At 42.5% G+C, this 144,179-nt stretch overlaps 1 protein-coding gene across 1 annotated transcript; it reads right to left on the minus strand.

The window, feature by feature from the left end:
* Positions 1-28,257: 28,257 nt before the first annotated feature.
* LOC126271864 (F-box/LRR-repeat protein 14) lies at positions 28,258-101,430 on the minus strand. Its single transcript, XM_049974202.1, has 2 exons — positions 100,318-101,430; positions 28,258-46,848 (listed from the first exon to the last, which is right to left on the minus strand). The coding sequence occupies exons 1-2, from the start codon at positions 101,278-101,280 to the stop codon at positions 46,294-46,296; spliced, it is 1,518 nt and encodes a 505-aa protein (XP_049830159.1). The 5' UTR covers positions 101,281-101,430; the 3' UTR covers positions 28,258-46,293.
* Positions 101,431-144,179: the final 42,749 nt, after the last annotated feature.

Raw genomic sequence — 144,179 nt, forward strand, 5'->3', positions numbered from 1 at the left:
CTCAGACAAGCGGGGTTTCACATTTTCACCAATCCGGGTTTTTCGCACCCAACGGCTAAGCTAGCTATCAACGTCTAGGGAAAGTAAAAAAAAAAAAAAAAAAAAAAAAAAAACTGTGCCTCTTACAGAACGATACAGGTGTTAACTTTTGCGACATGCTTTCGAGGATAAAGTCATCGAGCGGCGGTTTGAATGTACTTCCGTAAACTCTCTTCCAAACGTCATTAAAGAAAATATTTTAAAGTGCAGAACCTTTCCAAAAACACAGCAGTTTTTAAACAGACAGGTCAATATATCCATTCTGAGACACGAAGAGAAGCAAAAATAAGCACAACTTGTTGCACCTTTTCCGAAGATTACTACATTTTGTACCTTCTCCCTTCTGTTCCATGTTTAAGCACCTTTCCCTTCATTTTCGTCTGCGTTTTTAATAGATAAAACAATTTTTTTTCATCATGAACAGAATTTTAAGATTTTGTTCAATCAGAAGTCAACAATGGTAAATACATATTGAAATATAGTTTATGAAAACACCAGGAAGAATGGCAAACCTCAGCAACAATAGTTAACCACAATAACAATGAACAACTGGCAGTTGTGACATCAAGTAAAATTTAAATAATGGTGCTGTAACAGCTGAAACCTAAATTAGTTAGTGCTGGTATGAATTTAACTGTTCCTGTCTACCGACTGTGTACAGTGTTGTTGACTGGGTTGGTCATTTTCGCAACAGAATCATGACGAAGGTTAAGAAGAAGAAGTTGTGTGTACTTTCAGAAGAATTCGAGACTCGTCTATCGACCGACATCGATACCTCTCCTCAGTGTAGCACTCCGTGAAGAATGGGCTGCCATTCGCAAAGAAACCTTCCATCACCTGATTGAACGTATGCCTGCGAGATTGGAAGCTGTCATCAAGGCTAAGGGTGGGCCAATACCATACTGAACTCTTGCATTATCGATGGAGGGCGCCGCGAACTTGTAAGTCATTTTTAGCCAAGTATCCGTATACTTTTGAACACACTGTGTATTTTGAATGTGTTGGCGTTCTGGTTGATGGGTGAAACCTATGCTTTTGTAAATGTACCAACTCGAGAAGACCAATGTCTGCACCGTAATGCAATCATTCAACGACTCTCGTATGAACCTATGGCTAGAGGGGGGGAGGGGGGGGGGGTGACATACAATACGAAAAAGTCAGGCTTGTAGAGACTGATTAAGTACGCTGAACGCTTTAGACTTTCCAACAATTAAGGGGAATGTATCCTTATCTCAAATATGTGTGCTGTGTTGCCCATGGTCTACAATTTGTTTGTGGAAGTATTAAGGAGAATTACTGCAATGTAAAAGGCTTCATTTTTGCTCTGAGGAAGATACTGGTAAAGGTTCCCAGCCAAGTTCTGTATCAAATAATGACGGGGCTACACCTTCCACAGTCTCCTGCCATCACAAGAAGGTTTGTAGTTTTCTTGTGCGAAAACGTCGCTAAAATCAAATGTGCCCGTACCGAATGGACTCAGCAGCCATGAAGCAGGCCCAAAAATTAGTCAAGAACAAAGACATAGAATTGGAACTTTTTGCAGTGTATGTCCACAGGTATTTGCCTGATGTGATTAAGAGTTTGGAAGAAGAAGGTGTGGATAAGAGGAACAGTGGAAGAAGCTGATGAATGTTAGGAACATCCTTAATGGATTTGCTGAAGACAAATTCGAATTAAATTTGAAGAACAATCCAAATGTGGAAACCTTCGCAACTTCGACTGAACTTTCTTTGCGGGTACTGGCAAGATATGTGCCATTGGTTGATCTGTAGATGTCGAGCGGAGTTTCCCGGCATACAAAGAGCTATTGAGCTCAAGGAGCCAACGACTTACTGTCAAAACCACTGAAATTATTTTTGTAATCCAATATAACAGAACCCTCCAAATGGGAGAAAGAAAGTAAACGTAGCTAGCTTAAATCAAAATAGTTTTATTAGCTTCGTTTTTGCACCGATTTGTATGTATTTCTAGAACCTTTTTGCCCCCTTTACTGACTACAATTTGCACGTTAACCCTTAAATCACGAGGTGACTTTTTAGTAACGTGTTCAATAAGGTTGGTACTCTGGGAACCCTACGTTTCATCCGAGATTTACGGCTTAAATCATTTGAAATTTTGAATTTAAGATATATAACAATTATTTTTATAATTATTTAGATGTTTTTTATTAATATTCCTTATCGGTTTTACTGCACAAAACAATGCGTGTACTATTTTTCTTTCGATTATACAAAGCACATAGTTCAAGTATAGCTTTCTAAATAGTAAACGTAAACGAACTGCTATAGAACTCTATTTTACAATCTGAAAAATTGTTATACTCCTGTAGCAAGTAAATGTTCACATAAAACGAGATTCTAATGTTTAAGTTTGTACATCAAAAACAGCACTCGATAGTTACGAAAGAATGTCTGCGACATTAGCGCTCAATACTGGAAACTATGTTTTTCTTTGTCACCATTCAGAACACATTTGATTTTAAGTGACACTTTTTTAAGTGCTTTATTGGAGAAACAGGAAAGTCTCCATCACAGTTATCCTGGAGTTCTTCTTCTGAATGATTATCTTATTCGCAGGCAAGAATGTGATCCCTGGTTATTGTAAATTCGTCGTCATTTTCGTCCCTTTCTTGATCTGTATCACTGACGGCTTTCTCCATCTACTGACTAACTGTTTAATCGAACTCAGGGTCGTTAAAACTGACACGTTCCTGCGTACACATTTTGTACTAGAGCCTAATGAAGGCTCGGTTTAGGAAACCCCCAACACATGTCAATAAGGTGCATGTGTAGACAACAAATAAATAAGCTGATAAAGCAACCGACAACGAAATTATATAGGGTTGGTGCTTTAAGGAGAGTAGGCAGAGTATAGAGACAGTCCGCTAGGACCAACCTTGGAGAGCGCGTCTGACAATTTCCACGCGGACCGAGAGAACACACCTCGTGAGTTAAGTATTAAGGGGAGTTAGGAAGGAATTTTCTTGACATTTTCAGATTTTTATCTCATTATAAAATTTGCAATTTGCAGAATAAAATGATATATACAGGGTGTTACAAAAAGGTACGGCCAAACTTTCAGGAAACATTTCTCACACACAAAGAAAGAAAATATGTTATGTGGACATGTGTCCGGAAATGCTTACTTTCCATGTTGAAGATCATTTTATTACTTCTCTTCAAATCACATTAATCATGGAATGGAAACACACAGCAACAGAACGTACGAGCGTGACTTCAAACACTTTGTTACAGGAAATGTTCAAAATGTCCTCCGTTAGCGAGGATATATGCATCCACCCTCCGTCGCATGGAATCCTGCAGCCCTGGAGAATGGCGTATTGTATCACAGCCGCCCACAATACGAGCACGAAGAATGGTTCAAATGACTCTGAGCACTATGGGACTTAACATCTATGGTCATCAGTCCCTAGAACTTAGAACTACTTAAACCTAACTAACCTAAGGACATCACACAACACCCAGTCATCACGAGGCAGAGAAAATCCCTGACCCAGCGGGAATCGAACCCGGGAAACCGAGCGTGGGAAGCAAGAATGCTACCGCACGACCACGAGCTGCGGACATAACATCTTTTCTTTATTTGTGTGTGAGGAATGCTTCCTGAATGTTTGGCCGTACCTTTTTGTAACACCCTGTATGTTGTTGTTGTTGTCTTCAGTCCTGAGACTGGTTTGATGCAACTAACCATGCTACTCTATCCTGTGCAAGCTTCTTCATCTCCCAGTACCTACTGCAACCTACATCCTTCTGAATCTGCTTAGTGTATTCATCTCTTGGTCTCCCTCTACAATTTTTGCCCTCCACGCTGCCCTCCAATACTAAATTGGTGATCCCTTGATGCCTCAGAACATGTCCTACCAACCGATCCCTTCCTCTGGTCAAGTTGTGCCACAAACATCTCTTCTCCCCAATCCTATTCAATACTTCCTCATTAGTTATGTAATCTACCCATGTAATCTTCAGCATTCTTCTGTAGCACCACATTTCGAAAGCTTCCATTCTCTTCTTGTCCAAACTATTTATCGTCCATGTTACACTTCCGTACATGGCTACACTCCAAACAAATACTTTCAGAAACGACTTCCTGATACATAAATCTACACTCCTGGAAACTGAAATAAGAACGCTGTGAATTCATTGTCCCAGGAAGGGGAAACTTTATTGACACATTCCTGGGGTCAGATACATCACATGATCACACTGACAGAACCACAGGCACATAGACACAGGCAACAGAGCATGCACAATGTCGGCACTAGTACAGTGTATATCCACCTTTCGCAGCAATGCAGGCTGCTATTCTCCCATGGAGACGATCGTAGAGATGCTGGATGTAGTCCTGTGGAACGGCTTGCCATGCCATTTCCACCTGGCGCCTCAGTTGGACCAGCGTTCGTGCTGGACGTGCAGTCCGCGTGAGACGACGCTTCATCCAGTCCCAAACATGCTCAATGGGGGACAGATCCGGAGATCGTGCTGGCCAGGGTAGTTGACTTACACCTTCTAGAGCACATTGGGTGCCACGGGATACATACGGACGTGCATTGTCCTGTTGGAACAGTAAGTTCCCTTGCCGGTCTAGGAATGGTAGAACGATGGGTTCGATGACGGTTTGGATGTACCGTGCACTATTCAGTGTCCCCTCGACGATCACCAGAGGTGTACGGCCAGTGTAGGAGATCGCTCCCCACACCATGATGCCGGGTGTTGGCCCTGTGTGCCTCGGTCGTATGCAGTCCTGATTGTGGCGCTCACCTGCACGGCGCCAAACACGCATACGACCATCATTGGCACCAAGGCAGAAGAGACTCTCATCGCTGAAGACGACACATCTCCATTCGTCCCTCCATTCACGCCTGTCGCGACACCACTGGAGGCGGGCTGCACGATGTTGGGGCGTGAGCGGAAGACGGCCTAACGGTGTGCGGGACCGTAGCCCAGCTTCATGGAGACGGTTGCGAATGGTCCACGCCGATACCCCAGGAGCAACAGTGTCCCTAATTTGCTGGGAATTGGCGGTGCGGTCCCCTACGGCACTGCGTATGATTCTACGGTCTTAGCGTGCATCCGTGCGTCGCTGCGGTCCGGTCCCAAGTCGACGGGCACGTGCACCTTCCGCCGACCACTGGCGACAACATCGATGTACTGTGGAGACCTCACGCTCCACGTGTTGAGCAATTCGGCGGTACGTCCACCCGGCCTCCCGCATGCCCACTATACGCCCTCGTTCAAAGGTCGTCAACTGCACATACGTTTCACGTCCACGCTGTCGCGGCATCCTACCAGTGTTAAAGACTGCGATGGAGCTCCGTATGCCACGGAAACTGGCCGACACTGACGGCGGCGGTGCACAAATGCTACGCATCTAGCGCCATTTGACGGCCAACACCGCGGTTCCTGGTTTGTCCGCTGTGTCGTGCGTGTGATCATTGCTTATACAGCCCTCTCGCAGTGTCCGGAGCAAGTATGGTAGGTCTGACACATCGGTGTCAATGTGTTCTTTTTTCCATTTACAGCAGTGTATATTCGATGTTAACAAATTTCTCTTCTTCAGAAACGCTTTCCTTGCCATTGCCAGTCTACATTTTATATCCTCTCTACTTCGACCATCATCAGTTATTTTGCTCCCCAAATAGCAAAACTCATTTACTACTTTAAGAGTCTCATTTCCTAATCTAATTCCCTCAGCATCACCCGACTTAATTCGACTATATTCCATTATTCTCGTTTTGCTTTTGTTGATGTTCATCTTATATCCTCCTTTCAAGACACTATCCATTCCATTCAATTGCTCTTCCAAAACCTTTGCTGTCTCTGACAGAATTACAATGTCATCGGCGAACCTCAAAGTTGTTGTTTCTTCTCCATCGATTTTAATACCTACTCCGAATTTTTCTTTTGTTTCCTTTACTGCTTGCTCAATATACAGATTGAATAACATCGGGGAGAGGCTGCAACACTGTCTTACTCCCTTCCCAACCATGCTTCCCTCGCATGTCCCTCGACTCTTATAACTGCCATCTTGTTTCTGTACAAATTGTAAAAAGCCTTTTGCTCCCTGTATTTTACCCCTGCCACCTTTAGAATTTGAAAGAGAGTATTCTAGTCAACATTGTCAAAAGCTTTCTCTAAGTCTACAAATTCTAGAAACTTAGGTTTGCCTTTCCATAATCTTTCTTCTAAGATAAGTCGTAAGGTCAGTATTGCCTCACGTGTTCCAGTATTTCTACGGAATCCAAACTGATTTTCCCCGAGGTCGGCTTCTACAAGTTTTTCCATTCGTCTGTAAAGAATTCAAGTCAGTATTTTGCAGCTGTGGCTTATTAAACTGATTGTTCGGTAATTTTCACATCTGTCAACACCTGCTTTCTTTGGGACTGGAATTATTATATTCTTCTTCAAGTCTGATGGTATTGCGCCTGTCTCATACATCTTGCTCACCAGATGGTAGAGTTTTGTTAGGCCTGGCTCTCCCAAGGCTGTCAGTAGTTCCAATGGAATGTTGTCAACTCTGGGGTACTTGTTTCGACTCAGGTCTTTCAGTGCTCTGTTAAACTCTTCACGCAGTATCGTATCTCCAATTTCATCTTCATCTACATCCTCTTCCATTTCCATAATATTGTTCTGAAGTACGTCGCCCTTGTATAGACCCTCTATATACTCCTTCCGCCTTCCTGCTTTCTCTTCTTTCCTTAGAACTGGGTTTCCATCTGAGCTCTTGATATTCATACAAGTGGTTCTCTTTTCTCCAAAGGTTTCTTTAATTTTCCTGTAGGCAGTATCTATCTTACCCCTCGTGAGATAAACCTCTACATCCTTACATTTGTCCTCTAGCCATCCCTGCTTAGCCATTTTGCACGTCTTGTCGATCTCATTTTTGAGACGTTTTTATTCCTTTTTGCCTGCTTCATTTACGACATTTTTATATTTTCTCCTTTCATCAATTAAATTCTATTTTTCTTCTGTTACCCGAGGATTTCTACTAGCCCTCGTCTTTTCACCTACTTGATCCTCTGCTGCCTTCACTGCTTCATCCCTCAAAGCTACCCATTCTTCTTCTACTGTATTTCTTTCCCCCATTCCTGTCAATTGTGCTCTTATGCTCTCCCTGAAACTCTGTACAACCTCTGGTTCTTTCAGTTTATCGAGGTCCCATCTCCTTAAATTCCTACCTTTTTGCAGTTTCTTCAGTTTTAATCTACAGTTCATAACCAATAGATTGGGCTCGGAGTCCACATCTGCTCCTGGAAATGTCTTAGAATTTAAAACCTGGTTCCTAAATCTCTGTCTTACCATTATATAATCTATCTGATACCTTTTAGTATCTCCATGGTTCTTCCATGTATACGACCTCCTTTCATGATTCTGAAACCAAGTGTTAGCTATGATTAAGTTGTGCTCTGTGCAAAATTCTACCAGGCGGCTTCCTCTTTCATTTCTTAGCCCCAATCCATATTCACCTACTACGTTTCCTTCTCTCCTTTTTCCTACACTCGAAATCCAGTCACCCATGACTATTAAATTTTCGTCTCCCTTCACTATCTGAATAATTTCTTTTACTTCATCATACATTTCTTCAATTTCTTCGTCATCTGCAGAGCTAGTTGGAATATAAACTTGTACTACTGTAGTAGGCGTGGGCTTCGTATCTATCTTGGCCACAATAATGCGTTCACTATGCTGTTTGTAGTAGCTTACCCGCATTCCTATTTTCCTATTCATTATTAACTCCTACTCCTGCATTACCCCTATTTGATTTTGTGTTTATAACCCTGTAGTCACCTGACCAGAAGTCTTGTTCCTCCTGCCACTGAACTTCACTAATTCCCACTATATCTAACTTTAACCTATCCATTTCCCTTTTTAAATTTTCTAACCTACCTGCCCGATTAAGGGATCTGACATTCCACGCTCCGATCCGTAGAACGCCAGTTTTCTTTCTCCTGATAACGACATCCTCCTGAGTAGTCCCCGCCCGGAGATCCGAATGGGGGACTATTTTACCTCCGGAATATTTTACCCAAGAGGACGCCATCATCATTTAATCATACAGTAAAGCTGCATGCCCTCGGGAAAAAGTACGGCCGTAGTTTCCCCTTGCTTTCAGCCGTTCGCAGTACCAGCACAGCAAGGCCGTTTTGGTTATTGTTACAAGGCCAGATCAGTCAGTCATCCAGACTGTTGCCCTTGCAACTACTGAAAAGGCTGCTGCCCCTCTTCAGGAACCACATGTTTGTCTGTCCTCTTAACAGATACCCCTCCGTTGTGGTTGCACCTACGGTAAGGCCATCTGTATCGCTGAGGCACGCAAGCCTCCCCACCAACGGCAAGGTGTATGGTTCATGGGCTGGGTATGTCACTTATAAACTCACGTGGGAAGTATTTTATTTTATTTTTCAAATATAATATACACTGGTTGAAAATGTTAAAATTTTTACGTGCATTATTTCAAGACCTAATAAAATCAGTAATTTTTTATAGAGAAGGCTGTGGATTGCTATGTTACAAAGGTTTAATATACGTGTTTGTATAGGCCATGTCCAGAAGAGAATGGGCACCAGGTTGAGGAAGATGAAACAAAGTTTGAGAGAAAAGAAACTTTATGATGGTAAAACCATAAGAGGCAGGCTGACAGACAAAATGATTGATGAACTACAGCACTATTACGGGATAGCCGCTAGAAATAATACTGAGGATTTGTTGAAAATGAAGCACTCAGTATGGGCTACCTTCTTCCACAAACTGTCAACTGATGAAAAATCAGTACACCACCTTTGCTCTCCTGGAGATGATTCATAGTGCAATCACCGCAGTGCCCAGTAGTCAAACAGTTCATATAGCCGTAAACATTCCGTCCCAACAGCAGTCATGGGTATCATAAGACCTATTTACAGGGACGTGGCAAATCCTGAATTACTGAAGAAGTGTCTTAATGGTCAGACTCAAAATCTCAATGAATCGTTCGACAATCTTATGTGGACTCGCTTACCAAAAAATGTTTTTGTTGGAATGAAGACATGTGATGCTGTTGTTGCTTTTAATGATGGCAATATTGGGAGAGTGAAAGTGCTGCAGCATGTGGGAATTAATCCTGGAGCAAACTGCATCAGAGAACTTGAACTGACGGACAAGGTTCGCATTGATAAAGCAGAGTATGCAGCACAGTTGGCCACTAACGAGTCCAGAAAGAAGAGGATGATGTACAGTATGGTTCAGCGTGCTGCTGAGTGACCAAAAATAAAAAAAATTAAGTATATATTAAGTGAGTTACAGTCTTTTGAAACTTTCGAAGCCGTTCCTGAATGCCGGCTGGAGTGGCCGTACGGTTCTGGGCGCTACAGTCTGGAGCCGAGCGACCGCTACGGTCGCAGGTTCGAATCCTGTCCCGGGCATGGATGTGTGTGATTTACTTAGGGTAGTTAGCTTTAATTAGTTCTAAGTTCTAGGCGACTGATGACCTCAGCAGTTAAGTCGCATTGTACTCAAGAGCGATTTGAACCATTTGAACGGTCCCTGAAAATTTACATTTTCCCTTGCAATTTTCCTTAAATCTCAAAAACCACTTCGAGGAGAGTATTCGAATTTTCAAGGAGTAATAACATACACGTCCTGAGTCTTCTGAACTAAAAGAAGAACGTAATGTTATGTATATTTAAAATTATTTAGGATAATGTACAAAAAAGTACAAAAAATTTTCACAGTGTAATTAAAAATTGTAATTCCCGAAGCAGTGGCTGAAATGCAATTATTATAGTTCAGTAGACTCAAAACACAGAGTAAAAGTTTCATGTCAATGGCTAGAGTGGTTCCTGAAATACAGCGAAGCTAAGTCACTAAATTTAACTTTGTCGGGATGAAATGATCGTATGGCATTGTTGGCCGGGTGGCCCCATTCGGGGAAGTTCGGCCGCCTTATTTGCAAGTCTTTTTTTGGTGACGCAACGTTGGCGACTTGTGAGTCAATGATGTTGAAAATGATGACACACAACACCCAGTCCCCAGCCGGGAAATGGAGCCCGGGCCCCCTGTGTGGTAGGCGGTAACGTTATCGCTACGCTACGAAGGCGGACATTATCGGGATAGGGCGTTCCAGCGCCCCTTAAAATCCTTTCACTAGTTGCCACGTAGACGCAGATATTACGTTCCATCTAGTGTAATCTAACTTTAATGTGTAAAAGTGGAGAGTTGTCATGTCATAGAATACTGTCAGTTTCCCCCCTTCATTTTTAGCTCTTTTAAGTTTTTCAAATCATGTCAATGGGCTTACAGCACTCGCTAGTTAAAGAACAACAGAGATCAGAGGTGGCTTCGCGCTGATTACCAAATACGAGAGTCCACATCTGGCGGTCTCGCTGGCCAGTCGATTTTTACAAAGAAAGGGAATTGGGGAGTGAAGAGACAGGACGCTGGGAAAGGCAGAGGTGGTGGGACAGAGAGGGGGCGGGGGAGAGGGAGACAGACGCGGCGGCTCCGCTCCACGGAAGCCGCTCACGTAGGCTGTTCGCCATTAGCAAGGCGAGCGCGCACCCAGCGGCAACTCGCCGACAAAGCCGGCCGGCGGGGGCCTCTTGTGTTGCTCGGACGACGAGCCGGCTGTGAGCGGAAGCGGCTGCGGACTTGCAGAATAGACGCGTTAAAAGGCACGCAACGGCCGCTCCTCTCTGCTCACCTGCTGTCGGGGTCCGGGCCGCATTAGTAACGCCTTACATCTCCGTGGGACACTGAAGATTTTGCACACACCACCTCGGTTGTCGGTTCGGTCGTAGAGTGGACATTGGAACCTCTGTTACAAAAAATTTACACATAATTCTTACTTTGGACAGAGAGTAATCGAGAAAGGCTGAAGTACTCTCAGGATTGGCACAGGGAAATATTTAGTGTTCACGTTCTATATCAATGATTTGACCAGTAATATAAACACTAACCTGAGACTTTTTACAGGCGATGCAGTTATCTATAATGATGCACTGCATCTACATCTTTACACTGCAAACCAGTGTAAAGTGCATGGTGAAGAGTACTTCCCACTGTACCAGCTATTATTAGGTCTTCTTCTCATTCCACTCTCGTACGGAGCGAATGATTCCTTAAACACCTCTGTGAGCGCTGCAATTATTGTAATCTTGTCTTCGTGATACCTTCCTGGTGATAGTAGGTACTTATAGAGTATCCCTAGATTCTTCAAAAAATAATGGTTCGCCAAACCTTCTACACTACTGGCCATTAAAATTGCTGCATCAAGAAGAATTGCAGATGATAAACGGGTATTCATTGGACAAATATATTGTACTTGAACTGACATGTGAATACATTTTCACGCATTTAGGTGTATAGATCCTGAGAAATCAGTACCTAGAACAACCACCTCTGGCCGTAATAACGGCCTTGATACGCCTGGGAATTGAGTCAAACAGAGCTTGGATGCCGTGTACAGGTGCAGCTGCCCATGCAGCTTCAACACGATTCCACAGTTCATCAAGAGTAGTGACTGTCGTATTGAGACGAGCCAGTTGCTCGGCCACCACTGACCAGACGTTTTCAATTGGTGAGAGATCTGGAGAATGTGCTGGCCAGGGCAGCAGTCGAACATTTTTTGTATCCAGAAAGACCCGTACAGGACCTGCAACATGCGGTCATGCATTATCCTGCTGAAATGGAGGGTTTCGCAGGGATCTAATAAAGGGTAGAGCCACGGGTCGTAACACGTCTGAAATGTAACGTCCACTCTTCAAAGTGCTGTCAATGCGAACAAGATTGACCGAGACGTGTAACCAATGGCACCCCAAACCATACCGCTGGGAGATACGCCAGTATGGCGATGACGAATACACGCTTCCAATGTGCGTTCACCGCGATGTCGCCAAACACGGATGCGACCATCATGATGCTGTAAACAGAACCTGGATTTATCCGAAAAAATGGCGTTTTGCCATTCGTGCACCCAGGTTCGTCGTTGAGTACACCATCACACGCGCTCCTGTATGTGATGCAGCGGCCGGCCGCGGTGGCCGTGCGGTTCTGGGCCCTGCAGTCCGGAGCCGCGGGACTGCTACGGTCGCAGGTTCGAATCCTGCCTCGGGCATAGATGTGTGTGATGTCATTAGGTTAGTTAGGTTTAAGTAGTTCTAAGTTCTAGGAGACTGATGACCTAAGGTGTTAAGTCCCATAGTGCTCAGAGCCATTTGAACCATTTTTGTGGTGCAGCATCAAGGGTAAACGCAGCCATGGTCTCCGAGTTGATAGTTCATGCTGCTGCTAACGTCGTCGAACTGTTCGTGCAGATGGTTGTTGTCTTGGAAACGTCCCCATCTGTTGACTCAGCGATCGAGACGTGGCTGCACAATCCGTTACAGCCATGCGGATAACATCTCGGCTGCTAGTGATACGAGGCCGTTGCGACCCAGCACGGCGTTCCGTATTACCCTCGTGAACCCACCGATTCCATATCCTGCTAACAGACATTGGATCTCGACCAACGGGAGCAGCAATGTCGCGATACGATTAACCGCAATGGAGATAGCTACAATCCGACCTTTATCAAAGTCGGCAACTTGATGGTACCCATTTCTCCTTCTTACACGAGGGTTCACAACAACGTTTCACCAGGCAAAGCCGGTCAACTGCTGTTTGTGTATGAGAAATCGGTTGGAAACTTTCCTCATGTCAGCACGTTATTGGTGTCGCCACGGGCGCCAACCTTGTGTGAATGCTCTGAAAAGCTAATCGTTTGCATATCACAGCATCTTCTTCCTGTCGGTTAAATTTCGCGTCTGTAACACGCCATCTTAGAGGTGTAGCAATTGTAATGGCCATTAGTGTAGTTATACCTACACAGTATAGTTGGTGTCTTATTTCTGCCATTTGCCACTTCACTTATTTCAGCATCGCCGTGAAGTTCTCCCGCGGATCTAACAAATCTACAACCATTCGTTCTGCCCTCCTTTACATACGCTCATTAATCCCTGTTAATACTAATTTACACAGATCCTAAAAACAGTTGAGCAATATTCTAAGATGTGTCGTCCCAGTGTTTTGTAAGCATTCTCCTTTGTAAACTGAAGCTTGGTCTCTGGAATCATTCAGTTTAATTTCCCGGCAAATCGTTACATCCAGATTGATTCCTGCTGTGACTCAGTCGCATTGCAGTCATACGATACTATGTATTTTCGTTTCTTGAAGTGAAAAATTTTTCATATTTGAACATTTAAAGCAAGTTACAGCATTTAGAAATCTTGCAAAGATCTAACTCAATATTTGTGCAGCTCTTTTCATTATAGATAACTCCACCACGTGTGAAGAGTCGGAGGTTACTGTCAGTATTGACTAAAAGATCATTAATACACAACATGAAAAGCAAGGATCCTAAGACAGCTCTTGGAGCACACCAAGAGTTATTTCTACCTCTGTCGATGATTGTCTATTCGTTCCCAGCTGAGAAATCCTCTACCAGTTTTAGCTGACACTATCGCTTTTTACGTGAGATGATCCTAGGTTCACGATGCTAGATGATAAGCTGATTATACCTACATGGTACATTGTGTTTATTTACAACGTCATTTCTTTGCTATAGCAAACAACTCTAGTCCCTATTTCTAATATATCGTCATGTTTGTCGTTTGTTACATAACCTTCTATGTTTGTCTTCTACAAGCCACAATCACGTATCACAATAACTATTCACATTCTGAATGCAAGCTATCATCACTAGTGAAGTGTCGCTTTCTAGCTAATATAAGCCTTAGTCGTGCATACGTAGTTATGTGGTCACTGGTTTATGTTTCTAACGTTGTTCCGTCTCGCAGACCTATATTATTTAGTATTTTCCTTCTAAAACCCTTATAAAGACTTACTTTCATTTCCTCCTGGATTTCACCCCACTCTGCAGACACATTTGATGCTTTAGTACATTGTTTTTTCTGGTTTTTACAATTTCGACCTTATAATATATGCTTATACAATATTAATGTATAGTAGACTACGTTACGTTCCTGAAAGATCTGTGGACCTGTACACACATTTATTTACACTGCTGTACCTTTGACGTATCGGTTTCCCATGCATACAGAAATGATCGTTAGACAGTAATATCAGAAATTGAGTCCGCCTTGATGCAAAACACCTTATTATTCGTTTATATCTTTATTATCCTAAAGTTGTTTCGGTGACAAATATCACCACCATGAGTGGTTTTTTTAATCTAAAACATGCAGAAAACGGCATGGTTGAACAAACACAGAAAAACATTATTACATTTTTACAATATACACCCCTGGAAATGGAAAAAAGAACACATTGACACCGGTGTGTCAGACCCACCATACTTGCTCCGGACACTGCGAGAGGGCTGTACAAGCAATGATCACACACACGGCACAGCGGACACACCAGGAACCGCGGTGTTGGCTGTCGAATGGCGCTAGCTGCGCAGCATTTGTGCACCGTCGCCGTCAGTGTCAGCCAGTTTGCCGTGGCATACGGAGCTCCATCGCAGTCTTTAACACTGGTAGCATGCCGCGACAGCGTGGACGTGAACCGTATGTGCAGTTGACGGACTTTGAGCGAGGGCGTATAGTGGGCATGCGGAAGGCCAGGTGGACGTACCGCCGAATTGCTCAACACGTGGGGCGTGAGGTCTCCACAGTACATCGATGTTGTCGCCAGTGGTCGGCGGAAGGTGCACGTGCCCGTCGACCTGGGACCGGACCGCAGCGACACACGGATGCACGCCAAGAGCGTAGGATCCTACGCAGTGCCGTAGGGGACCGCACAGCCACTTCCCAGCAAATAAGTGACACTGTTGCTCCTGGGGTATCGGCGAGGACCATTCGCAACCGTCTCCATGAAGTTGGACTACGGTCCCGCACACAGTTAGGCCGTCTTCCGCTCACGCCCCAACATCGTGCAGCCCGCCTCCAGTGGTGTCGCGACAGGCGTGAATGGAGGGACGAATGGAGACGTGTCGTCTTCAGCGGTGAGAGTCGCTTCTGCCTTGGTGCCAATGATGGTCGTATGCGTGTTTGGCGACGTGCAGGTGAGCGCCACAATCAGGAGTGCATACGACCGAGGCGCACAGGGCCAACACCCGGCATCATGGTGTGGGGAGCGATCTCCTACACTGGCCGTACACCTCTGGTGATCGTCGAGGGGACACTGAATAGTGCACGGTACATCCAAACCGTCATCGAACCCATCGTTCTACCATTCCTAGACCGGCAAGGGAACTTGCTGTTCCAACAGGACAATGCACGTCCGCATGTATCCCGTGCCACCCAACGTGCTCTCGAAGGTGTAAGTCAACTACCCTGGCCAGCAAGATCTCCGGATCTGTCCCCCATTGAGCATGTTTGGGACTGGATGAAGCGTCGTCTCACGCGGTCTGCACGTCCAGCACGAACGCTGGTCCAACTGAGGCGCCAGGTGGAAATGGCATGGCAAGCCGTTCCACAGGACTACATCCAGCATCTCTACGATCGTCTCCATGGGAGAATAGCAGCCTGCATTGCTGCGAAAGGTGGATGTACACTGTACTAGCGCCGACATTGTGCATGCTCTGTTGTCTGTGTCTATGTGCCTGTGGTTCTGTCAGTGTGATCATGTGATGTATCTGACCCCAGGAATGGGACAATGAATTCACGGTGTTCTTATTTCAATTTCCAGGAGTGTATTTCAAAAGACGAATTGTAAAAATATAATTATGTCTTACTGTGTTTGTTCAACATTGCCATTTTCTGCATGTTTTAGATTTAAAAAAAAACACTGCTGATAGCGATGTTTGTCGTCGAAACTAGTTTGGGATAATAAAGAAATAAACGAATAACAAGGTGTTTTGCATCAAGGCGGACTCAATTTCTGATATTACTGTTTTTCTATGCAAACACGGACCAAATGGAAGAAAAAATGGTTCTGAGCACTATGGGACTTAACGTCTGAGGTCATCAGTCCCCTAGAACCTAGAACTACTTATCCTAACAAACCTAAGGACATCACACACATCCATGCCCGAGGTAGGATTCGAACCTGCGACCGTAACAGTCGCGCGGTTCCGGACTGAAGCGGCCACCGCGGCTAGCTTCGTGTATGTCTGTGTTGTAATGTGAACCGAACAATGCAAGTGATGTGCTTATGTAAATGCTATGTGATGAAAATAGTCACAAAACCCATCTACAACTGTGTAAAGGTACCGCAATTAATTCTATCCAAAAAAATTTAGAAAACGGAAACTTATTCTAAAAAAAAGCTGTCCTGTGAAATTCTGCATTGTGCAGTGCAGTGGACAGTGCTACGAACCGTGACGTTACATTACGTGTCTTACAATTCCAATACGCTGAAACTAACAGCGTAAAAATTATACATAAAATTACAAACCGAAATTTTCTAGAATAAATGTCCAAAATGCTTCTGTAAAATTGTCCTGCAAACTGACGCACCAAAACTGAGTAAAACAATTCCCAACTCGAAATGATGCACAGATAAGGTTTCCATACCTAGCTGGGACGTCGTCGCAAAACTCAGAGATGGTAGTGTAGAAATGAAGTAAAAAAATTACATAATACAATTACTTTTTTTTAGAACACTACTACCTGGTACTTGTTACGGCAGAAGTTGTTGGTACACCATATTTTTTGGAAGATTCCACCTTTTTCAGCAAATCTTTTTTCTCGTTCACGTATTCATAAAACTCCATGCCAGTCAGCTTGTGCGTAGTTAAACTGGCACTGTATGACTGATACCACAGTCCCTGGCAGCAGTCGATTTCTTTCATCAGTCCACTTGTCCAACATGACCGAAATACTCTTTCCACAGTGGCGTTATGAGCGGGAATAGAAAACAAAGACTTGCATAATTTTATCATATAGCATTGGCGTTCAGAATTTTCGGTTTCCTGAAGAAAGGAAATCCGCCTTTCTTCTACAGAGTGCTTTGAATTTCATTCTTCTGAGTCGTGCTTAGTTTCTGAAAAGCTCTTCAGATACATATATTCCGTAAATCAATAGTCGCCTGAAATCTTCGCACTATTTTAGTCAGGTATATAACAGTGCTTTCTATCATCAGCCAATCTGGGGTTTCAGACAGCGTCATCCAATCAAATACTTGTTATTTAGTAAAAGAACTAGCCCATTTCTATAAGCAAACAAATTCCATGGTATAGAAAGGCATTGTCTCTTTCTCAGATTTCGAAATCAAATTATTTCTTGTTTACGTTTCTCATTCTTTAATTTGTTCAAATTCATTTTGGTTTGCATGCCAAAAAAATTGGCACTCTTCCTTTCATTCGGATTTCTTCGAGTGTCAAGTAATATATTTCTTATTTCAAGTATCGAGACTTTATTCTTCTCCATGCTTTTTTTTTTCAAACAGAGAGAAGCGTGACTACAGAAACATGAAATAAATTTCATTCATAGGATTACTTAGAAAATCTGAAATTATTTTAGGTGGCCTGCCTTCGGCGCCAAAAAATTGTTTTAATGGAATCCGAAGCTTAAGAATTCTCTAAACAGTGGGCATTAACAACACTCATCTTGTTTTTAACTAAGATCGAAGAGTCTGATGACACACATCAACGTAAAAGCAGAACTCTTTCAGTTTCTCTGTCTTTACCGTGTATATTAAAAGATAATTAAATATTTTCATGAAGATTATTTCGATTTCGACAGTTAAGACTCCAGCAGCCCTTCATACAGTATTGTGTAGAATATGGGCAAGACAATCAAATCCTTCTAGATTTTTTTTCATAGTCCTTCTTCAATTTGGTGAAATTGATTCTGCTGGCTGCGTCGTCAAGCACTCCGAAACTGGTATTGGTGTTGTCTCCACAAAAACCGATTAATTTATCTAATGGAATCTGCAGTTGTCTTAAAGCATCTGCACGAAACTTTGTAGTTCTCTCCGATGTTTCGTTATTCAGCGAATCACATTTCAGGAGCTTCCGTTGAATTCCGTCAGTTTCAGTGAAGTATTGAACAACTAAAGGAAACATCTCACCCTCTTGGTTCGGTGCGGCAGTGTTTATGCCGTAAAATGAAACTTCTTGCAATTGTTTTATGCATTCGGACACGGAGTGACAATATTTTTAACAATCGCTTTAGCTGTTGTCCTGGCTGTAGACTGCTTTGCAGCTACTTTGGAATCAGATTACGTCGTGGCACTCAGTTTTACGGTATACTCTAGAGAGCTGAAGAACTGATGATGCTTGTCAACTTTATAAGCTCTTGTTAGTACTGCAGCAGCAACGAGCAGTTCTTTCTTAGCATCTTCTTTAATCATGAATGTATAAATAGGCTTTGTTGTCGATGCTACCGCGAATCCATTTGTACGATTCTTCGTAGAAATGTGACGCCTCACATCTGCCTTACCTCCGTACGTTCCTGAGATGAAACAGCTACAAATCTCACACATCGCTTCCTGATCAGTACTTCCTTTCTTTGCGAAAGACCACTCATTTGTGTAATCGTGTGCAAAGTGGTACTTTCTGTTTCCATCCATAGGTATTTTCGTATGCTATGATAAGATAAGTTTATTAGACGGCAAACACTTTAGTCATCGAAGTACACGTCACTGCACACTTCACAGCCTCTATACCCGCAGTAAACACTTCAAATGTTACTAACTTGCAAACGTTGTTCGCATTACGTTCTGAAAGAATTGTTTTATCATATCACTATTGAAATGGGAACTGTCTGATTCATCCATGTGGCGCTGCTTAAATAGTTCCAGCCCCGTTCTACTGGAGAAGTCTGTTATTTTCTCAAATGATGGCGCTAGACAAAGAAGGTGCTTGCGAAGTCAGTCGATGCAGGTTACGCAACTCCATCTGTGAGATGAGTTTGAGAACATAAACTTGTTAGCATAAATAAAATTGAGGGTGCATTTACATGTTGCGCTAACAGATGGCGTTACTTCAGTACTTGAGCCAAGCACGTGACAGTACAGTACAAAATCGGGACCAAATTGGGACTTTTCAGGATGTCGGGGCAAGAAGGTGCACAACAGTGACGGTTCCGATACACCGGGACGGTGGGCAACGCTACACACAGGTGAACACGTACGATAACAGCCGCGCGGGATTAGCCGAGCGGTCTCAGGCGTTGCAGTCATGGAGCGTGCGGCTGGTCCCGGCGGAGGTTCGAGTCTTCCCTCGGGCATGGGTGTGTGTATTTGTCCTTAGGACAATTTTGGTGAAGCAATGTGTAAGCTTAGGTACTGATGACCTTAGCAATTAAGTCCCATAAGAATTCACACACATTTGTAACAATAACAACGCGAGAAAAAGTAATGAAAACTGAACTGGACTTTACCGAAAATGAACCTGATAATAATATTGTTATGCAATGCATAGCTGTGAATGATTTTACTGTGTGCTGACTATGACGTTATACTGGCTCTAACAAGCTTTTGTGACCTACCTGGCAGCAACAAAGACTCGTTACTACCCAAAACTGATAAATGATGACATGCAGCATGACAGAAAACCATCTAAAGAAATTAAATCAAGCCCAAGTGCAATTCAAAGGAATGCAGTTATACTAGTTACAACATATTTTACTTTGAATGACTATGTTCCACTAAGTCTAAAGCGACGACACAGCACTACAAAACAAATTTTCGAGAGAAGACAGTAGAAGTAACTGCACATATTGAATGATGTAGAACAGACTAGCATTTACAAACAGTTTTGTGGAACTCTTGATTCCTTAACAGCTGGCCGCGCGGGGTAGCCGTGCGGTCTCAGGCGTCTTGTGACAGTTCGCTTGGCTGCTCCCGTCTGAAGTTCGAGTTCTGGGTTTGTGTTGTCTTTAGCGTACGTTAGTTTAAGTTAGATTAAGTACTGTGTAAGCTCAAGGACCGATGACCTCAGCAGTATGGTCCCGTAAGACTTACCACTAATATTTCCTTTACAGTTACAACTATCTTCATAACAATGATTTCGTATCAAAAAATACAGTTCTCTCATGAAATTCGTTACTGAAAAGCTAAAGTGGTGGTGAATCTATAAGAGCAAAACATGTGAGCTGACAATTTTGCTAAATGTTGTCTCGACAGTCAAATAACTGACCCGAACGAATAATGAAAAATCATGCTAAAAATTTGCTCTTCAAAACTCATTATAAATTACAAGTGTGCAAACAATACAGCAGCAAGATTACCTGAATATCTTCACACTCCTCAATTCAATCCCAACAAAATCATATTTCCAAAAAGCAACGTCCTCTGCTTATAAATCTCTAGTTATTCTCCGATGGCTCAGCAACGCGCTCAACACACGACTCTCTCTCGTAACTCCACACGCAATGCTCAGTTATTGAAGATTCTGTTTAAAAAAATATCCAGTGTACAGTTACCAAGTGCGACACTTTGTATAACAAAGAGCTCACATCACTTTCACTGAATACCACAAATAAGTTACAAACCTTGCGCTATTACTGTACTCAATAAACATTCTAGCTTTAATTCTTAAGCTTGCACGTTATGCGCTCTCTCTCCCGGATTTATGTGCGCTGTTTAATGGTCGCGTAGTGTTGCAATACATTAACACCCACGAGCTCAGTTTTGCACCGTATCTTGTAAAACTTTCGTGTGTCAGTAACACCGAACATGTACTTGCTGTACCATTGTTGTGTGTGTGTGTTTTTCTTTAGACTGTATTTTAAAGTAGCCTGTAAGGTGAAACATGGGAATTTAAAATTTCTTTTAATACGCTCAAACGTTCAGAAAGCTAAATCTGTGCACGGTACGGAACTCAGAAAAATAGTATTCTATTACTACGATAGCAGTCACAAATGGAATTAGTAATTTCAGACAAATACCCAGGTGAAAATTTTTTTGAGTTATGATCGTGTGGCTCAGTAGAAGGAGATTTATACAAAACACTCCCGCGTCCCATCTTAGAATATGTTTCCATATTCTTGTCCAGTTCTTGTGCTCAAATGACGTTTCCCTTGATGCAGTTAGTTTTCCTTCCTCTTTCCGGTAGCGCCTTATCTTACATTTAACATACCCACCCGATTTTCAAAACCTGCCTTCAATACCACATTTCAAATACTTCCAGCGTGCTCTCCGATTTTCTTACAGTCCATATTTCACTTCCTAATAATTTTGTCCCCCACAAAAATTTGATGTCAGACTACCTTTCCACTGCAGAAATTCTTCTTAATCAGAAACAGTCTTCTCCTAACGTCTTGCTCACTTCTAATATTTCGTGCAATCTTGTTTTCCAGACAGGATTCCTTCACTCTTACTGTGTCTTTCCCAGTTTCGATGTTGAGCATATCTCTATTCTATTTTTCTACTGTTCATGGTCCTCATCTTTCCTTCATTTGTTTTATGCCCCATTGATCAGACAGTTCAAATATTCTTGCAACTCTTCCTCTCCATCGACCGGAAAGGCTGGATTTACAGCGTTCCTTAGTGTTTGGATCTCTTCTTCTTTTCCTCTTTTTCTGAAATTTTCTTTCATTGCTTCTTCAACGTACAGGTTAAACAACAATGCTGTAAAGGTATGATTGTGTGACACATTGTTCTCAGGACGAATATGTCCTCGACGAAACTGAAATTCCTCGTCAGTCGCATTCAAGCACTAAAGTATGTTCAGGGCGACAAGTGAAAGTTCGTGCCAGATTTCCGCTTTGTGCGCGTGTTCGCATTAAACATGCGGCTACCTGAGCATGCTTCGCGTCCAATCTAAATTCCCAACCTTTTACGCAATACACAGATAGCGTTACTTGCCCATCACCATCATCGTTCGCAGTCTCAAGCTGGTTAATTTGGCAGGTGTGATGTACATGTGCGGCCGAACAAACGATTAATATATATATTCAACAGAATGAGCTTCTAAAATTGAGCAAGTCTACTACGCATTGCTCCACCTCCACTACTTATGCAAGTAGTTATTTGATTGACTAACAGCGTTTTTTCGATGTCGTCCTGAGGGATATCGTGCCAAATTTGGTCCAATTTGCCCGTTAGATCGTCCAGAACTCCAACTGGGGACTCTGTCCATAACGATCTTAACGTTGTAAGTTGGGGACAGACCGGTGACCTTGCTGGCCAATGTAGGGTTTGGCAAGCGCCAAGACAAGCAGCAGAAACTCTCGCCGTGTGCTGGTAGGCGTTATCGTGTTGAAATTTAAGCCCAGTACGGCTTGCTACGAAGGGCAACAAAATGGAGCGTAGAATATCGTCGACCTACCGCTGTGCTGTAAGGGTGCGGCGGGTGACAACCAAAGGGTTTCTGCTATGAAAAGATAGGTCCTCCCAGACTACCACCTCTCGTAAGGAGTTACACTTTTATTAGTTCCACTTGTCGTTTATTTTTGGAGAATATTATGCTACCTCTGTACCGTACGTCCTTCTGGTGAGAGATTTGTAACATTGTAATGGATCTTCCATTCTCGAAAGTTTCTCTAGACACATCATTGAATGAATGCATCGGGATTAATTTACTTGTAGCTAATAAGAATTGTCAACGGCCTTGCCGCAGTGGATACATCGGTTCCCGTGAGATCACCGAAGTTAAACGCTGTCGGGCGTGGCCGGCACTTGGATGGGTGACCATCCATCCGCCATGTGCTGTTGCCATTTTTCGGGGTGCACTCAGCCTCGTGATGCCAATTGAGGAGCTACTCGACCGAATAGTAGCGGCTCCGGTTAAAAGAAAACCATCATAACGACCGGGAGAGCGGTGTGCTGACCACACGCCCCTCCTGTCCGCATCCTTATCTGAGGATGACAGGGCGGTCGGATGGTCCCGATGGGCCATTTGTGGCCTGGAGACGGAGTGCTTTATTAAGAATTAGTTCAGTGCCTTCCTTTCACTTCGCTCTACCGGTCTCAATGCAATATTTTGTCAATTTTTCAATATATCATCCAAGTTACGATGTTTAGAGACCTGAAACGTGAGATTGACAGTCTGATACTTTTCACGTTTGTAAGTTGGTGTCTTTTCTGGTAGTGTAATGACAGATGGTGTGTTTATTACCCTACCATAATTTCCTGCTTCAGTCCCTTCTTATTTATAAAAAAGAATTTGACATGATTCATTTCCACAGCATGCCATAACATTGCAATACACACTGTTACACAAGAAACTCTTCTCTTACACGCTTTGTTTTTGCCACTTTTCCGACTAGGCTGGAGAATATCATTTTTATCCCATCATAAGTACGTTACATGCAAATCAACTCGTGTTACTCAACTGGAAATTCAGTATCAATAAAATGTAAACTTAGAGAGGAAAACACAAATACTTCGCTTAGGTTTCGGGAAGATACCGTATGTTACGTTTTACAATACACTGCAAGTAGTTATAATTGAGCAGATCCAAATATTGGTTCATTATATCTGGTGACGTCTCGTGAATATGACTTCTGTGACTATTTTGTACCAGTTCAGCAATTATTCATTTATTATGTTACTAGTAACAGTAACATTAAAATGTGGCCCATTTCGAGTGAGTTCGATTCATCATCCGCTGTATGACGTACACAGCAAAGAGAGCCTCCTAAAGCAGAGTCCAGTCTACTTAATGGCCCATTGCTTAGCGACAGGCTGTAGCTGTTTCACTTTAGCTGATGTGGTGAAGACCTGATGGCAGTATCAGCAAAGTCAGTGAGGTGATAAAATTATGGGATAGCGATACTCATACATACAGATAACGGCAGTATGGCGCAGACAAATTATAAAAAGCAGTGCGTGGTGGAGCGGTCATTTGCACTCAGGTGAAAAGGTGTCCGACGTCGTTACAGCCACAATACGAGAAATAACAGACTTTGAACGCGGAATGGTAGCTGGAGCTCGAAGCTCCATTTCGGAGATCGTTAGGGATTTCAGTTTCCGAGATTCCCAGTGCCAAGGGTATTCCGAGAATGACAAACTGCTTATTTGCTTCTGTCTCGGGTTCTTCGGCCGACGTTCGTGCGATGATTTTGCTGACGAACGTCGGCCGAAGAACCCGAGACAGAAGCAAATAAGCAGTTTGTCAACAAGTGGCCACGAAAGTCTTAACAATTTTGTATTCCGAGAATATCAAAATTCAGGCATTACCTCTCACCACGGGCAACGCAGTGGCCGACGGCCTTCACTTAACGACCGAGAGCAGCGACGATTGCGTATAGTTGTTAGTGCTACCAGATATTAACACTGCCCGAAATAAAGACAGGAATCAATGTGAGACGTACGACGAACGATCCGTTAGGACAGTGTGGAGAAATCTGACCTTAATGGCCTATGGCAGAAGGCGACTGATGCGAGTGCCTCTGCTAACAGCACGACATTGCCGGCAGTGACTCTCCTGGGCTCGTGACCGTGTATGTTGGGCGCTAGACGACTCGAAGACCCGAGTCCAGATTTCAGTTGGTAAGAGCTGATGGTAGGGTTTGAGTGTTGCGCATACCCCACGACGCTAGGGACCTAAGTTGTCAACAAGGCACTGTGCAAGCTGGTGGTGGCTCCATAGTGGTCGTTCTTTGTTTACATGGAATGGACTGGGTCCCCTGCTCCAGCCGAACCTGTCACTGACTGGAAATGGTTACGTCTGGCTACTTGGAGACCAGCCATTCATGGACTTCATGTTCCCAAACAAGAAATGAAATTTCACAACTGTTCGCGACTGGCTGGAAGAACATTCTGGACAATTCGTACGAATGATTTGGCCATCCTGACAGCGCAACATGAATGTCATCGAACATTCACGTGGCATAATCGAGAGGTCAGGCTGCACACAAAATCCTGCACGGGCAAAACTTTCGCAACTATGGACGACTATAGAGGCAGCATGACTCAATATTTCTGCAGGGGGTTTCCAATGACTTGCTGAGCCCATGTCACGAAATTACTGCACTACTCCGGCCAAAAGGAGGTCCGACACTTCTGTGCGGTGTGTTACAGAGGGAGGTTTTGTAAGTCAAGCTGCAGAAGAGACTGTATTAATTCTTTTATACGCCTGATAATGTATGGAACCCATTGGAGACGCTGACAATTTTAATCTATAGTGAAAAAGAGAAATTTGTTAACATAAGAGTATAGAAAATCAGGAAGTCGTGTCTGAAAGTATTCGTAAGGAGTTTAGCCATGTATGGAACTGAAACATGGACGATAAATAGTTTGGACAAGAAGAGAATAGAAGCTTTCGAAATGTGGTTCTACAGAAGAATGCTGAAGAATGGATGGTTATATCACATAACTAATAAGGAGGCATTGAATAGATTTGGGGAGAAGAGGAGTTTCTGGCACAACTTGGCTAGAAGAAGGTATCGATTGGTAGGGCATGTTCTGAGGCATCAAGGGACTATCAATTTAGTATTGGAGGGCAGCGTGGAGGGTAAAAATCGTAGAGGGAGACCAAGAAATGAATACACTAAGCAGATTCAGAAGGATGTAGGCTGCAGTAGGTACTGGGTACTGCTGCGAGCCCACAATTGACTGGTCGAATGCACATCTATTGTTTACACCTGTTAGTTCAAGCGGCGACAGTAGTTGCTGTGCTGACGTCACTCGATCGCCACGAGTAAAATCCCTCTAAGAATTTTATGAGATGGGTGGCGTAATTGTTTAAATTATGACAGCTGTACTCTTTAGTTTCTTGATTTCTGTTAAATCCATTGTGGAGTGTCCTGCGAGGTCTGCGACTGTTAGAATGAAGTAATTTGAAATTACGCGTCAGTCACGAAGTTTTATTTCATTCACTGTGTGTTTCGATGGTTGAAGGTGGAAGGCTCCTTTTACGTTTGTTGTTAGTGGTAGGCATTGGCGATTTCGGCCGCCCAACATGTGAAACATGAACGAATAAAATAAAACTTTGTGGCTGACGCGGAATCATGTATCTTTTTAATCCTGATTTCCATCGGTGCTCAAAACGTACCCACAGATAAGCTCTGTGACTGTGTTATACTAGTTAAACAATTATATATTGTGCTACTGCACACTACTAATAATACTAACATTAAAAAGTCATGTGTTTGGACTGGATTCCAAACATCAGTAGGTGTATGACACATGAAAACTTTCATTTTAGGCAGAAGAGTTGAAATTAATGGCGCATCTCCTCTTTTTATAACACAATTAGTAAAATTTACGTAAATTATCTGCCATATTGACTCTTTTTCTGACTTGACTGTTTTAAGTGGTAAGTATATTTTACAGTAATCTCTACCAGTCACAATTTCTTCCTATTTTGGTTGGTTTTCTTGTTTTAGTGTTGGGTGATGTAATATACAATAACTGCCCCACAGCATTAAAATGGCGCTCTCTAGACTTCACCACGCAGCGGGAGCAGGCCATCTTGCTCCTGCCTGTTTTCTAAGATAGTCTACCCACCTTCCATTAGGTCGTCATCTCGGACTCATCTTACATCTTGGAATCCGACTAACAACTTTTGCTCCATCTAATATTCTTCCGCCTGGTTACGTGTGCTCCCCACCACCACTTCATTTTCAGTGGAGTCAATAACTCCGTCTCGTACACTGTTCTGTTGTGTCATTCATTTTTTTCTGTCTGTCCTTATAATCCCCAGCATGCAACTCACCAGTGTTAAAAATCATAATAAAAAGATTTACATTAATACTTTCATTAGCAAAATGTCAGAAACGATTATTGGTTTCGATGACATAATTATCATCTTCTGATATGATTAACCATGAGATGCAAAAGGGCAAAAATTTCTATAAAGGAACTCAGGCATAAGCTGTAAAACAATTTGAAATGTCTTATTTTAAATAACAGGAATAACTCAATACCGTGACTTGACAAGTCTGATTTTGCAGCTTATGACTGAGTTGCAAGAAAATGTTTTGTAGAGCATTCACTAGTCAAGCTACCATTCTGAGTTGAAATCATAGAACTTCATGCCATTTAGTTGTGTCCAATGTGTGTTCGTGTTCCCTTCTCCACATCTTTACTCTACGGCATCATACCGCATCAAAATTACGTCTCACTTACCTCACTTCGTGATATAGTCAACAAAATCACATTGGTTGACACGCTCAGGGAGTTGAGGTACATTTCCAAAGAAAGGCCCATTTGGTGTAAAGAGCGATCTGTAGTGTTGATTGAGAAGTTGTTCCCAGTTGGTTCGTCCACAGTTGTTTACTTTTCTATGACAGCCTCCGCTATGGTTGTTTACTGTTCTGTGATTGCCCGTTACGGCTTAATGCTGTTGAAATCACGCTTGGAGTTTGTCAATTATAGAGACCTACCATGGTTGGATGAAGGGAAGCACTGATGTCCAGTGATTGCCAAAGCCGATTTCAACATGACTGTTTAAAACTGCGACACGCAGGACTACAGAAAGATGTGTGCATGACGGGCAGTCAAAAATTTTGACAAGTGACACGGAAATATGAGTTCGACCTCCGTAGTGCTCTGCTGATTCTCTCTTAAAAAAGGTGGGTTTTTATGTCACCTTTGTATATCAGTTCTTAGATCAAATAACACTAATAGGAGAGTCATTCGAGTCCTTCCGAAGTAAACTAAATATGGAAGAAAATGAAGGCAGATATATTTCAGGACCAAAGAATGTGCTTCGAATGATTTTCTTGGTGCTTTTAAGTTACTACGGTTGTGCTAATTTTTAACAGTGATTCTTGGAGACTGCCACGCATAGTTCAGTAGAGACGGCTGGGAGCACGGGTGTCATGAACTGTTATCCACCACAATAAAACTGCAATACATACAGTCAGGCACATTTTAGTTGTGGACAGTGAGTCTTCGTGAACTCAAGAACCGCCTAGGTATCGAAATTTCGAGTGTATAGGTGACTTAATAAACTTCAGAGCTAAAGTGGCTAAACTACCTTCTTACGGGTATAGCTCAGCAAAATATAGTTTCATAATATCAGCTGTCTCATAGCATGTCACGGACCAGTTAATAGGATATAAGAACTTTTTTCTTCATTCTTCTTCCTTTGTGATTGACTGGAACTTGCTTCCGCTGCATTAGTAAAAATAGAGTTTTACATCATCCAAAACCAAGCAATCATCAAGTAGAATTATATTCACTGTGTAGTAGTGATAACTAGGTTTTCTGTGCTGAAAACTGTTTTCAGGAGTAAGGAGGATCACAATCCGTAAGCTAGTAAGGTGGTTTTATATACTGGATCAGTGAAGTTTTACGTGCGAATACAAAGAAAACTTCTCGCATTGTACTGTAGAGAGCTGAACTTTTCTCTATTGAATACTAGGGTGCTTTTAAAATAAAAAAAATATTTGATTTTATAAATCATGTATTGTAACGAACTTAAGTATAGGTACACGTCTTTTGGCTTTATCGGAATGCTATGCGACAAAAATATAATATGAACATGTAAATATCAAGGAAATTATAGATCAGTTTGATTTAATGGTTGCATTTCAATATACACTTTAGTTCTTACCAGTATTCTAATGAGTACATACAAACGATGGAGCTGTATACTTTTGCAGTGATGAATATTGTACGTAATATTTTCAATTTTTACAAGTAACTTTATTATGCTAAAACTGTACAAGGCTCCTTAAATAAGGTAACTGATATAAAATTAATCTATGTTTTGGTCGCGTTTCATTTTCGATGGAGAAATCACAGACGAGAAAAACAAACTAACCTGCAACCAAAAAGCACATCTTTTGGTAGCTTGTTGATCTCTTATTTCTTCTAGAAATTAGGAAAATAAAAAATTGACAACACACGAGCGATGCTTTATACAGTAGTGATCTACTTACTATCAGTACACAAACAGCACCCACTTGTCGCCTCGAGTCAGTCTCAGTTCTTCTTTCAGACTCGTCCGCATTAGGCTTCGCGAAACAAAATACGTTTCTATTCACGCACGGGGCGTCTCGGTCTTTGGTGAGTTACTGAGACGCACTTGTGAAGAAAAAGAAAACGTAACTTCCAACAAGTCAACAATATACTATTATTCTCTGTACACAAGAGACTTCACTATTCGATGTAAGACTTGCGCTTTCCTTTCTCAACAAACAGGAGAAAAACACTGACCTCACATTTCGGGTCTGTGGCAGCAAAGGAATGGACAATACAACCACTTTCCTTTCCAAACAACACGTAACACAACGAGCGAGTAAACTGTAAAAACATTGGCGTGTACATAAAAAAAACACGTTGAGGCACGCCCGAATATAGTAACGGAAACAAACACTTCAGAGTAAAGAACAAAACACAACAGAAAAAACGAGAAAACTCAACTGAACAAACAGGTGTGGCGCCGGCTCAGATAGGCACCGTGGAGCTGTCGGTCAAACGGAAAGAAAGACAACCGGTGGGGACTTTCCACACACATACACACAAAAAGCGCACACGCAGTACAGTACACAGCCAGTTCTTTCGGCAGCTATTTTTTTGTTTTATCTCTCTGCAGTTATCGTCTATCTACACAAGCGCGCGGACCTTTTTTTTTTTCTCTTTAAAGGGGGACGTATTGTTCGGCGTCGATTATGACCACTTGTTGCATATGAAGAATTACAAGCCCGGATTTCGCTCTTGACATATTGTCAGTTGCCTGCGCGGCGCGCGCGAAGCGATAAATTTCGTATACCGATATTATTTGGCAACTGGCGTGAATATTTACGCTCGTGGGCTCTTGATTCCCACCGCAGGCGGTCTGCTTCGGAACGTCGCTTTCTGCAAAGAGTTGGATAGCTAGAGAGAGAGAGAGAGAGAGAGAGAGAGAGAGAGAGAGAAATGTCCTCTACGAGGCTGAATGTCAATGCTCGCTGCATCTCATAAGAAAACTCGCTTCTGGGAATAATTCTGTATTAGAGACAAAGCCCGGAAGTCTTGCAATGAGTAGCTTCATAGATTACTAGATGTACTTATTTTCACCAAAGAATTTTATGTAGCTGTGACACAGTTTTTCGGATGACTGCATGGATTAAAGATGAAACGAGGAAAAACCAGTATTAGACGAATAAAAGCTCGATTAAAACTTTAGAGCGACGACAGACAGATACCACGTGACCAACTAAACTATATCTTAAAGAAATGCAGGCAGCTGTGAAGTGCAACATACCATTTAGTACCTGGGGCAAACGAATTATTAATTTCCTTTTTAGAAAGCGGGATGTTGTGGCAGATTTATCAGGAAAGGGATATACTGAGGTAGGAGCAAATGCCATTCACATGGAGTTAGTTAGACTGCATGAACCCACTATCAGTTGCTTGAAAACGGAAATCAGTTGACTGTCATGTCAAAATGTTACCAAAAACAATTTTATAGATGTGAACATAATCTGGTATTGACTTAGAGTGCTCTGGGCGGTTCTAAAATGTCATGCCTCTTCTCCACAGGTACTGTTTGCTATTAAATTGTCTCTCAGAAAATATTGTGTTGGTATGGTCCTTCGCAAGAACATTCGAAGCAAAACCACTACTTCGCTTATCTTTGCTTTTACGACACGATTGCAACATGAAAAGAAGTCGCGACAGATACAATCTCTATAATGCTCCTGTAGATGTTCTACAAAACGTTTGTTTTTTTGCACACACTATCCGTACGAGAAATAAAATTGGTCTTACCATCAATGTGCTTTACGAATGAATGAGTGACCAAACCGTTAACGGTTGGCATAGCCCTGTTTTCGTTACCAGTTTGTCATCTACAACTGAATATACTTTTGTTATGTGTTAGTGCAAGTATTTGAATATTAACATGTATAGATAACACGATCGAGTTTAAGCAACGTTGAGTGTGGTCATCACCATCTGAGAAATGCATAACAGTATATATTGAAACTGGGAAAGAAAACGTGTAAGAAATAATAGCGAGAATAAAGTGTGTACCGATACAAGATAGATGACAAACTGGCGAAGAAAACAGTGTAGACACAAATATTGGCAACAGTTCCATGCGCTCAAATGAGGGTCTATAAAGGCAAAAAGTAGCTGTGTAGAACATGAATTATTGATGAAATTTCTTTGCTTTCCGTGGTTCACAAAATGAACATTATGAAGTGTTGCAGATGGAATTGGTGTACGGAAACGTAGCACTGATGTGACAGTGAAAGAGAAACGCGTGGGTACGCACGAAGTTCAGATGTAGAGTCAACGCAGTAGAATCAGAGTAGTAAAGCTATGTCCAACGACAGTTTACTTTAAAAAAACACTGGATGTGATGATCATTAAGCTTGTCAAGCCGAAAAATCAAATGATTTGTCTCGAAAAATTGGCCAATTACAGAATGCACAAACAAGGGTCAAAAACTAGCAAGGGAAACTCAAAACACTTCCGATGAAGAGAATCCGTGTGAAGAAGGACTTATTCCACCAGATCAGTTTGATGAGATCTTATCGCGTATTAAAGAACCAATAATTATTACAACTTTTGATTTACATGAGCTGAACACATTTTTACACCTATCTGCTTGCAATAAGGGCTTCTATATCGTAAAGCTTCTTTAATTCCACTTGATATTATGCTCCAAGATTTACTGAATTTGTTACGTAGTTTAACTGATCAAATACTAAATGTAGACTTTGATTACTTCATGCGTTTAATGATATGCGGTAGTAAATCAGAAAGTTTCTTCTGGCCAAGATAACATGCGTATACTTTCTAAGCGTGATTGGGGTATTGTTATCATAACATGTTGACATAATTTAATTAGAACTAATCTTAAACATACATTTTGTCTCAAACACATTGATGACATACGCCAACCTTTACTTTTTGGGTTATTTGTGACAACTGTTATTGGTATACAGAATGTGAATAGACGACGCCAGTAGTATAATCTGATATGGAAAATAACCACTTTCATGATAAACCGAATAGAAGATGGAAATTTGTTTGCAGTCAACCAATTCAGGAACACTACGCATTTAAAGCAAGTGAAATTAAATCTTTCAATCTCCAGAATTATTTAAGTACTGTTATGAATATGGCTTCATTACTATTTTGTCGTTTGTGCCTGAAAGGTTGTTTTGGTGAGAGACTGCAAGGGCCTCACAAAAACAAATTCTTCAGAGATACAAATGATCTAACTGATGAATGAATCTCTGAAGATTGTTTTCAACTGCTGCTGAACACTCTATCCGACTGTTTAAATTCTGGTGAGTAGCAACAAGAAGAACAAGAAGCAGAACAAGAACAAGCAAGAATCTAAAGCAGATAAAAGAGACATGAGTACTGAACAACTATCAGAAGAAAATAAAAAACACTGATGAAACAGATGGAGTCTTTTCAGGTAATGCTTGTGGCACTGTTCCGGTTTTATGTAAAATATTTGCATTATACAGAGGTCAACAAGAGCGCATACATACACTGCTTGTCTTAGCAGCAAACTTAATAGAGAAATAACTACCTAATTTCAGAAGCATGATGAGCAGATACCTGCAGTGAGAGAGAGAATCGCAGAGAAACTAACACGTAACTCACCCCCCATATCTCACATAGCTACACCGAACTGACCTTCAGCCCTCTGCAGTGAACGTGGAGCTTCCTTAGCCTGGCTCACGTGCAGAGCTACTACAGGGCTTCCACGGCTTCTCTCAGTCACTGGTTGCCTGCTTCTTTACAGGGGTTCTCATGTCAGCCTCACAGGCTGCTACCAAGACGACGAAGGTGGGCTAGGGTTGACCGAGTGCGACTAGCACGTGCCATGGCGCAAATACCTCATTCCGTTTTGACCAGTTGTATTTGAAGAAGCTAGGGAGTGCTAACTAATGAGCAACAATACTCATTCTTAACAATATACAAGGGCAGTACGTGGGCACCGGAGGAAATGGGACTGTAATAGGAGATTCTTTGAGTTTGGTCATGCTTCCACGGATTTTACTGGGAGAAAAAAAATCTGAACAGAAGTTGTAAAACAGTCCGGCAAATTTAGTAGTATTGATACAATAATTCAGCAAAAAGTAATAAATGTGAATAGAATGTAAAATGACATCAAGCGTGTCAGCTGACTGTCACAAGAACAGAAACATAGTACTGGAAATTGACTGTAGGGGAGATATTTGGCTAATCTTACAAGGGATAGGAATTTTTAACTTTCTCGACTTGTTTATTAATGAACAGAATCCAACTTACATTTCCAGTCCAAATTAAATCGAAATCATGCGTTCTGACGCAATGCTTTCATCGGCTATTCCATATGGCCTATTCCGGCATTTACACAATGCTGACCTGTAAGAATTAAAGGTTACAACTGATGACAATGTGCTGTCAGTTCGGGAATAAATGTAGTACAACAGTGGTGTTATTTCTCCTGTGAATATCGTAAAATACGTACGAATCACCAGTAGGGAGTAGTGAACAAATGAAGACATACGCGGGAATGCGGGCTAACCCGCAAATGTAAAAGATTAGAGATATGTGTGCCCATCTGTTGGTGGGTACGGGAACTATCAAAAGTGACACTGGTCTCACCCGTACGTGGTATTTAGGGGTGAGAACAATGTCAGTTGTGGTAGTTCACATACCCAGCAGCAGATGGCAACGCTTATCTCTTGTATTTTGATAGTTACCGTACCCAGAAATCGAGGGTTAGCATTTTAGTAGTGGCAACTGTTTAGTTACAGCTCGTACAAAATAGATACGTGTTTCAAAGTTTTAGTGACCTTCAAAGTCCCACCAGCATGGCTGAAGAGCGGCGTATTGTGCCGCTGCCAGCCTGCACCATTTTGGGGAGTCAAATTACAATAAAGAAAAAAAAAATACCACAGGCATTGTGTATAAACCGTTGCCAGCGATGTGGAAGTGTTTTTTCCTTTTTATTGGCTTCTAGCATACAAACTTTTTATACATCACAAAATGTGGAAGTCATAGAGTACTCTTAGCAGTGCCAGTTGTGTTGACTGTTCGAACAGTGCGGTCTCCTGCCTGGCGAATTTGTAGCAATTCTGAAGCGAAAGCGGTGAAGTGTTTCCTTCAGTTTAGAAATCGAGTTGAACTCACGAGTGCTCAAGTGAGGAGAGTGTGGTACAGCACTTAGCAGCTCAATCGGTCAGCTTGCGCATTGTCCTGCAAAATGAGGGTGAGGTCCTGCAAAAAGTGTCATCACTTCTGTCTCTCAGCTGATTGCAGGTTGTGTCCAAAAAATGAACAGCATAGAAACAGAGCTGATGACACTTTCTGCAGCACCTGACCATCATTTTGTGGGACAATGCTCAAGCACGTACAGTGCAAGCTGTTACTGATGTATTTGACTCATGGGGCTGCTAAGTGCTTTATCACCTACTGCACTCCCCTGACTAAAGCCCTCTTAATTTCAACTCGATTTCTAAACTAAAGGAAACACTTCACGGCATTCGCTTCAGAACTGGTACAAATTCGTCGGGCAATAGACCACGCCACTCGAACTTTCGACACAATTGGCACTGCTAAGAGTATCCTACGACTTCCAACATCGCCGACAATGGGTTATACACAATGCTGGTGACTACCCTGAAGGTCAGTAAAATTTTGAAGAAAATGGTTCAAATAACTCTGAGCACTATGGCACTTAACATCTGAGGTCATCAGTCCCCTAGACTTAGAACTATCTAAGGTCATCACACACATCCATGCCCGAGACAGGATTCGAACCTGCGACCATAGCAGCAGCGCGGTTCTGGACTGAGGCGTCTAGAAGAGCTCGGCCACAAAACTTTTAAAAACGTAATTATTTTGTACGAGCTGTAAATAAATAGTTGCCACTTTTAAAGTTCCAACCCTCGTAGATTGCGACGCTTATTTCCAAGTTTAAGGGTTAGACCGTTTTTCCGCGCATGTCTTCAGATGTTTCTGCGAAAGTATGTGACTTGGAAGGGAACTGCAATGAAGAGCCTACAGAGAGGAACAGTGTGAGGGGAACACAGAAACGAGAAGGGTACGAAGTGTACTGGGGGCACCGCAGGTGGCAGCAACGGCTTTAGAGTAGCACGACCGACCCGTCGCCCACGCTTCGCTGCTCATAGCGACAACCCCCCCCCCCCCCCCCCCCCAGCAGTAGGCTGCCAGCCGGCTGTGACGTCACGCTTATTTTGAAGCGTCCGCTGCGTGCCAGCAGAGAAAGTCCACACCTTTGCATCGCCAGCCGCCTCGACTCGCGATAAGAGACGCCCGCGGCTATTCTATTCCTGGTTTCCCTCCCTGCGTTTCCTGTTACGAGGGCGGCCGGATGCCGGCAGCTGTCCAGGGCGAGCACTCTGCTCAAGGCCGACGTCGTCTTCCAGCCGCGACAACATTAGAATTCTTGCATCAGTGGGTACATCAACTAGCAACCAAAATGACAAATATCAAGACCTCGTGTACGAAATATAGCCAGCGAAGGACGTAAGTCGAGGATTCGACAAGTCACCACGAAATTAAAAGACAGCACGGTTGCAAAATCTCTATGGGACGAAATTTGCGAGAGCACTGGGCTCTATTTTTTAGCCCACACAGTCCGGAATGGTAAATCTCCAATAGAATATATAAAGCAGATTGTTGTAGAGGGTTGGGTTGTTTGGGGAAGGAGACCAGACAGCGAGGTTGTCGGTCTCATGGGATTAGGGAAGGACGGGGAAGGAAGTCGGCCGTGCCCTTTGAAAGGAACCATCCCGGCATTCGCCCGGAGCGATTTAGGGAAATCACGGAAAACCTAAATCAGGATGGCCGGACGCGGGATTGAACCGTCGTCCTCCCGAATGCGAGTCCAGTGTCTAACCACTGCGCCATCTCGCTCGGTGAGAATTAGACTACGGCTCTGCGTCTGTGCATAACCTGTGTTCGAATTTCTCGTTGGGTGAGCTCTGACTTCGAAATGTATGTATGCCAATCAGTGTTGCTAATCTTTTCAAATGTCTCACTTGTGACGGATATTCGCGAATTCAACAGTCTGAAAACATTCGTATCTTGTACGCAGCCAGCAGAAGGGAGCAGAAGTCAAATTTCACATAGAAAGTAAATGAATGTTTAGTAGAAATTACAAAGGTTTTATTTCTGCTGCATCCTCCTCTTTACGGTAGGTTTCCAGTTTCAGTAGGGAAGTGACTGCGTAACAGCGTTAAACAGTTCCGAAGGGCGAATAAAGTAGCACTGACTACGAAAACTGAAAAATCGTTCAGATTCTACTTTTACATAAAGTTGTGGCATTGTAGCTGCGAGACAAGTTGCTGGGCATGCAATGGACAGCGAGTGTCTTGCTGGCAAAACATTTCGATGAGGTAACGCTTTAGCGCTCGCCAGGTGCTACTGAGATGTCCTCGCACATGAGGATGGTGACGAGTCACGTCACCAAAACACCCAGGACATTCATGTCGGCTCTATCTCGGAGAAACGGTACCACGGGTCCGAGTTAATTACAAATCGTGCAATGCGCTCGGCGAATAAACGTCACTGACCGAGATCGCGGAAAGAGGTCTTCAGCTCAGCAGAGCAAAGGCTTCGGTCACGGGCTTGACCATTATTTGGTCTCAGCTTCTCTGAAAGTTCACTCCGGCGTTCAACTACTTTGCTATATCGTTCTGTGAGTCGGATAAGCAGCAGTCTCGCGTCTTTGCGTTATCACTGGATTCTACCGCTCCTGCATGCACGACGCGATCGAACAGAGGAGTAATTGGACGTCTTATCGGAAGCTCGCTGATAGCACCTATCGGGGCAGCTTCGGCTACGCAGCTGACAGGAAATAGACGGCGACTGGCGTGTGTCTCCGCTGGAAGCCATTCCTCACCAGGAACCGAGCGCGCGCCCTGCGCAGGAAGTTTGGCCGATGTCTGGAGGAGCATCCCGCGTGCACGCACTAGCCAACAAGTCTGCGACGGACAAGGCGGTTTCTCATGCGTGAGTTGCTTGTACAGCCGACTGCATCAGCATTTGAAATTACCCAGGCGCTGCCGCGCACTCGCATACATTACGCGAGGAGAACACGCGGCCATCAGTCGAGGCTGTCGTTCGCCGCAAACCAAGCAGCCCGGACGGGCCCCGACAACAATCCGTCGTTTCAGGAGGCCGCGATATTGCAGAACCACTTGCTACCGATTGAGAACCGCCTAGTACCGCATTAGCAATTCCACGTTTACGTAAGACACCGCATTGTCCAAGGTTGCGTCGGTATGTTCTCGAGAATCTGAGGCCAGCATTTGCGTCGCAGATGCTCTGGTCGCACGAAGTATCTACCTCACCGTGGGAGACTATCTACAATACACCAGAACGAAACAGGGTGCGGAATCACTCTCACCAGTGAACACCGGAAAAAATATTTGTCACTAAAACGAAATTAGCCATGAGGCGCAGTTAAATTACCGGGACCGATCGTCATGTCTCGCTACAAAAAAAGTCCTCCATTTATCTTGCACATCAGAATGAATTTTGAAATAAATTTTAAAAGAAATTTCCACTTCTTGTCACCAAACATTCACTATAGCGTATTGATTTCAGCATAGTTATATACGCCCTTAAATAGCGGCACTTACTCTACAAACTCACACATCCCTTCTTCGCAGTCTTTTCTACTACACACCGTTACTTTTCGTGTGATGGTGAACACCACGATAAATTCTACTCAAGTATAATGACAAAGATCGTCCGTCCTTCGATTTCATCAATCGTTTTTTTATTTCGCAGCCTCTTGTGAACTCCTATAAATCACTAACAGTACTTTCATTTCTTTCTCGACTGGCGCCATTCTTAGCTTTATACCGCATCACTTTCATTACAGCGCCCTTTTGTACAGTAAGACCTATTTTAAAAGCGTTAATCTTTCACGCCAAAAAGGGAATAATCAACTTGTCCTATTCATTCATCACTACCTCTATTACAACAATCTCTACCTACGTAATTTAAAAATCTGCTAACAGGAGGATTTCACAGTCTATCGCACACTCCTACATCAAAGCTTCATGTTTGCAGTCTACTCCTGGGCAATATTTCCACTAACAAATTACGCTGATCGTTATTCCCGCTGATCAGCAGTACAGTACTCATGTCGATGACGTAAATCATGACCAAATCGCCGATCTCAGCTGTTACCATCTGTCAGTTATACGCATATATGTCTGCTCCAAGTGCAAAAAGTGTCTTTCTTTAAATTTAATTATATACATATTGCTTGAAGTTTTGTTAAATATTATAACAATGGTGGTGCAGACTGATGTATGACTCCCCATACAAACTGATACTCGGGTGAATTTCCCGGTATAGTCTGTGCAGATGGCAATCTCCGTGACACAACGTAAGGAGTGAAATGGTGATCTACAAACAAACTACAGGGCACGCCTGATTGTTTCGGATTCAGTTTCAATCTGGCATTAAGGCCCTCCAACTCTTGAAAGTGCCAGACAAAAGCTGAGCGCTGGAGGCTTCAATGCACTTTCTCAGGCACTTCCTACCACACATATGGACTTTGTAAGTTTTGTTCTCGTCCTAGTGCATACTCTTATCTGCAGCACAAGTTCTCTAATAGGAGTACCTCCTCCCAACCTCTCAGGGAAAGGAAAAAAAAACTGAATTCAGGTGTTTTTCTTTCGACAAAATGACTTAATAGTCAGTATTACATAGGTTTTCAACAGGGTCGGAATTGGAACTTTTCATGGTTACTTAAAAGTCGCAATTTCTCTCCGAAAATACCCAAAATAAGACCCCCCTCCCCGGCAAATCCGTGGACGCCCTTGCTACACTTGATGTTTCTTTAATGGACAGGGAAACAAATGATGACTAAACGTACATAGTAAATAGTTTCAGTGATCGAACCTGCGTAGTCAGTTGTTGAGTGAGCATCGATCGCGGATCTTTTTGCCTCCCTTGTCCATTTGCCCGTCGTTCTATCTCCTAAGGCCTATTTCCGACAGTTCTAAACGGACACATTGTAGTTTTTCGTGCTGAAGTAAGTGAGGAAGTATTTAATATCGATGTTTAACAAACCTTGAGCTTATTACGGCTTCCTATTGGCTGGAAACATGGCTATGTGAATATGCTTTTGTACTTCATGATGAAGAACTATGGTCAGATTTTTCTGTTCCCTATAGAAGCAATTATAACACAATGCGAAAGGAACTGAGTGATTGAGCAAGTTAATAATTTTAGTAAAAAATCGCCAACTGTGGAAGGAGGCACTGTAATGCCACCTGCAAAGCACGGTGCAGCATTGTCTGTAGAAACAACATCGCAATTGCTCCGGTCAAAGATGTTGCGAACGGCGGAAAGATTATGGAATTTGAGAGGTTAAGGTAGAAATGCGGGCAAGACGCATGGACACGAATGCAACAGGTGGAAATGGGCAAAGGCTAGTGACGTGTTCCAGAATGGGCTGGAGGATTCGTGACAGGCCTGAATTTAGGAATTTTAAAAATCTCTTCGCCACCCCTACTCTTCACAGACAAAAAATTACCGTACGATTTTCTTCTCCATCCTTTATTAAAACTGACATACCGCACTTCATTCCGGAACTAAATCACAACGCATCATTTACGCTATATTTACAGAAAGGAATAAAAAACCCCATGACCCACTGAATTGTTTAAATTGACTGAAATGTTGCATACCACTTTGCTTAAAACAACAGGTCCCCCCATGTTTAGCCTGAGGTGCAAACAGTTCGGCTATTTCTCTGACGCCTACCATTCGCGTAGGACACGTATTTTTATCAGTTATTCTTCGTCACTGTCTAACATACGCTTGACTTTGTTAGTCAAAATCAGAAAACTGTTACACCTAGAGCCGCAAATTAGTACAGCCATTGTCTAAGGAATCTGATGTTCATTAACTTGAACCTCAAAATTTGTCGCAATCTTTAATACCCTTTAAATACCATACCCTTTAAATACCAATACTTGTGCATCGAAAACTTTTCCGCTGTGTTCTGTCCCAACAAACTGGCGTAGCTTTTCAAATCACTGACAAATACAGCCAACTGTCGTTTTTAGTGCAACGGGCAGCAAGTCGAAATGTTCGCTGTGAAACGTTTCACAAATTAGCCACGAAGTATGCCACAGTCTCTCTGCCCGTTTTATCTCCATAGCAGGGTAAAATTCCCGTGATCCGTGGTGTGGTTGAAGCTGTCCTGATGGGGCAGATTTCGTGTTCTACTGTAACAACAGGTTTCACAGTTGTCTTTGCGAAGCGCCTCATTGTCAAATTTAATACACATTTTCAGTAGCTCTCTTTTAGTACTCTATTCAATGTTGTGTGTTAAGAAATACAGATTCTGATGATATTGTCCATGACTGTGCGTTTAAATGTTAAAATAACGAGTCAGTGGCCAGTCACGAAAAATATATTGTTGTTAACGACGTAATTCGCAAGATTGGCTCTTTCTTTTCTTTTCTTTTTCAAGTGGCAATCTTGTAATTTAGTTCATCAGCGGAGCTCTCGGGAACGCAACGTAGCTTTCAATGATAAATGGAAAACTGACAAATGTAAAGTATTGACGAACTAAAATCCAACGTTGTTACTAGAAGGCTCAACTACGTCTGCGAAACATGTCATAACAATATGATTTTAATGACTGGCAACATAGCTTCATTTTAAAAACGGATAGTTACTCGAATATTTTTACATAAAGGAAGTTGGGAAGCATTAAATACCAGATGGATACTACGCGCTTGCTTTTTTTTTTTTTTTTTTTGGTACTTCAATGTTGCTGCTCAAGAATCTGCGAGAAACAAATGACTATAGCAAAGCGTAAATACTACAGTGCAATTAAGATACAAAACTTTTTTTGGGGTATTTTCGGACTCCCGACCAAATGGGACCCTGTGCGTTGTGTTTGTATGGGAAAGGATCGTGCGAGCGAGCCTGCACGAGGTTTCGTGGCGCTATAAAGCTGCGATCGAAATCGGCCGACGCGGCCACGAAAGAACTCGGGCGCGGCAACCCTGTGGAGCAGCTAGCGCATGCGCAGTAGCGGCGTGACGCGCCGACGCCATCCACGGCGGAGCCAACAGCCAGCCAGCCAGGCTCGCGGCTTTCGAAAGCCGGTGCGCGGCGGCGTGGCAGCAGCTCTCGTACCGGGGATAACGATGTTTAACCGAGTACTCGGACGCCACGCACGGTTCGTCCGTGACTAGTAGGGAGAAAACTTGGCCGCAGAATTCCACCTACGTAACTGCGTGGCTAAATGGCGCGAAGCATAACGGAATTCATTTTCCCCTGTATTTTCTCGCAGAGGCTTACGTCCCCTCATTGTCCAGTTAAAACACCTACGGACCTACCAATGCATAAAGTAATTCTGTTATACGCTTTTTAATTAATATAAAGTAGTTTTTTACTATTTTATTTCGCGATGCGTTTCAGGATTTAGATACACTGCAGGCTCTTTTACACAAGAAAATTACACAAAATTAAAGAATTAAATTACCATTTGATACTACTTCCGCTGCAGCACCAAGAGCTTCAATTTGTAGTTATAAGAGAGTAATCATTCCAATGCGAAACGTCTAAAACATCTTACATGACAAAACAGCGGAAAACTGAAGTTATGAATTTCGAAACATATCGACAATTAAATGAATAATTAACACAACCCAAAAGACTTCTAGTCGTTAGCCAAATAGCGTTGTGCCACATTCCAGGACGCAGTGGCATGACCATGTAGACCGACTGAATCCATTCCGCCTCTGCAGTGAAAAAAGTTACCGACTTTAATGCCCCAAGTCATTGAAGGTAGGAAATTCCAGGCCTGGCATGCTGTACATGTTTCGATCACTAGTCAGGGATATTATATGATTTGGAGTTTGTTGCAGCTTTGATGATGAAACCATCCGAACATTCACTCAACTTTCAAGGAAGCCACAGACAATTTAATTCCGAATGGTCAGATAGGAATAGGAATCCACTGCTGTCGAATACGAATCCGGATATCGAGGCTATGATTATTAAAGATAGCTGAGAATTAATTTTTTCTTTCATATGGGGTGCCATTGCTATTGGGCAGTTGCCTAATCAAGAATTTGTCCAATTATTTGCTGGTTCTTTTTCTGTTTTTCCTCATTTGGCTTCATGAAAACTCCAACAGTTTCACTGCAAACCAATCTGAACGTCACTGTTGGACTTAAATTAGGTCGAATTAAGTACAATTGTTGTCTTAGAACGAAAATGGTATTCGTTGCTGTCACTAAGGGTACAAATATTTTTCTAAGCTGAAAATAATTTCAATATCACTCCTTTCCAGACAACTTATCTGAAAAGTAGAAAAAACAGCAATTACTAAATCATGTCAAATGGATTTTGGGACTGTTCGCTAAAATGACCTGCAGACAACATTCAATACCTTCAGTACCGATCCAGTGATAAGCACTGCTGAATGTGTAACAAAGTATTAGATGACTAGTGAATGATGAATACCTTCAGAAAAATTAGGATGAGAAATGGTGTAAAAGTGTCTCAAGCACTTTGTAAGGGATAAGAAGCATTCATGGAAAGAGGTTCTTTTCTGACTACAAAAGAGATCAGTCAGAACTACGGCAGTTCATTTTCAGTTGCCAAAGAGAGCAAGGGAATTATAATATTTCTTTTTACTCCAACTCAACGTATTTACTCCACAAAGAACAAAAATTAACGCAATGTGAATTATGTGACTGCATTTCTGAAGTCACAAATGAGGAAGTTAGCTATCAGTTGTATAAGCTAAAAAATATTATTCTACAATAGGGATAAAGAACTGTTTAAATGAAACCATGAAAAGAACAGAAAAAAGAGCTTAATGATTTCCCAGCAGTATAATAAGTTTCAATCGTTTCATCTAAATTCGTAAGTCCAGTGATGCTATCTAAGGTAAGGTGCAGGTTCAGAAGTGATAACTCTTTAACAATCAGTTTTTTGCACGTCCCGGAATCATTTTCCTTACTGACACTTTCCACTTTAGATTCGCACAACTTCTGTAAGTAACTCCATGTGAAAGCAAGAACGAGGGAGGGCTGTTATGTGCTTAGAAACATTCCACAACTTATTTAATATGTTCTGAGTACGCCTCAGCACCAATACAAAATCCTTTACTATTTGTTAGAATAACAAATACTGACGCAATACTTTAATTCTGTTACAAGTTTTCTAAACATTTTGACAAAGAGCAAGTGATCAGAACATTTCTCAGAGAGCCCTTGACAGTGTTTGCGCTCACAGAGGACATATCGCTACGCGGGTGCGGCAATGAGTGCAGGGAGCTAGACCGGAGAGCCAGGGAGAATCAAGGAGGATGGAGCAGCCAAAGTGCGCCCCGTCAGGGAGGACGAGGCGAACGTAGAGGGCGCGGAAGCGTGCAAGGAGGTAGACATGAGGAAGCCCCCACGAGAAGAACCTCCAGCAGCCGAGGCCGGCGAGACAGAACCCACCGAGACCTACACCAAGGATTGGAGGGACGGCAGCTCAGGTGCCGCCCGGCGTACCAGAACCCCAACACCTCTCAAAGACAGCTTCACCATTAACTAACGACCCATTATGGCAAGAAGCTTTCGTCATCGAAAGAGATGAGGGATTTCTAGAAGAAGCTGGGGAGAAGGAGTTCACCGTGATGTGCGACAGTTGCCACGGGTAAGGAGTTCATCTCTGAAGGAGTGTACTTATACTACAACATGAAACACCTCTGGGGTGTCGGATTGCCGCGATCCGCGAGCACGATGGGCGTTCGCAAGAAGAAGAGAGGAACTTGGTGTGTTAAATCAGTAGCAGAGAATACCCGCTCCACTCAGTTGTCTATGAGTATCTGAGAGGCATCGGAAACTTGCAAGACCCAGACGGGACACGTCACAAGTTCCGTCCGATGCGTCTCCCGTCTGCTGATGAATTAGCAGCAACGACAGGTTTCTTGGTAATGGTATCACAAGCAACGCACAGATTCTATGAATGATTACCAGTTCCAGACTTACATTATACAATCAGACCAGACGTGGGCAACATGTGGGATCTCGCACAGCAACTGAGACCAGTTGAATGTGTCGCAATTGATGTGCAAGAACCACCAGATGACAATGTTGATGGACATCCTGACGAAGGAGAAGTGGACGACCAACCCGATCAACACGCAGTAGCATCCAACCCAAATGTTAAATCTGCTGGGTTGGACACCAACTGTGACTCTACGTACCAAACAATGACAGACCCTCTACAATGTAGGCACGCCGCATGAGTTCTGTTGACCTTCCAGGGCTTGTTTATAAATAAGGCAACTGGAGCACGTGTAAGGACAACTGAATCCAAGTACGAACTCAGTGTTTCACTGCATAAGCTTGCAAGTGGATCAATTGCACAAAGCCCGTTTGTTGGGACAGAACCAGTGGTTGTACTAACATCTAGATTAAGGTGCTACTCCGAGGAAGGTGTAAGAGGTTGCTCCAGCTGTCAGACAGAACACGAATTTCAGTAGCTGCGCAGGTAAACGCCTTTCGTATACCAAAGGAGCCACTCGCTGGCGACAAATAACACTGATTGCGGTACAATTTCAACGGCTATCGGAACGTTCCTGAAGTCTGGATTGAAAGTCGAAAACAATTCGTTGAATATGGAGAGATGGGCAAGTTAAAGAATGCTAACAAACACGCTGCCTTCACTGAAAAGGACAGACTACGAACACCGCGTGTGTCGTCTGGTGTCGTGGAAAAGTCGGTATAAAATGTAAGAAGAACCCATATTTTTCATAAATAAGTGGAAGGAGGGATTTTATATGTACGTAAAACCTGATTCATTTTTCGTTAAGCCTGGCTGTACTGTACGCAGAGAAAGGAACTGATCAAATTGGAAGGTAGAAGATGTGGTTGAGAACAGAAATGACACACTAGGAGTTAAATAAATGCAAACGTACTCACGAGGTAAAATTTACACAATAATTTTAATTTTGATTAAAAGGCAATATGGTTACATTTCCAAGTGGGAAGCTCCACACGTGTAATTTGTGAGCCGGCGCGACGGGCCCTGCTTGCGCCGTCAGCAGCCTAACTTATGAGTGTCGTGTCCCACCACGGAACAAAGTACAGCGAACAACTACCGCGAACTACTTTCGTTGCAGTGTTGCTGATGAACGGACCTCGAACAGTCGACATCTCTGGTGATCCACAGGTGGCACTGAAGAACATTATCGGCTTAGTATCCGAAGTGATTTACGTATTCCGCCCTCATTTGAATGGAACTAGCAGTCAGTCATACTATTTACCATACTGCAGCATGAACCTTGTGAGGTGAAAAGTACAAGTGCCCAAGAACAAAATACACGCGTAGCAGATAATTGCAGCAGTAGTAAAATTCTTGAGCAAGAGCTGTTGGGCAGAGATGTGTCCAGAAGGCGGTGTACAGCAGCAACCACTCAACTTTACAAAAGCTGAAAATCAATACACAAGAGTTCACAGTACGCTGTCAGCCTCTCCAGTTTTTATTATAGGCCCGCTGTGCACTGCAACTCTCCAGTTCTGCGACAGTACGGCATGCTGGCCGGCAGCAAATGCCTCTCACAACTTCACTAGCGCTTTCATTCTGCCTCTCAGCTCGAGGACCACTGCAGCTTCCGGGGACGGCAACTACCGAAGATGAAATAATTTATTGTCGGTGTTCATGGAAATGCTTCATCCAGTAAGGCGCCGATTAATCATCTGCGTGGCTGGCCACCAACAAGTGAAGCTCCGTGTAATGGCAAGTCAGTTATCCAGAACCAGCACAGGGCGCAGTAGCCCATTCATTGTGTAGGTGTAGATGTCAGACCCTTAAACTAGTCTGTCGACGTCCACTTGTTGAGGAATTTACGGTGGAGGAGACTCGGGTTGCAAGGTGGAGAACTGACACAGTACGAGTGAGTAGCGTAACTGCTGGTGCACAAAACACAATATATCTGTCTGACAGTTGTGGAATAGCTGCCCCAGCAGGGTGGCCTAATCTGTAGATGACAGTCACCTGAAAGCTTGCTAGCAGAGAGTAAACGGTGCATCACAGTGTATTAATATACTATTGTATATCGACAGTGTGTGACACTGATGACATTTAGAGTTGGTGATTCGACAGAGAACCGCACTGAGTCCTTGAACAGCACCATGTATTTTTATATGTACATATATCCTAATCTCAGTCTATTGCACCTGCAACAACGTGGGGAGCTGATAACTTGACGAGATACGAGCAAGCGTGGAGAAAGTGCTATTGTCAGCCGAGGCAATGTCCTTATGGTCCTCGGCCGTGCTGCTTCAACTCGTAACTGACCAGAGCAGCAGCAGCCTCGACAACCGACGCGGCAGGATGTGTCCGTGACAGTTGACGCTCGGCACGGGGCGGTCGTCGGTGTCCGGCGGGCGTCACGGCACGGGACTAGTGAGCGAACAGCACGGCGACGAGTAGGAGAGCGGGCGTCGACTCAGTGAACGGCACCGGCGGCTCACCTGACGTGCCACAGGCCCAGGTTGAGCGTGCTCAGCTGCGGCAGCCGCATGATGCGCTCCAGGCCCTGCGTCGTGATGCGCGTGCAGCCGTACAGGTCGATGCAGCGCAGGTGGCGCAGCGACTCGGCGATGGTGGTGAGCCCCTTGTCGGTGATGCGGTTGCACTGGCCGATGTTGAGCGTCTCGAGGTCGTGCAGCGTCTCGGCGACGCGGCACACGCCCTCGTCCGAGATCTGGCACGCGGACAGCGAGAGCGAGCGCAGGTGGAACAGCCCCTGCGACACGTGCGCCAGCGCCTGGTCGCCGATCTTGTCGCAGAAGCTGACGTCGAGGTGCGAGACGCGCGACCCGCCCTCCGCCAGGTACGCCATGCCCACGTCCGAGATGTTGTCACACGCGCGCAGGTTGAGCTCGCGCAGCGACGCCATCTTGGCCAGGTGCTTGAGCCCGCTGTCGGTGATGGAGATGCAGAAGCTCAGGTTGATGCTCTTGAGCGTCGTCAGGCCCGTCGACACGTGCTTGAGCGCCTCGTCCGACAGCCGCTGGCAGTCCTGGACAACGAACAACAAACACATCCGTCAGTAAGCTGAAGACAAAGCCCTCGTTGACAAGAAAGTCGCCGGCCGTGGTGGTCAACCGGTTCTAGGAGCTACACTACGGAATCACGCGACTGCTACGGTCGCAGGGCATGGATGTGTGTGATGTCCGTAGGTTAGTTAGGTTTAAGCAGTTCTACGTTCTAGCGGACTGATGACCTCAGATGTTAACTCCCATAGTGCTCAGAGCCATCAGAACCATTTGACAAGACGTCGGTTACAGCACGAAAGTGCTTTACTAGTGCGGCCCTATTGACCTCGGAACCAACTTAACTACTTGTTATTTGGGACCTGCAGTCTAACGGGAACACAGAACCACGGCCATTTTTCAGATAAGCAAACTGCCGGAGATTAAAGAAGTGATGCTCTCTCCGTCCGAAGAGGCTTCGGAAGGCCATATAGTACTGACCCAACAGTGTGTCAGCCACCGCTCATAGGTGCCACTTGATGCAGATAAGGAGCGAACATGTGGTCAGCACACCGCTCCCCTGGGGGAAAGAAATACAGTAGAAGAAGAATGGTTAGATTTGAGGGATGAAATAGTGAAGGCACCAGAGGATCAAGTAAGTAAAAAGATGAAGGCTAGTAGAAATCCTTGGATAACAGAAGAGATATTGAATTTAATTGATGAAAGGAGAAAATATAAAAATGCAATAAATGAAGCAGCCAAAAAGGAATACAAAAGTCTCAAAAGTAAAATTGACAGGAAGTGCAAAGTGGCTAGGCAGGGATAGCTAGAGGACAAATTTAAGGATGTAGAGGCTTATCTCACAAGGGGTAAGATAGATACTGCCTACACGAAATTAAAAAAAAGATACCTTTGGAGAAAAGAGAACCACCTGTATGAATATCCACAGCTCCGATGGTGACCCAGTTCTAAGCACTGAAGGGAAAGCAGAAAGGTGGAAGGAGTATATAGAGGGTCTATGCAAGGGCGATGTTCTTGAGGACAATATTATGGAAATGGAAGAGGATGTAGGTGAAGAAGAAATGGGAGATTTGCTACTGCGTCAAGAGATTGAAAGAACACTGAAAGACCTAAGTCGGAACAAGCCCCCGGTAGTAGACAACAAAATGGTTCAAATGGGTCTGAGCACTATGGGAATTACCATCTTAGGTTATCAGTCCCTACAACTTAGAACTACTAAAACCTAACTAATCTAAGGACATCACACACATCCGTGCCCGAGGCAGGACTCGAATCTGCGACCGTAGCGGTCGCGAGGTTCCAGACTGAAGCGCCTAGAACCGCTCGGCCACTCTGGCCGGCAAGAGTCGTGAGACATGAAAGGGAAGCAGTGGTTGGGAATGGAGTGAGACAAGGTTGTAGCCTCTCCCCGATGTTATTTAATCTGTATATTGAGCAAGCAGTAAAGGACGCAAAAGATAAATTCGGAGTAGGGATTAAAAGAATTAAAAACTTTGAGGTTTGCCGATGACATTGTAATTCTGTCTCAGAGACAGCAAAGAACTTGGAAGAGCAGTTGAACGGAATTGACAATGTCTTGAAAGGAGGATATAAGATGAACATCAACAAATGCAAAACGCGGATAATGGAATGTAGTCGAATTAAATCAGGTGATGCTGAGGGAATTAGATTAGGAAATGAGACACTTAAAGTAGTAAAGCAGTTTTGCTATTTGGGGAGCAAAATAACTGATGACAGTCAGAGAGGATATAAAATGGAGACTGGGAATGGCAAGGAAAGCGTTTCTTAAGAAGAGAAGTTTGTTGACATCGAGTATAGATTTAAGTGTCAGGAAGTCGTTTCTGAAAGTATTTGTACAGAAGTGAAACATGGACGATAAATAGTTTGGACAAGAAGAAGGCTCTGAGTACTATGGGACTTAACATCTGAGGTAATCAGTCCCCTAGAACTTAGAACTACTTAAACCTAACTAACCTAAGGACATCACACACACCCATGCCCGAGGCAGGATTCGAACCTGCGACCGTAGCGGTCGTGCAGTTCCAGACTGTAGCGCCTAGAACCGCTCGGTCACAATGGCCGGCTTGGATAAGAAGTGAATAGAAGCTTTCTAAATGTGGTGCTACAGAAGAATGCTGAAGATTAGATAGGTCGATCACGTAACCAATGAGGAGGTTTGAATAGGATTGGGGAGAAGAGAAGTTTGTGGCACAACTTGACTAGAAGAAGGGATCGGTTGGTAGGACATGTTCTGAGGCATCAAGGGATCACCAATTTCGTACTGGAGGCACAGCGTGGAGGGTAAAAATTGTAGAGGGAGACCACAAGGTGAATACAGTAAGCAGATTCAGAAGGATGTAGGCTGCTGTACGTATTGGGAGATGAAGCAGCTTGCACAAGATAGAGTAGCATGGAGAGCTGCATCAAACCTGTCTCAGGATTGACGACCACAACAACTCTCTCCATCCGAAGAGGCTTAGGAAGGCCCAATAGTACTGACCCAACGGTGCCTCATCCACTGCTGACAGGTGCCACTGGATGCATATAATGAGGGGGCATTGGTCAGCACACCGCTTACCTGACCGCTCTGTTTTAGTGACTGGCGTCGCTACTTTTCGGTCAAGTACCTCCTCAAGTGGCCTCACAAGGGCTGAGTGCACCCTGCTTGCAAGAGCGCTCGGCAGACCCGGACGGTCTCCCATCTGAGCCAGACAGTGTATGATGTCGGTGATCTGACGGGCACAGATGTTACCACTGCGACAAGGCCGCTGCCAGTGAAATGATGAAGGACATAAAAATCCTAGACTGTGCAGTGATCAAGGCCGAGTCCCTCGAATGCGCTGTTCGGCAATACTACCACTGACTCACTGAATAATACCATCATACAATACAGCCATTCACGGTCTGTATCTGCATCCTTCTTAGTTTCAGTTTTATGAGCTTCAAGCTGGGATGCAGTACAGGAAAGTGGGACTAGGGAGTTCCTGTGAGAGCCTAACAGGCCATGTTGCCATGTTTAAAAGGTATCAAAAAAATGGTTCAAATGGCTCTGAGCACTATGGGACTCAACTGCTGTGGTCATTAGTCCCCTAGAACTTAGAACTACTTAAACCTAACTAACCTATGGACATCACACACATCCATGCCCGAGGCAGGATTCGAACCTGCGACCGTAGCAGTCGCACGGTTCCGGACTGCGCGCCTAGAACCGCGAGACCACCGCGGCCGGCTAAAAGGTATCCAGTACCAATTTCGACCTACAGCTCGGAGTGCTGTGTAATTAAGAAGGCGTATTTGAGCAAGTTACAAGCATGAGCAATGCATTTACTGCTGTTAGCCTTTTAGAAGACTAGAGTTCACATAAGGACTGAAGACGTCAGAGGCGAGATGCAAGTGGATCTGACCGAGAGACTGTGTACTCCGCAGCTGAAATGTTTTGGGCACGTGAAGACGATGAAATAACCGCTTGTCAAAATAATTCTTGAATACAAATGTGCAGGGAGAAAGACCAATAGGACGACCCAAGAAAGGTGGTTGGATCAAGTTAGAGGCGAAACCTGGGAAACAATATGAAGAGAAGAAGTACATCAAGATAGAGGCAAATTGTTCATAAACACCCAACCCAGCTCGCTGGTAGGATTTGAAGCTGATGAAGCCGTGATCCAAGGCATGTTTCACTGCGTCACGTTTTCTCTGCTAACGCTAGAAACATGCACAGAGGCTTTACAAGGGTACTATCCCCAGGCCACCACACGTCGCGGCCGACGCTAGGACTGTCAGATGACACGACCTAAACTGCCAACACTGGCTCACTTCCGTCACGAACAATGACGCGGCCGATGTTTGCCGCTAGGACCTCGCTACTCGTGTTGCGCAACGCGCCCTCCTCTTTCCGTAGCCCCAGCCCCTCAGACAGCGGACTTCTCACGGCACGGGGATAGTAGTCGAGTTTTCCTGTTTACGCAAGCTCAGCAAAGCTGAAAGTGCATATTCAACCACGCAACGGTCGGTAGTGACATCATGCGATCGTTGCCTAGGAATGACATCATGCGATCGTTGCCTACGGCCACGGTCATGATCGCTGTCATAAATAACGACTGAAACTGCACATGTTGTGGGCCTTTGTGCAACCTAACGGAAACAGTACAACTCTTGTGGTTTCATAACACCATCTCTGAGGAGTTTCGTACAACAGTTCGACTTCCCATGCTTGTTCAGGCGTAAATAACAACGCCTTCACAGCCTCGCATTATGTTTCTCTATCAGTAGGAGACGAAACGATACATACTAAAAAATACCTCAGGACGTCGGCTGATGCTCATTAAAGGTAAATCGCCAAGGACATTGATGAGTGTCAATTTCGTCCCCACTCTGGCGCAGAAGATAAATTTTGAAAAGTTCGTAAAATATATTTAGTAAGCTTCTCAACACTTTGAGCAGTGTTCAATTGTCGACTTTTACGGGGCACATGGAAATTCAACGAAACTAATTATGACATTACTATCATTTTATATATAGCCTTCAACAGTCCAACTGTTTGGCAAGTAACACAGTCACACGCCGGCCGCGGTGGTCTCGCGGTTCTAGGCGCGCAGTCCGGAACCGCGTGACTGCTACTGTCGCAGGTTCGAATCCTGCCTGGGGCATGGATGTGTGTGATGTCCTTAGGTTATTTAGGTTTAAGTAGTTCTAAGTTCTAGGGGACTGATGACCACAACTGTTAAGTCCCATAGTGCTCAGAGCCGTTTGAACCATTTGATAACACAGTCACAAGACTACATATTCCATTCACAACATGCAATCAAAGGAAATTTTTAATATCTGCAATTATCGGATATGTTCCCTATTGCGACAGCAAAACTTCTGTCTCGTTATCACGAGATCAAGCGTGGTTACCATTTTGTGTGTGTGTGTGTGTGTGTGTGTGTGTGTGTGTGTGTGTGTGTGTGTGTGTGTGTGTGTGTGTGAGGAAAGTAGGGCATAGTATACAAATAGGCCGCGCTTTAATTACGATACAGAATACAATAATGTCATGTCTGTTTTCCCTGCGCGTAGCAGTTTCTTCTGCTGGTATCCAAATTAACAGTTACAGCTACTATGAAAGCACTTTCGGTGAATTCTACGACTCGACGAGAAATGCCTTGCTGTTGAGCTACACGGACTTCCGTCATTGGAAAGAAAAGTGGCTGAAAGTGACGCGCAATGAGCCACGTCTGCAGAGTCACCCAACTTTCTTGCTTCAATTAGAGGGCACTCAAACGTGCAGTGCCTGCCATATAGATTAAGCTATACTGCATTTAAAATTATATCTTATATTTACAGAAAAAGGCATAGTTAATTTTCCATCTTATTTGCGCACTATTTTAGCATATAAAGAGAGAAGCGTGTTAGTTCTACAATTATCGTTTCGTTCGCGCCTAAATTGCTAGAGAGCAGATCATTTTTAATTTTTATGAGGTTGGTCACCTTATCCACTATTTTTGTTAGGCACAAGCCACCCTCCCTTATTCGAGTTCTTGGTTTAACCTGAACTAAACTGCGACCGAACACGCCAGGCGACACTGAATGCGGCTGTGGAGAGGCAAGTGGTCAGCACGCCGCTCTCCGGGACGTGTGTCAGTTTACAAGACCGCCTTAGTTTAACCTACCGCGTATAAACCAGTGAAGAATGTTAACTTCAAATTTTAGCACAACTTTAACAGTTTTACTTTCTGCCCATGTTGTGGACTATGTGGTGGGTGAATGTTAGTGATATTGAGAGAGGCCGTAGAATATATTACCGCAATTTTTGCTGGTTTGCTTTTATTTTTAACTTTATGACCATATTTTCCCGAGATTAATACAGCAAGGGTGCAAGCAACCGTGCCACGCACTTGAGCACATTTAATTCATAAGCACGCACCAATAACAGTTCATGACGAAACCAGCTAATCACGGCTGGTAACAGGGTGCCAGTGACAATAGAATCAAAACTGAAATTTACAATGCTAAAATGCCACAAAACGTCCCTAAATTTATTCTACATGCATGTCATTCATATTTGTTAAGATCACATAAATCAACAGGTAATGCATCAGGATAAAAAAAACCAAAGCTTAAAAGTTTGATGTGTACAATTATTTTACCTGGTATTCAGTGGCATTATAATCTCTGCTAATACTGTCAATGCAGATCAACTACAAACTACTTTAAACTGTCTCTTCCTTGAAAACTGGTTCGTGAACTGATTTTCAAACTGAAATAACGCAAAGGAAATGCACTACACACACTGCCACATTTTGTAAAGCAGTGTGACCTTCCAGCAGGACTAAGAGAGAAAAGCTCAATTTCAGCGTGGTTTGCCTTCTAGACATTTGAATTGTTTCACTGTATCAACTGAATGGCGGCACGACAAATCTTGAAAACAAATACGCAAAAATAATCCTAAAAATACTTATCATACACCCGTCTTCTTGACTGGAAGTGCAAAATGTGTGAATCTCGTATCAAGTGAAATATTACTCAACGAAGGTGTAATTAACAGCAGAAGTAAATAAATGCTAATAAAGGAGATGAACTGTAGACCGACAAACCTTATTAATGATCGGTAATTTGTAATACGACATGCATCATTCTGTTCGTGACAAGATGCAAGACAGGAGCTTGCTGTGACCTGGACGAGAGTAGGTGGATGTTAAGGTTGGAAAAACCGACGAGTTACAATCGATACCCGTATTTTAATTCTGGATAACCGAAATTTTTCGATATTAGTTTTGCCTCGGTTATAATAGTTTTTTTACTAATAACCGGGGAAAAAACCTAAATCTCAGTTACCCTTAGCAGCAGTCTCAATTTTCTTTATTTTTAACTAAATCTGTTTTAGTAACCGAGAAAGTTTTATTTGTAAAATTTCAATTGCTTTCAAACATTGCATCATTATAAAAAATGGGGGAAGCGATCAGTACTGTTTTAATAACAATGCCGACAGAAACGAGCAACAAACACATGGCATAAGAATAGGCACCGCATGGTTGAGATAATAATGTACGTGTACCTGTGTGGCGTGACCCATTGGATGGTACGTGTATATAAGCAGTGTGCGTGACTTGCACTATCTGGCACTTTCTCGCTGTTGTTGTCGGACTTCAGTTCTACTACAGTGTGGCACAATCCCTACTTTGGAAGTACTCGAATTTTCCATAGCGCAGTATTAAGGAGGTATAATGCCTGATTTGCTTTAAAAGAATTAGAATGGGAGGACCCACGATAAACTGGTGACATCACGTAAGGAGAAAAATTAAAACTTAACAACTCATTCGTAGTTTACAATAAAAATAGCTGATCTGCTGCCTGTGTCTTCATAATATACCTTCATCTGCTTGTAGCTTTTGAAGATAAGACTAATTAACATGAACAATGGAGTTCTTCAGCCTCAGTTTTCACCCTTTACCACTATTCGTAATGCCCAAATAGTGGTATTACAACGTGATTTTCGAGCAGTTTCGAAAAACGATAATCAATGGATTACTAGTGATTTTTTGTAGTATTCAACCACTTATCCATTTCGAGAAAAGCAGCGAACGATTGATGGAGTAAGTGTTTTTAATCTGCCTATTTAATTTAATATTTTGATTCTGTGTGTCTTGAAATTGAGGAAGTCAAAATTATTCAATGTTTTTTTTCGATTTCTACGTTTATTACAGGAAATAATAGGAATAAAAAACGAAAATTGTTATTTCAGAAACCGGTTATAGTGAGCTGTTTAACACTCGGGTTAAACCGCCGTTGAAAAAAAATCCGTTGTTTCAGCTATAACAGCCATGCCTAGCCGATGCCGCCAGGAACATGTAAAAAGAACCACTGCGTGGCATTTTCCAGGTGAGTTCGACTGCAGATGAATTTCCTAATTTTTCTCTTTAACAGCATCACAAGAGCTTAAATTACTAATTAAATGCATACTGTAAGACTTAACCTTTAAGGGTCTGGCGCCTTTGCATTTGAAGTAATTTTCGACGTACAGATCTATTGTTCGTATGGAAAATAGTGTGGGGAAGCTAGTTCCATACAAATCAGTGAAGTTTCTGGCTTCGACTAAGGCGAACTTCTGCCAGAAGCTGCGGCAACTCAGGCGACAAAGAATATTCCATTCAAGACACACACACACACACACACACACACACACACACACACACACACACAGGACGTGCGCGCGCGCACTCCTCACTTTCGCTCGCAGAAAAGCACTATGATATTGGCCTGTACAAATTTGACGCTACTCATAAATTATCACTTCCCATTTCTTTATCCACACAAAAGAAAAGTATCATAACTCGGAATATTGGAAACAGTAGTAGGCTCTGTTATGTAATCGAAGAGTTCTGAGGATCACTGCACTAAGCGCCTTTATGTCATGACAGATGACGAATCTGTTACGTAATTATGACGATAAATCTTTTTTAATGTTTCAGAGACGTTACGTAAGTGGTGTTCCCGTCGATGCAACGTTAAGCCCTGAAAGTGATGACAACAGCCTCTAATTAGTTTACACACGACGCTGTGTGCATTGTAAAATGTCATCAAAAAACTTAATTTTGATGATTTTTAAGCAAATATTGTTCTGTGCATATGTAGAATTCCGAAGAAGGCATACGTAGAATTCTAATGAAACGATATCTCAGCTATATTTTAAAAATGACACATTTTCGATGCACTGAACCCCAGGGTGCATTTGAACATCCCAGTGCCTGTCCCACTGGGGTTAGTACGGAATCGTTCTCTTTCCATCTGTCACCCAGTTATCGGGAAATCCTGTCTAACACGAAACTCGAGTCACCCATCAACAGGAAAATGTTTCACCAAATAAATAACAGTCACCTTTATGAAACAGTGTGAGGTGCCGGAATATCTCAGACACTCGACTCACAGGTCTCATATCTTCGTCCAGCCATGGAATTCCCGAGTTAAAGTACACAGACAGCGTCCTACTGTAACATTCAGACAAAGTCTAGGATCAAAAGATGCTGTACCAATACTCTACATCTATTAGTTACATACGTCGATCAGGAACTTAGGACATCAGAACAGCTTAGACTCAAATTTCGGCCGGCCGGTGTGGCCGAGAGGTTATAGGCGTTTCAGTCCGGAACCACGCGACTGCTACGGTCGGAGGTTCGAAACCTGCCTTGGGCATGGATGTGTGTGATGTCCTTAGGTTAGTTAGGTTTAAGTAGATCTAAGCTCTAGGGACTGATGACCTCAGCTGTTAAGTGCCTTTGTGCTCAAAGCCAATTTTAGCCCAAATTTCGCACGTTGTAACAAGCGGACCTGCTGGGTCACATTCCGAGACAAAGTACCAAAAGGCAAACACTTACCATCGAGAAGGAATATCTATGGACTGACCACAACGTACTGCTGGTAAAATACTGTTGCTGACATTTTGCGCTAAACTATATCACGCGTATTTGCCCTGCTTTTACACATTTTTTAGTAACTTCGCTGAGGTATAATGGTTGCAACTAAAGATGTAAACTGAAATACGTCGTAGGAGAAACACCTGCAGCCAAACCTTATTTTACTCTACCTTTTTTCTTTTATTAGTTGACCTAAAGCAAGATCAAGTACTGTCTATTCCTAAACATTCCTTCTAACTAGTTAGATCCCTATGCGTTAAACAAAAATGTTCCATCCGACCGATTTACAACAGCTAAAAAACATGCTAAGAAATTGCAAGAATTAAGTACTTTGGCGAAATAAATAAAAAAATTAAATTTATTGATTTTTTGAAAAGAGAAAAAATTATGGATATGGAACTGCAACTTTAGAATTTTTGACGGTTTTTTACGGACTGTACTGACCGGCTTGAATGCGGACAAATTCAGTGCTGTATGAAATTTGCCTGTAATATAATTTACAGTTCCGATTAACTACATTTTTGAATTCTACGTCATTGTTGATTTAATCAGTTCTCAACTCAGACGTAGAATTAGTCCTTCTGCCACAATATTAATTCATTAGTCGCCACCGATGTTCTTCTCTTTGTTGGCCGTGTGAATCTTCCTCGGTTTACTTCACGAAGACGGTGGAAACCAAGGAATTCAATGCTACGTCGCCTTACATAATCCTCGTAAAACTTCGATACTTCTCACCATTTTTTTTTTCACAAGACAATAAGACTTGCTCTGCTCGTCGCACAAACCATAAATACTAACAAGATGGCTTCCTTTCCGCACACACCAAAAATTACGTCCAACCCCTACAAGATAACAATCTAAAGTGTATCCTAACTCCTTCTTGGAGGATGAAACAAAAGAGAACCCAATATGAACATTACAGAGATTATATTCTACATCCCTCTCAATTTAATCTTCAGCGCAGCCTTTAAGATATTGTATGTCTCTGCGTCGGAATGTGTCATTACAGTACTAAAGATTCAAAATTGTATGTAGATAGCTGCATCGGTAGAGACCTAAAACCCTAAAAATAAATTTTTAAAACTGCCACACGACCTGTGAAACAATGTATACTAACGACAAAAATCCTGTCCACTCCATATACCTACTGCATGGCCAACAACATTAGCGTTAACGTAAATAAGTCCTAGAAGCAGACAGTCTTGTTTAGTTTCATCATTTTCATAAGACTGCGTTCGGTTAGTACCAATACTGACTTCGCTCCGTGAAAACCATTCGTTTTCCTTCTAATATCCTGCGTAATTCTAATTGACTATATCTACAAAGCCCACCAGAGACACTCCGATTCAGAAAGAAAATAACACCAAGAAATGACTTTAGCTCATTACGTAATTACGGGCAGGCAGTAATGTAATGGATGAAATTTTTCATAAGGCAGTACGTGTGATGACGTCTGTCCCAGAAATCTCTGTATTACCTGGACGAAGAACTTTGATACGGGAGCATAGAATCTGCGCATAGCAGGTACAGTTAGGCAAAAACTTTCTATCTGTATTTACTTTATTAAAGATTGCTTACTAATTATTGGCTATAGACTTTACACAATGAATTGCACCAGTCTCCAAATCCACCCGGATAGCCGCTTCCAGGATGGAGACGTACGCCGGCGTATTAAGGAAGAGGGCCGGAGTGCGGGCCAGCCTGTATGTGTTTTTTAGACGGTTTCCCACGCTCGGCTATGGGATACACATACTGCCTCACCGGGACGAAGAAGAAGGGGGTTACGGGGCATGCTATCAACCCTCACATTAACCATTCCAAATCCAACAGTAAACCATGCCGACCCGTCATAGATGCGGAACATGGCACAAAAAAAAAAAAAAAATAAAAAAAATAAAAGGAAGAAGACTGCAGTAATCTCTGAAATAGCAGGAGTTTGCAATACTTCATAAGAAGACGAGCACATATTCAGAATAATTCCACCCTTCACATTACCTGCGGATTTTACAATATTTCTTGTGCTTCTGTTCTTGCAAAGGCAACATAAAAAATTTGCAAAATTATTCCCCAAATATCTTATCTGGCATCTTGTATATGTATCTCTGCTGTCAACAGACCAGCCGTAATACCCAGGATTGCAGAAAATCTTCCCGAAAACTCGACACTTAATGTCTTACACTGCTGCGTTTACAGTACACTGAACGCCAACATAAATGCTGGAGCGCAGTGCTCCATTTCAGCGCAATTTTTTTAAAAATGTTAGTTACTTCGATGTAGGCTCAGACGTAGTTTCCTTTGCAAATTTTTGTCAGTTTATACTTAATGAGTTTTTGCATAAGTCATTCGTAAATTATAATCATCAGTATTGGCACGTCTGAACAAGCAATTTGTCAACTCTGTTCACTGACTGTCTGCGTTGTTTACGCACTTATTTTTACGACTACAAAGTCTTAAAGTGTGGCTAATAACGACTTAATTTACCCATTTATGTAGCATCCTATGCAGTTATTTTTACGAAATATATGAGTGCAGCATATGTTAAAAAAATTGGGATCAATTTTCTGATCAGCAGGTCAATTGCCGGATCGATTAGACAAAGAATTTTGAAACGCTCTACAAGATCTCCGCTATCACACTAGGTTGTAAACAATTTAATTTAATTTGTTCTTTCTCAGAATTCTGTAATATCAGATGTAACAGACTCAAGTGTGTGCAAAATTGGAACGTATTTTGCAAGTTGTGACATTACTGTGTTAGACAAAGCAGCAATAGACTGATAGTCTGACAAACCGATTTATAACTAGCTCATATTCATAAAGGGATTTTAAACGAGTTGTTCTGAATCCAAATGGTCACCTGTAGAATGTATGCAACTTACGAGAAACGTATCTTCGACGTCAGAACCTATCTATGCAGCTCCTGTACAGACCAAATGCCGAGAAGTTCAAAGAGCAACAATAAGCAGACGAAGATACGTATGCTTGGTAGGCATAATGCTGAAGGGATGGGAGGAGAGGGGATAGTTTCAGTGGACTGATGTGGAAACAGTTTTCTTGCTGTAAGATCAGAAGCCGCTCTGCATGCATTCCGGATTCTACAGTGAGTTCCCTCCATCTGACAGTAAGTGGAACAGTAGTATTCCTTACTGTTGCAGAATTGTGACGAAATCAATGTGAATAAGGAAACGCTTATTCTGAAATTCAAAGTGCGCGGTTGAAAAATACAAACACGTCACAACGACGCTTATTTCATATTACATTTATTAGAGTAACTTCCTTCAATTACATGCTACATAAAAGATGGTTCAAATGGCTCTGAGCGCTATGGGACTTAACATCTGAGGTGATCAGTCCCTTAGAACTTAGAACTACTTAAACCTAACTAACCTAAGGACATCACACACATCCATGCCCGAGGCAGGTTCCTGCGACCGTAGCGGTCGCGCGGTTCCAGACCCAAGCGCCTAGAACCGATCGGCCACTTCGGCCGGCACTTGCTTCATATATATTATTACTAATCACATTTATTATACTTTTGACAGTAGATCTCTTCTACGAGATTTAAGAACATATTTAAGTCACATGAATTTCGTAACAGATGCGACGATTGGTGGTCTTCGAACACTTTCTGATCGGAAATATAAGGACACCTGTTAGTAAACATTAATGTGGGGTGTGTCTGTACTTCACTTTAATGACGACTTGAAATTTGATGGGGACTGAATTGTCTGTGGAGGAATGCTGACCATGCTTCCTCAACGGACAAAACCAGAGAAGGTAGTGTTGTTGGACTCTGGAGTCAAGTCGGCGTTCTGAGACATCCCACTGGATTCAAGTCAGTACCCTGGACAGGAGAGTCCATTTCAAGAATGTTACTGCCCACAATGCTGATTTATGACAGGATGCATAGTCCTGGTACAGACTATCACCGCCTAGAACTCGGAACGGCGCTTCAGTCCAGAACCAAGCGACTGCTACAGCCGCAGGTTCGAATCCTGCTTAATCCTTTAGCATCCTCTTTCCTGTACATGTAAGAACATGAGTTTTTTTTTTGCTACAAAATATTTGATTTATGTTACGTTTTCCAGAGCTCTTTCCCAATAAAAATAAGGTAACTATTTTTTGGTGCTTAACGTCTAGAAAAGACGTTGATATTAAGGGAAAAAAAATACCCTGGTGCTCAAACCCATTATCCTGAGATTAAGCAACATCATGGTCTACCAACTTCTTTCAGAGAATATAATTGACTGATATGGCAAAATTCATTTACAACTGTATGCTGAACAGAATAGACATACAATAAATGACTACGTGATCTTCAGTAGTTCTGTCGCAGATTTCCCCACTTCAATTTCATAAAAAAGTTATGCTATTCCTCGTTGATGAAATATTACTTTTATTGTCTTGCTACATTTTCGTTTCATTTAGTGTATTTTTTATAGAATTCAGCTTCGATATAAAATTTGTACACCTCAGTTGTATCTAAGCATAGACGGTGGCAAAAACCATGTAAAATGAATCTCTGGTAATAACGTTCGTCACGGTCCTTGCATGTGCATTTGTTTCTGCGGTATTCATCTGTTGTTAAGCATGGTGTGCGTATGAAAACAACCTCATCGCAAGGACATTTAATACTCTGTAAGTAAAGCAATATTCTAGTAGTCAGCAAACAATTCCTATGTTATTCTAACTACAGGTCGCAATGGATAAAGAAGATGCTTATCATGCGGGATTAATAAATAACGTCTTTTATTGCTTTTACATCTGACTTCACGCTAATGGTTCGCATGTTAGGGCAGTATTCCAAAGGACTTGAGTGTCATTTCGCGTGGTGCAATGATTTTACTGTCGGTTTACGCAAGTTCTACCCCTTCTCAAACTACGTAGGTACCGCTACAGTAAAATCGGTAAGGCATGTACCTTTCATGTTAGACTGTAATACTGACATGCAACCCCTAAAAGTATTATGTCTGATAAAATACTGTAGCAATGAAGTTAGTCTTCATGTTTAGCAGTTTCTGTACTATCGTTATCTACCGTAATCACTTTTAACTGAGAACTGCGGCTAGACAGTGTAGCCCTATGCACGGCAATCCTTCAAAACTGGATAGCAATACTAAATATTCAGAGTTACATGAAATTTAATATTTCCCCGGCGAATTAAATTTTGGAAGAAATTTCGGGACTGCAGTCGGTAGTCGGTAACGTCACTCCACGATATTTCAGCTGGACACCTGTCAGTCATCTTCAGTCTTCGATGGCCCACCTGAAGATACTGTCAGGTGTCCAACTGAAATACCGTGCAGTGACGTTTCCGACTACCGGCTGCAGTCCCGAAATCTCTTCAAGCTTTTAGAGTTATATTCATTGCATCATTATGAATGGAATGAATGAACTGATACCTGTGCTATTCGCTCAGAAATATCGAATCTGCAGTGTAATGAATATCTCGTGATAGATGAAAATAAGTGCTACACTGGATTCGAACCCTGAACTGTTAACCGCGAGCACTGACTTTGGCTATTTAGGGCTTCTGAACATGCCTTCAGGGCTGACTCTAGTTTCCAACATTACTCATGTTCCCCTTCCATTTACATATTTGGTTGCAATGTGGGGAAGTAACTAGACGGAAGTAAATATTAGTGACAAAATATGATTTGATCCTGTATGCAGGTTCAGATGGCCAAACCCAGGTGATTGCTCTGGCTCAAATTTACGTTTACCAGAGCATGAAATTCAATAAATATCTTGTTTGCAGTGAAAGTAATGTGGGTGCAGACGAATCGTAAAAATGTCTTGTTTCATATATGTCCCGATAAAAGTCCGGAAACGGCCTAACGTACACCATAATACTCATAATGCCGTTTCATGCTGGCAACTAGCACACCGACAGAAAGATGGCACTGCTAGCAACGCACTTGGTTGACATGGCGGATATTTCACTCCTTATATGAAACTTCCTGGCAGATTAAAACTGTGTGCCCAACCAAGACTCGAACTCGGGACCTTTGCCTTTCGCGGGCAAGTGCTCTACCATCTGAGCTACCGAAGCACGACTCACGCCCTGTCCTCATAGCTCTACTTCTGCCAGTATTCTTGGAACTTTACAGAAGCTCTCCTGCGAACCTTGCAGAGCTAGCAATCCTGAAAGAAAGGATACTGCGGAGACATGGCTTAGCCACAGCCTGGGGGATGTTTCCAGAATCCGTATATCTGTATACATGTAATAGACAGTTATCTTTTGGAACTAAAATTTTTGTCTTTTTAATTACGTCAATACTATTTGGCCGTATCTGGTAGGAAGGCCCAACTTTAGTGGATTTATAATATGAAAACGCTGAAGTTCGTACGATATCTAAGCATATTTCAGTTTTACACTCGTGACTGCAAATTCTCCCGATTGTAGGCTAAGAAGTATTGGTATCATCATTGTAGGAATGGCGGTTAGAGCTGAAATACCGGTTCTTGTCGTCTCCAGCTTAACCTGACTGTTAAAACTGCTCAAAATAACTGGTTGCCGAAATAAATATTTTCGTTTTTGTTGGTATTAATAGTAGACTTAGAAAAAAAGATTCAAGAATTCTAGTGAAAATGAAGGAGTAGATCATCACGACCGATATGGGACTGTGGATACGACAGAGATCGATCTCACCCTCTCAAGCAAAGATTACGAAGTTGACAAACTGATGACTTCCCTGCATCGTTACTTTGGCATGGCATCAGTTTTCCACGCTGAAGCACCCACAAAATTAAGGGTTCAGTTATTGCCCTAGGTTTATGGCACGTCAATAAAAGTATGTCAATCAAATTTATCTGCTGTTTCAAGGAAAATTGTGGACGTGATTTTGATATAACGAGCTTATATGAAGTCGCAAGTTTGTGCCTCCTACCGTTTTCAATATTTTAAGGCAAATGCAGCATTTTACTTCAGTGCTACTGCACTTCGTAAAATATTTCCAAACTGTGGATGGTGCCATTCTGTAGTCCAAGTGATATAAAAGGAAGACAGCAAGAAACTATTGTACTGACCAGGTGGGGGCAAGTCTTACGTAATGCACGTGCAGTCGTACCGTTTTATAGATCACGCCACACGGCAACAGGTACATTATTGTTTCTACACTGCTGTACCGATTCTTATGTCGTATGTTCGCTACTGTAGGCGTTGTTATTAAAAATAGAGCTGATAGCTTTGCCAATTTCTATAATAAACCAATGATGCAAAGCAATGGAAATTTTGCTATTAAAAATTACTTGTTAAAAAAGTTTTATTTAATACTACAAATGTACATCAGGGTCACCCTTGACCATAAAGCTTATGCGCCACTGCCGCCAATATAAATTCAGAATTGAGTGACGCTTTTCGAAGTTGTGAGACACTGTTGTTTAATTAATTTGACAGAGACATTTTTTGAAGGGTCACTGTGACACTGGATTACGCATCGTGTAACTATTTTGTCGCCGAATGTGAAGTACATTTGAGTGAAAAAAACACGTAGGAATGACATTGTTACCAATGGAAGATGTTATACGGGATGCATTTTTAGCAAAACTCAATAGTGAACGTAATGTAATGGCTTTCGTGATGAAAACGATTCTGAAGCTGATGCTCCTGCAGCAGTTGTGGACAACGCGAAATTGATCAACCTGCCGAATCTCAGCGATGAAGAAAATACAGTCACCCACAGTAGTCAGAGGTCATTCTTGGAACAGCACTCTCTAATAGAAGAGGCCTGGCAGTTACCCATAACTTTTAGACCATATTCCAAGAGCGTGGAAACAATAACAGAATGTGTTTACGAATAATTAAGAACATGTCAAAATATTTGTGCAATATGTGCATTTCATTAAATGAGTAGCATTGTCATCTTAATTCAACTGCAAACTAAGTCTTTAGATCTGGGTCACTTTCAAGTTTCGTCACTGCACAGCTTTCATGGCAATTTTTACTTCGTCTCGGATTTTGGATGGATTAATGTCTATAATGATTGAAAAAGTACGTAACGGAGGTGAAATAAATTGCGTTTACCTTATGAGAGCCCAATTTCATTATAATCTGCAGTTTATGAGAGTCCAATTTCATTATAAAATTTTCTATATTCAGGCAATTTCTCCAGAAGTAATTGAGGGTCACTGTAGCGATGGTATACAGTACATGTGAGCACCGCAGTTATGGCAAATTGATACGTCGGACGTTTTACCCGGTTATTAATAAAGAATGAAAAAGCTTGTTATACATGAGACCAAAAATATAACGTAAAATACCGGTTATTCATAACTAAAATACCGGTATCGGTTTTAACTGGTCGGTTATTCCCATCCACACATTGATGTGCGTTTTGCTACCGGCCTCTGAAAAATGCCCGTCTCAGATAATCTCACTACATATTGGAATATCTATGGAGTGGCTATTTTATTGTTTGTTGGAAAAGACGTATGAATGGTAAGCGCCTCTGCTGTTTGGAATTGTTTCATAGCGCGAGAAACTTCGTTTGAAGAGTTTGGTGTGCTGAATGGATTCCGCCTGGTCCAACGATATTTTGCGCGTTGTTTAGGATACCCCATTAGCGAAATACCTGAAGACAAAACAGCGTCTAAACTTCCTCAAGTGGTAAGTCTATATATGGAATAACAACAAGATTAGTGTCATCGGCAACAAAGAAAGGCTGTATCTCCATTCCGCTCGCCTCCGTCAGTAGTCAGCGTGTATGGCGGCTCCGCCGGGGGAACCAGTGCTCGATTATGGGTACTGCCAGGCATTTTTTCCTCGGTGGGAGTTCTGGAAGGTTGCACTCAGCCTCGTGGGACGAGTTGAGGAACTACTTGAGTGAGAAATAGCGGCGCCACCGTCGAGAAAGCCGTCAACGGCCGGGAGAATGATGTGCCGATTCCGTGTCCGTCCAGACAGCATGCCATGACGCCAATGGTAGAGAATGACAAAGCGGTTTGCATGTTCCAATTTTCCATTAGGACCAGAACGTGGAGCTTTGCTTCCTTGCTTTTTGTATCTCCAGTTTCAAGAAAAGCAGGAAGCTTTCACGTACACCAAAAAGAGTGGAGATCCACGAGTTTTGTTCCTCCTGCTTTAAAAAGATCACGAATGGCATTTTAGCTGTCACTTCAATAGGTTCATTGCAGAAACCAACACGCATGCTCTTAAAACGTGCAACCAGTGATATAAATAAATAGTCACTCTTGGTTCTAGGGATGTATTTATTATTCATTAACCAATTACGCGATTGAATATTAGATGGTGTTAGGCACATGGGATTCCAAGCATACAGAACGTTCCATTAAATAGCTGCACTCGTCAAATATTTGAAAACAATGAACGAGGTCCTTATTTGAGGCATGCAACGTGGTCCAATGAATGCAAAACAGGATAGGGCCTACACAGATCTGTCACGATGCCGACATGTAGGGGGTGTAGTTGCTCCGACAAGTTTTCATGATGACAGATCGTAGGCCTGATCCTGTTTTGCAACCATTGGACCACGTCGCATGCCTCAACAATGACACCGCGCAATGTTTCCATGTATCTGATCCGGGCAGTTATTTCCAACCTGTGTACCCATCCCCGTCTAATATTCTATCAGTGTGAAAATGACTGACTCAGGCGAAATGCGTCATTGGTTAATAAATAATAAATAACATTCCTACAACCAAGGCTGACTGTTTCTTCGACATTTTAGAAGTACTGTAACTTCAGATCGTTTTAAATTCTCAAGCTGTAAACTCTGCCGTGTATTGTTTGGCGGACTGTAAAATATGTCCGGATAAAGGCTGAATAAAAGTGATACCAAAGAACAGACTAGAAGCGCAGAGCTTCATATGTTCACTAACAAACGCTGATCATGTCGGCAACGCTTGCGACTCCAAGTTAATCCCCATTTAACTTATGATTTTCAATTGTCCTGAATACTTGACGGGCAAGTGCTCTGTCCCGATGCCAAGCAAGGATGAGAGGTCATTCACAAAAAGCTAAGTCTATATGAGAAGAAGTGGACTAAAAACTAAGAAATCGAGTCAGTTGCAAGGCACACCGTCTGTCCAAAAAGTTTCGAAACTGATTCTACTCCTGTGCGTAAAAGAGACATCAGCGCGACGGCGGACTGAAGTAACGACTGTAAACAGCAGACGTGCACTCGACCAGTCGGTAGTGGGCAGGCAGTTTTAAGCAGTGGAAATGCGACCGTAGTGTGTCAGCGTCACTGTCCCACAAAACGCAAACGAGCAACAACACACGAAGTGTTCAAGACATTCTGCAGAATGCTTTGAAAGTCAGAAAAGTGTGTGCAAAGTTGTCCGCACACCTTGTCTCCCGAACAAAAACAACGATGTGTGGAGGCCTGCCGGAACTGAGACTCGGTGTTACCAATCTGAATCTATCACAAAACGACAGAACGCAGAAATTCACATGAAGGGCCAACGCTTTGGACACACATCTGATATTCAAACCAATGTGACGCGCGATGACTTTGTGACTGTTAACAAGGTTGTGTGAACGTTCCGTGCATCGTACTCAAGAGGCCGGGGTAGGGGTGGGGAGAAGGGGGAGGGGGTGTCAACGACTGTGCAGAACAACTGAACCATTAAAACCATCATCTTAACGTTTCTCTGTTTTTATTATTAACCGAGCCTCCACACTTTCTTTATCCTGACGGGATATATAATTTTTGCTGATTAAGCTGAGGCTGAAACTAAAATTAAGCTCAATATTGCTACGGCGACGATAAAAAATGACTGCTAGCGCAACTATACAATCTTTTGTAGCATTCAAGGATAGTATCGCATGCTTTCACTCTTTTCGTTAAAGCTGAGTATTTTGTTCCGCGCTACAATTAACTTTTCCTCCTGCTATTGACAGGATCTAGGCTACAAAGACATGTGGGTGTACAGTAACTGTCACTGAAATGGACTAATCTGTGACATTAGTCAAAATCATTGTTTTATCTGTAACTGTAGATGCAGATGTTAATTTCTGTTTTTCACTCTTACGACATCGTTTTCTCGTCAGCTACTATCTTTACAGGAGAGAAGCCTGTTGTAGTGTCACTGTGTTGCCCCTAGGTCTTTCTTCTGACACTTCTTTCGCTTCCGGAAATGTTTTGAGTATGCAATAAATTCATGGGTAGGAATCCACGTTAACCTGTAGGTTCCCATAACTGGCTGCGTACGTCAGCTGAAAAGACAGAGGAAAACAACAACAAAATGGTTCAAATGGCTCTGAGCACTATGGGACTTAAACATCTGAGGTCATCAGTGCCATAGAACTTAGAACTACTTAAACCTAACTAACCTAAGTACATCACACACATCCATGCTCGAGGCAGGATTCGAACCTTCGACCGTAGCGCCACACTGAAGCGCCTAGAACAGCTCGGCCACAGCGGCAAACAACAGCATACCATCGTAGCAATGTGCGCAGTGAAGCGCTGCAATGTTTAAAGCAAACGCCAGGCTAAGAACAGCTCTGGTTTTACTCGCATCGTAGCTAGCTGTAAAAATTAGAAGTTATACGAATATCGCCTCAAAACTTTACTACGTACGTTAGTAAACGCGACTTAACTGGAGGGATAGTGATATTTCCTGGAATAGTACCGAATGATTCAAAAAGAAACAACGGATTTCAATGGTTTGTTACACACACAAACTATAAACGACAATAACACGTTGTGCACGGCACTGGATAGGGGAAGATTCAGAGTTCTGCTCTGCTCTGTTCTCCGTAGCAACAAGGCGACTATAGCACAAAAGAGATCATTTTGTGTGTTGGAAATTGTGCGGAGGCAGTCCATCCTTAAAGTGCAACGTGCATTCCGCCGTCAATTCAGGAAAGAAGCCGCCTCTTCAGAAGCAGATTTATGACTGTAATAAAAAAATTCATGTAAGATGGTTGAGTGTCGAACGTACCCGAGATGTGTTCACTCGGAGCCCTCGGGAGACCACGAGATGGTCAGGCCAAGAACTTTCAACTTCCTCAAACAATTGTGTGGCGAGTTCTGAAACGAAGACTGTATACGATGCTTTACAAATTGCGGTTACTGCAGCAATTGCGTCGCGGCGACCATTACAGAAGGTACGAATTTTGAGTTTCAATCCTCCAGGATATGTCAGAGGACACTTTCTTCCGAACGATTCTTCTTCTCGGACGAATCGACGTTTCACGTATCGGGTAAAGTAAACCGCCATAGTGCAAAAATCTGCGGGGTCACAAAATCCTGGTGTCGTCGTCGGACACGAGAGAAACTCACCGAAACTGAATGTACGAATGTACGAGTATTTTGTGCTGTTTTTGTCCACTAACTTTATGGACTTTTCTTTTTTGGAGAGGAAACTGCGACAGAAATTTCATACCTGTACAGGCTGAAAAACTGGTTGTTTCCTCAACCTCACCAAGATTCCAATGATTTCATTTTCATGTATAACGGAGCCTCACTTAACCTTCAGGTGCGGCGTTATCTTAACAGACTATCCCACAAAGTTGGATTGGAATAAGTGGACAACAAGATCTTGTTCATTGCTTTTGGCCTCTCACGTCACCAGCCATAACATCTTGCTATTTTTGTCTGTGGTGGTTGATAAAAGACAGAGTATCTGTTCCCCCTAAGGAGCCATTCAACTGCTGACAAATCGATCTGTTGTAGCTGTCGATCCAGTAACCAGGGACCAGTTGATACGTGTGTGGAATGAAGTGGGCTTCGGTTTCGACGTTTCTCAAGCACCGCATGGTGATGGTGTTGAGTGTGTGTTATAGAGTATGTGCGAACATAAAACTTCGAACATTCCTTTATCCAGTGACAAGCGCAATGCGTTTCTACTTAACATCTACATCCACGTGGCTATTCTGCAAGTTACACTTAATTTCCTCCCAACAGAGGATTCATCGAACCGCATTCACAATAATTCTCCATTGTTCCACTCTCGAACAGTGCGCGGAAAACACATATATCTGTGCGAGCTCTGATTTCCCTTATTTTATTATGATGATAGTTTCTCGCTGTATAGGTAGGCGTCAACAAAATATTTTCGCATTCAGAGAAGAAAGTTGATGAGTGAAATTTCGTGAGAGAATCCCACCGCAATGAGAAACACCCTCCTTTTTTTTTAATGATGTCAACCCAAATCCTGTATCAAGTCCGTGACATTCTCCCCCTATTTTTTGATACTGCAGAACATGCTGCCCTTCTCTGAACTTCCGTAATCCATTAATCCTATCTGGTAAGGGTCCCACACCGCGAAGCAGTACTCCAAAACAGGACAGACAAGCGTATTGTAAGCAGTTTCTTTAGTACATCTGTTGCATCTTCTAAAGTGTTCTGCCAACAAAACGCAGTTCTTCCCCACAACATTTTCCACAAGTTCTTTCCAAATTAAGTTGTTCGTCATTGTAATTCCTAAGGATTTAGTTGAATTTACGGCTTTTAGATTTGATTGATATATCGTGTATTGGAGTTTAACGGATTCCTTTCAGCACCCATGTGGATGATCTCACACATTATTTAGAGACTATTGTCAATTTTCGCACTATACTGATATCTTATCTAAATCGTTTTGCAATTTGTTTTGATCTTCTGATGACTTTACTGGACGATAAACGACAGCATCATCTGCGAACAACCTAAGACGGCTGCTCAGATTAACTCCTAAATCGTTTATATAGATAAGGAACAACAGAGCGCCTATCACACTTCCTCGAGGAACACCAGAAATCACTTCAGTTTTACATAATGTCTTTCCGTCAATTACTACGAAATGTGACCTCTCTGACAGGAAATCACGAGGATAATGGAATGTAGTCGAATTAAGTCGGGTGATGCTGAGGGAATTAGATTAGGAAATGAGACACTTAAAGTAGTAAAGGAATTTTGCTATTTGGGGAGCAAAGTAACTGTGATGGTCAAAGTAGAGAGGATATAAAATGTAGACTGGCAATGGCAAGGAAAGCGTTACTGAAGAAGAGAAATGTGTTAACATCGAGTGTAGATTTAAATGTCAGGAAGACATTTTTGAAAGTATTTGTATGGAGTGTAGCCATGTATGGAAGTGAAACATGGACGATAAATAGTTTGGACAAGAAGGGAGTAGAAGCTTTTGAAATGTGGTGCTACAGAATAATTCTGAAGGTTAGATGGGTAGATCACATAACTAATGAGGAGGTATTGAATAGAATTGGGGAGAAGAGGAGCTTGTGGCACAACTTGACTAGAAGAAGGGATCGATTGGTAGGACATGTTCTGAGGCATCAAGGGGTCACCAATTTAGTATTGGAGGGCAGCGTGGAGGGTAAAAATCGTAGTGGGAGACCAAGAGATGAATACACTAAGCAGATTCAGAAGGATGTAGGTTGCGGTAGGTACTGGGAGATGAAGAAGCTTGCACGGGATAGAGTAGCATGGACAGCTGCATCTGGTTCAGTCTCAGGACTGAAGACCACAACAACAACTACAAACTGTGACAGGAAATCACGTATCCAGTCGTAAAACGTGACGATACTCCATAAGCAAGCAATTTGGTTACAAACCGCTTGCGAGGTACTGTGTTAAAAGCCTTCCAAAAATCTAGAAATACGGAATCGATTTGAAGTCCTTTGTCGATAGCACTCAACATTTCTTGCGAGTAAAGAGTTAGGTGTGTTTCACAACAAGGATGTTTTCTATATCCGCGTTGACTATTTGTCATTAGATCGTTCTCTTCGAGATAATTCATAATGTTCGAACACAGTATATGTTCCAGAATCCTGCTGCATTCCGACGTCAATGATATGGGCTTGTAGTTTAGCGGGTTACACCAATGGACTTTCTTGAATATTGATGTGACTTGTGCACAGCTACTATCTTTCATAGTTAGTAACAAAATCGTTCTGAATCGCCTTGTATGTCAAGAGGAAAATGCAGTCACCTCTCGTAAGTCAAGAAGCGCTACAAATCAAATTTGAAACTATCAATTGTATTGGAGAAAGTACAGTAATTTTGCAGAACCTATGGCACATTTATCGTAGGTGGGCCGCGCGCGTATTGTTGCTGTATGGGTCGGAATGTCTTTGGGACCCGGCGCTAAGACCCTTGCAGGCGGCTATGCTTATGAAACATGAACACGGCGCCCAGACGCGCCGTCGGCGCCTTCCCCTCCCATCGGCTCGGCGCCGTCGCGTCAGCAGAGGGGCGGGAGGGGGGTGGAGTAAGGGGGGGGGGGATGGCGCCGGCACCAGCGCCGGCATCGATCGAAATTTAATTTCGCATAAAAAAAAGACGGTCGCCGGTGCGGAGCGAGCTACTAGCGAAAGCGCGGGCCGTCTCCCTCGCGCGCGATTACACAGAATTACGGGGACTCGTCACGGGCAGAGACAGAGCAGTTGCATCACGGCTGCCGTCTCGTCTCAGCTGCCTACGTTGCGTAAACGCGCAGCCACGGGGGGAAAAGAAAAAAAAAGAGAGAAAAAGAAGAATGAAAAGCAAGCAGCGATTCGCGTTGCGCTGCAGCTCTGTCGCAGCTTGCGCTAACGCAACCGTTCCGTATTCGACCGTGTATTCTTGTGAAATACGGAATGCAAAGATTTTACGGGACAGTGTTGCCAAACCGAGTTGAATTAATAAAATGGAAAGAGGAGGAAATTAGCTGAATGACGAGGAAATTCTTTCGAAACAATAATAAACACGGCAGTGCTGCTAGCCTACGGACATTTTCTAAACGACCATATAGACATGAAAAATTACGTGGCAAACTAAAAGAATGGAACATAGGGTGTAATACTTTACTAGACATCGTTACATTTCTGCAGTTAATTTCAAACAAACTAACTGCGATAGCGCTACGGCAAAGCAATAAAACTGAGAGTTCTTATGAAAACATTTATCCGGAACAGGGGCGGTATCGTTGAGGTAAACAGACACAGGGGCATAGCTACTTTCTTCAAGCGATAATATTGTCTACATTAGTTTCCTATACATCAAATTAAAACAAAATACATGTCCAATGTCTGCGCAAATCATTGTGATACAAATGAAATACCTACACGAAAGTAAAGTACCAACGAAAACAAAGGGCAAAATGGTTTTCAATTATGCACCAAGCTAATCTACTACAATTATTTGTGGAATGATCTGCTATTCTGTGCACATTTCTTTTATGATACTGTGAACATACGCGGAAAAGAATTTAGCAACATCTTTTTCCTCTCGCATTTTGAAGACAAACAACTGTCACAAGGCCTCTACGAGTACTGCATCTGGTAAAGTTATGCCCGATCTGCCATTTTCTTGTTACGCTTGCTCTTCTATATTTCAGTGCTTTCCGGAACACTTCTCGAACAATCATTCAGCTAAACATATAACTAAGAGATACAAAGTTGCTGATGGAAATTATACGCTATTTCCGGGCGAACATCTTGAGAGAAATTTGAAGTGAGAAATTTCCGATCTGTCAAATATCACTCGCGAATAAGGTAAAGGTCATTCGCGAATTTACTAGTCGTCATACGAACAAACCCGGAATGCAATATTCTTGCCCAAAAAATCTCTACAAGTTAACACATGGGCAAGCCTACGAGGTGTGGTTATAAAATAACGGATCTATTGCTGTCAAAGACATTGTTTCAGAAACTTACGTATTTAATTATTGCGACCGGCAATACATTCCCATCCTCAATCTCTACAACGCTCCATGCGCGTTTTCCGTTGATTGAAACAGTACTGGAAATCTTATTCTGTGAGTTCCTTAATGGTGCGTACCGTTTTTTATTTCACTGCTTCAAGGACTGAAACCTTGTTCCTTGTAAGGCAGATTTGACCTTGGGAAATAAAATTCAAATGGCTTTGAGCACTATGGGACTTAACATCTTAGGTCATCAGTCCCCTAGAACTTAGAACTACGTAAACCTAAGTAACCTAAGGACGTCACAAACATCCATGCCCGAGGCAGGATTCGAACCTGCGACTGTAGCGGATTCGAACCTGCGACCTTAGCGGTCACGCGGTTCCGGACTGTAGCGCCTAGAACCGCTCGGCCACGCCGGCCGGCCCTTGGGGAATAGATAAAAATCACATGGGGCTAAGTCAGGCAAATAAGGTGGCTGGTCCAGCACAGGGAACCTGTGCTTACTAGTAACCTCGTAACAGAAAACGCGATATAAGCCGGTGCGTAGTCTTGATGCATAAGGGAGTCACAATTCCACAAATCGAGTCGTACTTTTTTTTTCTCATGGATCTGAACAAGAAATCCAGTGAAGGTACACAATTCCATGAATATCGGAAAAGAGTCATCATCGTTTTGAATCTTGAGTTGGTCATTCGGGCTCTTTTCGCTCTCGGTGAAGTTCAGCCTTTCCAATGCATGGTTTGCTGCTTAGTTTCAGGATAGTCAGTAAGAAACCTAGATTCGTCAAATGTTATCACACTTTCCAAGAAATTAGGATCTTTTATATGGCATTTAAAGTGTCAGTACAAATATTTACACGAGTTTCTTCCTCTTCGATTGTGAGAATTTTCGGCTCCAGTTTAGCACACACTTTTCTCATCTTAAATTGGTCGTGTAAAATTTCCCTTTTCTTCGCCAAGTCCTACAGTTTCAGCAATCGATCGAATACCCGACCGACTATCAGGTCGAATCAGGTTACCTACTTCTTCCATATTTTCCTACGGTCTTAATGTTGAAGAGCGTCCGGGTGTCAGTCATCTAATACGTCTTCTCCGCCATCTTGGATCGCCTGAACCACTTAAAAACTCTTGTACGTGATAAACAATCTTCATCATACATGTCTTTTAGTAAAAATAGGTTTTAATAGCATTTTTGCCGAGTTTTATGTAAAACTTCACGAAAATTCGTTTCTCTGTCATTTCGCTTATCATTTTTCCGGCAAAACCAAATAACAGGTCTTACACAAACGAAGGCCACAGTCACAATATGTTTACAGGTGTCAGAGATGCAGCATCCGATTGAGAAGGTCTCACACTTCACATATATTGGTCGTTCATCTTTGGCACATGCTTACTTACTCTGCAACAGCAACACTCCCGTTATTTTATAGCCACACCTCATACTTGATGATAAAACAGGCATTTCACAGTCATTTGCCAAAATATAAAACTAAAGAAATCGATCTTCTACGGGAAGAGTGTCGATTCCCAATCGTCTATAGTTTCTGCCAGTGCGAAAAAAAGCCACATCATTAAGTGACACAGACGAAAAACTTCGAAATTCCTCGGCTGTGCTGGTAATTCCAAAGAGAAGGACATGACGTTGATAAATAATATCATGCACAGGGATCAGTATTTACAGGCAGGACAGAGAATCTGTACTTTATCTTTTAAATGTAACATATGCTGTTTAACTGCCTGCAGAGGTGACAGAAATATCTTGGCAGATTAAAATGTCGCTGAATTTTCAACTTGTCTGTTTGTAATCACACTGAAACAATTACTATTACGTTTTCTCCTTAACAGTCTCCCTTCATCAGTAAGACTGACCGTGAAGTATTTTCATGGAATTTGAGTAACATTCATCCAGCCTGTGCTTGGCGCAGTTAGTTATTAATTTTTAGCTTCACCTATGTTTCAGTATGTGCAGACCTAGCCAGGAGGGTGCATCCTACTGAAATATGAGGATTGAATATCTTCTTGATATCGTTGAGAGCAGTTTCATAATTTTCACACTACATTATCTGCTCTTTGGCATAAGTGCACAAACAAACATAACGAATACTGACCGTCCAAATATACGTCAAGCCTGTGGCCTTTGCGAGCACACTGGCGTAAGCCACGAATTGAAACAAATAAATAACATTTCCGGAATATGTAATAGGCTCCAAGCAAATACTGTCATAGTACCCACTTAAAATGTTTAAAGTGTCCGACATGATATTTCATAGATAATGACAGAAGGCCTCCAGTCTACATGTATATTTTCTCCTTTTTTTGATGACTTGGGACAACTAAGAATAGCTAAAGTACTACCTTTTTTCAACACCACATTCCCTCCCTGCTTTCCCATCCGAGTACAGTTGCACATTTGCATACGAAAGCAAAAGCCGATATAAAACCTCACTCGACTCTCAATGACTTGTTTTTATTTCGATTAGTCGTAGTGAAAGTTAGAATACTACTTACAATACGTCTGCCTGTGCATGATTCGTCCTCCCAATCTTAAGCAAAAGTACTGGTACGTAGTTTCTAAGGAAGTTATTGCAGACGAAACATTCACCGAAGAGATGGCATTCTTGACTAAAAGCTCTGTAACGTAGCTGAAGTAATGGGCAACTCAGTAACAGGAAAGCAAAGTACGCGACATTAGGCAGTTTTCCTACAACGTAAAGGATTAGCGATACCGGTGGACACCAGACTGAATAACACAGTGTGAAAGGCAGAACACTCTATGATCCACGCCCGCATCGTGGTCGTGCGGTAGCGTTCTCGCTTACCACGCCCGGGTTCCCGGGTTCGATTCCCGGCGGGGTCAGGGATTTTCTCTGCCCCGTGATGGCTGTCCTTAGGTTAGTTAGGTTTAAGTAGTTCTAAGTTCTAGGGGACTGATGACCATAGATGTTAAGTCCCATAGTGCTCAGAGCCATTTGAACCATCTTTGATCAACGTCCTAATCAATAAGGGCGAAAAATTCTCAGCAGTGGTTCATAAATGAAAAGCCGACGGAAACATAGAAACGGTAACGATATCTAAAGAAGTTCACTGGCACTGGGTTGTGAGAAGCTTCGTAGTAGCAGCTTTAATAAGAATCCGAGATCCTTATGTCGGAGCGTATTTTTCAGAAAGAACATATCCACCCACATCAGATGTTGGCCTTAGTAAATAATAGGATAGTTCCAAAAATAGGAGACGAGTGCCGATAATAGTAGTCTTCTTCATTTTTTGGCGACTTCGCTGGTAGAGAGCGACTACAGAAACTTCCTCTTTTTCCTTCGTGCAAGGTGAGCTCTCCGCACTCAGGAGTGCAACATGTACTGCAGCAGGTGTGGGGCCGCGGGAGAGGCCTCTAGGATTAGAAATGGTTCAAGAATGACGAGGACGATTAGGAAAGGGTCCGGGCTACAGTGCACGTAACATTCCACTACCGTTCTTTTCCAGACAAATGTCACGCTGAGTTCTGCCGAAAATTCGTTTTGTTTCGTGGATGTCGGGAAGTAGGTATGTAATCGATGCAGGCGCGGTATCATATTCGCGCTTTCTTTTCACGAGTTATATTATCGCGTACCATGTTACCTCATGGTTAGCGATGAAAATTCGGTGCGTTCGAAATAAGTGCGAGTCATCTCGGTGGCTACTCAAAATTGGGAAAAATATCCCTGAGAATTCAACGTTTGAGGTGGAAGCCGATGAAACAAAAATCTCCTGATAAATTAACGGGGGGAGGGTGAGCTGGACTACAAGGAGGGAGGGAGGGAGGGAGGGAGGGGTGGGGGATTCGATCATCTCACAATGGCTTTTGTTTCCTCATGGCTGAGACATACTAGTCAATAAGCAGAATAATATTCATGTAAGTAACATATTTTAAAATATTAAACGTTTTAAAAATTCCTGTTTATAAAGACCAATAAAATTAAATTACAATGCTGGGTCAAAAATACAAAATTCCCTGAGATTTTATAGATTCGCCTGATTTTTGCAGGTAAACCATAATTCCCTTAGGATGTTAATCTAGCCAAGCCAATAAATTGACGAACAGGATGCGTAACATAAATTACTAAGTTTATCACCTGTGCATCTACTTTTCTGTTTCCCCGAAACAGTTAAACTTCAACGTACGTGGAAAAATATGTCAGTGTAGCTGAGTAATGGGGCTCCTAAACTATGCTGTAGAAAAATAACTATTTTTGATCTTGTACTGCAATACTGCGTTGTTTCATTCGCATCGCAGTGCGTATTTTTGTTTGTTTGATGACAAGTTGGACTAAATATTATTTTCAGAAGCTACTGCTACAACAATTCTGTGAAGCAACTGCTGTTTGAGTATGTCGTGCGTTTATAAACTTAGTATCAATTGTTACTCGTGACGTAGGACAAAATAGAACTCTCATTGCTGCCCCTGCTGGAATAACGAATGTGGCTTGTTTCAGCACAAAGATAGTGTATTTGCTCTTCAACTCAATCCGAAGTGAGACTTGAATCACTGTACCATCACATACGCGTTTTGCGACGAACGCCCGACCGTTAGAAAGAAGCTTAAAGGTGTCAACTTTCGCCTTTTTTTAAAAAAAAGTGCTTCGCAATACTATTTACATAGCATGCATGACTATAATACCGTGTCTTTAGCTTAAAAGACTTCGATTATGAGACTTTCGTGTTTTTATTTTAGCATTTAAGTTTTTATGTTTTTCTCACGCAATCTACAATGTTAGCTTCGACGCACTCAACAGCCTGCATTCGAAGTTTGTGCTGGTTAACTGAAAGATATGTAAGGTTTACTTTTTCGGCGTTGTCTGATGGTATACTTTAGATTTAATAGGGTTTTCGCGTTCTCGGTCATGTTACTCCTTCCTATTATGGGAGAATGCTACTTCCTCTTTACTTCTTTTTCTGTCCAATTTCTTTAATTCCAGCTACCCAAATTTTTAATGAGCTTGCAGCTGGCACTTATAGAACATGCTGCGATAAATGGACTCCATCCACTCCAGACATCGGTTTCCTGTCTTAATACCAACGACAGGTGCTTTCGAACTTATTCTCTTGTTACGTATAAGTGAAGGAATAAAACATTTTTACTTCACTACCTTTTTTTGTTTTTAAGACAGAGGGTTGCAGCAGAAACATATCGGCAAAAGGCAGATCATTAAATAGCAGCACAAGAACAGCGGTTAGCAGACTTCAGTCGCACCCGACCTGAGGCGGCCGTGATCCTAGATATGAAAGGAGATGAGTTCAAACCACCTCCCTGCCATACGTACCTACTTTTCCCTTCGTCCCCTAATCGCATATGTCGGGCTGACCCATTTGAGAAACACACGGTCGATTTCTGCACCCACTCCTGTCCGTTTCGAAGCGTTGTCCCTGTCATATGACCTTGGTTGCCCACGTGACGTTAATTCCAGTATATTTTGATTTGTTACGGTACACAACACAGACGGATAAGTACGGGCTCGGTGCTGCAGTGCCAGGCTATGGATGCAGAAGTCTCGGGTTCGACCCCGGTCAATCTTAGAATTTTTATCTGTCGCATCCCGGTAATGGTTGTTAATGTGAAACATGCCGAGATGCACTATCGTTGGAGTCCACGCTAAACTATAGGTCCTCCTGCAACTGGCTGAGTAGCTCAGTTACGAGGTCGGGGAAGACAACGGTTAGGAGCCGTCTGGTAAAGCAATTTGGCGTTTAAATCAACTTTGGGGTTGATGACTGTCTTATTCACCTTACTAGGTATTTATTTCCTATATGTATTTCGAGGCGAAAGCTTCTTCGTCGTTGTTTCCAAGGCTTCCTTTAATAATGTGGCGAAGCAAGATCGTTGTCAAACACTACAGTTTCCTTACTACTACAATGTAGTAGAACTATTTCAAGCTATTGGTCACATAGGATATTTTAATATTCTATTTTGTTGAGGATATACGTACATTTCCTTTTACATTTATGAAACACGATTTCTCAAGTGCGATTGCTCCATCAATTCGTAACGAAAGGCGTTCAGTTAATCTGGCAATGACGATGGAGCTTTCATTCCGACGTTGAAACCTGGAGCTTAAATACAGGCAGAAAGCGGGGCGGCCTTTACCTGTAAGAGTCGTCCTCAGCTTCTGAGACGACGAAGAAAAACCATGTGCCTTGTGTAGAGAGCTGACAACGTTGTTTCACAAAAGGTAATCAGGTGTCTTCTTTTGCAGACTATCGCGGCACTAATTTCGGGAAACTGCTGTTCTGTAGCTAGAGAAATTCATAATGTTTTTCTACATAACGACAAGGTGTCCAGCATCTTTGGGAGAAATTAACGCTTCATCTGACATGGGTATCACAAAAACACACGGAGATACCGCAGGATTGTAATAGGAAGAGTACAAACATAGCATGAAATTGTACGAGCTGTCCAAAGAAAACAGCAATAATCTAGCCAGTTACCGACAGAGAGAAGTAGAGTTTAACGCTTTGTCGATACCTGTATCGCTACAAATGGAGTAAAAGTTTCGTTGGACTTCAAACCATCGCACCACTAGTCTTGAAGAAACAACGGAAATCATTATCTTCGGTAAGAAATTAGAACTACACCCCCACTAGAAAAGGGCTTCAATTTCCCTTTTGAAGAGATTCAGTTATTATGGCGATGATCTAAACCCAAAAGGGTTAAACTATGGAATTTAATAAATACAAAACTGCCTATAGCTATTGAATCAATGAAGCTTCGACTCGCATTTCCTGGCGTCTTTTCACAAGTTTTTCCTTTTCTGGCGTCATTTTACAAGTTTTTATTAACTCTCGGTCGTTTTTGTGCCTATTAAGCTGCAAATTTGAATAAATGTTATCAAAGAGATGGATGGAATTACAACATTCCATCCATGCAGAGTTGAGACTACACGTCCCTGAACGATTTTACTCTAAATCGATATCCTGACATTTGAAGCTCACACAAATTTCAAAGTTTTTTGGCTCATAGGCAAAAATTCTTCTCGTGTATATAACAGCACCATATCAAATAAGTTTAGGTTATTTTATGAAATCAATAACATTTAAATTGCAGCAGAAGATTAAACGCAGTGAAAAGTGTAAAGTAACAAATATTTAAACAGCAGCTATTTTTAGAAAACAAACGCGTGCCATCACATTTTTTGGATGATTTGGGTTTCATATATATAACAGTTTTGAGTGTTCCAGTATCTCAAAGAACATTTAGTGAACTCATAAACAATAATTGGGATTCAGAATACACGAATGCCTCGCCCTACCCCGTGCTGGGGAGTGCCCTACACATTGTGAGAACTTTGGGTCTACATGATTTGTGAGAAACATTTGGACCTAGCCATATCACAGAAAAACAGGGCCGGCAACAGGACGACAAAACAATTTCTCTCGCCGTTATATGGTATGTGGGGCTTCTGGACAGTAGTAAACAAACTGGGAGAATACAATTGGCCTACAAAGATATTGGTCATATAAAGTAGATTAAAACTGACCTCTGTTCGACTGGTGGTTAAAGAAACAATAATGCCTCATACTGACTGGAGATCAAACCATGGACATTAGGAATTATATTCAAGCACTTACTTTCTGACCCACTGAACCACTTAACACTCGAGCACTTGGAGTCCACACCAAGCCAAACGAAACTAATTGTGACTACTGAGCGAATTCAAAGCTAAAGACAGTAACAAGCAGTGAGTAATTCGAGAGCGTCACAAAAATGTTGACAAACTGGAGCTGGACGTTTCAAGAAGGATTATCCCTTGGAAACAGATTTTTCGTCAAATGGCATTCATTGTTACATTCAAGATGACCCTGCAGGTTTCATGCTACTACAGAAAGGACAGCGAATTTAAGACGAGATTAGTTAGAGCAAGCCTGTAGACATGTATGTATTAAGCAGTCATTAATACCGCGCTCTGTCTGTCAATGGAGTGAGAAACTCCGTTGACACATGTTATAGTTATCCATATGTTTACGGCTATTCATTTACTTAGTCTTTAATCTATTTACATGTATTCACGCAATTGTCTTTTCCATACCTTCCGACGCAGTACTAATTTCCATCTCTGATCATCACTTGAGCGCAACACACTCGATACTTTATTTTGATATATGATGCCTTTGTAAAATTGTAATGCCTTCGAAAAAAAGGCCTCTTTGACTCGTCCTTTATTCCAGTAAGACTATTCCACAGACGTCTTTCCTCTCTTACTCCTCCCTATATCTTTCCATATCTTTTTTTCCCATCCGCTTCATTTCTGACATCGTCTTTCAGCATGAGATTTCTATTTTTTTTTCTTCTCTAATTTTCCCATATTTCACATCCACGCAATGTTGCGCTCCATCCATACAATTTAAAAGACGTCTTCCTCGCTTTCATGTTAACATTCACCATCGGCAGAACAGTTTTTCACAGCACTTCTTTTCCTCTGCACCACTCTGTTTCTGATATACAGGGTGTTCCGAAATTATTCGTTTCTAATTAATACAGGAGGTAAAGAACATCAAACAAATATATTTAGTTGAGGTCCCTGAGGGCAATTTCTGATGCTAAGGACGATTTACACAGACGATAGCAATGGCATTCACAGGAATTGCTCGGATGTGCCACCACTGGCCTGTATGCACGCAGTACACCGTTGGAGTATTGACTGTTGTGTCCTTTCGAAGAATTCTGGTATGCCCAAAATTGTACCAGCAGCGACGTCAATTCTGGCGATGAGGTATTCTTCTGTGCCCCTACGGGTTTCGTACAAAAGCTGCTTCACATGCCACCAGATGAAGAAATCCAGGCACCTGAGGTCTACAGACTCGGGTGGCCAGACCCTAGGGCCACCTCGACCGATCCATCGATTCCCGAAGGTGATTCTCCGATGATTCCTCACATCAGTGCTAAAATGGACTAGCGCCCATCGCGCTGGAAGTACGTCCTTCGTCTAACAATCACATACATTTAACCAGTACCGCCAACCACCTGTACACTGAGCAGTTTTGAATGTCGGTACACACTTCTAGGCAGCAACATCATTAATAAGATGTACCGTAACATTACAAGTTGACTTCAGAGACCACATTTTCCTTATCGAAATACATTTGTTTTGATGTTCTCTACCCCCTGTAGTAATTTGAACGAACTGCTTCAGGGCATCCTCTACAGAGCTGGTGAACGTGTCCTAATATTTTTCATTCCCTTAATGATTTTTAGCGAGTTCGAGTTCTTAGCCCCGCTTTTATTCCTCTTCACGATATTTGTTTTGTTTGTGGTTAAACTACTGTACTTTAAGTATGGATGTGCACTCCTGTAACTACAGTTCCAGAAAGTCCACTACTTGCCAGGAGACCTGTGTCATTGGCGAATATTTTCACTAGTAGGCCTGACTGTTGATTCCATCGAGTAATTTTTTTTTTCATTTAGGTCCTATTAGAACCTGGGAAAAAAATCATCCAGCCAGCTGCGTATTATGTGAATACGTAATAATCGTAGTAATAATAAGCATATAAACGTGTCACATTATCAGTTATGCTCTTATGCTCTGCTACACACACACACACACACACACAAAAGCAAGCAACCGCATTTACCCTTTCACAGAACAGTTTTGATTTTGACTAATGGTGTGTTGTGTAGCAAGGTTGGTTGCATGATGCACTACATGCCAAATCTCAAATAAAAGAAAAAAAAAGACGACGCCGATGAGTATGTTTTATTTTATTTAACTGTTTAAAAATTGCAGTTTGCTACATGGTCACACTCCACGGGCTTATATTTGTAACGTTTTCAATGCGTCTCACTCGTGATTTGATCTGCAACCATCACACATATTTTCGGCTTCTTCAAATGCACAACACAGAGACCACACACATAAAACCAACATCCAGGTAGTGAGGCCTGGTTCCAAACCGTGGCACTCGCTTTTCTAGTAACTCTCCTGAAAGGCGTCGTTCTAATTCCGAAAAAAAAAAAACTGGTGCATGACTGTGTGCCATTTGTGGTATTTCTCCTCCTGTAATAGAATCATTTAGATCTGTGGACGAAACGTTCAGGCTCAGTAGATGGCACTACAGATTATTTGTACCACTTCTATTCATACTGCCGAAGAAAATATGACCGTGCTTTGTTCTTTGCAAAACGAACACTGCGAAAATGTTTTGAGAACGATTCAGTGCAGATGTTTCTCGAATGAACTACATAAGCGGCAGTACTCTTCAAAATCGTCGAAGATTGACGGTTGTACCCAATGACTCACTGGTAATGAACGGTACATCTGTCTTCTTCTCCTACTCCTGTTTACCTCTGACATCCCTTCCGCGCTGCGACTCTGAAACCAAGAACGGAATCTGTAGCTGGGATGTTGCAAGACATTTCCAAGGAATTCTTCGCGATTGGGCTCTTGAGGGAAGTCTTCTTCAATATCGTTTCTCCGATAAGCGTGTTGCCATCTTATCCATTACAGACTGAGTTGCGCATATGCCTTCTACGTGTGATGGGAGCTATCACGAGAGACAGCTACGGGTAGATGGTACAGTGCGCCGTCCTTTTGTCCAGCTGTGCTCCCTTGCACCGGCAGCGGAGTCGTGGCAACGCCGCGATCGAATGACAGGCCCCCTAGGGTAGGCGAAGCGGCGCAGCCCTTTCATTTAAATATTTCCTGCGGCGCTCCACTCAAGCTGGGGAGGGGGGGACGCTGTCCAGGCATCCAGGCCACCGGCCTCGTACAGGCTCACACCGACCTGTACTACGCGCGTTACGCCAAAATTAATTTGCCAACCTCTCCGCCTAGTCCGAGTGATTCCGTAATGTCTTCGAAGGAATTCTCTGGACAAAAGTGGAAAACTTCTTCCTAGAAAATCATTTAAAACCATCGCTGGACGGCGATCGTAGCAACTGAACGACACTGGGATGAGTTTTCATGTAATCTGCAAATAGAAGGTCTGACAGTGCTCTGCTCAGCAAACTACGCATTTGAGAGCTCTTCGTGCTGCACCGCAGAGATATCCCGTTGGAGCGCTGATGGTGTTTTAACGACATATTTACGGAGCCACTCACTGGAGGGGCAATTATCCGCACGTGGACAAAATCTGGTTGCTACGCTGTACTATAGACTAGTAAGAAAGATACGTGCGAAGTATCATTTTCTATCCACATTAGGACGTGATTAGTGAGAGAAATAGATCAACAATCTGTTGAATATCTAGGGGGCTTCCGGGTAGGAGCGACTTGCACAGATGCCTTCAGACGACAGGGATGTGTATTTGAGAAACATAGCTCAAAGTAGTTGCCAATTATCTTGCCGGACATTTTTTTTAAAAAAAGAAGTATATTTGGAACACACATAAAAAGAAATAATTAAGCAAATCTTGAGGTGTTCTCGCCCCAAGGAAAAATTTGTGCAGTAAGTATCGGAAGAATTTAAGTTACAACAGGAGCCAGTCGGGGCGATAGAATGTTAACATTCCTACACTGTATATTGGCAGGCGATAGAATGTAAATATGTCTAAACTGTACATTAGAAGTAATCCGGGACAGTGTTACAGAAAATAAGAGCACAATACGTGACTACATGGTAGCTGCTTTTCGTACAACAATTGGTGGATGATAGGCATCGTAAGACGAGCAAAATTCTGATATTGCAATACAGTAGTTGAAACAGTGTTTCTATTTAAGTTGGATCTTCTGGATGACGGGAAAGGCAGGGCTAAGGGGAACCTAAAAGATTCAGAGGCGTTCATGCAATGTTATAAAATGTCAACTGAAACTTACATGGCGAGAAGACACTTAAAACACTATTTTTAATTTAATTCTACACAGTAGTTACGGACTAGACAAGACTTCAGCACAGCCGCGTTAGAACTAGGGGGCGTTTCAAACGAACACAGTGCGCATACCTTATCGGAACCTCCAAAGGCTTTTACGAAGAAGAAAAGCGAAAGAGTGCCCGGACAAAGGAAAAAACCAGTCACCCAGAAAAAGAAAGCCGATGCTGTGGAAAGTAAAGAAGGTTTCACATAATTAATGAATATATTTGTAAATAATATATTTCAGCTATCAGGCGCCCTTTGGAATTTTTATTGGCACATCTAGATTTCAGCTAGCAACTATTCATTGAACTGTGTACAAAGCCAGACCAACAGGCATTACATGCAGTGACCAAAGAAGGATAATGCATTGAAAATGGCTAGTAGCTAGCTGAAATCTAGATCTGCCAATAAAAATTCCAAAGGACGACTGATAGCTGAAATCTATTATTTACAAATCAAACTGATGGTCGCTGCGTGCAACAGCCTCTGAATGGAGGGTAACCTGATAATGAATATATGTTTGCCCTGGTCTGCAACGGCACTAAACGTACATAGAAAGAAAAGGGAATGAGACGCTTCCTATGTCATTGGTGGATTTCATTCAACACGACACTAAACCAGTGACAAAATCTGCATTTGCTCATTTTGCGTTAGTAACCGGCGACTCTGTTCCAAGGAATGGAGGTCACAGAAGCGAGGGTAAGGGCCTCGCAAGCTAAGCAGCTCTGCAACTGATGTGATGGCTACAGCGTGCTTCGACTGTATTGTAAATGCGTGTTCTAACATCAGGAAATAAGTACGACACGTCGAATTTCCTTGGTAGTCGAGTAAGGAAGAAAGAATTTGTCGACTGGGTCTGAAAACTAGAGGCAGCGTCAAACACTATGAAAATTTATTCCCGACACAGAAGATGATGTTGCCACAAATAAATGCAAGACGAATGTTGAGCACATGGAGTATGTATCTTGCACTGTTTCTCTGTACAATTACCTCCGTTACTGAGGAACTTGTAGTGAGGTACTAGTTTTTGAATAACATGTCACAGAAATTCGCTTCCTGTAACGTAAATTCCCAGATGAATGTTTCTTTCTGTTCTTAATACTGACAACAACGCCAGTGCTGTCATGCGAATGACCTTTTCTACAATCAATTGATACCCAGATTCCCCATTGTCCAACAAACTCCCAAGTCCTTAACCTAATATTTGTGAGCACCTACGAAACTCTTGATTCACATACACTTCAACTCTTGGGACGCCAATGTTAGTTCTAATGTTTCGACTAACAAAAATGATCCGCATCCCGAATATACAATGCAGCAGGCGTTTCGATACAGCTATCCTTCGTAAATACCTGCAAATATTTGCCCTGTATTCACAGTTATATGCAAGCAATACTTCCAGAGTTCACCGGCCAGACTTCTTTCCCAGGCGAGAATGGCATATTTCAGTATATGCAATCTGTCAAATTTTTACTATTATATCATCAACACTGACTGAGTAATCGCCACTCCTGCATTTTCTGTAATTTGTGCAATGTTTCAGACTCACAGTTCTCAAACATTGGCAAGATTTGACTTGGAAGCAAACGCTCTCCTAGAGTGAATTTGTTATTCTTTCAGCAGCTTCCGAATTGTCTTAAGGTGGAATATAATGTGGACTTTTGATTTTTGGTGTCTGGTGAATGTTGATACCGGACTGTGGACGTACTCCATTTCGTTTTCTTCTGCTTATGATCAGTGGCACGTCGGGGTGCCATCGAAACTTACAGCGGTTACAACTCGGGTCTCCAGAAAATCATATCCAGAAATATTTACAAATACCAGAAAAACCTGCATCTGCTCAGCAGCCCTATTTCCTGGGCCACAATTCCGTAAAACATTTCATTACTTCCTATAAAACGTCTATCAGAGCGTACGTTATGTTACAAATAATTTGTCTGCTCATTCCGCAAGTGATCTTTAATGGCCAGTGACATATTGCAGACCGAGTAACATTAAAAATGAATGGTTGCTAATTTGAGTCACTTCCTGCTACAATGCAAGTGACTTGTAACGGTTAGCTTTACAAGATTATTGTTTTAGCAGCGTTAAGTCGGGATTTCAAAATGGTGTCACACTTTGAAAATAGTTATGAGTCACTCTTTGAAATACAGATAGGTGAGCATTCTGCTTTTCCGTAACAAACGGTAGTTCTAAAACAAAGAAATGCCATGTCCATTCAATTGGCGAGGAACAATGTACTTGGATCACATTAAGTTACACAAATACTCTCAAAATTATCGATTCCAGAAAGACTACGTACAGTAAAAGCGTGTACAGCCAAAATATGAACAAATATGCTGAAGCGCCGTTGTGTCCCCTACAGACACTCGAAATGTGTGGCAAATTTATGGAAACTATTGATCTGCCTTACACCAACAAACGTTACAGCCTATCACATGCTCACGATCAGGTTTCTGCTCAATATTCCGACGGAAAAGAGCTTGTAGTCTGATATGTAAAAACTGTAGTTCCATTTAGGAACACTGGTACACTACTGAACCACACTGTGCAATATACCGGCTTTCTTACATTCCTTGTTAGTTCTACTTCCTTTGGTAAAAACAAGATTCCAAGTCTCTGCTGTATTTTTTTCCGTTTAAGATACTAATAAAAATAAAATAACAGAATTGAAATATAATCATATAAGACAACACTGTGTACACACCCCTCAGAGATGCCGCTACTATCGTACGCTTTGTATTAAGCGTCATGTGTCTGATACTGAGTCGCTAAAGGGAGTTCTTTTTATTTAATTCTCGGGTGAGTTTTCGCTTGGGTACACTATAGATGGGGAGGGAGGGGCACCCGGAATCATCAGGAGAAACGACTCAAACATTCATCAGAACAGCATTTTCCTCATCTGTGACATCTGGTTGATACAGTAAGTGAATGTTCGTTCATACTTGCACCGTTACATGGATAGTTTATGAAGTATCGCCAACAACTAAACAGTTCCTTGTTTTGCTTTACTGAACTATATTCTTGAGTGGCGACGCAAAGACGTTTCTCAACTTTAATATTTTCAAAACTAAAAACTAGTTACCGACATAACGCGACTGAAAACTATTTTTTTCTCATGTTTTGGTGTGATCGGTTAAGGACAATCCTCCTCAGGCTACAACGAATGTCAATGACCAAAAGCTTTCTGATCTAGTGTTTCTTCGGTTTCTTGCTTGTAATAACTCGGAGTCCCATGCGATAAATGACCAGAACATGTAGTTTGAAACGAAGCAATTAAAATGCGGTTCACAATTACTGGCGACTTAAGTTCTCCCCAATTAACAAAGATATAACATTAGCTACTATGAAGCATCAGATTCATTGTAGCAATATAATATTAAAAGAATTAGGAGACAAAGACTGCATGATGTACGCTAGATTCGGTATTATTTAATATAACTTGGGATGGAACTCACGACGATAAAATGATAAATTTCTGACCATCGATGAACGCGAAAACGCTACTCTAACCCCGAACAAGAAATACAACAATGAAAACAATTTTCTTCATTACGATCATCATATCACAAATTATTAATCAAAATCACACTCACAGGCGATTCCACGGCGTAAATAATTAAAAGGTTTCTGGAGATCTTTTATTATTATATCTAAAACAATTTTTTGTCCCGAACACTTTATTTTAAATTGAGTGTGAAACGGCAAAAACCAACAGAAAAATAAATAAAATTCTCATGTTTATTTAATTAACACATATCAAAGTACGTAATAACTATCTTTCAAGTGACCGTAATGACAGCGATGTTCAGGACATTGCTGTTATGCTACATATTCCGAACAACGATACTCAGTGTTACGTTCTACAGGACAGAAATTCTACAGAGCTCTGTGCTTGGCACAATATCTAATTCCGCAATAGACAAAGACGTACAAAAAAGGGGGAATAGACAAAGACGTACAAAAAAAGGGCAACCACTCCGCAGTGCCAGAATCGTACCATAAACCATAGAGAGAAGCTATGTTTCCAACACGTAACTGTCATTGCCTTACGCACATTATCACTTTCTACTTGGTTAGATACGCGGTTTGTAGTATTTGCACGTCGCTAAACCAACTCTTTCTCAAGGCGACGTTCTTTCAGAAAATTAAATACAGCCAATAACATTTCTGGAATTATTCTGGAACCAGTCCTTTGTTGCTTTTGATCTCCATTTTGGTATTTAGTTTCCCTTTTTTTAAACTACTGTATACTAGATGGGAGTTTTCTTGTGCGGTAGCGCCCCAGTATGTCCAGACTAAATGGATGACGAATCATAATTAGAAACGAACATACATGTTATGTGGCAGCTACTGTTTGTGTGATTTATTTACATAGCGTTGACTTATTATATTCAATGTACGAGTAGTAGCTCATGGGAACAATTGTGAAAGTCGACAGATATGTTGAACATATATATTGACGGAAAAGTACAATTAGAATTTAGCGTCTTCTCAGGTCATAAGAGGCACAACGCAAGCTCAGAATGGACAAGACATGAGATGGAAATTAACCGCGTCCTTTGCAAAGAAATCATCTCACATTGCGCCTTAATCCGAACTAAGGTAAAACCTGAGTCTAGTTGGCTCGAAAGGGGTTTGAACCCTGCTCTTTTCGAACGAGAAATGTATCTTTTCACTTTAGCTTAAATAATCAAAATACAAAAAGATCGTAAGTATACAAATCACTCCTGCACAGTTTCATTATAGCACAACGCGGAAATTTTGTCACCCATAGTTACAATTTTAAGTGAAACAACTGCGTCAGAGTCATAGTCCGAAACGTGAAAACTAGGCAATGATTCTCTGAGATGATCCTGATGGAGTGTACACTGTCGAAGACGGAAACATAACACGCTTCCTTTTTATCATTTTTATGGCCGAGTCGACATACCTGAAAAAAGTTTACAAGGTTCATAGAAGTGTATTTGCAACACTTTCTTTTCTAGTCCGGCGGATGGCAGCAAGACATGTAGTCGTGAAGACTAGTTACCAGAAAGCGAGAACGTACCGTCGCAGAGTCATGTTTGCAGATATCGCTCTCGGATTGGAATGATAACACAAAGGAGAGACGCGGAGGGGCATCTATCCAATGCCGCCTAATCAGCATCCGTGGGTGCTGTAGAAAAGAGGGAAATACCTACATACAAGGTGCCACGCAGCGTACGTTAGCTTGTGAAATGCAGATGCTAGGGTGAGGAACCCGTAGCGGGGTGACGGTCAATGTACAGGAGCGCTTTGATGTTACTTGTGATGTTTATTATCGTTTAAGAAACTGAAAGTTTATCCATACAGGCAGTCCTTACGTTTCTGCTTATTCAGCGGGATCAGAAACAAGCCTGAAAAGCGTATTAGGGTGTTGCAGGGGAGGGGAGGTGGAGCTGAGGAATAATTGTTACAAAAATTCGATACGTTGCGCCGTTTCCGAGTTATTTAGCGTTTTAGTTAGCCAGTCGTCGCGCTCGCGCAAAATCAAGCAGCCTGCCGGAGACAGTGTCGCCTAACGTGTTCTACGACAGGTTTTCTCAAACAGAACAAACGCCGTTTTTACTCATGTACCTTAAATTTATAACTTCCAAAAAACGCTCATTTTAACTGGTAATGAGCATTTAATCAAGTGGTAATTTACGGACCCACAGATGTCTCTGTACTACCGCATTCTTGGCTGACTTCAATCCTCAGTAACAATGAATCGGCGCAACGTTATCGAATTTTTCTCTTAACAATTATTTCTCAGTACAGTCTCTCTGAAACACCCTTACAAGCTCTTCAGACTGTTCCTGACCACCCTGTAGAAACATAAAACCCCACATGAATCGAAACTGTGTGCGCGTGAGCTTCGTATGGTTAGCGCCTGTAACACAGGTAACACGCACACCACCACCATGGCTTCCACATACAGAATGAGAACGGTTTCTTGACAAGGACGACATAAGCCACATTTTCTCTCGTAGCATGTACCAAACGAAGGACAATAGCCTTCGTCGGACTGGAGAATGATCAGTCACCGATAGCTCTATTTGTAGTATGAGCATCACGGGACATTACAATACGCAGAATTTCCGTGGGGTGGGGACCATTTAAGCAAATATTTGGTTAGAAAACATTCTCTTTAATGATGGAATGTCATCGTATTAGAGATATAAGCACAATGCTAATTAAGGCCCTGTAAAAATATCTCTGTCGACTATTTGACGTTATATCATATTTCCATCCGATCTATTATATGGTATATGAATGAGAACACACGAAAATCACATTAAGCAAGTAATGAAAAATGTGTGTTCTCCTGTTCCATCAAGGCGTACGTTGCGTCGACGACCCACTTAGTACGTGAATCTGGGAGGCTAACCATTTTCAGTTGTATTCAAACTAATTTCATTTTAACGTGAAATACAATCTGTAGAATATGCATTACTTACCGGATTCTATCGTACACATAATTTTTGAGCTGGGTAACAGGATAACCGGCTAATTTAATTATATGAATCAACCATAACCCGACGTGAAAAATTGATTTTCGCTACAAATATTATTCACACCTAAACGATTCTGGGCTATTGTCTCATTTTATTAAATGTGTGTTTTATGGGACACCTGAAAACGCTTTTGATTCAGTATGTAGTAGTGGCATTCAGTGTTTATTTTACTATAGTCTGAAACTGCTGACCAACACTTCGTGTTATATTCTGGAATTTGACCGGCAGTAAACGCAGTGTGCTAAACCAGCAGTTTTTAAACGAAAAGACTCATCTGCATCAGAGACATTTTAAATCATTTTTTTTTCATTTTTTTCCCTTGCGTATGGATATCTACATGAATTTTCCAGTATTTACATATTTTCACCAAGATGTACAAATATACGCAGTTCACTTTGGTGCTTGAGGCTTGGTGTTATCCTACAATCCTCTTAGAGAATTTCATCAGAAATTTGCGGACTTTTTTCGGTCCAGAAGGTACCACTGAAATGAGACGTGGTAAAACAAACACGATCCCGTCTGAATAAAAGTTTATTCGGGTACATTTACGTTTCGGAGACCATAGCACATTTTTTGCTGACGTTTTTGATAGCAGTTCCAGCATAATCATCTCTGAATTTCTCATACTCCGGGATAATAAAGGATTTTTCTACATAATCACAAAATGCGAGTCATTGAAGTGTCTATACTAGTTAACAAGCACTGCTGAATGCCTAGCTTTAGTGCCGCACACTTCACATCGAAGAACGCTTATGAGCTCACCTATTACTTCAGTGAGATCTACGCTTCTTTTGTACAGAAATATCTGAAGATTATTCTTTCCTTGTCGCGCGTGAATTTCAATGATCATTATAGTAGACACAATTGTAAAAATGAATTTGCTAGCGAGGTAAGTAAAATGGCTAGTGTTCAATAAAGCATTAAAAAAGAAGTCATTACAGGTTTCACTACTTCTACCATACACGTTATGAAATGAAATTATCGTATCGCATTATGCAGGAAGACCACACTAGGGCTGTGTTTCGGTCTGCCTCGAGTCCTCCGTTTGAGCCAGTTCGGCGACTGGAACGTCTTTGTTTTCTCTGCAACCTAAATCCTCGAAGCCTCCGTCATTAATTAAAGGTTGATATTTATAGTTCTCTGCGGAACACAAAAATTAGTCGACACGCATTATAGGGTACAATTTTTACACATTGCAGGATTTTCTGTTGAATAGAATGTGCGAAAACAGATTATCGATGGGTACGAATTTAGCAGCAATTACTGACACATAGTTGGAGGATCTGGAGGAAGTTATTTATTCGTTCGCATTAAGATCCAACCCCCTGGCGAAGAAAATCTGAGACCCGGTCGTGTATCGAACCCGAGACACCATGATCTTGAAGCAGCGACGAAAACCAGTAGACCACGAACTGTGGACATATCAGCTGTGAAAGGGCTTACCTACTTAAAATACAAACAACTTTGGTCGGACTATGTTGTGTAGGGTACGTATACTTCTTTGGCGGCCTAAAAAAAGATCACGGGCAACACAGTTGCAGAAAAACTCTAACAAATGTCAGGCAAATTTCACTTGAACGAAAAAAATAAAAAAATAACTTCTTGCAAATTCTCAAAATGTTTCAGCAACTGCTGTCAAGTTCATACCCATCAAAAATCCGTCTTTGCAAATTCCATCTAACAAAAAATCCCGCAACGTGCAAAAATCATACCGTATCATACGTATCAACTGATTTGTGCTCCGTGGTATTTCGTGCAGACTGTCAACAGCAATCTTGATTGACTGACGACTTAGATCCGAGAGAAGACGCGTTAAGTAATCCGTGAAGCACTGTCGCAAGTGCTTTCTCGTTAGGTCATACGGTTAGCCGGGCGGCTGCCGCTACCTTCTGATAAGAAATCTTACTGTCCGGTAACTGAGCTGCTCGTGAGATACATTGCTAACTGCACTCTTCTCCAATAGCCGATCCCTTTGACAAACGAAAAAGTAGCAAACGGTGACCGACAGCGTGGGCTTGTAGAGGGCAACGTAATCAATTTGATTATCAATTTCTTGCATTTAGAAATGCCCTCGATTCAGTCCCACACCAGTACCTCCGACGGGGGGTGAAGAGGGGGGAGGGGGGGAATAGGGGAAATGTGGAAGCTGTACACTGAGGGATTCCTGAAATGATGATGACTTCTCAAAAACAAAATGTCACAGAAATAGTACGCGCTCTCTTTAGTTCATTGTTGTGTGAAGAGATACGGGAAATGCTTTCTAGCGTTTATAAAAGTGCGTATCACTTGTTAGTACTTGCTGCCATTATGTGCTTATGACGCGCACAGGACGTCCCTAAATTATTCGTTTATAATTAATACAACAGAAACAGAACATCAAACAAATATTAAATCAAAAGGAAGGTCAGCGTTGGTCGTAATATTGATGTTTTATTAATAGCAGAATCGATTTTCGATCACATAGTGATCATCTTCGGTGCTGTACACATTAAACTCAGACACTGGTATCAAGTTATTGACAACTTGATACCAGTATCTGAGTTTAATGTCTACAGCACCGAAGTTGTCAACAACTTGATACCAGTGTCTGAGTTTAATGTGTACAGCACCGAAGATAATCACTACGTGATCGAAAATCGATTCTGCTATTAATAAAACATCAATATTACGACCAACGCTGACCTTCCTTTTAATTTAACATATATGGTCGTTGCGCACACAGCACTCCATGGAGTCGTCAATCCATCAAACAAATATATTTAGTCATGGTAAATATGGTACGTGAAGGCAACATCTGATGCTATGGACGATTGATACAGTACTCCATGTGACGTTCACATGGAGTACTCCAATGGGCGACCACTGCCCTGTGTGGGCGCAGCACATCGTCGCACCACTGATTTTCATGTCCTTTCGTAGATTCCTGGCATGTCCGCAACGGTACCAGCAGTGACGGCAGTTCTACCGACGTCGTCGTCTTGTGATCCCACAACGGCTTCGTACACCAGGTGCTTCATGTGATTCCAGAGAAAGAAGCCCAGACGCGTGAGGTCAGCTGACCTGGGTGGTCAGGCCACAGGGCCACCTTTGCCAATCCATGGATTCCCGAAGGCGACTCTCAGACGATTCCTCACAGCAGTACTGAAGTAGGCTGCCGCCGTTGTCACAAGATGGCGATGCTTGCGAATGAGTCTGTGTGTCTCCAAGCGGATCTCAGAGCCACCCATTTGTACATGTGCACAATGAGCAGTTTTCAATGCCAGCACACATTTGTAGTCAGTGCCACCGGAACAGCTTATGTTAGCACCACGAACAAAATGTTCCCTAACATTACAAACTGACTTCAGAGACCGTATGTTCTTATGGAAATGTATTTGTTTACATGCTCTCAATCTCTTATATTAATCTGAACGAATAGTTTGGGAACACCCTGTATTTCTACAGAATAGGTTACAACTTTTCAACTGATTCTTCATTGTGATAATTTACTAGTTAGTTTCTCTCTTTTTTTATCCAGTTCCTTGTAGATTCTCTCAGAGACAATAACACTGGAAACAAATTCTTCGTTCACCTTCCTTGAAAAAAATGAATTAAAACAGAACTGGCAATTCTAAAGCGTCAATGATGTTGGTGGACTAGTGGATGCTTTAGGATCAAGGGGCTCGAAGTTTTCCATAAGGGATAAAATCGACGATTTAATTACATCTTCATCATCGTACTGTCGAGTGTTGGTACCCCAACTCTGGCCACTAATACGACAAAACAAGATCCACATCCAGACAACCGGCCGCTGTGCCCGAGCGGTTCTAGGCGCTTCAGTCCGAAATCGCACTGCTGCTACGGTCGCAGGTTCGAATCCTGCCTCGGGCATGGATGTGTGTATGATGTCCTTAGGTTAAAGTAGTTCTAAGTCTAGGGCACTGATGACATTAGATGTTAAGTCCCCTAGAGCTTAGAGCCATTTGAACCATTTTGAACATCCACAGAAAATTATAATCTTATGGCATTCAAAACTGGGAGTATTAAATATGTCAGCGCTAAAGCAGCTGGTTGAAGGTAAGTTGTTATACACTTGAAACATGGATGGAGTTTCGTTATGCCCAATTCGTTTTATTTCTTCTGACCTAAATATCGATCTATTGACAGAGAAATAGACTCACGCTGTTCGAATAAATTCAGGCAAAACTAAGTTAAGAACCTACAGTAAACAGTCACTACTTAGGTAACCAAATTTATTTCATTATCTTGCATCAGTTTCAGGTGTTTCCAATCTCACGTGGAAAGATGCACATTTAGTTGTCTCACATGAAACGAATGTCCATCCTGATATTTCCTCAACACTTGCATAATCTTCTTACTTTTCATGTGTGTGGCTCTCGAAATATTAATTCAGTGCATTGTAAACAGTTTAGATGTTTCTTTCGCGTGAGGTTACGATACAATGACACGTGACAGGAACAGGAAATCAATCGATATTTTTTACCTTATAGGCTGGCGTAGAATTTTGTTATAGATTGCGTTCGTTTATGCACAGTATCACACCTATAACATTCAATAGCACTACATTATGAAAAAGGCATTTGTTTGAGTTCCAGAATGATACCACAAGAACCTATTACTTAGTAAGCAGGTAAAGGAGCAAAAGAAATATAGCTAACTTAAGACTGTGACTGCAAAACTCAAGCCAGACCAAGCTGCTGTTATTTGAGAAATGCTGTCGGGGTTGAAGCCAAGGGCTTTTTATCAGGAGTATACGCTGGCATCGTTTACATTCACATATAATGTTATTTAGTTTATTTATATGAAGAAAACAGAAATGCGGCCGATTTCCATTTTCTGGTAGCCTATGTTTTACTTAAAAAGTAAGTTCTCTTCAGTACCTAAGGAAAGAACTGTTACCGTGCTAATTTTATAGCTGGGTCACTGTGCCGAATCACATTTTAACGTAGATAGTGGGCCAAGGCATTGCACGCGTGAAGAAATGACGTCCTCATCACGGGCGCCTTAAGACTTGCACTTGGCGGCCGAACGTCCCCGGCTGGGACCTCTCGGCCAACGATGCCGTACGCTCATTCCCATTTAGAGAAACATATTCTGTTTCTAAATCTTATAATGCTCTTTTTCTTCATTCTGCTGTACTTATAGTCAACGTCAGTTTCACTGAATGCTGAATATTTTGTTTTTAAATTGCTTTCCCTAGAATGTGGCGTACAGCCGCGACAGCCAAATGTCTCCCCACGTGCCGAAACCAGCAAGATCTTGCATTCGCGGTCCTCTCCTGAGAAATATCCAGGTGGTTACAAGGACGTTGCTCCCAGCTTCTCACCTCCATTTCTTTATGCAATTATGACAATGTCTCATGTGATTTTCTGTCGTATTTGGTAAGTACTGCGGCTACTGCATTTTTGTTCCTGAGGCTCTAGCCGCTGTTTCGGAAGTAATCATCACAATTTCGACAATATGAATTATTGCTCGGGCAAGGTACGAGCAATTAATATCTCACATGCAATTTTTGTATACGGGCTTTCATATTACGCAGGCCGTAAACCTGAACTAAACTAAATCATTTCTATTGCTAAATTACAGCAGCATTCGAAAAAGTAACTTTCCACTAACTCAAAAACATCTGCGGAGACATTCAATACAGAATGTACGTACTTGCTCTAATTGTCCTTATCCTTCCACTCTTCACTTTATTTCAAGATCCTTCTTCCAGTGATTCATGTGCGATTTTATTACTCATTCTTCCGTGCTCTGAACCGTCCGGTTTGGTTGTCGCACCTCTCTGAATTTCTTTCACCTCTGCGGTCAAGTCGTATTCGTCGAATACGCAGCGGCTAGAAATTTGCTGAAGAGCAGGTGGTATAAAGTAGTTCGTAAGGCCTGCAATAACATCAATTTTAAAAGAAATTTTCAACGATGCCCATGAAACTAACATTGACTAACAATAAGACATAACAGTGTAGTCATTCTTGCCGTTTAGTGGCAGAGTTCATAGAGGCAATAATGGCGTGGGATATCAGGAAGGTATGCTAGTAATTCCACTATGGAATCGGACTGAGAAGTGATCATCAATCAACATTTGATCCTAAAGTAATAGCAAAGGAACCCCTCGGAGGAACAAGGTTTCTAAACAAACAGAAATAAATATAGAGTGTGTACGGTGACAAACTGACTTTTCCGAGAAGAATGGCTTTCTCGTGGGAGAACAGGATCCTCTGGAGGTGGTTTGCAAACCCTAAATTTAGGAGAAACACGAAAGACGTGTGGCGTAACGATCTACAGACAAAATTAATTTAAAATAACATATAATAATACAGGCGTTGCTCTCTGCGGAATGCATAGCCAGTATGCTGCTCAATTTGGTGTGATGTGTGGCATACAGTAAAATTACCGAGAAAAACTCCAATAGTTGCTACTGTCTCCGTACAGAAGTCACTCTAAAGGTACACCGCCGTCCTGTGCGCCCCGCAAAAATTCGCGCGACTGATACATTCCTCGGCTGACGATTTTTAAAAAAAATGACTTTTTCATCCATAAGGACTACATAAACCACGTAAATAACTAAACATGAAACTCTACGAAAGTCGAAAATATACTTTTGATGGGCTGTCTCCCACATTATACGATATTGCTCTGTCCAACATCAGAGCATTTCAGTAGCTGCCACAACAATTATAAGATCAATTATAAGAACTGTGTCACCTGATGACACTAAGAAAATTTAGAGATTGAGTACTTCCTCAGCTGGACTAGTATTAAGATGTAGACGTTGCTGGATTCGTCGTTTTCTGTCTTGAGAAAACAAATAGAATTTTGAGTGACCAACAGAAATTTGATATCCGCTAATCTTGAGTACTAACAAAGTGTCTTTGGCGCTCCAGCGCTAGATGTGTAGGCCTACTTGACATTTTTAACAGCCTCCATAAAAGAGGCAGCCAATAAACGATGTTTGTATGTACTGCATTCGGACGTCTCGGGGATTTAGAAGCTTAACAATATCTGCATCGAATCATTTCCACAGGCCTTTTACGTAAATTATCCTTGAATAACCGCCTCATGTTTCGTAGAGTTCTCATTGAAAGTAGAAGACGTAATATGAAGCACAGTTGAGTTCTTTCTTCTTTTTTGTTCACTCAGAGGGACTTGAAAAAAACATAACGAAATCTGTAAGGATGAAATATGATGATAAGCACTCCATCAGGGACTAGATGATTAATGCAAGCGGAAAGCGTCGATTCACCGCTAGTATACAGGCAAGTTTCAGTCCGCCATCGAAAGAGATGGTTAATAAAAAAACACTTGTACAACCAAGGCTAGAGTACTGCTCTTATGTTGATACCCATGTGAGTAGGTTTCACATGGAAATTGAGCGCTTGCAGAGAAAGGTATCAGGCTAATCTGTCGCGCTGTTCAGTGTAACAGGTATACTACAAAAACTGATCTCACACACACTCGAAGGAAAATACCTGATAGCTTTTACAAAATTCTAGACTTAATTTCCGGGGTGAAATATACCAGAATATCACTCTCGTTAAGAATTTAAAAACTCGCAACATGGGCTTGTGACGAGTCAATCGCTTTCATCGTGTTGAATTTCGGTGGCTTCGTTAGGAATGCATCATTTTAATCAAGCGATTTCAGATTTCGGCAACTTGCACCTACCTTCAAATGGTTTCAATCAAGTTTAATACGAAGTGCACAGCTTGGTACGGTCTTGTCCCTCATTCAGTTCTGGTGTTCTTTTGTCGCAGGAATGGATTTTTTTCCAGACGAACACTAGGTCACAAAATAGAGTTCACCTACTGTCTACGCACATACTGTTTTCGCATCACGCGAGTATACACTTCAGTATTTCTTACATGTTATTCACAGCATCGGACGTGTGCCTCACAGTAGGTAATGTAAATGTTTTTCTTTGACATCGTCTATGTGAGAAAACGCGACCTGTTGCTTTAAAACGTTTATGGACAAAAATCCTTCAAGATCGCAAATTTTCATTATTGATTAACGGTTTCAGCTCACTGACAAGCAGAACCAAATTACAGAAAATTGCAAATAAAAGTGAACATATTTTTGCTTATTTCTCTCTTGCTTTTTAATATTTTTCCCGTTATGTCTACATGATTTTTTATTTAACAAGGCCGAAGTGTAATGATTCTCGCACACTGAACTACATTTTAGATTGGTATGTATTGCACAACGGAAATTCAAATACTCAACGTATTTTTCATTGTTCACTTTTTAATCTCCTGTTTTTGTAGTTTATAACTGAGATGGCTCGCGACTGAGACGAAACCAGTAACCAATAAAGAAAATATGCGACCTTGACGTACGGCTTTTATCCACACGTTTTAAGGTAATGTAAAGCAAAGCACACGTCACACCCTGACAACACTTCGAAACAAAAGTTATAGGATCAGTAAGCTATATATATGCATTCAGAGAGCATTTTGAGCCTGTTACGTATGATTCGTAGTATAAAAAACACAATAAAGAATTAATATTTGTACATGACTTTTTCCCGCATTGAATGTAGTGGGGTTGTAAACTGTAAACCTTATATGAAAAAATAGTCATCTGAAGATGGTACTTCTGCCCAAAACCAGTTACAGCTTGGATATGACCTGCATTGCATTGTCAAAAGCTTTGATGGACCTTTTACAAAATTTACGACCACGCATCAATTTTTTTAATAAGATGTAAAAGTATCTCTGTGCAGTCACAGGTTTCGTAAAAAGTCTTTTATTGGAACTGCGGCAAGAGTTTATTCCAGTGTAAGCGGGCCAAATAAATAAATTCTGTAAAATCGTGGCTTTTGGCGAGTTTCTTCGCCATACATACAGGCGAGGAGCCTGCGCGAACAGGACTGGAGAGAATATGATAGAACAGTGCCTTTTTCTTGTAATATTAAAACTATAAAAAAGAGGTTCCCATACTGTGGACAACCGGGGGGCGTTTTTTCGAAATTTAGACGTCTTAAAACGTTGTTTTAACGGTGTTTTCTCGTCAGAGGTACCGGTACGTGCCATCACAAGTCAAGCACTGGACTATAGAGCAATAAAAAGTAACTTCTGCCAAGATACGGAAGGACGTTAGGTATGTCACTAATAACGGTAGCGCACATCGAGAACTGCAGTTGGGGAGTCGAAGAGGAGGCGTCCGGTGGTGGGTGATTACCTGCAGTCCGAGGTACTCGAGGGCGAGGTTGCCGTCGGCGTTGTCGCGGTTGAGGCCGGCGAGGTAGGAGATGCCCTGGTCGGAGATGTGCCAGCACGAGCGCAGGTTCAACCTGCGCAGGCGGCGGAGGCCCCACGCGATCAGCAGCAGGCCGGTGTTGGTGACGTTGCAGCAGCCGCCCAGCTCCAGCGACTCGAGGTTCTTGAGGTACTGCGCGATGCGGCCCAGGCTGGTGTCCGTCACCTGCTTGCACAGCGAGAGGTCGAGGTGCGTCAGCGACGGCACCTCGGCCACGAACGCGTGCGACAGGCCGATGTCGGTGACGTTGTAGCAGCCGGACAGGTTGAGCGACTCGATGTTGGGTACGCCCTGCACGACGTCGCGCAGGCTGCGCCGCAGCGACAGCACCTGCACGCGCCGGATGCCGCGGCGCACCAGGCTGGCGAACAGCGACGGGTTGGCGCGCCGCAGGTGCAGCTTCGCCTCGACGCCGCGCCACACCGACTTGTGGTAGGCCGCGTCGCGCCACGACGTGCACACCTGCGCCGCGCGGCCCTTGTCGCGCACGTCCAGGTAGCCGAAGATCAGCGCCAGGATCTCGGGGTACAGGCACGACACGTGCGTCTGGCTGCCGTCCGGCGCGCCCGCCACCTCCTGCTGCGCGTGCTGCTGCTGCTGCGACTGCTGGTGGTGGTGGTGATGGTGGTGGTGGTGGTGGTGGCCGTGGTGCGACGACGAAGACGACGACGACGGCGGCGCCGCCTTGGAGTGCTTGCCCAGGTGCGCCGACACCTCGGCCGACAGCGCGTGGTGCGCGGCGGACGGCACGCTCTCGAGGTGCGGCTGGTGCAGGAAGGCGGCCGCCGAGTACGGGTGGAACTGCAGGTGGTGCCTCGCGCTTCGGTGCACCACCAGCTGCGGCGGCAGCTCCGTCAGGAACAGGTGGCCCTCGTCGGTCATCATAGCTGCGCGGCGGTCGTGCTCCCGGGCGGCCACACTGGCTACGACGCGCGAGTCGACTGAACCGCACTACTACACCGACCTCCTACCGCACTGCCGCACGGCATAGCTCGCACTGACGGCGCTCTTGCCGTCGCGCGCGACACTGGCCGCGCTTGCCGGGCCCGCCGCCGCGCGGCGCTCGCGTCGCCGCTCCTCCCCACCACGACGCCGCCCGGCCAAACATTTTTTCGCGCTCCCCACTCGGGACTGCGTCCGAGCGGCAAACATTGCACGCCATTGGCTGGAGGCAGTCACGTGACGTGACGCCGCTGTATCGATTCGGAGGCTCACTGCGGGCGGCATTTTTAAGTTTGGCCGTTTTCCCCTCGCAGGCTCGGCAAGCGAACGATCGCGTTGGCGGGCGTCCCCCGTCCCCACCACGGGCAACGCCGGTGGGCGGGACTATCAGCTGACTGGCAGGGGTATCGACCAACCGATATCTCGCACGCCGCCGGCGATAATATCGAGTGCACCTTTTTTCTCAAAAATTTTCGAGGATTCGGCGTGCGTTATATATTTTATGGCGACGCCGGAAAACGTCAGCTGCAGTCGAAACTGAAAGTGACAGGCCAGAGTCGATCGCCTTAACCGTCACCAAAAAGCGCTCCAGCACCATCGCCAGCGACGCATAAAAAAATGACAGAACACCTGCTAGCCAAAAAGCGCCCAACTCGTTACAGCCACAACAGCGCTATATTTAATTCTGTTACACAACGACTGAATTCTTTTTATCCCCATGAACACAAGAATACTGGTTGCATAACAATTAATATCGCGGAACAGTTCCGTTTTTTTGAACAGCCTGCGACGTAAGGACGCAGCAAGCGGCGGATACGCTGATAAATCCATCCCTTTTGAATTTAAAGGAGAGCTCCGATTGCAGTACACAAGTCTGCGTTCTTTTTTCGCTTCCTCCCCGCCCCGCCCCGGCTGTCCACTACTCTTTTTCCCTAGCAGCGGTTTAAATTTATTCGGCGCGCTCTGAATAAACAGCAGCGGCCGACTGGCGCTTATAAAATTTACATTCGCCGGCACGCTGCTCTAAATCTCCCGCGCCAACCGCCGACTTCGATGATAACTTACTCTTTCGGCGGATACCGAGGGCAGGAGCATCCGATAAATACATCAGCGTACCTCGGCGAGCAGTAAACGTTGCAGGTAGGCCTAATGATTTACTGGGCACCGCTTCACCAACTGAAAACTAAATCATACAAAGAAATTTATTTTTCAGTCCCTGATTATGGATATGCGGAAGTTTTGCTTTACATCGAGTCGTATTTATTGTTGACATTCAGAGAAATTACTAAAATGGCGAAAAGTAGCAACAGAATGACAAAACGTACGTGCTGAGGGTACCAGATCCGCACATTTCTTGGTTGATTAAATTTTAAACTTCGTATTTCGGAATGAGTATAAAAGAAGTTCAACATAGTATAAGAACAGTCAAATTAAGATCAAATTAAAACGAGACACACGGAAAAAAGTAAAACTACTTATTATTTCAGAAGTAGTCGCCGAAACTGTTAACACATTTATATCTCCGTGAGATAAGACTGTTAATGCATTCATGGAAAAATGTTTGCGGTTGCCTACGGATCGATCCATTACTGTACCAGAGCGTGCACCTGTTCCTCCGAAGCATAGCGGCGGCCAAGAATGTCTTTCATCTGGGTTCCAAAAATATGGAAATCGAATGAGGAGAGATCGGGATTGTATTCCGCAACCGAATGATGCCGTCCTTCGATAGTCTTGTGGGTTTGGACTTGACAACGCTCTTCAATTTTTGTAATGTGCCCACATACCGCAGTGCATTAATTGTAACACCTTTTTCCAGAGTATAAATGAGCAGTCAAAAATGTTCAAACATGAGTGAAATCTTATGGGACTTAAGCGCTAAGGTCATCAGTCCCTAAGCTTACATAATACTTAACCTAAAGTATCCTAAGGACAAACACACACACCCAAGCCTGAGGGAGGACTGGAGCCACCGCCGGGACCAGCCGCACGGTCTATGAGTGCAGCGCCCGAGACCGCTCGGCTAATCCCTCGCGGCAAATGAGCAGTCAAAGGAAATGTCATCATGACTTTGACTACGCTGCAGAAGCTTCGCTGTGAACCCCTTACGCTTCCTCCCCGAAATCCCGATATGTCCTCGTGCGAATCCTGTATTTTTGGAAACCTGAAGGAAGACATTCGTGGCTGTCGATTTGCTTCGCACGAAGAGGTGAAGGCCTGGGTACAATCGTGGATGTACAGGCAAACGCAAACATTTTTCCTTGAAGGCATTGCCAATCTTATCTCACAGTGGAATAAATGGACACCGATGAGGAAAAACATTATGACCACCTGTTTAATAGCGTGTTGCCTACGCTCAAGTCAAGCAATTCCCGCTAGTTACAGGACGGCGGTTTGCGGGCACGCAGTATAAGTTTTTCAGTGGGTATATCTTCAGTGGGTATATGTTTTTCAGTGGGTACAGATCAGGTACGTTTGCTGACTAAGACATCGACGTGAGTTCACTATAATGCCCCTCAAACCATTGTAGCGCGATTCTGGCCTTGCAGCATGGAAAATTATCATCCCGGAAGACGTCATCACCGTAGGGGGAGACTTCAAGGATGGAGCGATGCAGGCGGCCCGCAATAACGTCCACGAAGTTCGCTGTTGTCATTATGCCATCGATTACCACCACAGGTCCCGTGGAGGACGAACTCAATGTACACCATAGCATAATTCTGCCCTCATCTGTCTCTGGGTGCATACTTCGTGCAGTCATTCGCTTCGATGACGGCGTGCGAGGACCCAACCGTCGACCTGGTGTAACAAGAAATGCAATTCAATAGACAGGCGACGCGTTTCTATTGATCCGTGATGGAAACTCAATGGTAGTGTGCCCATTGCAGTCATAACTGACGATGTCTTTGGGTCGACACAGAAACAGGTAGGGGTCGTGTGATGTATAGCTCCATGTCCAACAGTGGCTTTTGAACGGCGTGCACCGAAACACCAGCACTGTACTCTGTCGTCAGATCTGCCACAAATCACTTCCTGTCCCGGTTCCACAGTGGGAGAGCCTGCGACATCTACGTTTTGTGGTCGTTCGATACCATAAGGCCTACTCGTAATTTCACCATACTTCAACTACTTTACTTAGGTGCCCACGACGGTAGTATTCCAACAAATGATCAGCTTTGTCGTTTCAGAGATCCTCGTTTCCTTCAGAGATCCTCTTTTCCTTCAGAGATCCTCGTTTCCACCCACAGCCCCACAACGACGTACCCTTTGTGAAAACCGCTTATATCACTGGATTTCCGAAATTTGCAGCCGGAGGTACTGGGAGATGAAGAAGCTTGCACAGGATAGAGCAGCATGGAGGGCTGCGTCAAACCAGTCTCAGGACTGAAGACCACAACAACAACAACATCTTGGCTGTAACTGCCCATTCGTCTCTCTTCCCCTTACACGCTTTCCTTACTGCGTTACGTGCCCACAACACCACCAGGAGGCAAATATTTAACCTCGCGGTGGGCAGTGGTCATAATACACTACTGGCCTTTAAAAATGCTACACCAAGAAGAAATTCATATGATAAACGGGTATTTATTGGATAAATATATTATACTGCAAGAGACATGTGATTACATTTTCACGCAATTTGGGTGCATAGATCCTGAGAAATCAGCACCCAGAACAATCACCTCTGGACGTAATAACGGCCTTGATAAGCCTGGGTATTGAGTCAAACAGAGCTTGGATGGCGTGTAGAGGTACAACTGCCTATGCAGCTTCAACACGATACCACAGTTACTCAAGAGTAGTGACTGGCGTATTGTGACGAGCCAGTTGCTCGGCCACCATTGACGAGACGTTTGCAATTCGTGAGACGCCTGGAGAATGTATCTGTATCCAGAAAGGCCCGTACAGGACCTGCAACATGCCGTCGTGCATTATCCTGCTGAAATGTAGGGTTTCGCAGTGATAGAATAATGGGTAGTGCCATGACCCGTAACACATCTGAAATGTAACGTCCACTGTTCGAAGTGCTGTCACTGCGAACAAGAGGTGTCCGAAACGTGTAACCAATGGCACCCCTTACCTTCACGCCGGGGGATACGTCAGTATGGCGATGACGAATACACGCTTCCAATGTGCGTTCATCGCGATGTCGCCAAACGCGGATGCGACCATCATGATGCTGTAAACAGAACCTGGATTCATCCGAAAAATTGGCGTTTTGCCATTCGTGCACCCGGGTTCGTCGTTGAGTACACCATCGCAGGCGCCCCTGTCTGTGATGCAGCGTCAAGAGTAACCGCAGCCATGGTCTACGAGTTGATAGTCCATGCTGCTGCAGACGTAGTCGAACTATTCGTGCAGATGGTTGTTGTCTTGCAAACGTCCGCATCTGTTGACTCAGGGATCGAGACGTGGCTGCACGATCCGTTACAGCCATGCGGATAAGAAGCCTGCCATCTCGACTGCTAATGATACGAGGCCGTTGGGATCCAGCATGGTGTTCCGTATTGCCCTCCTGAACCCAGCGATTCAATATTCTGCTAACAGTCATTGGATGTCGACCAAAGTGAGCAGCAATGTCTCGATACGATAAACCGCAATCGCCATATGCTACAATCGGACCTTTATCAAAGTCGGAAACGTGATGGTACGCATTTCTCCTCCTTACACGAGGCATCACAGCCACGTTTCACCAGGCAACGCCCGCCAACTACTGTTTGAGTATGAGAAATCGGTTGGAAACTTTCCTCATGTTAGCACGTTGTAGGTGTCGCCACCGGCGCCAACCTTGTGTGAATGCTCTGGAAAGCTAATCATTTGAATATCACAGCAATTTCTTCCTGTCGGTTAAATTTCGCGTCTGTAGCACGTGATCTTCGTGTTGTAGCAATTTTAATGGCCATTAGTGTATTTTGGCTCATCAGTTTACTAACAGTTATGGCGATTACTTTTGAAATAACAAGCAGTTTACCTACTTTTTTTCCATGTGTCGCAGTTTCATGTGGTTCAAGATCGTGACCGGACCGGATTATTGGCCTGGCTGCATGAAGAGTACAGCCTTTCTGTTCGCCACAGAACTGGGAGTGGTAAGAGGGGCAGCTCCCTCACCCTTCCCGCCTCTAAACCACGGGAAAGATCCCCTGTTCTGATTTTGACAGCAGGTTGATTGGACATAGAGCCGTAATGGAAGGATTAGAGATCCCCCACCTCTTTCTGGGATTGAACTGGGACTTCCAGAGCCGGTAACTAGCGCTCTAACCGGTTGACCAGCATGAGAACTTCATTGAAACAGGAAGACAAAATAGACTTGTTTTTTTAAAAAAAAAACACTGGAATTTATTTCATATTTATTATTTTAGATGTGAACCCGTCTCCGTAGCCGACGTCGCTAACGCACCTCCGGTGGTGGAGCAATAGTCGGAGGTAAGCCGGCTAGAATCCTGTGTGGATGAAAGTTTCACTGCTAGCATTTGGCTGGCAAGGGGAGGAGAGGTGGCGGCGTTGAGTCCTACATCATGTATTTCCTCCCAGATCATGTCTTTGTACGAGGCATGTTTTTTAAGTAAGAACCGTTTTGAAATTTAAAAAAAGACGTGCTAACATAACTCAATAATTTTATTTTTACATGAAAGCCTCAACCTTAATCTACTTCTCTACATAATTTCCGTCATTATTGAGGCACTTGTCATAACCTTGTACCAGTTTTTGAATACCCTCCTCATAGAAGTCTGCCGCCTGACTTGTTAACCACTGCATCACCACTGTTTTGACTTCGTCATCGTCTTGAAGACGCTGACCGCCCAGGTGTTTCTTCAAGTGCAGGAACAGATGGTAGTCACTGCGCGCCAGATCTGGACTGTACGGAGGATAATCTAGAGTTTCTCATGGAAAAAATGTGATGACATCTTTGGTCTGATTCGCCTCATGCGGACGGGCATTGTCTTGCAGCAAAACGATGCCCTTGCTCAACTTCCATGGACTGTTTCTTTCATTCTGGTGTGACGTAGGCCACTCATGTTTCATCGCCTGTAACAGTTTGGCTTAAGAAATCATGACCGTCGTTGTGGTACCACTCAAGGAAAGTAAATCCACTGTCTAAACGTTTGGTTTTGTGCACATCCGTCAACATTTTCGGTACCCAACGTGCGTACAATTTTCGGTAATTCAAGTGTTCGGTCACAATGCCATACAAAACACTTCGAGAAACATTAGGAAAGTCATCCCGCAAGGAGGAATCGTAAATCGTCTGTTTTCTCTCACCTTATTGTCCATTTGCTGCACCAAACTTTCATTAACGACCGAAGGACGCCCACTCTGTTGTTCACCATGTACATTTGTGCGGCCATCTTTAAATGCTCTCACCCACTTTCTTACCGTTCCATCACTCATAATGTTTTCTCCGTAAACTGCACAGATCTCATGATGAATATCGATCGCTTTTAGGCCTTTAGCACTAAGAAATCTTATAACAACCCGTACTTCACAGTCGGCGTGTCTCACGATTATCATACGCATCTTAAACACTCAGTACACATTGTAAACAAGGAAGAATCAGAATGTAATTGTGTCAGTGCGCAGATTAAGGTACAGGCTTTCATGTAAAAATAAAATTATTGAGATATCTTAGCATGTCTTCTTTTAATTTCAAAACGTTACTTACTTAAAAAAAACACGCCTTATACCAATGTCCTCGACTAAATTTCAAACTTCTCCGCAGCGTCTTATGAAGATAGAGCAAATGCCACTATTGATGATGGTTTGTGGGGACGTTAAGCTCGGCGGTCCTGTTGATGCTATTCGAGGGGAGTTGGCTATGTTCGAACACCGGGTTTCATCCGCTCTCTTCCTTCATTCATAAAGCCGAGTTTCCTAGCAGCAGGAATTCTGTGCTACATAGTACACTGGATGAAAATGACTTACAAGTTCGTGGCGTCCTCCATCGGTAATGCTGGAATTCAATATGCCTCGGTAACAGCTTCCACTCTCACAAGCATACGTTCTGTCAGGTGCTGGACGGTTTCTTGGGGAAAGGCAGCCCATTCTTCACGAAGTGCTGCACTGAGGAGAGGTATCGACGTCGGTCGGTGAGGCAAGGCACGAAATCGGCATTCCAAAACATCCCAAAGGTGTTCTATAGGACTTAGGTCAGGACTCTGTGCAGGCCAGACCATTACAGCGATGTTATTGTCGTGTAACCACTCCACCACAGGCCGTGCATCATGAACAGCTGCTCGATCGTTTTGAAAGATGCAGTCGACATTCCCGAATTGCTCTTCAACAGTGGGAGCAAGAAGGTGCTTAAAACATCATTGTAGGCCTGTGCTGTGATAGTGCCACGCAAAACAACGAGGGGTGCAAGCCCTCTCCATGAAAAAAACGACCACACCATAAAACCACCACCTCCGAATTTTACTGCTGGCACTACACACGCTGGCAGATGACGTTCAGCGGGGATTCGCCATACCCACACCTGCAATCGGATCGCCAAATTGTGTACCGCGATTCGTCGCCCCACACAACGTTTTACCACTGTTCAGTCGTCCAATGTTTACGCTCCTTACACCAAGTGAGGCGTCGTTTGGCATTTACCGGCGTGATGTGTGGCTTATGAGCAGCCGCTCGAACATGAAATCCAAGTTTTCTCACCTCCCACCTAATTGTCATAGCACTTGCAGTGCATCCTGATGCAGTTTGGAATTCCTGTGTGAAGGTCTAGATAATTGCCTGCCTATTATACATTACGCCATCTTCAATTGTCGGTGGCCTCTGTCAGTCAACAGACGAGATCGACCTGTACGCTTTTGTGCTCTACGTGTCCCTTCACGTTTCCATTTCACTATCACATCGGAAACAGAGGACCTAGGGATGTTTAGGAGTGTGGAAATCTCGCTTACAGATTTATCACACAAGTGACACCCAATCATCGGACCACGTTATAAGTCCGTGAGTTCCGCGGAGCGCCCCATTCTGTTTTCTCGCGATGTCTGATTATTACTGAGGTCGCTGATATGGAGTACCTGGCAGTAGGTGACAGCCAAATGCACCTAATATGAAAAACGTATGTTTTTGGTGATGACCGGATACTTTTGATCGCATGGTGTAAGTAATGCACCCGACAGTGACAGAAACCGGGAGAGGTGGCGCAGTGGTCAGCACACTGGACTCGCGTTCGGGAAAATGACGGTTCACACCCGAGTCCGGCCATCCTGATTTAGGTTTACCGTCATTTCTCTAAATCACTTCATCAAATGCCGGGATGTTTCCTCTCAAAGGTCACGGCCGAATTTCTTCCCCATCCGTCCCTAATCCGATGGGACCGATGATCTCGCCTCATGGTTCCTTCCCCCAAATCAACCAACCAACCACCGTCAGAGATAGTGGAGGTGTTTTCCGGCAGAGGGCAGTGCACAGACCGCCAACCCTTTATTTCCGGGATGACAGACCAGCTGGTTCTAGACAAGTGTAATGTGTTGAACGCTGCGTACTAACGAAGCAATTGCTACACCTCAGGCATAGTTCGCGTGCTACAAAGAGTGCTACAAAGAGTGCTAAAAAGCTACAAGTGCGTTTCAGTGCCGGGGAAGATAAACTGTTAATTGACGTACTCTCAAAAACATATTACTGACTGTTTTTCTGCGCGTCGATTAGCTCTGGAACAAACAATCCTCTTCTTTATGGTCCGCTATCTGTTCAGCTATCAACAAACCTAGGAGTTTCTTTTTCTTCCCTTCCATGCGGTTCATCAGTACTGTCAGTAATTATCACTTTGGCTGAAGTAACAGCACTTTCCTTGAACGCTCATCCCAGACAGAATGTGTGGACTGAATAGTTAATGCACTTGCGGTTTCATTTTCTGGGAAAACACAAAGGCGCACCCTATTTACGTTTTGCGTCCCTGCCAACGCAAAATGCCTCGTCCTGTTTGCACGACGAAAAGTCCTGCTATTAGGAAAACCCGGTCTGACAGTACAAAACCACCGTTACACTCTACAAGCACACATAAGCCATCTTCTTGGCACAGATGCACACTTTGCATGGGGGCTTAATTAAATATAATGCTAATAATTTTAGTTTTAGTCGTTGTTTGTCCGGTTACGCAGTCTCGTAACCGGTTGGCCCTGACTAGTATCACTCCGCAATCTGACCGCATAGAATAACAACAAAGAATGAAAGGAAATTTGCGTTAACACAATTAATTAATTAAGCCCCCGGCAACTATAAGAGCTACGAAACAACAAAGCACAAGTGTAACTGTTCTGTGTGTGGAAGTGTGATTCAACGTACACATCTGGCACGGTTCTTCCTCAATACGACAAGATGCTTTAAACGACATTTACAATGAAGTAATTTAAAAAAACCAGAAATACTATAATTGCACATAGAAACCATAATTACAGTCTAATACATGAACACAAGCCAGATGCTTTGTTGATTGAACCTGTGACCAAGAGGCATTGTTATTTAGGACGTCTAAAATAAAAAAAATTCTTTACCTTCATATATATTGACGAAAAATACACTTTGATCATTACAACATCCCCAATCGAATAACATATGGTGTCTTGCCCAACAGAACAACTAGTACTCTATCGACGTCTCAACAAGCACAGATCACGCCTACCTCAGAACTACTACTGCCCTCAGCCACTTCTCAGCTGCAACTGCCAGAGGAGGCGGCTGAATAATACTCTTTGGCGCAATCTCTGGCGCTGTGAGTCAGTGTAGCCACATTTCAACCCGACACTTCATAACAGATCGGAGGAAGGCAGTGGAATATCACCTCCAGTAGGACCTTGCATAGAAACGGGCGACGCAGCATCGCAGCAGTACTGAATCTAGACACACACCCCCTCCCCGTCGCCACCACCCGTTAAGCTCAGTCTCCAAGTGTCGCCCTATTTTCAGTTTGATTTTGTATTTGAAAGTATTGAGAAACCCCTCTACGAAAGAGGCGTGGTCCATTACTTTCAAGCACGCGTGTGATTCGTAACTTGCCTCACGTGCCAATCACAACCATGATCATCCTCTACGGTCCATTCTCATGACCAAACTCGACTTATTCGAAATGTCCAGGCCAATCGTGGAAGCCCTTCCTTTCTAAAACTCTTCCTTTCAACATTTTCCGTATACATTTCTTACGTAGGCGATTTCAAAGAGATGACTAAGCTCTAGGGGGACAATGCTTTTCCAGAGTGATGTGGAGTAAGCCACATTGGTTGCGTGCAAAGAATTATTTTGGAAAGAAATTATCTGCTTTGAAGAGGGGTAGTTTATAACATTGTTAGCTGATTTGTCTTCTGCGAGGTTACAAACCATGGTATCGGGCTTAATTTCGCCGATCAATAAGTCCTACTTCGTTACTACGCTCATTAAAGTTGTCCAACATCAATACAAATTCTGTGTGGCTTTTTACAAAGACCACGAATTCGTAAGGTAATCTGTCCTTGATACCTGAATAATCAGTGCGACGGAATGCCATGTAACCATGTAACGAGGCCCGGGTTCGATTCCGTGCTGGGCTAGAGATTTTCTCCGCTCAGGGAGTTGATGTTGTGTAGCCTTCATCATCATCGTATCATCCCCATTGACACGCAAGTCGCCGAAGTATCGTCAACTCAAAAGACTTGCCCCGGGCGACCGATCTACCCGACGGGGGACCCAAGACACATTACATTTCATAAGGTAATCTCGTGTAGAAATTTTTCGACCGATAATTCTGAAGTTGCTCGGTTGGTGTAGTTCCCACAAAAAAACCAGTCATAGGAAAGTGTTGTCGAATACCGAGTTTTTGAAAGTAAACGTCACAACTGTTAATGTGGTTGAGGACAGTGCCCTTAGCCTTGGTTAATTATTGAAAGGAGTCATTCCGCAAAAGGCCGTTAAAAATACTTACTGTCATTGCAGTTTCAACATTTTATTATTGTCAATCTTTTGGGATGTCAAAGGCCACTCTGCAATTTTATGTTCAGATACGTTTTTTCCGTTAGGGTAACACTTCATCTTTTTTAAATTTCAAAGATTAACGTAACAGTGTCAGAACCCGCATGAAGGTCGCATCTTCCTGTTTTGAAAAAAGGGCTTCGCGTCTGAGACAGTTGTGCCCATAACTATGACGGTCGTGAGAAACCTTTAAGGACGCCATCAAACGTTGCTTCCTCCACAGTGATGTGTGAAATAGCAGATTCCATATGAATGATAATGATTGTGAGTGCTACCTGCAGTACCTCGACGTTTATTCACCTATGTCCTCGGTATCTTTCGGATCCAGTGGAACATCGCATTAAGAACAGTCGTGGGAAATCCAACCTGGGCGGGAATACAGACAAGATTACAAGCTCTTGGGGGGGCAGAGCTATTTATCACCAGTATTACAGTGTTAGAAACAATTTAGTCATAGGTCCAATGGGGAATTACGGCGAATTTTGTTACTCAGGCTGTTGTTGTGACACTATATCTCAAAACTAAAAATCGACATGTGTTTATCTTCGAGTAGCTGGAATGTGAAAGATACTCAGATGCCGAATTTAAAATAGTAATCATTTGCTACAAGTGCCAAGGACACATGCGTCTAGCACTGGATTGTAAAAAATCCTAGACGTTACAGGTGCAGTCAGTATGGACACAATACACACCAATGCAATGAGAAATTAAGGACCGTATCCACAAGTAACACACGAAACTAAGAATGTGGTCCATGAAGCAGTCTCGTGTTGCCACGACGAACTCACCAAACGTTATAATCATAGACTGCGAAGCAAAGAACGAAATTATAACTTCATATTGTTAATAGATACTGGGTCAGACATAAGTCTCATAAAGGAAGAGAAGGCCACGAAACAAGCAGTAATTAGCATGAAAGATGTCCATAGATTAAAGGGTATAACTCAAGGTACTTAAGATACATTGGGAGTCACATCTAATTACTAGTAACAGAAGGGTTCCAGTCAAAGCACGTGTTAAATATCGTAGGCAGAGGATCGGATATTCCATATGATGGTCTAATAGGAAGCGGCATCTAGAGGAAGAAGAGAGATCCTGAGGAACTGACAGGGAGTGATTAATTATGATGAAAAGGCTATCTGAAAACAGGTTAGAAATATTCCGCTCCTGACAGTGCCAGAGACTGAAACAACACTGCATGCTTTTAGAAAACATATGAGTCGGGTAGCAACGATGATTAATCAATAACGAATTTATAGACGATTTGAAAAAGCGATACGTAATGAAAGAAGGCATGTTTTGAGAAACTGGAAATGAACGGAAACAGTGCATGCAAAGAGGATCTTCTAATAAGGGGTAAGCCCCCCATGACACAAAGATGAGACAGTCTACATCACAGCTTAACGAAGGACAAAGTAAAATATGCAAATCACAGACAAGTCATGAGATGAAAAGTGATGGGTTGCCTTCAAGGCATGACACCATTAAGTTACACGAGAATAGGTAATAGGGAAGAAAAATATCTTAAAGATAAGTGTGGAAACCGGGTCGAATCCCAATAAAGAAAAAGAAATGTTTATTGCTAAACAGGATGTGATGCCAGGAGTGTGTTGTATATCACCAGATCTATGGTATGAACAGAGCAAGGGAAATGTATTTACAGTGTATTGAATATGACTGAGGCCTAGTGTGATCGGACCACAGTGAAAGTATTAGGCGAACGAATAGAGAAAGTAACACCAATACAAACAGTTCACTGAAAGGTGTATACACAGGGTAAATTAATTCAAGTTTTGTAAGGAAATATTGTATTGTGTGTATGCTGGATATATACTTACTCGCTACAGGCAGTAATGATTCTTTTATTTGCAAGATACTATGAAGTTTTCTAACTGTAAAAGGAATCTCAATAGAAGTTTTAATAATTAAGGTAAAGGAAGTAGTTTTGTTACTAATGCAATGCGCATATTCGTAAGTGATTATTGAGACAATGTATAGAACTCACGTACAATAATTTTGCAAAAGTAATTGTTGATGTATAACCTATTTATTGCCCATATTAATTGTGAGCATCATTAATTTTTAAAGGGTCAAAATACAAGTTTTAAAATTAGTACCATATTGTCATTTACCCCAAGTCAATACTAGTTCCCAGATCCATTTTATTTACATTGACTATTTTTCTCAAGAAGTTATTGTCTCAGTCATATTCGATTTAATCAAAATGTATGCTAAGCAACAGTCTTGCACAATAACTGTTTGCTAACTATACAATTTAGAGTAATAGCAGAGAGCAGTGCAGAGACCGTTACAGTTGTGCAGATAAAGGTAAGAAATTTTATTATTTCAGGGATAGCATTCATAAAGCACAGCAACCATTATTTTCAAAGTGGTCAAGCTTTGTATTATTACTAAGGCCAAATCAGATCAATAGTGTTGCATCAGATTAAGTTTTTGTGTTACCTAAATTCATGCAGTTTTGGTTTGGTTTAAAGTAATGAAACGTCCTCTTAGAACAATTAATGAATTACTGTGCTTAAACTGTCACACAATATTTTTAGCGCAACGCAGTCTGACTTTCTGTAGTCCCTACAAGAGAATGGCCCTGACTAAATCAACCTATACCTTTCACAAATCACTTACCTCACAAAAATCTTTGTTACACGAACTACGGCAATACAGAGAGCGCCACTACTGCCAGCTAAATAAAAGATTCAAACTACTGGTTGGTATAGTTAGCAAATGAAAGATTTTGATAGAGAACAAACAATGTATTTATCTCAATAGTGTTCAAAATTCATAATATATATAGCAGTTCATAACATCCAGTCTTACAAATTTCAAAACTCCGCCATCTGTCTCCCCGCATCCACCACTGCTGGTGGCTCACCTCCAACTGCGCAACGCTACGTGCTGTTAACATCCAGCTGCCCAACACTACAATTGCGAGTATTACAACAATGCCAACCAGCCACTAACTGCACACAGCACAGCCAGTGATTTTCATACAGAGCGCTACGTGGCAGTAGCGTTACCAATATAAGAACCTAAACAGCCTACTTACATAGCCCCCATGTTCCCCACAAAAAATTTCACAAATTTTTTGGGCAGTGGCCAATCAATAATGATTTGATAAAATTTTTCATAATTACAATAACAAAGATATCAAATGCACACACTTATTGATACAATGTTGGTCAAAAGTTAAAATTTTCTCATAGTCCCATAAAGTAAGTCCTGATCGTTCATCACAGTAACATTGCAGTCTTTTTCTCAAAGTCTAACCAATAAAAGAAATAGTACTTGGAAGTAGTGGATTTCTAAGCAGTCTTGAAGAAGTAGTGTTGTCCTTCCAACGGAAAGACAGTGCTGACTCTTGACACGCAGACTGGTAATGGGCCACAACAGAGCAAACCCACAGCAGAGTCAGTCGAAGTTGAAGACTATTGGTAGGTAGATCATCACAGAGCAGACCCACTGTAGTCCTGGTAGAAATTAGAGTATCGGTAGGCCACCAGAGGTATAGACCCACTGCAGTCCATGTAGAAATAATGGTATTGGTGGGTCATCGAAGGTGCAGACCCACATCAGTCTTTGTAGAAATAATGGTATTGGTGGGCCATCAAAGATGCAGAGCCATCATAGTTCTTGCAGATATGGCCAGCAGCCATCTATTGCGACTGTTAGATGCATAATCACCATCGAAGAGTCTTGCAGACAATATGGCAAGGCCATGAACTAACACTTGTGAACTCACAATTTTTTTAAAAAATATCATTAGAACCAGCAATGTTGTTATCCAGTCCCTTGCTGAATTATTAACACATGTTCAAACACTATCAGTCCCTACTTCTCACATATTGTCCATATACGAGGGACGGTAAAAAAGTAATGCCTCCCATTTTTTTTCTACTTAAAAAAATTAAGTTAAGTGAAAAATTTGAATTTGGCGCCATTCCTCAAACCTTCTTCTGCAATCCACTGCAGTAGTAACTTTCTGTGTCAACAGGTGGCAGCACAGCAGAAGTTTGTAAGATGGCCGACATCGATGTTCGTTTGAGACAGCGTTGTGTGATTGAATTCTTGAATGCAGAAGGTGAAACGCCCATACGCATTCATGAAAGACTGAAGAAGGTGTATGGTGTTGTGACAGTGGATGTCAGCACTGTTAGACGATGGGTTCGTCGTTGTAAGGAAGCTGAAGGGCAAACACCGTTGACTGACGAAAAGCGGAGCGGCAGGCCGGTGAGTGCAGTGACTCCACACAACATTCAGCAAGTTGATGACATCATTCGTGGTGACCGTCGGGTGACTGCAGATGAAGTGTGTCGCATTATTTCTCTTAGTAAAGGCAGTGTGATCACGATTATTAAACAATTGGGGTACTCAAAAGTTTGTGCACGGTGGGTTCCAAGAATGTTAACCGATCAGAATAAAGAGGCAAGGAAAACAATAGCCTCCCAACACTTGCAGCGCTTCCGTTTGGAGGGAGATGAGTTTCTGAAAAAAATTGTGACCGGGGACGAAACATGGGTGCATTTTTTTGAACCTGAATCAAAGAGGCAGTCAATGGAGTGGCGTCACACAAGCTCGCCGAGGAAGAAAAAATTCAAAACTGTGCGATCGGCAGGGAAATTTATGGCAACAGTTTTCTGGGATACAGAGGGTGTGATTCTGGTTGATTTTTTGGAGCAGGGATGCACAATACATTCTGTTCAATACGTCACTACCCTCAAAAAACTTAAAGCACGTCTTCAGCGAGTTCGCCCGACAAAATCAATGGCAGATGTTCTTCTTTTGCGTGACAATGCAAGACCACACACCAGTCGTCACACCTCTGACGAGATTGTCAAAATTGGATGGGAAGTTTTGCCTCATCCCCCATACAGCCCTGACCTGGCACCATCAGACTTCCATCTGTTCGGGCCACTAAAAGAAGCTCATCGTGGGATTCATTTTGAAGATGAGGAGGCCGTCAAAACATCCGTGCGTCAATGGCTTAGGAAGCAGAGCTGTGATTTTTACCGTGCTGGGATACATGCCCTTGTTCAAAGATGGACCAAAACTGTAGAGATGGGTGGAGATTACATTGAAAAATGACAAAATGATCCTCAATGTTGTGGTTTTCAACCTATGTAATTGCATTTAAATTTCCTGACAATTAAACGTAGAAAAAAAATAGGAGGCATTACTTTTTGACTGACCCTTGTACAATGCCCAACAGAATCGTGTGCAGTGAAATGTAACTTAAAAGTAACTTAATTTGATAAACTGGTGTCAATTACAATTTTATAACATGAGAATGCAATTACAGATACAGAACATCATGAAAACATAATAATACAGATAACATTTGTAGTAATACAGACTTTACAAAAGAATGGAAATAGACATACACATCAGTGTTACAGGAATTATGACATAAGTAAATACATAAAAGATCAGAATAATTATTGAAACGTCAACTTCACACATGAGCATTAAAACAAATCAGAACAAATAATGGCAAAACATCTTTACGAAGTAAATAACATATTATTAATGCAAATTATATTTGAGGATAACAGTATTCCTCATCATAGTGAATGTAGCTTAGTATTAGAAGAGAAAAAATTCTATGAAACTGTACACAGAGACAGGAAGAAAACAAATACACAAGGGTACACAAACACACAGTGGGATAACACAAAAGGAAACGACAGGGTTTTTTTTTCAGTGTAACATTTGGTACTGCACCCCAACCCAAAACTTCATTCCATAGATCGTCCATCTTATTTCAACATTTGCTCCAGCCAAAAAAAAATCCTATCCAAGCATGCTTTCTGTATTCTGTTCACATCCTCTTTCAAAAATAGTTTTTCTCCACTGTACACTACTTTTTTAGCCAAACCATTTTCTTATAGCTTCTCAATGCTTTTCTTCCAATTCATCATAGTTAGTTTCTTATATAGTACAACCCCCTCTTAAGCTAACTTAAACCTACTGAACTCAGATGCTAAACTAAGGGACGACGAAATGCAGCAACAAAAAACAATTAACACAAACAACAATGACAAAAAAATGGAAATTGGCAAAGCAGTTGCAATATTATAACTAATATAAGGCACTGTGCAACAAACAAGAAAAATAAATCCGTAGTAAAACTGGCTTAACAGAGTAATGCAAAGTGAAATTCAGTAGCACTATGCCTGGCACACAGCGGCAGCAAATGCAATAACTTATACCTAAACATGACAAAGCTGAACCAGAAAAAATATTACAGTAAAGACAACAATGCATAAAATGGAAATGTCTATTCACATATTAATATCTATATCATTAAAATGGTGCACCACAAAACTAATTCTTTCAAAAGATATTACCAAGTAGTTGAAAAGAAAATTAAGTATGCAGTAACTGTTATTAATCCCTTCTTATTGTTCTTTCCTTTCCAAGTGCTCCTTTTTCGAAGAACGTGGATCATAAAATGATTATTTAATAGATCTGTTGACAGAAAGTGTTCACATTAGCAAAAGCATTTAATTTTATTTTATAAAACCAATGCTGCAACAGAGCTGGAAACCAGATATCAAATGAAATAAGCAACTATGAAAGGCAAAGCATAAAAATATCGTTCAATAGTCATGTGACATTTCATAAGTTAGTGCAAATTCTCTCAACTCTTGCAGAAAGACGCTTGTCATTATCAGGTGTGCAGATGTAAGAAAGTATATTTCCAAGAAATGAGCGTGTCGTTTTTGCGATGCTTTCTACAAAGGAATGTCAATAGCGAGGATAATGGCCTCTTTTTTTTCACCTAATGGCTTTCTTTTGTCAGGTGGCTGTCGCGCAGCTGGGTGCCCACGACGCATTACGTGCAGGTGGACACTTAACTGTCTTGTCGAAATATTTACGACACCAGTTTCCGCTACAGTTGCAGTCTCATATAAAAAAAATTCACAGTTCAAGAATTTGCGTTACACATCAGTAAAAACAAAATCCTATTGATATAACAGTGTCCAAAAAATTTTCGTCGGCATTGTAATACATTCACGCATTTACATACATTTCATAACTCTTACAGTACGATTCTTGGTTTCCAACTACCTTTTTCACAAACCAGAGTCCCTAACCACTACTCATTATTCCTTACCTTATTCGTCGACACTTCTTCAATATTTCATCATAACAGATACGTAGCATAATCAAATAACTCATATAGCATCAGCTTATTGATCATAAACATACCGCAACAGCGTAATATACATCGTCATCATAACATCATAAAACCACAGCCAAATCTCAAAATCGTCGTAGCTTCCTCCAATAATTTCAAAACCTAAAAAAATTCTCTGCTCATGTCAAAAGTGTTATCTGCCTCAAACGTACTTTAAAACTCATGATCCCATACCAAATACATCATTCAAAGCTCTCATAGTATCACAATGGTTCTGAAGAAATGTGAACATTTCACAAAGTACAGACAAAATACAATTTCATAAGTGTGAAGTTATCCAACTGTGTAATTACGTAAACATCTGTCACTGATGTAGTAAAATAAATATTTGTGTCTCTCAGTTAAATGATCAGATAGCTGCGTAATTCTGTGTAAGAGAAATATGGTACCGATCTGTAAAGTTGTATAAGCAAATACCATATTAGCTAGGGCTCCTTATGCTTGCCAAACACATGGTACACAAAGTAAGCGTGTACCTCCATGAGGATTAATGTAATTATACCCTCTGGTGTTACAGATTACAGCAATGGAATGAAATGTATCACGGAAAACCTTTGTAACATTGTACTTCAAATATCTTTAGAAACAAATGTTTTAAGCACAAAATTAATCACTCAAATACGTGTACTGTAGCTCTAAACTGTGCATCTTGTTGTAAGATAATCTCTGTGGAAGAGTCGTAGTTATCGTCCTCCGAAAGCTAAGTTCTGCAGAAGTCAATGTACTGACCTCATGATAAACAAAAGTGAAATGCTTTGCGTATAGATATCTTAGTTATTACATACCTTACCGTGATCAAGAAAGTTCTATAATGTAACGTATTGTTACGCTACGAAAAACGCTGTCTCATTGTAGCTATACCACAAAAGTTACTACTAAAACATGTTTTCCTTTCCAGAAGAATTCAGAAAAACTGAGCAGATATAAAACAGAAACATCGCAAAAGCAACATTGTAAATGGTCACTCATTAGTAGCGTCGTGATAAAATCGTGTAGCTGTCACATAAACTAACCACTGTGTCATCTGGTATCTCACAGAAAGTACTTTAAATCCAGAATGTATCTTCAAGTAAACCAAAATGTGGCATTAAAATCTCATTAGCAGTACCAGTACATGTTCTAAGTATGTGAGCCTTATAGTCGTTACGTAATCGTGCAACTAACAAGCAAGAATGTACACTCACAATAACACTGTGTCGTCTGTTCACCATAACAATGCATTCGTAATTTCTTGACTCGATATTTAACTTCAAACATTGTTGCATGTTAGCAGTTTCTAAGTCTGACATAGCATACAAGAAATGTGAAGTAAAAAATTTTATGGCAAAGGCTAAGTTAAACAGCAGATTATCATTCAATAAACGGTTTTACATGTGAAATGTGGTGTAAACCTTTAGTTTTCCTAGTACGCAGACTGTCAACTGAAAAGCAATTATTATGTTTTATACGTCGGTAAGGAATGCTAAATCTTTTCTCGAGTTTAGCGTCTCTGTTATTTGTCTCTCAGCCAGCAGGCGCAGGTGGCTGCCTGCGGTGCGAGTCATTGTCTGTTTCTTTGTTGGCGCGCGTCGTTATTGGGATTTGGAGACTTAACTTCTACAAATTCACCTTGTCGAGAAGGCCCTGCCCTGTTTGAAGCTCGCCAGTTCTGATGGAATTCAGGTCTGTCGTTTTGGCAGTAGTTTACATAGTTTCTTGTTTGTCGGTCAGGTGGTGCAGAATTTCTCCCGGAATCGTAACTGCGTGGTGGACCGCTGCATCTCAAGTTATTCTATCTCTCTTGATAATAATTGTTTTGATTCCGATATTGTGTGTTTCTATGGTTATCTCTGTCATATTCATTACTACGGAAACGCGATCTTTCTCTGTAACTATACTCCTGGAAACGGAAAAAAGAACACATTGACACCGGTGTGTCAGACCCACCATACTTGCTCCGGACACTGCGAGAGGGCTGTACAAGCAATTATCACACGCACGGCACAGCGGACACACCATGAACCGCGGTGTCGGCCGTCGAATGGCGCTAGCTGCGCAGCATTTGTGCACCGCCGCCGTCAGTGTCAGCCAGTTTGCCGTGGCATACGGAGCTCCATCGCAGTCTTTAACACTGGTAGCATGCCGCGACAGCGTGGACGTGAACCGTATGTGCAGTTGACGGACTTTGAGCGAGGGCGTATAGTGGGCATGCGGGAGGCCGGGTGGACGTACCGCCGAATTGCTCAACACGTGGGGCGTGAGGTCTCCACAGTACATCGATGTTGTCGCCAGCGGTCGGCGGAAGGTGCACGTGCCCGACGACCTGGGACCGGACAGCAGCGACGCACGGATGTACGCCAAGACCGTAGGATCCTACGCAGTGCTGTAGGGGACCGCACCGCCACTTCCCAGCAAATTAGGGACACTGTTGCTCCTGGGGTATCGGCGAGGACCATTCGCAACCGTCTCCATGAAGCTGGGCTACGGTCCCGCACACCGTTAGGCCGTCTTCCGCTCACGCCCCAACATCGTGCAGCCCGCCTCCAGTGGTGTCGCGACAGGCGTGAATGGAGGGACGAATGGAGACGTGTCGTCTTCAGCGATGAGAGTCGCTTCTGCCTTGGTGCCAATGATGGTCGTATGAGTGTTTGGCGCCATGCAGGTGAGCGCCACAATCAGGACTGCATACGACCGAGGCACACAGGGCCAACACCCGGCATCATGGTGTGGGGAGCGATCTCCTACACTGGCCGTACAGCTCTGGTGATCGTCGAGGGGACACTGAATAGTGCACGGTACATCCAAACCGTCATCGAACCCATCGTTCTACCATTCCTAGACCGGCAAGGGAAGTTGCAGTTCCAACAGGACAATGCACGTCCTCATGTATCCCGTGCCACCCAACGTGCTCTAGAAGGTGTAAGTCAACAACCCTGGCCCTCAAGGTCTCCGTATCTGTCCCCCGTTGAGCATGTTTGGGACTGGATGAAGCGTCGTCTCACGCGGTCTGCATGTCCATCACGAACGCTGGTCCAACTGAGGCCCCAGGTGGAAATGGCATGGCAAGCCGTTCCTCAGGACTACATCCAGCATCTCTACGATCGTCTCCATGGGAGAATAGCAGCCTGCATTACAGCGAAAGGTGGATATACACTGTACTAGTGCCGACATTGTGCATGCTCTGTTGCCTGTGTCTATGTGCCTGTGGTTCTGTCAGTGTGATCATGTGATGTATCTGACCCCAGGAATGTGTCAATAAAGTTTCCCCTTCCTGGGACAATGAATTCACGGTGTTCTTATTTCAATTTCCAGGAGTGTATTATTTTGCCAACGGTTGTCATAAGGGCGGTGTCTGTTTTGGTCACGATTTGCATTGTAATAATAGCCTTGTCGTGTAAAGTTATTGTTTCTGTCGCTCACGGATTTGTGACGGATGTGACCTGTAACGATTGTTTTCCTGTTTTCGCATCCCGCAACAGTTTGTGTCAATTTCTAATGCCTGTAAGAGTCCCTGAAAAGCTTCAATGTCATCTTTGCAACGTCCTGCCAAAATAATATTTCTTAAATGTTCAGGCAATTTGATTAAGTAAATACGGATGAGTTCTGGAGGGCTGTATCGGTTTGAAAGATACTGATTCTTATGCAACATGTCTTCGAAATATTTAACAAGAATGAAAAATTCAGATTGTTCGAAATGTTTCATCATTATGATGCTACGTGTTACTCGGCCTTGTGTGGCTTGAGACCAACATGCTGAGAGGAAGGCATGGTAAAATTCTCCTTCACTGTGACAATCGTGAATGACCGATCGCATTCCTACAGCTGGTTCATTCTCTAAGTAGCCACACATAAATTCTAATCTGTGCTCTAATGACCAGTAGGGGTGGGGGAGGGGGGAAACAATGAGAGAATTGACGAAGCCACGCTTGTGGATGAACGTCGTTGCCAGAATTCTTAAATGTTTTGAATTTACGTATAGTAATGAACAGCTTATAGTCAAAATCATCATGTCGGCGAGTCGCATGTCGGCCATTGTTACGTCGTTTCGGCGGTTCCATCTCAAAATATGGTGTACCTTACCAATTTCTTTCATAATTTCCGAAGTGCCCTGTGTTATTATTTTGTGGCCGTTCCGTATTTCTATGTCCCTCTTCCCGTATTGGAGCGCGAGTAATTCTTGTATTACCTGTGTCAACTGATCTTGTACTTCCCGGATTTTTCTTTTGTATTGCGTATTAATTTGATTCTGATTTTGTTTCAATTTCTTAATGTGTTCATACTCTTCTGTGTGAGTGATGGCTACAGGTCTTGTGTCTTTCAGATCATCATCTACCTTCGCAGATAAATTAGTGAACTGATCCGGAAGTTCGGCTACTTTCACCTATAGTGAACACATTTCCTCAGTGTGTTTTTCTGAACCAAGTTTCGGAGTGTCCAGTTGTGTTGAAATCGAATCTACTGTGTCCTTTTAGTTTTCCTGAGTTCTTGCAAGTTGCATAACCGTATCGGTGGATGCAACTGAGTCCATTTTAGCTTGCAAGGTCTCATGAACAATAGTTTGCAGTTGTTTTATGGCTGCTTCGTGATTCTGTAATGCATTTTCATGCCGCGAAAAAATAGGTTGAAAATGCTCACAAATTTGTGCTTTTACGTCATTACAGACTTTTTGACATTTCGATTCAGTGTTATGTAACTCAGTAGTTAAATCTAGTTGTTCAAGTGTGGTGTCTAATTTGAAAAGATTTTGTTCCATTGTGTCTAACTTTTGAAGCTTTTCCTGTGTTGCTCTCTGATTTTGTTTCATTTGTTGCATTAATTGCAATAATACTGTATTAGGGTCTGGAATCTGTTCCTCTATGCTTTTCGGCAGTGCATTTGCACCGGCAACATTCACATTTTGACAAGCAGAAAATGTGTCTTGACCTATTTGAGAAAACGGTGAGGACGCAAAACCTGAATGTACAGTATTTCCTAGATTGTGTTCTGTCATTTCAGATTCCTGACGCGAGCTGTTGCCGACCGATCGATCGATAATGCTTCCCTGTTCACTAATTGTTACACTGCCTACACCATTATTTGCAGCCCACTCTATATCCCTATGCACTATTACCAAATGACTACTTTGAACATTAGTTAATTCATTACATGGTGGTGCTAACACACTGCTTTCAATTTCACTGTAATTTCTCAGTTTACTTTGGAGCCTAGTATTACGTTTTTCACACGCCATTATTGTCACAATATTTCACACGACAACACAGAAAAACACAATTTGAAGAGCAAAAATAAGAGAACACATTAATATAGCAAATAATATCTAGTTAATTGCAAGCGCAGCTGCGAAATACTTGGTGCAAATCTACATGCATGCCACAACTGTTTTACTGTACAACAATGAAATACAACAACTACAAAGGAGATTCTCTCTACAATTATGCACTAGCAATAAACAAAATCTACACTAATTACACAAACTACAAGAAAAAAATCAGAAGATTCCAGTGAGGTATCCTGGCAGGGTCGCCATATGAAACGTCCCCTTAGAACAATTAATGAATTACTGTGCTTAAACTGACACACAATATTTTTAGCGCAACGCAATCTGACTTTCTGTAATCCCTACAAGAGAATGGCCCTGACTAAATTAACCTATACCTTTCACAAATCACTTATCTCACAAATATCTTTGTTACATGAACTACTGTAATACAGCAGGTCCACTACTGCCAGCTAAATAAAAGATTCAAACTACTAAAGGCACTAAGTACCGATAGGTATAGTTAGCAAATGAAAGATTTTGATAGAGAACAAACAATGTATTTACCTCAGTAGTGTTCAAATTTCATATTATGTATAGCAGTTCATGACATCCAGTCTTACAAATTTCAAAGCTCCGCCATCTCTCTCCCCGCATCCACCACTGCTGGCGGCTCACCTCCAACTGCGCAACGCTACGCGCTATTAACATCCAGCTGTCCAACACTACAATTGCGAGTATTACAACAATGCCAACCAGCCACAGACTGCACACAGCACAGCCAGTGATTTTGATACAGAGCGCTACGTGGCGGCGGCGTTGCCAGTGTAAGAACCTAAACAGTCTACTTACAAAGTTATTGACATTTTACATTGTCGCAGTCAGAAAAGGTCAGCACTGGGCAAAGGGCATAAGCGACGATATAAATACACGTTTACAAGACATTCCTTTTCTAACAGTTGTGTTTGAGACTACTGTCAGTTACGTAATTTCAATCATATTTCAAACGCAAATGTTTCAATCGTATTTCAAATGTACATGTTTCATCAGGGGGCAACGACTAGTATGGGGACACACAGAAATTGCATCGGGCTGGTTAGAGGAGCAGTCGAAAACAATCGATTGAATAAAGAAGAGCAGCGCGATTTGGAGACACTTTGTCGTACCTGTTGCAATTTATTTTATCGAAAAGATGAGCCATTGGCAGACACAGACAAGGGAAAGTATACTCTCCCAATTTTGCTACATTACAAAGGAAAGGTTGTCTAGAATACCTGATGCACAAAAGGCGGTATTACAGGAGCAGATTGAGAAAATGATTAATGAGGATATAATCGTTGAAAGTTAGAGACCACGAATACACTTGTATTGCTAGTACAGGAAACACGAGACGTAATGGAATAGTGAAATATAGATTCACAACAGACTATAGAAAGGCTGATGAGAGCACGGGACACAGAAGAGTTGTTAGGGAAAATGAGGAACAGGAAGAAGAAAGAGAGGAGTTTAGCACAGAGGAAAAGGCTGAAATCACAAAGTAAATTAATGATAATTCGTTACACAGACCTCAGGGACTCTACAGAACCTTAGACTGAATAAAATATTACAAGCAATCGAAAAGAAAGAAAAGAGATGTAGAGAGATGTGACAATGCCATAGGAATAAGTTCATGCAGAGCAAGACAAAGACGCCACTAGTAATTACGGTGACGACGGTATTCGAGAAATGTGGCATGGACATTGTAGGTCTGCTAGAGACAACAAGAACGGGACTGGCAATCGATGCATCTTGACATTCCAAGATGGCGTGACTGAGTTCACAGTTGCACAGCCAACTGAGACAGGAGGCCGAGACAATGGAGCATAAATTTGTCGAAAAAATTGTGTTGAAGTACAGAATTTCATCAGTGCTGTTGACCGACAAGTGGTCGAATGTTTTAAGCAAAGTTTTCTAAAGGGTATGTAAATTATTGAGAATCTGGAAGATCCAGACCACTACTTTTCACCCACAGACAAATGGAGCACTTGACAGGGCACAGAAGGCGCTGGTGGAATATTTACGACACTTTATGGTAGAGGACCGTAGTAATTGGGACCCATGTGCACCATATAATATTTTTGAGCTTCATACAAAACTCCATAGCAGCCCTGGCTACACAATGTTTACGTTACCGTTTGGGAGAGAAGTAAACATATCAGTAGACCTGGAGAAAGCAAATATATAATTATTGTGATTATACAAGGTGAACCGCATTAAACTCGCACCACAAATAGTGCGGAAATGAAAAGTGCTGCTGATGTGCGGTTTCACCGAATGAACGGGTAGTCAAGTGCTCTTATATCAATAGCCAATCAACAGGTACTAATAATACTTGGAAATTTTTTGTCTTAACATACACTTTATTAAATGGAAGAATGCCTGTTGACACCTACAGACTAAATTACGGTAGTGTCAGTGGTGTTTGTTGCAAGATTCTACGACGAGTCGTTTAAGAGATATTGTTGGTGCGCACTGCTGGCGTGAGGTCGGCTGGGAGTGGAAGAAGAAGGCCAAATAAGGGTTGGACATCATTCATATGAGGATTTTTATTAACACTTGCCAGAAAAATGACATTATCAACTAGGTCAAAAGGACCTTTACACATTGATACCAAAATGTTAAATGAAACTGCTTAAGAACAATTACTGACAATAGATCAACAATTTATCAAATGAAACTTCCTGGCAGATTAAAACTGTGTGCCGACCAAGGCTCGAACTCGGGACCTTCGCCTTTCGCGGGCAAGTGCTCCGAAAGTAAAGCTGTGAGGACGGGGGTGAGTCGTGCTTGGGCAGCTCAGTTGGTAGAGCACTTGCACGCGAAAGGCAAAGGTCCCGAGTTCGAGTCTCGGTGCGGCACACAGTTTCAATGATTCAGGAAGTTTCGTATCAGCGCACACTCCGCTGCAGAGTGAAAATCTCATTCTGGAATTTATCAAATATTTAGGTGATATCTGTCGAATCTTGCCTAGTCCTAGAAATGGGGGTGTCTAGGAAACCTGCTAGGCAATAATTCAAGCAAATCATATTAATGAGTTTCATTACAAAAGGGACAACCGCACGTGGTCTCGCGGTAGCGTTGTCGCTTCCCGAGCACGTGGTCCCGTGTTCGATTTCCGGCGAGGTCAGGGACATTCACCTGCCCCGAGATCACTGGGTTTTGTTGTGTCGCCTTCACAATTGTCATTCATCTTCATTACGGTCGGATGAAGGCAACGGCAAACCACCTCCCAGGACCTTGCCTAGCACGGCGGTGCGGGTCTCCCGCATCGTTCCCCTACCCTCTGTCTAGGAGTATGGGACTTCATTTCCATTACAAAAGGAAAAAAGTGCAGTACTTAACTCTCTGTTAAAACGTCTGTAGCAAGCAAAGGAAGACAGAAAAAATAATCAATGTTCAATACGATTGAAGTAATACAGTTGAGTCTTCTATTCAGGTCGCTAGTCTTCAAGCTTCTGTAGAACTGGGCTGCGACCAGTCGGGCGTGGCGCTTGTGTCCTCTTCCGGTAGAGGCCGCTGCTGTCACGTTGTTGTCCTGGAGAGGGGTCGGTCAGTGTTCAGTTGGCTGACGTCTTCTTCACAGCCCTCTCTGGTCTATCGTCCCCGACTGACGTTCCGGCGGTTGACGTTATACCGCAACAAGCTCAAACAACAAAAGGTTATTGTGTTAATTCAAATACTTGTTCTCAACTCGCCATAGGTAATATGTGGCAACATGAAGTACGCAGATTTAAATTTAAAGCAAATGTTATGGTTCAAATGGCTCTGAGCACTATGGGACTCAACTGCTGTGGTCATTAGTCCCCTAGAACTTAGAACTACTTAAACCTAACTAACCTAAGGACATCACACACATCCATGCCCGAGGCAGGATTCGAACCTGCGACCGTAGCAGTCGCACGGTTCCGGACTCCGCGCCTAGAACCGCGAGACCACCGCGGCCGGCAAACAAATGTTATTCTCTTCTCAAAAATATAGATATACTGTATGCCACTTGTTGCTGTTGTAGAATTACAGCAAATTTTAATAAGAGAAGCAAGATAATATATACCGCTACGGTCGCAGGTTCGAATCCTGCCTCAGGCATCGATGTGTGTGATGTCCTTAGACTAGTTAGGTTTAAGTAATTCTAAGTTCTAGTGGACAGATGACCTCTGAGGTAAAGTCCCATAGTGATCAGAGCCATTTGAACCATTTAACCAACTGAAGTTACATAACGAACTCTTCAAAAGTTCTAAGAAAACAGTCTCCAAATACTGAATCCAATAGTTTGACTAAAATACAACAAATAATTGAGGTTTACCTAAAAAGGAGATGATTAAAAGAAAACATAAGAACAATTACAGCTGTTCAATATGAAACCACCATACGTCGAGCAATGCGGTCCTGACGAACGGACCTGAAATTACTTAGGGCAGGTCCGAAACGCTGCTCACCATGCTCTTACTTTCCTAAGCAACCAATAGGAAGACCCCCACAAGGCACAAACATACAATGATAGCCTGGTGAGCTGAAAAGCGGTTTTTAGGTAGAACAAGTAAAAACATAAGTCATCAGATTACATTCTGGCATTCAAAACAAACCAGTTGTCAGAAGTTGCTAAAAGATAGTAAGGTAACTGGCCAATGTAACAACTCCCACTTACACTTGAGTGAAGAAGTTCAGCTGCCAACCGACATTCAGCTTCAAATTACACCACGAGGCGGAAAAAGTAAATACACTACTGGCCATTAAAATTAGTACTCCAAGAAGAAATGCAGATGATAAACGAGTATTCATTGGACAATTATATTATACTGGAACTGACATGTGATTACATTTTCAAGCAATTTGGGTGCATAGATCCTGAGAAATCGGTACCCAGAACAACCACCTCTGGCCATAATAACGGCCTTGATACGCCTGGGCATTGAGTCAAACAGAGCTTGGATGGCGTGTACAGGTACAGCTGCCCATGCAGCTTCAACACAATACCACATATCATCAAGAGTAGTGACTGGCGTATTGTGGCGAGCTAGTTGCTCGGCCACCATTGACCAGACATTTAAAATTGGTAAGAGATCTGGAGAATGTGCTGACGAGGGCTGCAGTCAAACACTTTCTATATCCAGAAAGGCCCGTACAGGACCTGCAACATGCGATCGTGCATTATCCTGCTGAAACGTAGGGTTTCACAGGTATAGAATGGAGGGTAGAGCCACAGGTTCCGTATTACCCTCCCGAACCCACCGATTTCGTGTGCTGCTAACAGTCATTGGATCTCGACCAACGCGAGCAGCAATGTCGCGATACGATAAACCGCAATCGCTGTAGGCTACAATCCGACCTTCATCAAAGTCGGAAACGTAATGGTACGCATTTCTCCCTCTTACACGAGGCATCACGACAACGTTTCACCAGGCAACGCCGGTCAACTGCTGTTTGTGTATGAGAAATCGGTTGCAAACTTTCCTCATGTCAGCACGTTGTATGTGTCGCCACCGGCGCCCACCTTGTGTGAATGCTCTGGAAAGCTAATCATCGGCATATCACAGCATCTTCTTCCTGTCGGTAAAATTTCGCGTCTGTAGCACGTGATCTTCGTGTTGTAGCAATTTTAATGGCCAGTAGTGTACTTAACCGTCAGGCGGGACGGAAAACATATATTGAAGGAAGACGGGAATAGATGGCTGATGCATCTCATCTGTGTCCAAGACAAGCTTGGCTGGGAAGTATAACCCACCAAAATACATGCAACAAGATTTGCCCCGGTAAGGCGCATAAGCTAGCGGTCTCCAAACAACTAAAGAAGGCGACTTGACGTTTTAGTGCACAACGTACCAGTCAAAAAATACTCTGAACGTAGTAAATAATGACACATTAATTATTAAAACTATTTACCAAACCTGAATAACTTAAAACACACTATCAAACACCCTATGAGAATTACCAAATGAAAGCTATTATATTTTGATACGTTCGTTCCGGCCGAGCGGTTCTAGGCGCTTGAGTCTGACAGCGCGCGACTGCTACGGTCGCAGGTTGGAATCGTGCCTCGGGCATGGATGTCTGTGATGTCCTCCGGTTAGTTAGGTTTAAGTAGCTCTAAGTTCTAGGGAACTGATGACCTCAGATGTTAAGTCCCATAGTGCTCAGAGCCATTTGAACCATTTGATACGAGTGACACGCTCCTCAAATCGCCTGGCGAGACACAGGAACAGAGAGCAACAACAGAAAGCTGAACCGAATCCGATACAGAAGCAGAGGGCGGAAGCACTCACAGGACGCGAACCTGTCACGAATAGCACGCTCACAGCGAAGAGCAAGATCAGTCTTTACGAATGCAGCGAGGCATCGAAACCTAAGCAACAAACTAGAAGCCGAGCATACAAAACCGCTGTGCGACTGTGAACAGTGGAAAAACGTGGAGCCGCTAAGAGATGTGTGGACGGCAACGACCCACCGGTCGCCTCCGGACATTATGGGCCATAGTAATAATGTGTCCAGTCCTGTTTCCAGTGCAGGTCCCTTGTGCCAGAAAGACGTTCAGCCAGACCAACTTGGAAGCCACATGGGCGGTAGAACAAATATCCAACGCGTTGCCCGCAGCCCTCGCTGTTCGTACTGCTCAATCACTGAAGCTACCGGAATACGCTCTCTACAGCACTTGCGGCAAACGTGCCACGCCCCCTTCACACCAAAAATTGTGTTGTGGCAGACGTAGCGCCAACTATTGATGGCGCAGCAGTTCAATTGTATTTTGAAAATTTCCCACACTGGAACTTATACAACACCTATGGCAGCACAGACTAAACACAAATACATACACTAGGTATTTGGTTTTTGACGAGCAACTAGACAGGTAACCGCGACAGGTTGTGTTTAAAGTGACCATCGGCAGCGGTAAGATATGCTTCCAGTCTCGTATGGAACGACTGTTCCCCGTGTGCTAGCGTTCCAGAGGAGATGTCCGAGCAGACCGCAGTAACATGCCGTTGCATATCATTTGGTGTTGTTGGTAGCTCTTTGTAGACGGCGTCTTTCAGCTTCCCCCCCCCCCCCCCCTCCTCCCCCAGAAAAAGTCTACAGGCGTCAGACCTGGGGAATGTGCCGGCGAAGCTATTGGTATTCTGCGCCCAGTACAACGGTTTGGAAACAATTTTGTGAACACATGCTGTAGTATTTCGTGCAACTTTGGACTGGACAGCCATCTTGTTGGTACCACAGGTTCCTCCTAGCCTGCACAGGAACGTCTTCTACTATCCATGGAAGATGATCTGTTAGGAGGCGCCAGCTGGTGGAGCCGAGCGGTTCTAGGCGCTTCAGTCTGGAACCGCGTGACCGCTAGGTCGCAGGTTCGAATCCTGCCTCGGGCATGGATGATTGTGATGTCCTTAGGTTAGTTAGGTTTAAGTAGTTCTATGTTCTATGGTACTGGTGACCACAGATGTTAAGTCACATAGTGCTCAGAGCCATTTGAACCATTTGTTAGGAGGCTGCGATACTTCTGCGCGTTCAATGTTCCTCTCTATGAAAAACGGGCCTATGAGATGATAGTTCACTACCCCACACCAGAAGTTTACACCCCGTGGACTCTGACGCTTCACCTGACCAAGCCAATGGGGATAGCCAGCAGATCAATAGTGCATGTTTCGGCGGTTTAACTGGCCATGACTGGTAAATGTGGCTTCATCACTAAACAAGAAACATGATACATTTGGAGTATCCTCTCGTATGCCCATTTACAGAAGTTAACACTATTCTTATAGTCGTTGCCGTGCAGCTCTTGATGAAGAGGGATGTGGCAGGGGTGGAACCTATGTCAATGGAGATTGCGTAGGACGCTTGAATGACTCATGCCATCTCCTCGTGCGATTGCGCGGGAGCTAACGCGCGAATCTACCGCAACAGCAGCAAGAACATTAATTTATCCCTGTTCTGTCAGCACTTGTTTCCTTCTGTTACGTTGTCCAGGTGTTATACGACACTTTTGTGTAACTAGTTGAAGATGTTGATAAATAACTGCCGAGATCGTTGACGGCTATTGGGATATATTGCCACACGCAGCCGATAAGAACGAACTGCATTCTTCCTACACACGCCATACACAATGAGCATGCCAGAATTTTATACATTGTTGAATCCCGTCGTCCACTCACGATCTACTGCTCGGACTGTCACCCACTAAGCGACTAACAAGTCGCAGTACACTCATCGAACACACAAGCACATTGTAAGCAAACATTACATCGTACCTAGCAACTACGCAGTTTGAATGGCACAAACAAGTGTCGGCGAGGAAACTTTTAAAAATACGATATCTCGTAAATGACTCGCACTAGAATCCTGCAACAACCATTACTGACGTTCTAATTTACCCTACTATTACCTTGTTAATGTCAATAGGCTTTTACATTTACAGAAATGTTCGTCTGCACAAAAATACGCTTTCTAAGTATAATTACAATCTGCTGATTGGCTAACAGTACAAGCTCCTGTCTACATATCCTTTCGGTGAAAACCACACGTCAGTAGCACTGTTTATTTCCGCAATCTACATCTACATCTACGTTTATACTCCGCAAGCCACCCAATGGTGTGTGGCGGAGGGCACTTTACGTGCCTCTGTCATTACCTCCCTTTCCTGTTCCAGTCGCATATGGTTCGCGGGTAGAACGACTGCCGGGAAGCCTCCGTGTGCGCTGGAATTTCTCTATTTTTACATTCGTGATCTCCTCGGGAGGTATAAGTAGGGGGAAGCAATATATTCGATACCTCATCCAGAAACGCACCCTCTCGAAACCTGGACATCAAGCTAAACGCACCCTCTCGAAACCCGGACATCAAGCTATACCGCGATGCAGAGCGCCTCTCTTGCGAGTCTGCCACTTCAGTTTGCTAAACATCTCCGTAACGTTATCACGCTTACCGAATAACCCTGTGACGAAACGCGCGGCTCTTCTTTGGATCTTTTCTATCTCCTCTGTCAACCCGACCTGGTACGGATCCCAAACTGATGAGCAATACTCAAGTATAGGTCGAACGAGTGTTTTGTAAGCCACCTTCTTTGTTGATGGGCTACATTTTCTAAGGACCCTACCAATGAATCTCAACCTGGCAACCGCCTTACCAACAATTAATTTCATATGATCATTCCACTTCAAATCGTTCCGTTCGCATACTCCCAGATATTTTACAGAAATAACTGCTATCAGTGTTTGTTCAAAAAAATGTTTCAAATGGCTCTAAGCACTATGGGACTTAACATCTGAGGTCATCAGTCCCCTAGACTTAGAACTACTTAAACCTAACTAACCTAAGGACATCGCACACACCCATGCCGAGGCAGGATTCGAACCTACGACCGTAGCAGCAGCGCGGTTCCGGACTGAAGCGCCTAGAACCGCACGACCACAACGGCCGGCTGAGTGTTTGTTCCGCTATCATATAATCATACAATAAAGGATCCTTCTTTCTGTGTATTCACAATACACTACATTTGCGATGTAAGTTTTATGTGATTCACCTTGTGTATATCATTTGCAAACTGGGATAAAACAAGAACACCGAGAAGCGCGAGAAAAGCAAAAAGAGGAAGCAAAAGAAGTAAGTGAGACTCACTATGACAAGACGGAGAATCCAAGAACACGCAGTGCAGGAGATAAGTTTCTTTCGTGTAGCCGGCCAGAGTGGCCGAGCAGTTCTAGGCGCTACAGTGTGGAGCTGCGCGACCGCTGCGGTAGCAGGTTCGAATCGTGCCTCGGGCATGGATGTCTTTGATGTCCTTAGGTTAGGTAGGTTTAAGTAGTTCTAAGTTCTAGGGGACTGATGACCTCAGAATTTAAGTACCATAGTGCTCAGAGCCATTTGAACCATTTCTTTCATGTAATCAGACTGATAGAAGGTGTCTCCTTAGAAGCTGCATGCGTAATTCAGAGGCCCACAGGAAGTGACTGCGGTAGACTTACTCAATGGAACAATGTCTAGGAATATGTAGATCAAGGTACTTGCAAACTGGTTGAAGCCTTATTAGTAACGGCAAGAAGGGCCTAGAGGAGACAGTAGTATGACGTAAAATTTTACGCAGAACCAAGGAGTCATGGCCGAAACGAAACTGATTTCGTTAGTGCTGATCCTGTTAAGCAGGATGGTTGACTGTCAGACTCCATGAAAATTTAGTGGAGATCCAAAAGATAAAACATTCATCTATGGCTTACTACCATCAACAGAGAAAGGTAGAGGTCATGAATACCACATAGAAAATTGTGACGCATATGAAGCTGGGAACACATGATGAAAAATTCTATACAGTGGTCCGAAAAAGAAAGCAGGCCTTCCAGTAGTGAAGAGAAAGATAAAGCAAATTAAATTTCAGTAGAACAAAATGTAACTTTCTAACTAATGAGTCTGATAGTAATAAAGCCAGATTAGAATAAACAAAACAGTTAGTTCAGCAACTAATCAAACATACTCCAGATCCAGGAGGTAAATTTTAAATGTTGTGGATGAAATCAGTAAAATACTATTTGGAACAATGGACGTAGCTGTTGCCTCATATTACATTAACGCAATGAAAGCACGATCGGAGTTGGCGCTTTTCGCTTGCTGTGTTACGAGGTAAGTAATTTAGCTACTAATTAATCGTTTTGGTGTATATTCTATAGTATTTACGTGCACTAGTTTCAGACAGACGTGATAAATTGAAGGTTTCAGTTTTTATTTGCGTCTGAATGAGATAACCGAGGTTTCTGTTTAGGGAAGTTTCGCTTGTACGCATACGTTTGTTTACATTCGTAACTAACGTTAAATACGCGGGATTATCAATTAAGTCAGTGCACAATACTCATTATTTACGTTTATTAGTGTCATTTAGACTCAATACATTGAAGGTAGCAGTTCTTATACGTTTTATTAGGTATTTTTTCGCGTGTACGTAAACGTTTGTTTACGTTGTAAATACGAGGGTTAATCAGTTTAAGTTAATCTACAATACTCACGTTTTTTAGTATCATTTAGACTCGATACATTAAAGGTAGCAGTTTTTATACATTGTATTAGGAAAAGTGATAGTGACAGTGAATTCTAACCTCACTTGTATATGTTTGACTAGCGCAACCTGCAACCGTTAACAGCTAAGCATACGTAAAATACGTGATAAATTAGTGTTACACTACAACGACTGAGTAAATCAGTGTTACAATACAATTTTTGAGCCCTTCTTGCATTCGGTTTAGTGAGCAGAAAGTTAAAACTCACCTCGCCGTCTGCTTAAATTCCTTAGCTTAATGTGGGCTTTAGTGATCGTGTACTGTAAGCCCATCAGTACTGTAAAGTAGATTTCGTATTTGTGCTTGACATTCGGATCTCTTATTGTTAGCAAAAGGTTTTGTTTTGTGTCATTTACACTCGGTACATTTAAGGTAGCAGTTTTTATAGTTTTATTAGGTCACTTTCGCGTGTACGTAACACTTGTTTACATTATAAAATGGTTCAAATGGCTCTGAGCACTATGAGACTTAACTACTGAAGTCATCAGTCGCCTAGAACTTAGAACTAATTAAACCTAACTAACCTAAGGACATCACACACACATCCATGCCCGAGGCAGGATTCGAACCTGCGACCGTAGCGGTCGCTCGGCTCCAGACTGTTGCGCCTAGAACCGCACGGCCACTCCGGCCGGCGTTTACATTATAAATACGAGCGATAATCAGTAGGTGTAGCCTACTGTAGGTTATCGTTTAATTCGTTAATAATATTCACTAGAGCTCCAGAGTGCCACCTTGAGGTGCGGTGGGTATGGGGTGCCTGGAGCAGCCTCTGCTGTACTAGATGTGCGAGGGGGGGGGGGGGGGGGGGGGATGTCACAGTTCTCTGTCACTGAGGCGACCTCAGGTGCGACTGAGCCGGCTGGCCCACTCTCACCTCAGTGTGGGTGGAGGACTGTGTCAAGGTCTCGAGCTTCAAGGCGAAGGCTGCATGGGGTATACAGGCTCCTGCCAAATCCCACACACTTTGCTGATAGATTAAGTGTGCTATCTGATACTGGGGGGAGGCTGAGCCGGATCAGAATGCACCTTCTGCCAGGACAGTAGCCGCTCCTTCAGCAAGGTCTGAACAGGCACGTGAGGATAGGGGTTTGTTAGTTATTGGGAGCTCCGACGTTAAGCGGGTCATGGAGCCCCTCAGGAATATAGCGACTAGGGCCGGGAAGAAGTCCAACGTTCACTCGGTGTGCTTCCTGGAGGGTCTTGTCCGGAATGTGGAAGAGGCTTTTCCGGCGGCTATCGAACGCACACGTCGCCACCAGCGATCCCTGTCGTCAGGTTTCCGAGGAATTCTTTGGGTCCTTTCGACGGCTGGCTAAACTGGCGAAGGCGGCCTCCATCTCTCGAGGAGTGGAAGCCAAGCTGACGATGTGCAGCATCGTACCTAGGACGAACTGGGGTACTCTGGTCTGGAGTAGAGTGGGGAATTGAAACGTCCCCTTAGAAAAGTTATTGAATTACTGTGCTGGTTAACTCCTTACGCTATTTGAACGTGCTCAGACATTTCACTCTTTACTTTTTCTGATCAACACTAAACTGACACACAATATGTTTAGCGCAACTCAATCTGACTTTCAAAAATCCCTACAAAAGAATGGCCCCGACTAACATTAACCTATACCTTTCACAAATCACTTACTTCACAAAAATCTTCGTTACTCAAGCTACTGCAATACAGCGAGCACCACTACTGCCAGCTAAATAAAAGATTCAAACTACCGAAGGCACTAACTACTGATAGGCATAGTTAGCAAATGAAAGATTTTGATAGAGAACAAACAATGTATTTACCTCAATAGTGCCTCTTCCGCGTCCCGGACAAGAACCTCCAGGCTAAGAGAATGAACCAGCTGTAAGAATGCGATCGGTCATTCACGATTATCACAGTGAAGGAGAATTTTATCATGCCTTCCTCTCAGCATCTTGGTCTCAAGCTACACAAGACCAAGTACAACATAGCATCATAATGATGAAACATTTCGAACAATTCAGAATTTTCCAGTCTTGTGAAATATTTTGAAGGTACTGTTCCACAAGAATCAGTACCTGTCAAATTCATACAGCCCCTCAGAACTCATCCGCATTTGCTTAATCAAATTGCCTGAACATTTGCGACATATTATTTTGGCAGGACGTTGCAAAGACGACATTGAAGGTTTTCAGGGACTCTTACAAGAAATCGACACTGACAATCGTGGTACGCGAAAACAGAAACACTACAATTACAGGTCACATCCGTCACAATTCCGCGATGAAAGAAATAATAACTGGACACGACAAGGCTATTCTTACAACGCAAATCGTGACCAAAACAGACACCACCAGTATGACAACCGTTGGCAGAGTAAAAATAATTACGGAGAAAGATCCCATTTCCATAGAAATGAATATGACAGAGACAATCAGAGAAACAGAAATTATGGGAACCAAAATAATTATTATCAAGGGAGACAGAATAACTTCAGATGTAACAGTTCAGCGCGTAGTTGCGATTCAGGGAGAAATTCTCCACCACGTGACAGGCAAGAAAGAAACTATGGAATCTACCGACATCACGACAGACGATATGATCGTAACGACAGACCTGAATTTCATCAGAACTGGCAGGATTCAAGCAGGGCTTGGCCCTCTCAACAAGATGAATTTTTAGAAGTTATGTCTCCTAATCCCAATAACGACGCGCGCCAACAAAGAGACAGACAATGCCTCGCACCGCAGCCAGCTACGTGCCCCGGCTCGCTCAGAGAAAAATAACATAGACGCTGAAGAGTAAAGTATTGCATCACATTACACATGTAAAACCGTTTATTGAGAGATACTCTGTTTTTAACTTAGTCTTTGGTATAAAATTTTTCACATTACTAGTATGCTTTGTCAGACTTAGAATCTGTTAACATGCAACAATGTTTGAAGTTAAATATCCAGTCAAGAACCTTGGGAAGTTATTTAGACAAGTAATTACAAATGCATTGTTATAGTGAACAGAGGACACAGTGTTATTTTGTGTGTACATTCTTGTTAGTTGAACGATTACGTAACGACTGTAAGGCTCACATACTTAGAACATTTACCAGTACTGCTAATAAGATTTTACTGCAACATTTTGGTTTACTTGAAAATATATTATGGATTTAAAGTGCTTTGTGAGAGATACCAGACGACACAGTGGTTAGTTTATTTGACAGCTACATGACTATTTCACGACGCTACTAATGTGTGACACAATTTTCGTTGTTGCTTTTGCGGTGTATCTGTTTTATATCTGCACAGTTTTTCTGTATTATTCTGGAAAGTAAAACATGTTTTAGCAGTAACTTTTGTGGTATAGCTACAATGAGACAGCCTTTTCCGTACCAGAACAATACGTTAAGGTACAGTGCTTTCTTCATCACAGCAATAAGCATAATAGCTACGATATCTATACGCAAAGCATTTCACTTTTGTTTATGATGAGGTGAGTACATTGGCTTCAGTAGAACTTTACTTACAGAGGACGATAACTACGACACTTCCACAGAATTATCTTACGGCAAGACACACATTTAGCGCTACAGGACACGCATTTGAGTGATTAATTTTGTACTCAAAATATATATTTTTAATGATTTTTGAGTCAAAAAGATACCATGAAAGTTTTCGGTGAAACATTTCATTCGATTGCTGTAATCTGTAACACCTGAGGATATAATTGCATTAATCCTCAGGGGGTACACGCCTACTTTGTGTACCATGTGTTTGGCAAACACAAGGAGCCCTAGCTAATATGGTATTTGCTTATACAACTTTACACATCGTTACCATATTTCTCTAACACATAATCACACAGCTATCTGATTACTTAACAGAGAAACAACATTTTTTTACTATGTCAGTGATACATGTTTAAGCAATTACAGTTGGATAACTTCATACTTATGAAATTGTATTTCGTCTGTACTTTGTGAACTGTTCATATTTTTTTGGAACCATTGTGATGCTATGAGAGCTTTGAATGATGTATTTGGTAAGGGATCATGATTTGTGAAGTACGTTTGAGGTAGATAACTTTATAGAAGGTCTTGAAATTATTGGAAGAAGCTGGGACGATTCTGAGATATGATTGATGTGTTATTATGTTATTATTACGATGACGATGTGTATTATGCTGTTGAGATATGTTTATGATCAATAAGCTGAGAATCGTACTTTAAGAGTTATGAAATGTGTGTAAATGCGTGAATGTATCACAATGCCGGCGAAATTTTTTTGGACACTATTATATTTATAGGATTTTGTTTCTACACATTTCTACTGTAATTTCTCGACCTGTGAAATTTTATTGGTATCAAACTGTCACAGTAGCGGAAACCTCTGTTGTAAATTTCGTTAAGAAAGCTAAGTGACCTCGACGTAATGCGTCGTTGACGCCCAGCTCTGTGTCGCCTGGAGATAATGCCATTAGGTGGAGAAAAAAAGAGGCCATTATCCTCAATACTGACAGTTCTTTGTAGAAAGCATCGCAAACACGACACGCTCAAACCTGAAAACATGATTACACTGTAGAATTCTTAATTTACGATATTTACTGAAATGAAATGATGGAAACATTTCACTTGTATTGCCTTGCTAGTTGAAAGATTGTTTACTGCATTATGAAATGCCATATGGCTAGTGAATAACGTTTCACGCCTTGCTTTGTCTATTTTGTTTAATATCTAGTTTCTAGCTGCACTGCAGCACTGGTTAAAAATAAATTTTATAGATGTACCAATATAAATATTTTATGCCTACAGATCCAGTAAACAATAACTCTATGATGTACTTTAAAAAAATGAAGTAGCACAAAAAGACACTTCCCTTCACAGGAATTGCATACAGAATTTTCTTTTCAAGTACTTGGTAATTTCTTTTGTAGAATAAGTTGCGGTGCACCACTTTAATTGCATAGACATTAAGATGTGAATATACATTTCCCTTATCTGCATTGTTGTCTTTAGTGTAATATTTTTCCTGCTTGAGCTTTGTCATGTTTCGGTATAAGTTATTGCATTTGTTGCTGCTGCTTGCCAGGCATAGTGCTACTGAATTTCACTTTGTATTACTCTGTTAAGCCAGTATTACTACTGATTTATTTTTCTTATTTGCTGCACATTGCCTTATATTAGTTGTAATGTTGCATTTCCTTTGATAATTTAGATATACTGCTGCTTGCTTTGCCAATTTCCATTTCTTTTGTCATTGCTGTTACTGTTAATTGTTTTGTGCTGCTGCATTGCCCCGTCCCTTAGTTTAGCATCTGAGCTCAGTAGATGTAAGTTAGCTTAACATTGAGTAGGCTATATGAGAGAACGAGTTGTGATGAATTGGGAGAAATGCATTGAGAAGCTATAAGAAAATGGTTTGGCCATAAAGTATTTTGAAAGAGGATATGAACAAAAAGGAAGGGTTTAGGGACAACAGGTACAGGTAGGATTTTCTTGGAAATAAATGAAGAGGTAAGATAATGGAAAATAAATAACGAGGTAAGAAATATGTGAACATATAAATACCAAAAGCATGCTTGGATTGGACTTTTTTGGTGGAAACAAATGTTGAAATAAGACGAAAGATTTATGGAATGAAGTTTTGGGTTTGACTGCAGTACCAAATGTTACACTGAAAACAAACCCTGTCCTTTCCTCCTGTGTTATTCTGCTATGTGTTTGTGTACTCTTGTGTATTTGCGTTTTTCCTGTCTTTATGTGTTTAGCTAATAAGATTTATATTGTAGAATTTTTCTAGTACTAAGCTAAATTCACTATGATGAGGAATACTGTTATCCTCAAATATAAATTGTATTATAATATGTTATTTACTTTGTAAAGATGTTTAGACATTATTAATTCTGTTCCGTTTCAATGCTCATGTGCGAAATTAATGTCTCAAAAACTATTCTCACTATTTTATATATTTACTTATGTCATAATTCCTGTAACACTGATGTACATTTTTATTTCTATTCTTTTGTAAAGCCTGTGTTACTACAAATGTTGTCTGTATTGTGATGCTCTTAAATGATGTATTTTGTACCTTTGTTATTGTATTCTTATGTTATAAAATTGTAATTGACACCAGTTCATCAAATTAAGTAACTTGTAAGTTACGTTTCATTGCACACATTTCTGTTGGTCATAGTATATTGACAATATGTGAGTAGTAGAGACTGTTAGTGTTTGCACGTGTGTTGATGATTCAGCAAGGGACTGGTTAACAGCATTGCTGGTTCAAAGGATAATTCCAAAAACTTAGTGACTGCACAAGTGGTGGTTTATGGACTTTTAAATTAGTACAAGACTCTTCGATGGTGATTGTGCGTGTGCACAGTCGGAACAGATGGCTGCTGGCCGTCTCTACCAAGACTGCATGGAAATCCACTACTGCTGGCAGTAGTGGCGCTCGCTGTATTGCAGTAGCTTGAGTAACGAAGATTTTTGTGAGGTAAGTGATTTGTGAAAGGTATAGGTTAATGTTAGTCAGGGCCATTCTTTTGTAGGGATTATTGAAAGTCATATTCCGTTGCGGTATTCATTTTGCGTGTCAGTTTAAGCACACTCATGTATAATTTTTCTAAGGGGACGACCACTGCTTGATCAACCCCTTACCTACTCGTCTCACGCCCCCTGGCACCCATCCACTACACAGCGTAGAGTTTTCTTGTTTGGAAAAGCAAATAAAAGTGTCATTAATGAATATCTTTATAGTCAGCTCCAAGCATTCACTCAAGTATTCACTGCGGGACACAAAGATAGTGAGCATCTTTTTTTGGAATTGAAAGGTATTGTCCACCACGTGCTAGAGAAGTATGTGCCTAGCAAAAATACAGTGGCGGAAAAGGATCCTCCTTGGTACAACAGACATATTAGGAAGTTGCTGAGAAAGCATAGAATTTTGCAAAGTCGTTTTAAACGTAGTCACTGTCCCGCTGACATACAGAAATTATGTGAATTGAAAGCAGCTGTCAAAAGGTCAATGAGAGATACTTTTAACAAATTTGAAAGCAACTTTTTATCCGCAGATTCTAGAAATAACCCCAAAAACGTTTTGGTTGGACGTAAAATCTATGAACGCTACAAATAATTCAATACCTTCTCTTGCTGATAGTACGGGTAATGTAAAGGATGATGATAAACAGAAGGCCGAAATTATAAACCTAGTTTTCAAAAACTAGTTTACAGTAGAGGATTGCAACACCAATCCCCCTTTCAATTATCAGACAAACGCAAGGATGACTGACATAGTGTTTAGTGTATCTGGGATTGTAAAAGACGCCAGGAAGGCATCTGGCCCAGACGGTGTCCCCGTAAGATTATACGTTGACTATACTACAAATATAGCACCATTCTTAACCATCATCTATCAGTGATCATTGGAATAGCGGAAAGTTCCACAGGTTCGAAGAAGGCCCAGGTCATAGCAATCTATAAAAAGGGTAGAAAATCGGATGCACATAATTACTGGTCGATTTCTCTGACATCGATTTGTTGTAGAATCATGGAACATATTTTGTATACAGACATGATGACCTTTCTCGACTCTGAGAAGCTCATCTGCAGAAACCAGCACGGTTTTAGGAAACAGCGGTCATGCGAGACACAGCTGGCCCTCTTTGTGCATGATATACAACAGGCTCTAGATACCGGCTCCCAGGTTGATGCCATATTTCTCGACTTCCGAAATGAGTTCGACTCAGTTCTGCACTGTCACTTGCTACAAATAGTGTGCTTTTAAGGTCTATGCACTGACATATGCGGTTGGATAGAAAGTTTTCTAACAGACAGGGAGCAGTATGTCGTCCCGAATGGGGTGACTTCAACAGAAACAAGCGTAACGTCAGGTGTGCCCCAGGGCAGCGTAATAGGCCCACTGCTTTTTACGATTTACATAAACGATCTGGTTGATGGTATTGACAGCGGCATTAGACTGTTCGCCGATGATGCTGTAGCCTACAGGAAAGTAGTATCCCATGAAAGTTGTGAACAATTCGATGAGTATTTGCAGAAAAGAAATGAGTGGTGTAGTGACTAGCAGTCACGTCTCAATATTGGTAAGTGTAACCTACTGCGTATAATAAAGAGAAAAACCCCATTAATGCATGAGTACAAAATAAATGCCCAGGCTTTGGAAGCGGTAACATATGTCAACTATCTGGGTGGGACTATCTGAAATGATCTCAAATGGAACAATCAGATAACACATATAAGGAGCAAGGCGAACTCTATATTGCGGTTTATTGGTTGAATCCTGAAGCGATGCAGTCCTTCAACAAAAGAAATTGCTTACAATAAGTTAGCTCAACAAGTCTTAGATTATTGTTCGTCTGTATGGGACCCTTGCCAGTTGGGTTTGATTCAAGAGATTGAGAAGGTCC

The sequence above is a fragment of the Schistocerca gregaria genome, chromosome 5 (genome assembly GCF_023897955.1).
Source record: "Schistocerca gregaria isolate iqSchGreg1 chromosome 5, iqSchGreg1.2, whole genome shotgun sequence".
NCBI lineage: Eukaryota > Metazoa > Arthropoda > Insecta > Orthoptera > Acrididae > Schistocerca > Schistocerca gregaria.

What these genes read in the sequence shown, in the direction of transcription:
- LOC126271864 (XM_049974202.1), bottom strand. Translation starts at nt 101,280, where the DNA reads ATGATGACCGACGAGGGCCACCTGTTCCTGACGGAGCTGCCGCCGCAG. An exon ending in TCGAGTACCTCGGACTGCAG is followed by an intron (nt 46,849 to 100,317) that starts GTAATCACCCAC and finishes TTCGTTGTCCAG; the next exon opens with GACTGCCAGCGGCTGTCGGA.